Genomic DNA, 144179 nt, shown 5'->3' with positions numbered 1-144179 from the left:
ATTTTAATTTTCATCAAGTTCAAAATACTTTCTAATTTCCTTTGGGTTTCTTTGTTGATGCATGGGTCCACTTACAAGTGTGTTGTTCGGATTCTAAATATTTGGGGACTTTCCAGAAGTCTTTTTCCTATTGATTTCCAATTTAAGTCCATTGTGGTCACAGGACACACTGTCTATGACCTGACTCCTTTTTAATGGATTGAGATCTTGTCTTAATGGCCGGAATACAGTCGGCCTTGGTAAAGTTCCATGTGCACTTGAGAAGAACGTGCTTTGTAAATGTCAATCAGGTCACCTTGGTTAATAATGCTGTTCGAAGCTTGTCACTTCCTTGTATATGGGTGACTGAGTCCTTTGGTTGTTCACCTGAGACAACATTGTTAATTGGCTATACCCCAATACAAAATAAAAAGTTAAAGCGATTTTTTAAAGGGCTTCATGTCTTTACTGACTTGCTGTGCTTAATTCCATCAATTATTGAAAGACAGGTGTTTAAGTCTCAACATTTTTGCGGTTTGTCTGTTTCCCTGTGTTTCTACTAGTTTTGGCTTCATGCATTCTGAGTTGCTGTTATTAAGTGCATTGACATTTAAGATTATTATGTTCTCATGATGAATCAAAACGTTTATCATTCAAGATGAGTTTTTAAACCCCTACTAAAAAGCAGAGACATTACTTTGCCAACCAAGGTCCGTCTAGTCAAGGCAATGGTTTTTCCCGTGGTCATGTATGGATGTGAGAGTTGGACTGTGAAGAAAGCTGATCGCCGAAGAATCGATGCTTTTGAACTGTGGTGTTGGAGAAGACTCTTGAGAGTCCCTTATACTGCAAGGAGATCCAACCAGTCCATTCTAAAGGAGATCAATCCTGGATGTTCATTGGAGGGACTGATGCTAAAGCTGAAACTCCAATACTTTGGCCACCTCATGCGACGAGTTGACTCACTGGAAAAGACTCTGATGCTGGGAAAGGTTGGGGGCGGGAGGAGAAGGGGACGACAGAGAATGAGATGGCTGGATGGCATCACCGACTCTGTGGACATGAGTTTGAGTGACCTCAGGGAGTTGGTGATGGACAGGGAGGCCTGGCGTGCTGTGATTCATGGGGTCGCGGAGAGTCGGACATGACTGAGCGACTGAACTGAACTGAACACTCCTCACTCTGAAATCGCTTTGTCTGATATTGCAGCCCCTTCAGCCCCCTCGGGCCTCTGTTTTCCATAAAGGCTAGTTCAGCATCCCGTTTCCTATCGCTTACTGTTATCCTGTTTGTGTCATTATATTTAGAGTGAGCATTTGTAGACAGCATCAAGTTGCGTCTTTATTTCTGTATCCAACCTGAAAACCTCTGTCTTCTGATTGATGTGTTGAGAAAATTTAAATTTAAAGTAATTATTGATAACATTTGAGCTTAAGTTGCTTGTTGATGTCTGTCTTCTAATCATCTTTCCATTGTTGTTTTTCCTTTTTAAAGTCTACCTGCTGTGTGTATGTCTAGAGGTTCAGTTTGGGTCTTTTCACATTTCCTATGTCATTCCTTAACATGTCCCATCTTTGTCTTTTTGAGCATGTGGAATATAGTTCCAAGAGCCACTTCACGTCCTTGCCTATCTCTGCTACAATCTGTGTCAATCCTACGTTATTTTCTATTGAATACTTTTTCTCATCATCTTGGGTCATATTTTCCTGCTGCTTCACATACCTGGGAAGTTGACTGGATAGCAAATACTGTGAATTTTATCTTGTTGGGTCCTGGATATTTTTGTTTCTAAAAGTGTTCTTGAGCATTGCCATGGGATCTAATTGAGTTCCTTGGGAATATTTCTGCCCTTTTAGGACCTTTCCTAAGATTCATTAGGTTGGATCAGAGTCACCCTTAGGTGTGAGATAATTATTCCCTGAGCAATAATACTCCTGAGGCATAATAATAATTACTCCTGAGAATAATAATTACTCCTGAGGCAAGACTTCCTGAATACCTGAGCCCCTGCGTTATGCGGTCTTGCTGTCTGACTGTTGGAATGAAAGGAGAGATGAACCCAATACCCCCTGCCCTGTGTGAACGTGGCAACTTGTTCTTATTCTCAAGGGCCCTTCTTTCTCCAGCCTCAAGCAGCTCAGCAGTTCCCTCACTGCATTGTCAGCTACAAATTGGCCATTTGTAGGCACTTGTCTACCTGACGCTGCAGCTGCTGACTTCCAACACCCCAAAGGAGCTCAGGGTGGAGAGCAGGAATGAGGGAAAACAGGCAGGACAGGCCTGCAGATAGATATTCTCAGGAACTGACTTTACGAGCCCAATTCCTGTATCTCCTCGTATCTAAAGCACTAAAATCCTTCATGGTGACGATTGCTTCTGCTGACTAGCAGACGCTTCACGAGACCCACAGAAACGTTCTACCAAAGTTCGTGCCTGATTACACGCACTCCCCCTTCACCAGAATGCACTGGCCTCCCCACCTGCCTCCGGGAACAGTCTCTCAGCACTCTCTCAGGTGCTGTCTCCCAGGCTGCACGCCCCATTTTGCCCCAAATAAAACTTAACTCACAGCCCGCACGTTGTGCATTTTTTTAAGTCGACAGCATGCATGCACTGTCGTTTTATTTCCACATACTTTTTAAACCGCCAGGCTTCCCTGGTGGCTCAGCTGGTAAAGAATCTGCCTGCAATGCAGGAGACCTGGGTTCGACCTCTGGGTAGGGACGATCCCCTGGAGAAGGGAATGGTTCCTCACTCCAGTATTCTGGCCTGGAGAATAGTCCATGGGTCTCAAAGAGTCAGATGTGACTGAGCGACTTTCACTTTAAACCATTGTTAGGAGCCCTAACATCTGAGTAGCCAGGATAGGCCTGAGACCTTGCTTAGGCCTAAGTTTCGATTTCCTGGAGACAGGGTGGAGGCTAAGTTCACAGAAACTCCTCCCTAAGAAGATCCCGCTGGCGCCAAAAATTGGGCCAATCAGAGGAAAAAGGGAAATCCCCCAGAAAAACCCCGCGCGCGCGCATGAACTGGCCAATGAGCTTCTGCCAGCTTGATCTTTTGAACAAAAATAGGTGCTTATGTAATCTGAGACTATAAAAACCGCTGTGACCTGGGCTCGGGGCTCTTGACCCACTCCACTGCGCTGGAGGAGGCATGAGCCCCAGCTCGAGCTAGAAATAAACTCCATTCTTGCTTTTGCATTGCTGTGAGTGTCTTATTCTACCAGTATGGGGGGACCGGACTCAGGGCGTAACACCATCACACTAAAGTATTATTTTTGCTTCAAAGTGTTGATTTACTTTTAAAATACTTTTATATTTTAAAACTCAGAAACAAAAAAATCACATACTTGGTTTACAAAGTATTCCTAGGCAAACACCCCGATAACCACCCTGAGTTCAAGAAACAGAGCTGTGTCGCCCATCCTGGGAGCTTTGTCTGTAAGCCTTACCGCAACCAAAGCCCCTCTACTCCCCTCCACACCCCTGGAAGTACTACTATCCTGATTTTCATTGCAATTATGTTTTTTAAATTAAAAAAAGAAAAAGCTTTATCATTCAAAGGTGAATCCCTGGACATTGTGGCTTACTTTTGCTCAATTTAAAAATATGACACGTCCTTTAAGTTTCTTTCATCCTGCAAGTCCCCCCTACTTCTTTCGGCTCCTCACCATTATCTGTGGGAAACCGGGTTCCTTTGACTTGCAAACTTGCCCGCAGTCTGGATTTTGCCGATAGCATTCTCCATGTGTTCCTCTGTCTATATACTTTCTGCATATTGGCTGCTGGATCCAGAGGCTGGGTCAGACTCAAGCTTAATCCCTTTCGTAAGATGCTATTTGGTGTTTGGCCAGACAGCAAGAGGCACATTATTTCTGATTCTATCTCTTTGTCATGTGAACAGCCTGAGATTTCTAATGCCAAGCCCTCCTAACTCATCCAGGGGTGTGGAAGGAGATATTCTAACTCTCTCATCTCTTTCGACTATTATTTGTCAACCAGCTTTTCAAGAATTTAAGGGAAAAGTCATCTTCTTCACCCACATGCTTACCATTTCAGAGCTGGCATTTCCAATGCTCTGTTTTTTTCCCTAAGGGAGAATATTTATTTTTTGTTCCAAGATAGGAGCACTGGTGAACTCTGTATTCGTTTCTATGGAAGTATCTCTCTTTGACCCTCATATTCAAGAGCATGGTGCTGCTTATAGAATTCTAGGTTGGCTTTGAGCGATGGCATTCCCTGGCCTTCCTGCCTCAGTGTTTCTGGGAGATATCAGCGGCTTTTTTCCCTCTCAGTGCCTCAGGGAGTCTCCCTTTAGCTGTGAGATTCAGCAGTTTGGCTAGGGTGTGCCTAATTGTGCCTTTCCTTGTGTTTATTTTGGTTGATTTTACCTAGTTTCTTGGATTGATAGACCAAGGTCTTACTCACCTTTAGAAGATTTCAGATAAAGTGTATTTAAATACTGTTTCCTTCTTATTCTCTGTTACATATGTGTTAGATCACTTATATTATTCCACAAGTGAATGAAATTCAGTTTTTTTCCTCCATGCTTTGATTTATTCCATCTCAAATAACCAGTCTTCAAGTACAATGATCTTTTCTATTGTAGAGTCTAATGAGTTTTCCACTTGCTTTTAGAGTTTTGACAGCTCTCTCAAACATTCCTTACCTCTTCACTCACTATATGCATTTTTACTGATAGACACTTTAACATAGTTATCATAGATGTCATAAAGTCCTTTTCTTCTAATTTCATGTCTGGATCTGTTTTTATGACTTTTTTTTTTTTTATCTTGCCTAACAGATTTCTACTGCATCTCAGGTCTGGTCATTTTTGTTTCTGTTTTATTGAAGTAGAATTGACATGTAACACTGTGCAATTTAAGATGCACAAATGTTGACTTAATGCATTTATATATTGCAATATTATTGCCACAGTAGTGTTAGCTAACACCCCCATCATGTCACGTAATTGCCTTTTTTTTTTTTGGCAGGAACAATTAAGATCTTGTCTCTTAACAACTTGAATACGGTCTCGTTGACTATGATTACTATGGTGTGCACTAGATCTCCAGGACTTGTCATTATCTCCTTTCAAGTCTGTGCCCTTGAACAAAGTCTCCTCAGTCCCCACCCTCCATGGTAAGTTTTGTTTCTGTAGCTGCTGAATTCTCTGCTGCAGCCTTCCAGCCTTCTCGCCTACTGGTTGGTGAGGCTCCTACCGCTTTGTCCTATGTCTGTGCAGTCTAGGAGTCAGATGGGAGCTCAAACACAGGGTTGGGGTACCTTCCTGGGTGACTTCCTGCAATCTGGGACTTCCTCCTTCAGTCTCCAGCCTCCCTGGTGTTACTAAATGTTGATATCTGACTTTCTAGCCCAGTCCCATTTCTGATTTCTTCTTGAGCTCTGATCTGACTGGCCTTGGCCTGTGCCCTGAGGACTGGACATTCTCTCAGGGAAAAAGCCAGGTGGACAGAGCACTCAGTCAATTTAACCCCCTTATCGCGGGGATTGCATCTCCTCTAGCTTCTGCCTGCCTGATCTTTACTCCAGTCTGTTGCACCGTTGGGGCCTCTGCTCGCAGAGTAAGGGTCCTTTCTCCCCAGTTGTTTTCTCCCAAATTCTTTGAGACCCCAAAGCCCTCCTTGGCTTCAGAGCCCTGCTCAGTTGCTCTGGGCATAGTTTCTAGGTGCTTAAAATCACCTGACAAAAACTCTTGACAAAACTCTATTAGCGTTTGCCCTGCTTCATTCCGTGCTCCAAGGCCAAATTTGCCTGTTACTCCAGGTGTTTCTTGACTTCCTACTTTTGCATTCCAGTCCCCTATAATGAAAAGGACATCTTTTTTGGGTGTTAGTTCTAAAAGGTCTTGTAGGTCTTCATAGAACCGTTCAACTTCGGCTTCTTCAGCGTTACTGGTTGGGGCATAGGCCTGGATTACTGTAATACTGAATGGTTTGCCTTGGAAACGAACAGAAATCATTCTGTCGTTTTTAAGATTGCATCCAAGTACTGCATTTCGGACTCTTTTGTTGACCATGATGGCTACTCCATTTCTTCTAAGGGATTCTTGCCCACAGTAGTAGATATAATGGTCATCTGAGTTAAATTCACCCATTCCAGTCCATTTTAATTCACTGATTCCTAGAATGTCTATGTTCACTCTTGCCATCTCCTGTTTGACCACTTCCAATTTGCCTTGATTCATGGACCTAACCTTCCAGGTTCCTATGCAATACTGCTCTTTACAGCATCGGACCTTGCTTCTATCATCGGTCACATCCACAACTGGGTATTGGTTTTGCTTTTGCTCCATCCCTTTATTCCTTTAAGAGTTACTTCTCTACTGATCTCCAGTAGCATACTGGGCACCTACCGACCTGGGGAATTCCTCATTCAGTATCCTATCATTTTGCTGTTTGATATTGTTCATGGGGTTCTCAAGGCAAGTATACTGAGAAGACTCTTCCAACAACACAAGAGAAGACTCTACACGTGGACATCACCAGATGGTCAACGCTGAAATCAGATTGATTATATTCTTTGCAGCCAAAGATGGAGAAGCTGTATACAGTTAGCAAAAACAAGACCAGGAGCTGACTGTGGCTCAGATCATGAACTCCTTATTGCCAAATTCAGACTGAAATGGAAGAAAGTAGGGAAAACCACTAGACCATTCAGGTATGACCTCAATCAAATCCCTTATGATTATACAGTGGAAGTGAGGAATAGATTTAAGGAACTAGATCTGATAGAGTGCCTGATGAACTCTGGACAGAGGTTCGTGACATTGTACAGGAGACAGGGACCAAGACCATCCCCATAGAAAAGAAATGCAAAAAAGCAAAATGGCTGTCTGAGGAGGCCTTACAAATAGCTGTGAAAAGAAGAGAAGCGAAAAGCACAGGAGAAAAGGAAAGATACAAGCATCTGAATGCAGAGTTCCAAAGAATAGCAAGGAGAGATAAGAAAGCCTTCCTCAGTGATCAATGCAAAGAAATAGAGGAAAACAACAGAATAGGAAAAACAAGAGATCTCTTCAAGAAAATTAGAGATTCCAAGGGAACATTTCATGCAAAGATGACTTTGATAAAGGACAGAAATGGTAGGGACCTAACAGAAGCAAAAGATATTAAGAAGAGGTGGCAAGAATACACAGAAGAACTGTACAAAAAAGATCTTCACGAGCAAGATAGTCACGATAACGTGATCACTGACCTAGAGCCAGACATCTTGGAATGTGTGGTCAAGTGGGCCTTAGAAAACATCACTACGAACAAAGCTAGTGGTGGTGATGGAATTCCAGGTGAACTATTTCAAATCTTGAACGATGATGCTGTGAAAGTGCTGCACTCAATATGCCAGCAAATTTGGAAAACTCAGCAGTGGCCACAGGACTGGAAAAGGTCAGTCTTCATTCCAATCCCAAAGAAAGGGAATGCCAAAGAATGTTCAAACTACCGCACAGTTGCACTCATCTCACACGCTAGTAAAGTCATGCTCAAAATTCTCCAAGCCAGGCTTCAGCAATATGTGAACCGTGAACTTCCAGATGTTCAAGCAGGTTTTAGAAAAGGCAGAGGCACCAGAGATCAAATTGCCGACATCCGCTGGATCATGGAGAAAGCAAGAGAGTTCCAGAAAAACATCTATTTCTGCTTCATTGACTATGCCAAAGCCTTTGACTGTGTGGATCACAATAAACTGTGGAAAATTGTTAAAGAGATGGGAATACCAGACCACCTGACCTGCCTCTTGAGAAACCTGTATGCAGGTCAGGAAGCAATAGTCAGAACTGTACATGGAACAACAGACTGGTTCCAAATAGGAAAAGGAGTACATCAAGGCTGTATATTGTGACCTTGCTTATTTAACTTATATGCAGAGTACATCATGTGGAACGCTGGGCTGGAAGAAGCACAAGCTGGAATCAAGATTGCTGGGAGAAATATCAATAATCTCAGATATGCAGATGACACTACCCTTATGGCAGAAAGTGAAGAGGAACTCAAAAGCCTCTTGATGAAAGTGAAAGAGAAGAGTGAAAAGGTTGGCTTGAAGCTCAACATTCAGAAAACAAAGATCATGGCATCTGGTCCCATCACTTCATGGGAAATAGATGGAAAAACAGTGGAAACAGTGTCAGACTTTATTTTCTGGGGCTCCAAAATCACTGCAGATGCTGATTGCAGCCATGAAATTAAAAGACGCTTGCTCCTTGGAAGGAAAGTTATGACCAACCTTGATAATATATTAAAAAGCAGAGACATTACTTTGCCAACCAAGGTCCGTCTAGTCAAGGCAATGGTTTTTCCCGTGGTCATGTATGGATGTGAGAGTTGGACTGTGAAGAAGGCTGATCGCCGAAGAATCGATGCTTTTGAACTGTGGTGTTGGAGAAGACTCTTGAGAGTCCCTTCTACCGCCAGGAGATCCAACCAGTCCATTCTAAAGGAGATCAATCCTGGGTGTTCACTGGAAGGACTGATGCTAAAGCTGAAGCTGCAATACTTTGGCCACCTCATGCGACGAGTTGACTCACTGGAAAAGACTCTGATGCTGGGAAAGGTTGGGGGCGGGAGGAGAAGGGGATGACCGAGAATGAGATGGCTGGGTGGTATCACCGACTCTGTGGACATGAGTTTGAGTGACCTCAGGGAGTTGGTGATGGATAGGGAGGCCTGGCGTGCTGTGATTCATGGGGTCGCGGAGAGTCGGACACGACTGAGCGACTGAACTGAAGTGAACAATCACCTGGGGCTTGGGATTTGGCAAATTTTCCAGGAGAAAGCATTCTCTGCTTGGACTCTGCCCTGAACAGCGAATTACAAACGTCCCCAGAGCAGGAGGCATCCCCTTCCCTCCTCTATATCCTCCTCCCTCCTCCTGGGGATGATCTTGGCTGTCTTGGGTGTATTTGATGCCTTCAGACAGCAGTTTCTCTTACATTTTATCCAGCTTTAATGACCATTATTTGTGGGAATGTTGGTCTGGCACAACATATTCTGTAAGTAGAAGGCATCTGCTTCATATAATTGATTTTTCCCCATAACCAGACTATAAGCTTCCATAGTCTTTTTTTCCCCATATTTTCAATTTCACACAACCTAATTTTATCCTGAGCACACTCTTGGGGTCCAGCAAACACAATTTTATGTAGAAACTAAAAACGGAAGCAATTACTTGGGTAATTTCAGTAAGAATCATCTGGGGTTATATTTATCTGGGCTGCCCATACAAAGTCCAGAGAAAACAAGGAGTAATTTGGCAGCTTTTTGGAGTAGAGACAACATACAAATATTTGAGTTCTTTGAATAAATGCGATTTGAGTTCTATCACGGCCTATGACATTAGCCACATGAGTTCTGTTTCGTGTGGGTTTAGTTTTCCTAGGAAGATAAACAAGCTTCTTGTGTGTAAGCACCCCGGTCTCTCTAAACGTTGTTGTTACCTGTGCTGGAACTTCCAAGAGGTGGTTTTGAGGAGAGGAAAGTTTTCATCTCGTAGCATCACCTTCCAAGTTGAGTGAACCTGATCACAGATCCCCCAGTGCCCTTGGCATCACGTGATGGAACTGTTCTAGAATCAGGTGCCGGTTTGGAATTCAGACCAAATTGTCTAGGTGTGAAATTCAGTTCTCATCTGAAGGGCTCGTTACAAGTCCACACTCCTCTAAGTTCAGCTTGTCACCATGCACAGGAGAATAGCATCCCCACCTCGCCATGAGAAGAAAAGAGGTAACAGGGTGGTGAAGCCCAGGTCCGTGCCTGGCGCAGAGATGGGGCCCAGCAGGTCTCTCCTGAGATCTCACCCAAGGAACCCCTGGCATGCTGCCATCATGTGACCGCGCATTTCTGGAAGGCAGGGACAGCCCCGCCATCTCGGGCAGAGATGCAAGGAAGGAGGCTGCGGACTTAGGCCTGTGAGCGCTCCGGGGGGCTGTGGTTACCATGGAAACGTGGAAGGAGCTCTAAGGGTACTGACCGCTGTGCCGTGGAGGGAAGATCCCACATGCACTGAATACTGAAGCCAAGTGCTGCTGGAGCCCCCTGTCCCTGACTGCACTGCTGACGGCCCCTCACAGGAAGGCCACTCTCCCTCCAGCCGGGGCCGCCCACCCGCTCAGGACGCGGGTGGCACGGAGAGCAGAGGAGAGTGCCATGAACCACAGGATGTGGGAAAACCAGCGGCGCTGCCACCTCCCAGACCTCTATCAGCACCTGCCGGCGCCCTGGCCCTGCCCACCTCCCCCCGGAGGACACTGCACCTGTGTGTTGGGCCCGTCGGTGTCCAGGACACAGGGACCAACACGGACTGAGGAGCTTCGCGCGCTCTGCCCGTGGGCCTTGTGGGGAGGCTTCTCCCCTCCCTCTCTCTCAGCTCCACCTCCTGGGGGTGAGTCCTCTGATCACCTGAAAAGCACACCTGGTTACCCCCAGCTGAGGCTGGACGCAGAGATCCTTGTCTGCCTTCAAGTCTGCTGCCAGAAGGAAGAGCCCACATCTAAGTACTGAACTGAATCACTAAAAGGTCTCCCCACCATCACCTGTCTTTCCTTCTCCCACTCTGACCCCCCAAGCTCCCGCCTGAGGCACACAGGCCAGGAGCCACCTCTAGGCAAACTGCGTCGGGATGTTTGACCGTCAGCTGGCTAGAACGCATGTGTCCACCAGGCGGGCTCCTGCCCAGTTGCTCTGGCCACAACTGGGGGCTGCGTCCAGAGGGAGAGAAAGAGCAAGACAAAATGGCAAGGGTTCCCCTCTGCTGCTGGAGATAAAAGGAGAAACATCCCGAAGGCACATTTTATCAGGGATCACAGAGCTCAGAGCATGTGTACCTTTGTCCCTGCCCAGGCCCGAGCCCCTTCTGCTCAGGGAGCCCTTCTCCTCCCCGGAAAGCGCCGGGAGCGAGAAGACGGCCTCTGTGGCCTGGGCTGTGTCCGCCTCCCAGGTCTTCCGGGCACTGGCTCCCAGTTCTGACATTTCCAGCCACACAGGACCACTCTGCTCTTTCCGCTCCATTACTGCCTTTGAAACCTTGAAAATAGTGAGCGTCACCCCCTCCCATCCTCCTAAACACACACACACAGCGCTACACACGGCCACACACACATACCTCATTACACACACCCACTCCCCCACACCCCCCACACACCTCTACACACACCCCCACACACGCCCCTACAGACCCCCCCACACACGGCCACACACACACAAACACACTCCACACACAGTCACACACACACTCACACACACAGCCACACACACACACCCCTACACACAGTCACACACACCCCCGTACCCCCCCACACCCCTACACACACCCATACACACACAGACACATGTACCCCATTACACACCCACACCCCCTACACCCCATACATACACCTCTGCATGCACCCCTACACATGCCCCTACAGATGCCTCTACACACACACACACACCCACACACACCGCTATACACACACACACCCACACACACCGCTATACACACACCCCACACACACCCCTATACACACACCCACACACACCCCTATACACACACCCCACACACACCCCTATACACACACCCCACACACACACCCTTCCACACTGACACACCCACTCCCTACACACACCCACACAGAGACACTCCCCCCACATACACACCCACACGCCCACTTACCACACACACCCACACACACACCCATTCCTCACACACATACCACCCCACACACACTCCCCCCCACATACACACACACACACACACCCCTATATACCTACACCCCACACACACTCCTTCACACCCACACACCCACTCCACACACACACCCACACACACACCCATTCCCCACAGACATACCGCCCCACACACACTCCCCCCCACATACACACACACACACACCCCTCCCTGGATTTATAACTGACCCCCGGGCATTCCCATCCCTCCCTCCCCTCTGCAGGCTGTTTCCTCTTCCCACGCTGGGATGCTCTTCACTGCACCATAAATTATAGATTCATGAAGTGCCACGGATTTGGGACAGGCCTTTGGAAGTCATCAGGTCCGGCGCCCTCATTTTGCACATGGGAGAGCCGAGGCCCAGGGCTCACGCAGGCCATGCTAGGACACGCATCACCCCTGCGGCAGAGGCAGCCCTGGAACTGATGTGGCCTGACTCCAGAAGCAAGCTCCTTCCCAGGGTCCAGGCTCCATTCCGTCTGTTCGTACGGTGCTCCTGGAAGCAGGTCCCGGAGCCGATGGAGTGGTGCAGGGCCGCCAGGTTCAGTTCCTCCTGCGGAGGAGCTAGTGTTCCCCTCCACGTACTGCCACCAGGAGGAGAGCTGGCTGTGCAGGGGCTGCAGCAAGGGGGCTGTCCAGGCATCAGGGAGGGTCCCCAGGCAGGAGCCAGCCTGACAAGGGGGCCTGACTTTCCCAAGAAGCATCTACAGCAATTACAATGACATGAAATAGACCTGAGTAAATAAAGAGACTTCGCTCTGTGGGAGACAGGATGGCTGTTTTCAAGTTTTGCCTCCCCCGATAGGTTGGAGGCTCTGCCCTCCGCCACGGAAAGGGACGTCCAGAGAGCCCCCCACGCCCACTGAGACCAGGCTTGGCTGCCTGGCTGCCTTGACCGCAGCTTGTGGGCAGAGCAACAGTGGGGTTGGAGCCTGGTTCCTCACACCTCCTCCATCCTCTCCTGCTGGCCATAAAATACAGAACCTGCCCCCAGCTCGCCCACCAGTCCAAAGAGAAGAGCCGACCCATGAAGCAGCTCTGAACCCATCCTTCAGCCAGCCCTAGATCACTCAGACAGAGACACGAGCTCCCCGGGTCAGGGGCTTGCTGTGCGAAGTTGCTGGGCTTTGGACCTGCTTGTTACGCGTGGCTATTACAGCATTTGCTGACTGATACAGCTGTGCTCCCAAATGCGACGACAAAACATTGTAAAGATGCCAACTTCTCCTAAATTAATGTATGAATTCAATACATTATCTAATCAAATTCTCAAAAGAAATTTTTAGAACTTGAAAAACGAATTCTAAATTATGTATGTAAATAACTCTATGAATAGCTTAGAACATTTTGAAAAAGATGAGCAAAGTTTTGGGCATTGAGGGAAGCTCAGCGCTTCCTAGAATTCAAGAGCGAGGGGCGTGAGCCTGTCAGGGGCACACAGTCTGGGAGTGGCGGGCAGAGGGAAAGAGGCCCCTGAGTGTGCCTGGCTGATTCATGGTAATACATCATTGGGGAAAAGGCAGATTACTTACCAAGTAGTACAAGAAGGATGGGCAGTGTTTGGAGAAATGAAATCAGTTTCCCACTCTCTGCTGTATTAACTCCAGAAGAATTCAGTACCTCTGTGAGAATGGTAAAACCATCAGGCTGGTTTTTAAGATGCAGAATGTCTTTGTGGCCTTGAGGTGTGGGGGAAGGGCTTTCTAATCAAGACCCTGCTAGCAGAAGCATGAGGGGTTGGGTCCCTGGTAGACGTGATCACATCAGAAAGTTTTCCTCCCAAGTGAAGGGAGAGACACAGGCCCAGCTGGGGTGAAAAGAGTCTGCAGTGTTATCAACGTAATGATGCTTTAGGGCACCCTGAAGAGCGAGAAGCAGCAGATAAGAAGCAGTAAAAAATGAGCACCAGGTTCCAAGAGGCAGTTCACAGAAGCGGGGAACCCCAGTGACTATCATGGGGGGGGGGGTCATCCGTTCAGTAAGCACTGTGAGGCGTTTCTGGCCTGAAATTCGACATGACATCGGTCTGGTTGGAGACACCAACAAATGCTGGTTGGATTTTGGTGTTCGTTCTGCCTCTCTCACCAGATAAACACCCGGTGTGTTCTGGGCTGCGAGCTGACACTGGGACTTGGCTGGGCTCTGGGCCTCTGGCTCCAGCTCCCTTCCCTCTGCCGAGGGCCCGCCAGGCAGCCACCACCATGTCCCCATGGTCCACGTGGCCTCCGACTAGACCAGCCTCTGACTCCGCCCCTCTTGCTGCTTCAAGGACGTGGCACGGTCCTCTGGGCCAGTGAGTCAGGCTCAGGACCCACACTTTTGAGGGGAGAGACCTCCACTTACCTCTCTGTTGTGTTTGGACTTGAAGTGACAATAGGCAGGCAGCTGCTGGGGCCACCTTGCCCCCTTGGAGCCTCAAAATGGAGAGAACCAGGAGGAAAGACAAAGGGACCAGACCACGTCCTCGCGACATCATCTGAGTCCTGGATGCAGCCACGCCTGAAGCAGAGCCATCTTTGACTGTCAATACATTCATTTTGTTTTTTTTCTTTTTTTCCCTTTTTTTCATGTAGAGCCTGTTTCAATTTGGTTGCTATCTCTCACAACAGAGAGGGTCGTAACCAGGGAAATACAAATTTGTCTCCATGACCTACATGGAGGCTCCTGTTTGAGGGTTCAGCCAGGCCTCTGTTCCTTGGTCAGGCAACTTCAGACCATGCTTGGGTGTCCAGGGCTCCCTTTCAAACCACCTGCACCTTGTCCCTCCTCTTTTGTCTGGATGGGCATGGCAGAAGGGCAGGTCTGTGGACAGAACGTTGGCTTAATGAAAGAAAGACTCTTAGAGCCAAGGTGTCCAGGAGAGGGGATGCTTCCAGAGAGGTAACTGGCCTGCCTCTGGGGAAGGGGTTCCATCACGGTTGGGGTGACCCTCATCAGGAGACACAGAACTGGCTGCCTTGGGAAGAGGGGACGAGGTGGCCCTGAGCTCCCCAGCCGGTGCGATTCTAAGAAGCATCACAGCAAAGTGGATGTTCTGCACGTCCTTCCTGCCTTCTCTGGATTCCTCCACATGCAAATGAAGCTCCAGTGTGCCCACACTGGCCGGAATATGTCAAAATCAGATGGCTGGCAGCAACAACAGCCCACGAGGGTCCCCTGCTCGAGCTGGCATTTTGCAAAATGCTGATGTGGCTGAACGTCTGAATGCATGGCCGGCCGGCAGGATGCCTGAAGCAGGACAGATGGCTCTGGGCCAGGCTCAGGCTCACACTGGCTGCTGGCCCCTCCTGCCATCTGCCGCGGCGGCTTTTCCAGGGCTCCCGGAGGCGGGGTCTGTGGCCCCCGTGGGGCAGGGACATGTGGTGGGGGTGGCGGCGTCAGCGGCGAGCCCTGATCCATGCACGGCCCCTCACAGAGCGCGTGCGTCTGCTCTTCCTGTGAGAGCATATTGCAGCCCTGTTTCCAAGAGGATAAATGACACGAAGAAGCGCAGGAGCCAGGACTCTGATCCAGAGCTTCCTAAACCTCGCGATCTTGCCGCTCGCCGTGGACAGACGCCCGCGGCACCTGTGCTCTGCCGTCTGGGATGCGCACCTGTCACGGGTGCCGCTGCCGTGCTGGAAGGTGGATCCGGGGGTCAGCGCAGAGAACACGTCCCAAGGGAGCACGGGATCCCGGCAGGGCCACGGTCTCGGCTGGAAACAGGCTTCGAGAGGAGGGAGAGGAGAGGACCTGAGAAACCCAACCTGGGTTTCGCTGTCAGGAGAACCTCAGGTCGGGTGAAGGCACTGCTCAGACTCGGGGCTGCCTCTGTCGCCATGACTGAGCAAGTCACTTCCCCACCCCGGACCTCCATTTTCCCTCTTCAAATGCAGGGAGTCTAAAAGGATGACCCGTGGGGTCCACTCTGGGCAGGTCATCTGAGGGCAGAGGCTTCATCTCAGACTCCAGCTGTGGACATCTGGACAGGATCGTTCCCTGGGGAGAACTGCCCTGGGCACTGCAAGTGCTGAGCTGTGCCCCTGCCTCTGCCCAGGAGATGCTAGGAGCATCCTTTCCCCTTGCTGTTGACACTGTCACACGTCTGCTGGGGGCAGTCGCCCTGGTTGAGAACCCAATCTCCAAGTGCTCTCCCGTGCCCTGCCTTAGGGCTCCCCAGGCCTGGGTCTATATGCAAACCCTGGGCTTTTTAGACACAGTCTTTGGAGGGAAGCAGAGTATGTACCCCGCAGCTGAGCGTGGAGGCTGGTGTGCCCTGGGAATGCGGCCTGGGCATGACCTCTGGAGTCTTTACTAAGAGAAGTCGAAGGAGGGCATTGGCTTCCTGGTGGGAAGCTGAGCCTTCCCTCGGGGCTCGATCATGTTTCTTGACCCCAGAACGTCTCTTGGTTTTTCCTCCCTCCGACCATCCCTCATTCTCTTCAGAAAAAAAATCTCTTGTGCAAATTGCCACTTTATCTGAATCGTTCCTATCGGGTGTCTAATCCCTGCTGATGGAAGAGGGCTGTTCTGCATGCGATCGCCTGCATTTATTTACACATCAGCGGCGGGAGCAGGGCCTGATGCCTTCGTCTGGGTGACACAGCTGCTCTTTAAAAAAAAGGGCGTCTATTTAAAAGGCTGTCGCTGGGTACCAGAAGCAACATCTAATTGGCTTCTCGGGGACTTTTTTTTACTGTTATTATTTGCTCGGGGAACCGTTCATTTGAGCAAACGATATTAAACGACTATTGTCTCGGTCTTTAAGGAATCATCAGCTGAAAAACAACGCCGAGGTGGCTGTGCAGTGTGACAATGGTTCTGGCACAGCCTGGCCATGCACGGGGGCCTGTCGCGCTTCTGATCGATAATAAGCTGGTTCAGGAGCGACGTGCCAGCGTCCCGTGTGCTTGCAACCCACAGTTAGTGCACAGATTACCCCTCCCTGGAGCCGCGGAGCACGTGCAGTGAGTGCTCCCTCCTGTGAAGTGGAAGCGTGGAGCCCGGAGGAGGGGCGGGAGAGGGGGCACCTCACCCCGTTCCCTGCAGGGGGGCCGCCCTGGGGCCCTTCCCAGACCCAGCGAAGCAAAACGCCTAAAGGTGAGGCCTGCAGAGCTCGGGTAAAGTTCAGACGCATCAGCTCTGTGAAGTGGGATGAGGGTGACCCTGCTGGGCAGGGCTGCCCTCAGGGTCACACATGTAAGTGATCCGGACAGGGTCTGGTGCAGGGAGGGAGCCAGGTGTCGCTGTCACCTCCACCGTCCACAGGTGGGTGCAGGCACCTGGCTCTGGGGGCCGCGGATGCCTGCCAACACCAACCACGAGGGCAAGCCGGGGGTCCCAATATAACTGTGCCCCGGGGGTGCTGGAGACATTCTCGGTTGTCACATCTGGGCTGGGTGCAGCCATGTCTCATCCTCCGGTGACAGGACTGCCCTTGACATCAGCGGGGTCCAGGGTGAGGGCCCGGGGGAGGGGGCAGCAGCCAGCAGGACACACCGCAGGGGGATGGGTGGTCTCAGGGTCAGAGAGGGGAGGATCCCTGGGCCGACACACACTTTAGGGGTCTGGATCTCCACCTTTCCTGACCCTCTCCGCGGTCACGCCCAGCCCACGTGGCCAGGCCTGCAGGGTGCCAGGCGCTCCACCCCGTGGCTCCCTGCCTCCCACGGGAGCCCCAGGAGCCCAGTGTCTGGACTGCAGGCAAGAGCTGCGCACTTTTTGCACTGGGAGGTGGAAGGCTCAGAGGGTCACCCCGAGATTCAGCTGACAGGCTGCGGTGACCTGGGCCCGTTGGCGTCTGGGCTGCCCTTTGTCCACTTTACCCCCTCGACCAGCCTTGCCAGGCCCCAGCTGAGCCCCTGCTGGGGACCCTGGGGCACAGGGTCAGGAAGATGAGCAGACACTGCCGCGGAGGGGCGGCGGGGAAAGCCACGCGGGCGGGCGGCCTGAGGGCTGCCTGCGGGAACCCCTGAGGCTTCTCTGCGCTTCCCTCTGCCTTTCTCTGTGAAGACGCGCTTCGGCCACACTCTGCAGCACCCACCACCCTGGAGCTGGCCCTGTGGTTGAAGGACATCTAGGAGTGATGTCACCAGTCTCATTCATGACGACCAGTGGCTCACACAACCTGGGAGACTGCATGACCCGCCCGCGAGCTGTTGGTGAACCCGTGGGGGTGAGCCGGGCCAGCGGGCTCCACCTGTCAAGGACCTGGGACTCAGAGTCACGGCCAGGCCCACACTCCATCCGTAGGTACCAGGCAGTGGGGGGAGCTGGCCCCAGTTCCCCCAGGGGGTGAGGATGGGGCTGAGCTGAGGGGCTGGAACCCAGAGCAGAGACACCCCTGTAGACAGGCGGGGGTGCGTCTCAGCTCCTTCCTGCTGGACGTCCCACTCTCCTGGCCTGAACACAGGGGAACCCATCCCAGCCTCCGAGGCTGGCAGCGGAGCCTTAATTAGAGGCCCCCACAGGGGACACGCGCTCAGAGCAGCTCTAACTTCTCTGTAGCAACGTCTTGGGTGAGTCTGGGAAAGCCCCAGGGCGATTTTCATCACCATCCTTGGCGCCCACCTGCTACCAGCTGCCTCTAGGGAGAAAACCTGCCACGTGGGAGGCTGACAGCAGGTCGGGCCTGGGTGCTCCCCAAACACCTGGAGGAGTGGGACCGGTGGAGGGGCCCAGGGCTCCTCTGAGGGGGCGGGCAACACCTGTTAATCAGAACCCCACGCCCCACCCTGCTCCCCACCCACAGCTCAGGCCAGAAAAGGGCACTGCAGGTCGGATGCCTGGAGAAAATTCCAGAACCATGGACGGGTGCATGCGTTCTGCAGAGTAGGTGTTAAAGGTCAAGGAGGAACTGAGCTGGAATGAGTCTTGTGGAATGAAAGCATAACATTTCAGAGATAATTGTGTAAAAGGAGCGATCAGGCCAATATACCACCGTGTCGATTTAACTGTGGGGTTGGAAATAACCTTTGCTTTGATGCTTACTGAATTGTGGAAGCCACAGCCTCCCAAGAAAGGATCTAAATGTTACAGACGCATCTGCCTCGGGTGGCCTGGGTCGTGCTGTCGCTGATGGCTCTGGAGCCAACCGAAGGGCACCTAGGAAACGCAGATAATGCAGACTGACCATCTTACACACTGAGCCCTGGGACCCGGGTTCCAGAAGAGCCAACGCCAGAGGACTTCCTGGGATGCAGGCAACTGGGCACCAGCCATGCAGATTCCACTGGCCATTTTCTGAGCACCTTCCGTGTGGCTGGATGGAAGCTGGAGGCTAGAAGACAAATCAGGAAAAGTGAGGCCATCGAGGGAGCCCAGGCCAGGAAGGAAGCCACACGGGAGGTGGGAACCTTCACGCCTCCATTGTCCACCTGGTCACTTGCTCCCTTCCTTTCTCCGCCTGCCTTCGTGCTCACACAGACTGAACCTGCCCTGTCCACTGTGGCAGCCCGGGGCCCTTGTGGGTATTGACCATGTGTGGACCCAGGCATGGGCCTCACACGCTACCTCCCCCTGCTGAGACGCAAAACAGGGTAGTTGGCGGACGTGGTTCTGACCCCAGTTACACACAGGGGCCTGGGAAAGGAGATGAAATTTTTCACCCCAGGGCGGCTCTTGGAGCCTAGTCAAAGGACCCCACGAGGTGGGTGACATCCTCACGTATGCCTCTGTTTCAGACGGTGGCTAGATGGAGCCTCAGGCTTCCAGGCCCTACTAGGCACTTAGGCCCTCCTCTTCCAAGGACTGCGGGCCAGGCTTACCATGCCCCCCAGCAGGTGCCCATCAGCATCTGGCAAGTTTGGAGAGTTTGGGCGAGTTTGGAGCCCAGTGTTCTGGGGAAGTACCTCATCTCTGGGTGCCCCTGAACACTGGCGGATACACTGCCGTGAACACCCGGCCGTGTGGCTGGGGGGAGGGGCAGGGTCTAGGGCACAAGAAAGAGAAATGTCTGCCAAAGAATGCAAGTGCTTGCAATTATGCAAAGATATGCAGAGGTGTGTATTGGTGTAAAGAAATTAAAGGTTTTTAAATAAATTAATTCATCATCTTAAAGGTTTTATGATGTTGTTTGAGAAATTAGGGCAAATCCTGAGTTTAGGGCCTGTTTGCTGAAATAAGCAGAAAATATATGTAAAGTTTTATCTCTAACAATGATTTCTCTCTGTACCAAATGGCCCTGCTGCTGCTGCTGCTAAGTCACTTCAGTCGTGTCCGACTCTGTGTGACCCCATAGACGGAAGCCCATCAGGCTCCCCCATCCCTGGGACTCTCCAGGCAAGAACACTGGAGTGGGTTGCCATTTCCTTCTCCAATGTGTGAAAGTGAAAAGTGAAAGTGAAGTCACTTAGTCGTGTCCGACCCTTAGCGACCCCATGGACTGCAGCCTACCAGGCTCCTCCATCCACAGGATTTTCTAGGCAAGAGCTAGGTCTAGTTTAAAAATCTGAGAGTAATATTGCAGTTTTTATGTAGTAGGATGTTGCAGTCTTGTGCGTGTCATTTTATTTTACTTCATATATTACATCAAGAGTAACGTTTAACATCTCTGGACGTCCAGTTTTCTGAAGCATCCTTGACTTGCTCTGCTTGTGGGAGCATCTTGAGATGGTCACCTTATCAGAGGACCCGGGTGACCCAGGGAGCAGTGGCAGACGCAAGAAGGGAAGTGTCCCTGTGTGAGTCCTGATGTCTTTCCACGGGCAGAAGAGGGCAAGTTGTTGTGGGGTTGGTCCTCAGTTAATGCATAATAATTCTTAAAAACAAAGAAGTATGGCAATTAATATTATTTAGTGTTAAAACTTTAAAATAATTCTTAAAAATAATGCTCAGATGAACTTTCCAAGTGGCCAAGGGTCCCCTCTGTCCATCCCCTGAGCCACAAGGCTCAAGAGTGGGGGTTGATGTCCAGGCTCACCCTCCGCCCCAGACACAGTGAATGTCCATCCTTGTCCCTGGCTGCACACGCAGACCAGGGCTCTCAGAGGCAAAGGACTTGTGCATCCACAGTTTACACAGTGGCTGTGAGTGTCCATGAGCGGCTTGAGCCTGGAGCCCTCCGGGGTGGGCATGGTTGGGGCTCCGCCACCCTCTGCTGGTCGTACTGGCAGATGTGGCCACTTGGACCATTAGCCTCATTAAACCTGGCTCAGAACCAAAGAGCTTGAATTATTCTCTCGGGGAAAACTAGCAGTCCTCTCCCCTCCACAGGCCCTGCAGAGGACAGGCAAAAAAAAAGAAAATAAAATGAAACACTGCCAGTCCGTCAGGCTCCCGACAAAGACAGACTGCTGACACCAAGGGGAGCCTGGTGCGAGGAGGCCCTGAGTGTGGAGCAGACTGGCTCCCACTAATTGGTTCAGCTGTGACCTCTGGGCCCCGCGAAAGGTTGGGAGTGTTGACTGCACAGAGCGGAAAAACCCAGCCAAGATCACACAGTAATTGGTGGCGAACTCAGCGCCACCTGGGTGGTCTGTGAGCAGAGCCTCCTGTGATGTCTGTCTGCTGAAGGGGGACCTGGGAGAACAGCCTCAGGGGCATGAGCCACAGGGGCCTGGGCAGCCACGGGGAGCACTGGGAGCCACGGGGGAAGGGGGAGCCAGGGGGGGCTGGGCAGCCATGGGGGAAGGGGGAGCCACGGGGGGCTGGGGAGCCACAGGGGAAGGGGGAGCCACGGGGGGCTGGGGAGCCACAGGGGAAGGGGGAGCCACGGGGGGCTGGGGAGCCACAGGGGAAGGGGGAGCCACGGGGGGCTGGGGAGCCACAGGGGAAGGGGGAGCCACGGGGGGCTGGGGAGTCACAGGGGAAGGGGGAGCCACGGGGGGCTGGGGAGCCATGCCCCCAGCAGGGTGCAGACTGTGCCTGGTGCCCCTGATCGGCACGGCCATTCACCCGGTGGCCTCTCACACCAGCCACAGCGCCCATGTGGCTGGGATAAGGTGCACGTGGTCACTTTCTGGTGACATGCGCGCCAGTGTGATGACTGAGAAAGCTCTCAGCAGCACTTGGTTTAGGGGCAGGTGGGATGAGTACTTTCTCCTGCTCTGGGAGTTTGGGGTCGGGGGCCTCCTCTGGCCTGTGGTCAAGGATTGAAGGGCTACTTGACCCCTACACACACAGGTGGTCCCATCCTGGCTGTGGAGTGACCATTTGGGCCTCCTCTCAGTAACGAGGCCAGGAGCCCTGCTGGTACCCACTCCTGTACCCAACTGCCTACTCAAAACCTCCACCTGGACGTGCAGGGTGCCCTCAACTCAAGCCCAAGACCAACGTCAAAGACCCCCACACGGGGGCTGGCCCTGCGTCCCCGCCCCTGGTGAGGGCTCCCAGCCCGTCTGGGAGCTCAGCCAGCGCACCAGCTCCTGCTCTTCCCCGCCACCGAGACTGTCGGGGCGGAGCTAATGGCATTCGTCCTAAGTGCCAGTCTGACTTCTCGGGTCCTCCCCTGCCCTCCTCCCTGACCATCCCTCGGGCCCCAGAGCAGACTGGCTCTCACCCTGTTCCCTGAAATGCCGCTGCTCCCCTGGGCACTGACCCTGGCTCTCCTCTGTCCGGTACCTTGGGGGCACACTGCAGCCCCAGCGTCTGCCCCACTCACCGTCTCCAGGCAGATCCCCAGTGTGTCCTGCCCAGAGCACCTCCTCTGACCTATCTGGGGTCCTCACCCTTCATTCATCACCCTTGGAAACCCTCCTTGAACTGCAGAATAGATTTGCTTCAGACGTCTGCCGTATGCTCCCCTGCCCGCCCACCTTTGTGGCTGCAAGCCCAGCCTTACCTTTGTCCCTTCGCAGTGTAATTTTTTTCTGACAGAATACTGAAAGATGATTTATTCGTTCTTGAAATAAAATAAAGAGAAACTTAACCGCCGGGCCTGGGGCACTTTCTCTGATTTTGTTTGGGGAAGGCTGAGCCCTTGTGACTTTTCTTCTCTGTTTTCTTTCTCTCTAGGAAAGCTTTCTTCAATTGCATATTTGATAATAGCTCATGATCCGAGTTATCAGAGTTACTCCTTAGAAACATGTCTATGTTTCGAAAGCTTGGGTTTCTATTCTCTGTCCTCCCTAGCAAATTGCTTCTCGTGTAAGATTCAGGTATTTATAATTTTTTTTTTCTTTTTTGTAAATTGCAAGGAAGCCTCTCAAGGTGGCCCTGATCTGATTCTCCTCCATCTCATGTATTTTCCTCCCTGTTCCCACACAGTCCTTAACGCTGGGCTTCAGGCTTCCCTGCAGCCTTAGCTGTCTCCCCCGCCCTTTCACCTCAGCCCATTCTCTCCCTGTGGCTGGCTGTCTCCCAATTTTGAGAGAGCCATGGCATTTGGCATCTGGCTGAGGTTGCCAGTTTTCTAGGATGTTTAATCGGTAACCCTTTCCCCAAAGTCTTCTCTTCTAGAACTTTGAAGAGGATGTCCTTTATTAATTAAAAGAACAATCACAAAATGTATGCACAGAACATGCATGAAACACACACACATTTAGACAGCCACGATGAAGCGTGCACAGAACCACCATGGAGTTTAAGAGATAGAGCATCACTGGCCCCTTGCCACTCCATCTTCCCTTGACCCAGAGGTCACTACTGCCCTGGGTTTCGTGAGCATCTTCCTTTAGTTTGCCCGCCTATGCGTAGGTCCTAAACAACACACAGCTTAATGTCACCAGCTTTGAAGTTTATATAAGTGGAAGCACACAACATGTTGCATTTCCCTGGTAGCTCAGTTGATAAAAGAATCCACCTGCAATGCAGCAGTTCCTGATTCGATTCCTGGGTCAGGAAGATCCCCTGGAGAAGGGATAGGCTGCCCACTCCAGTATTCTTAGACTTCCCTTGTGGCTCAGCTAGTAAAGAACCCGCCTGCAATGTGGGAGACCTGGGTTCAATCCCTGGGTTGAGAAGATCCCCTGGAGAAGGAAAAGGCTACCCACTCCAGTGTTCTGGTCCGGAGAAATTCCATGGACTACAGTCCATGGGGTTGCAAAGAGTCGGACATGACTGAACAGCTCTCACTTTTCACAGAACATGTATTCTTTTTGGACTTGCTTTTTTCACCAACACTATGTTGTGAGATTAATTTTCAGGATTTCTACGGTTGCAGACCAAGCTCTGAGAGGATCCTTTGCATGAATTTGCCACATTGTGCATATTCTGTTTATTTGGATGGATAACCAGGTAGTCAGCTGTGGGTCTGGTTCACCTGTCCCGTGTTCTAAGCTTAGAGACTCGGACATGGAATTGGCAAACCACAAGGTAGGGCCACGTTCAGATTTATCCAGGCTGTTTCGTAAGTTCAGTTCAGTTCAGTCTCTCAGTCGTGTCTGACTCTTTGCAACCCCAGGCTTCCCTGTCCATCACCAGCTCTCAGAGCTTGCTCAAACTCATGTACATCGAGTTGGTGAAGCCATCCAACCATCTCGTCCTCTATTGTCCCTTTCTCAAACTGCCTTCAATCTTTCCCAACATCAGAGCCTTTTCCAATGAGTCAGTTCTCCTCGGGTGGGGAAAGTATTACAGTTTCAACTTCAGCATCAGTCCTTCCAACGAAAATTCAGGACTGATTTCCTTTAGGATTGACTGGTTTGATCTCCTTGCAGTCCAAGGGACTCTCAAGAGTCTTCTCCAACACCACGGTTCAAAAGCATCAATTCTTTGGCGCTCAGCTTTCTTTATGGTCCAACTTTCATATCCATACATGACTACTGGAAAAACCATAACTTTCACTAGGTGGACTTTTGTCAGCAAAGTAATGTCTCTGCTTTTTAATATGTTGTCTAGATCGATCATATTTAATTTCATGGCTGCAGTAACCATCTGCAGTGATTTTGCAGCCCTCCAAAATAAAGTTTCTCACTGTTTCCATTCTTTCCCCATTTGCCATGAATTGATCAGACCAGATGCCATAATCTTAGTTTTTTGAATGTTGAGTTTTAAGCCAACTTTTTCACGGTTTGTAAACTGGTTGCTTTTTAAAATAGTGGGAAATTTTGGTGACTCCTCACACCTACCATCATTTGATGCTGTTTGACTTTTGATTTTTGGCCATCTACTGGAGGTGCAGTGGCATCTCACTGAGGTTTCGATTTGCTTTTTCCTGATTTCTAATCAAATTCATATTTATATGATTTATATGATTATGTGATTTCTACTCACATTTTCATATTTATAAGATTTGGGGATATTTTTGGTGAGATGTCTCAAAGTCTTTGCTCAGTCTTTCTATTTGAGAGGAGCTCTTTGTGTTAGAAATCACTAATTGGTTGGTTAAATACAATGAAAATTTCTTGTCTTAGTTTGTGGCTTATTCTTTTATTTAAAAATTCAATTTGAATTCAATTTGATTCAATAAGTCAGAGTTCTTTGATTTTATGCAAGCAAATTAATAAATCTTTTCCTTTGGGTTTGAACTTTTTTGTGTCTTAATTTTAAAATCTTAATATTTTCCAGTAGTGTTATAGTTTTGCATTCCCTAAGGCTTAAATCCATGTGAAATTATTTTCTATATGTAGTATAAGATAGGGATTCAATTTCATTTCTTTTCTGCCTGGACACCCAATTTTCCCAGCTTGGTTTCTTGAGAAGCTCAATTTTTCCCCTCTAATCTTCAATAATCATCAATGTTCAGACATGTCTATAAACTTGTGGGTCTGTTTCTGGGATGCAGTCTGTTTTCCTGGTGTAATTGTTTTGCTCCTGAACAATGATCACTCACTCTACTTAAGCGCACAAAAGTATAGTCAACTGAGAGAACAAGTCCGCCTATGTCACTGGCTTCCAGGAGCTCAGTGATCTCTGGCCCTTTGCATTTCTGTATGTATTTCTGAATTAGCTTATCATGTGTCACACCAGAAAGTCAAAAGCATTCGTATTACCGCATTGGATCAGTAAGCCGGTTTTGGATAGTTGACATGTTTCTGTACTCAGTCTTCCAATCCACAAAAATGCAATGTTGTTTATTTAGATTTTCATTAATAACTCACAATAAAACGATCTAATTTCCCCCCAAATGTGGGCAGTTCTCCAAAGTTCATCCACAAAGCCCTTGTGCATCTTTCACTGTACTGTTTCTCCTTCTCAGACTTTCCTGTCCCATCTGCTGTCCATCGACTTGAAGCCATGACTCCCTGTGTGTGGCGTGGCGCTCTTTCCCGCCGCTCCTCAGAGGAGGCCCTCCCTGTGACTCCACCCGGGGCGAGGAGGCTCTCGCCACTCTTCCCTGCAGCGTCTTCTGCGGCTCCACCCCACCTGCCGTCACCGCTTCTCACCACCAGTCTCACCGATCATTAGTAATTTTCAAAGGACCAGCTTCTGACTTCCCCAGCCCTCTCTTACTCGTTTCTCTCCTAGTTCATCAATTTATCCTTTTATCTCTATTATTGATTTTTTTCATGCTATTGTTCTATACTGGGTTTATTTTGTTGTTTTCCCCCTAACTTCTAACAATGGATGCTCACGTCATTAATCTTCAGCTTTTCTTTTATCCTCCTGAGGGTTGCTTTAGTTGCATCCCACAGGTTTTCCCTCATAATATTTTTATTTTCATCAAGTTCTAAACATTTTCCAGGTTTCATGGGAATTCCCTGGCTGTCCAGTGGTTAGGACTCAGGGGGCTGGAGTTCCAGCCTGGTCAGGAAACTAAAATCTCAAAAGCCATGTGGTGTGACCTAAGTAAATAAATATTTTCCGGGTTACGTTATAGGCTTCCCAGGTGGTGCTAGTTGTAAAGAGCCCACCTGCCAGTGCAAGAAACTTAAGATCCCTGGTTTGGGCAGGTTTGATCCCTGCATTGGGAAGATCCCTTGGAGGAGGGCACAGCAACCCACTCCAGTATTCTCACCCGGAGAATCCCATGGACAGAGGAGCCTGGTGGGATACAGCATATAGGTTCGCAAAGAGTCAGACACGACTGAAGTGACCCGGCGTGAACGTACGCATGGATGTGCACAGATGCCGTGCTCACTGCGGGCCCTTCAGCCTCTAGCTGCAGGGCCGTGGAGCATCGTCTGCTCTGATCAGAGCACAGCGAGTGTGTTTGCACTTTTCCTCTCTCCTGGGTGGCCCTCCCAGCTCCCACCCGGGCCCCACCATCCTTCAGAACTGTTCCACCCCCAGATCCCTAACTTCGGAACCCCAGGCTCGGACTCTGCCACTCTGCCCAGTGCTTCCCGTCTGCTCCATCTCCCAGGGCTTCTTCATCCTGGAAGGACCCCTGTCCTCCTGAGCCCTCTGCTTTGCTCTGTCCCCAGGCTCCCCTGAGGTGCCCCATGCCCTTCTGGACTGATCCCCAGGAGGGAGCCAGGTGGAGAAGGGCCCTGGGTCCGGGAGGAAGTCAGCCAGTGCTGCCAGACAGGGAGGAGCTGAGGGAGCACCAGCCGGCCTCCTGCTGCCGCCTCTCTGACCACGTCCAGCCAGGAGCTGGAGGCAGGGTGTCCTTGGAGGCAGTCCGCACAGCGTCCACGGTGAGGGCACAGAGCGGTGGGAAGAGGGCGGAGGGGGCCCCGGGGGCCCCGGGGGTAAAGGGAGCAGCCCCGTTCCTGTGAGCCCACCACCTCCTGCTCAGGAGAGAGCCTGCCCTGGCCTCCGTTTCCTCCACTCCCTCCATCCCTGGTCCAGGCAGCCTCTACCCCACCTGCCCTTTGAGAGAGATGGCTCAGGCTGACTCCCCTGGGGCTGGAAGTGGATGACTTCCCTGGAGGCTGTTAGAATCAAATAGAATAAAGACCAGGCTGGACAATCCCCCAAACAGACAAAACCATTTAAGCTGCGTGAGCAAAACTGAATTGAGCTTATTTCTGGAACATTAGCTAAATGTAGGTTATTTGTTGTAAATGCCTCTGTAATGACCCAAGGAAGACTGAAGTCTTCTTCCTAAGATGGTAGAAGATGGTCGCCTTCACCCAGCCCCCTGCCGCCTGGAAGCCCCTTTGTGAAAACCCACCTTGGATAAATAGTCGCCTCCTTTCCACTCCAGAGGTCACACTGTGACCTCCGCCTCGGGCTCTGCTCAGCTCTAGACCTGGAGGCTCCCCTGTGCAAGAGTTCTGTCAAACTCTTCCTGAGACTAACTGATCTGGTTTCAGTTCTCCCTGTTTCTGGATTTACAACGAGACTCAGCCTTCCCTGGTGGCTGGCTCACGGGTGTTCCAGGCCACTCTCTCGCCCCCTAGGACACTCCCGTTCTCAGGTCTCCATTAATCCTTTCCAGAGTCTTCTCTGCCTTCTGGGCCAGGTTTGCTCCATGTTCTACCTGTTCAGGAGTCCATGGTGGGGCCTCCCTCACCCTTCTCCACAATCTCTCCTCTGGAAAGCCCCGAACCTCCAGCTTTGTGGTTGCATCTGTTCTGATGACTTCAAACACCTCTCCCCTGGGGTCAGCCGCAGACCAGGTTCCCCCAGCGAGGCAGACGGCTGACCACTAACTGCAGGAAACTGAGAGAATGAGTGCCCGAGAGAGCCATTTCCACCGTCTGCCTGGAAGCGCCAGGAAGGGAAGAGGGACCAGGACCAGCAAGAGGAAGCCAGTCTTTTGGGAGGAGTGTGAGACACCCCCCACGGCACGCAGGGCGAGAGAAGAACCAAGGCCCCAGCCGCGTCCTCTGCACTCCCCAGCACCCCACCCATCAAGCACACCCCAGAGCTGGAGGGAGCAGCGTGTCTGGCTGCCCAGGGCACAGAGGGTGGAGAGGGGCCAAGATAGGTCTGGGGGCGGTTGGAGGCAGAACAGAGAACACACAGCACAGAGGAGCCACCCAGGATGGACTCTGGACCTAATTGCCTGCCTAGACCCGGAATTTTACCTCTCATTAGCTGTGTGACGTTGGTTAGGTCCCTTAACTTCTCCGTGCCTCAGCTTACTCATCTGTAAATCAAGACGGTGACCGTGGGGGTGAGATGAGCATGTGGATCAGTCAGAAAAGGACCCGGCACACAGAGCATGTACTATGTTCGAGTTGCAATGAGTCGATTTCTCCCCCTGTCAAAGCTTCAGCCTCTCCAAGGCAGTTTGTCTCAACCCTGCTGTGGTGTCTTTTCAACAGTCCCTGGCCGCTCAATGTTCGCCACCCACCCATTCACACCGCCACACATTTGAGTGAACAGCTGTCTATTTTATTGTCCAAACCAAAGCACTTCTGAGAGGAAACAGGAACAATTGACAAGTATGTCGTGAAAACACTTTTGAGCTGAGACACCTCAACAGCCAAGGTACTGCTATCACCCCACCGTCCCCCTCCCACACCACCTGCCAGCGCTCGGCATGGACCTGCCTCTATCTTGCCACCACCTCCTGCAAGCTAGAGAAATCTCATTTCATCTTATTAAATAGTTAGAACTTAATCAACACGATACCTTCATTTGCAAAATAGATAAGAAAGAAAGAGATGAGTTTCTAATAAAAATAACTGCCCTTGACCGTCCCTCCTTGCCCCCTCCCCACCTTGAGCTAACCTCTTGGAATCCTTTTAGCTGAAGCTCCTAATAACAGCATTCATATTTCAAGTACAATTCTTCTCTCTTGCTTTATAACCTTTGTTTTCAGTTTTCCGCATTATCAGTTGACCTCTGACACCAGTAGGTGAGGATTTGGCTCATCACCCCCCTCCCTCACCAATCAAGGCACCAATATTTAATTTCTGTGACTCACATCATGGACTGATGCTCTGTGTCTTTCCCACCAAATACAAAATACCTGGACTGACTTCCCTCACTAGAAAGTGATGACACTGCACCCTTCAGAGCACCTACCCTTTCTACCACTAGCATCCTTGGGGTTACAGCTCACACGTGGTTGTAGGGCTGTAATTAAGTCCCTGCACTGTCCTCCAGGCTGCTTCTCAAATCTGAACATTTGAGAAAATGCATGTGACATGTTCACGGAGAGAAGTTTTTATTTTCTCTAGAATTTCCACTTGCCTTTTCTTCTCTGTTACCATTAACACATCTTCTTCATCTTATGTTTTCAAAATCTTCATCCATGAAAGGGTTCTGTTGAGTCCCTGCCCCCTTATTATTCCCTGGAGTCCTGCCTCCAGGGCTTCGCACTTTCCGCTGCATCCAAACAGCGGCCTTGGATGCCCACAGGGGCTCGATGTCCTGGGACCTGTCCTCTGATGTGACCGCCCCCAGTGTGCCTGTGATCCTTCGGTCCCACTTGATTCCTTTGTTTTGCTGGAGAACATCCTAAAAAGTAAAGGAAAGAGTGTACAGACACATTTCTACGGGTGTTAATACTTGAGTATTCCAGGAAGTGAGAGTTGATTGAAAATCTGCGTGTTTCAACAATTTCTCTTTTCCACTTTCTGATATTGTGAGTGACCACAGCTGGGAGCAGGGACTAGCCGACAGCCCAGGGGCCAAACCTAGTGTGTCACCTGTCTTGTGAGTCAGGCTTCACTGGCGCTCACCCACACCCACGTGTGGGCGTCCTGGGTAGGATGGCTTTTCTCCGCCCCTGTGGCGCAGGAGTTGTGACTGTCTGCATGATCTGCAAGGCCTAAATACTGACCGTTTTGGCCCTTCCACAGAGCAGCACCAGGAAGAGAGCCGCCTGGATGAAGGGCATGTTCTCTGTACTGGGCAGTGCGGAGCTGCAAGCACTTGCGATGTGCCCGGTGCCACCAGGAAGCAGGTCTTGATTGTAGGGAACCCTAGTGTTAGTGTTACTCACTTAGCTGAGCCCGACTCTTCACGACCCTGTGGACTGTAGGCCTCCAGGCTCCTCTGGCCATGGGATTCTCCAGGCAAGAATACTGGAGTGGGTTGCCCTGCCCTCCTCCAGGGGATCTTCCCAACCCAAGGATCGAACCCAGGTTTCCCGCATTGCAGGTGGATTCTTAACTGTCTGAGCCACTGGAAACTTAATTAACTTTACTTTAAACCCTATGTCTGGCTAGCGGCTTCCACGCTGGACAGCTCTTTGGCTGGTTGAGGCTGGAGTCAGGCCTTTGGGAACAGGGCCATGGTGTGGTCTTCATGGACACAGGCTCTGAGGCAGTTTCACTAGGATGCGGGAGCCCTCAAAGACAGGTGTGGACCCCTGTCACCACCCTGGAGACCCTTCTCCTGCCCAACCAGGGGGCAGACAGCTCTGTCTTCTCACACTGAGTGGAGGCGAAAGGCAGGAGACCTGGGCTTTTCCTCCTCCCATCGCTGCTGCTTTAGGGTTGAGGGTGGGTTGCAGTGCTGCCAGTCCGAAGTTCTGGGAAGAAGTTTTATCTACCACCTGTTAGCACAGTGACCCGCGCAGGTCACTTCCTGTCCACTGCCTGTAGCACACTGACCTGGGCAGACCACTTCCTGTCCAACACCTTTTGGCACAGTGACCTGCGCAGACCACTTCCTGTCCACTGCCTGTAGCACAGTGACCTGTGCAGACCACTTCCTGTCCACCACCTGTTAGCACAGTGACCTGTGCAGACCACTTCCTGTCCACCATCTGTTAGCACAGTGACCTGCACAGACGATTTCCTGTCCACTGCCTGTAGCACAGTGACCTGTGCAGACCACTTCCTGTCCACCACCTGTTAGCAGAGTGATCTGTGCAGACCACTTCCTGTCCACTACCTGTTAGCACAGTGACCTACACAGGTCACTTCCTGTTCACTGCCTGTAGCACAGTGACCTGTGCAGACCGCTTCCTGTCCACCACCTGTTAGCACAGTGACCTGCGCAGGTCACTTCCTGTCCACCGCCTGTAGCACAGTGACCTGTGCAGACCACTTCCTGTCCACCACCTGTTAGCACAGTGACCTGTGCAGACCACTTCCTGTCCACCACCTGTTAGCACAGTGACCTGTGCAGACCACTTCCTGTCCACCACTTGTTAGCACAGTGACCTACACAGGTCACTTCCTGTCCACTGCCTGTAGCACACTGACCTGTGCAGACCACTTCCTGTCCACCACCTGTTAGCACAGTGATCTGCGCAGGTCACTTCCTGTCCACCACTTGTTAGCACAGTGACCTACACAGGTCACTTCCTGTCCACTGCCTGTAGCACAGTGACCTGTGCAGACCACTTCCTGTCCACCACCTGTTAGCACAGTGACCTGCGCAGGTCACTTCCTGTCCACCACCTGTTAGCACAGTGACCTACACAGATCACTTCCTGTTCACTGCCTGTAGCACAGGGACCTGTGCAGACCACTTCCTGTCCACCACCTGTTAGCACAGTGACCTGTGCAGGTCACTTCCTGTCCACCGCCTGTAGCACACTGACCTGTGCAGACCACTTCCTGTCCACCACCTGTTAGCACAGTGGCCTACACAGGTCACTTCCTGTCCACTGCCTGTAGCACAGTGGCCTACACAGGTCAATTCCTGTCCACCACCTGTTAGCACAGTGACATTTGCTGGCCACTTCTTTGACCTTCAGTGTTCATCTCACCTGATGGAGCGGGCTCCCTTGGGGTTCCAGGGAGGGCTGGTAAACTGCTGGACCCACAGTGCCGGCACTTAAAAAGTTTACAATAAACCGGGGGTTTCTGGGCTGCATTTCCTGGAAGTCCGGCCTGGTGTGAGGTCTGTTTATGTTGCTGTAAAACTCAAGTTTAATAATGATGCTGGAGAAACGGTTTGTGAAGTGGAATTCAATGGATTCCTGAGAATGTTTGATATGTAAGTGCATGGTGGTCAGTATTCAGTTAAAGGGATGTGTCTTTCCAGCTTCCCTGTATCTTCGTGTGCTGTTTCCTAACCACACCTGTTGCCAGTGGCCACACATGCACACGTGTGCACACCCACAGTCCACCCCTGGGGCGCTGCTGACAGTCCTCTCCCATGGCACACACCTGCTCCCCGCAGGGTCCACCGCCGGCCGAGCTGTGCTGAGGCTCATCCAGAGAGTCCCACCCACGACCCCCATTCCCCTTGTGCTTTTACGTCACTTGGGATGCGTGCAAAGGTAAGTGACAAGCCTTTTGCTCTCCATTTCCAAGAAAAGGTAAAAAATGAATAAACAGGTGCAAAACTGACAAGGCACCTGTCCCCGGCGGGTTTGTCTGTAATTAAGAATCACCCAGTCTGAGTTTCGCCCAGTGCAGCTGCCTGCCCCCTGAAACTTTTACAGAGCGCCTGCGTGCTAATAAGAGTGCCAGTTAATTACTTGCAAAATGATTAAGAAATCATACTGGGACAATTGATGGGTCTCGGCAGGGAGCCCATCAGATGTCTCCTAGGCCTCCCACCCCGGAGCTCCCTGATGGCTGGCAGTCTCATTCCTGAAGGGTGGCAGTGACACAGCTGGCAGATGGCAGGCTGGGGCTCCGGGCTCAGCCATGGGTCATCAAAGGCCTGCAGAGGTCAAGGCTACCTCCCCATCCCTGCAGGACCACCTCTGCTTATCCTGTTCCCAGCAAGTTCCAGGGCTGCGAGAGGGCCCTGGCACCTTGCTACCCCTTGGCCGCTTCCTGGGACGGTGACCCCTGTCACTCCCCACCAGCCCTCCCCACAAGGCTATCTCCTGCTCTGCTGGGTAAGCGCTGCTGTCAGGGGCTCTGGCAGTGGAACAAGGCTATTTCCTGGGCCTGTGCCTTGAGCCTGCTCATGGGGATCAGAGGGCACAGCTCCGGGGAGGGCACCACCCAGACCTGTCCAGGAATGCCTACCCACCTGCCCAGAGGATGGGCTGCATCTGAGCTATCTGGTGCCTGGAGGTGAGGGGGGAAGGTAAGGGTGGGGAGGGGGCGGCCTCTGGGAAGAGAGAGACAGCAGGTGGACTGTCGGCTTTGAATTGCACTTGGGGCTCTGCAGAGCTTGCTTTGCCTCCTGCTTTGTTCCTGTCACAGAGGTTGTGAGCGTCTTCCTGCTCCACTCTGCCCTGGGGCTGGTGGGGGGGCTTGTCCTCACTCCCCGACAGCAAGGCTCAAATCCAGGCTCCCGGGAGGGAGACTTCCTGCCACCCCCATTCTTCCTGAAGACTCTCCGGAGCGGCCCTGAGAAGATGGAGTTAACAGCCACTCCGCAACTGCCCATGCTGGGAGGGAGGTGGTTAGAGGGATCCCACCTTCTCTCAGGTGCCAGCCCTGTCCCTCCTTCGCCAGCTGCTCCTGCTGTCCTGCGAGGTGACAGGAGCGTCCGCTGAGATCCAGGCTCTGGGCCGGTGGGGAAGAGCCAAATGGGTCTCAAGCTGAAAGTCAATGACACTCAGCAGGTTTCCTGGGAGACACTTGGCTCTGGGACAACACCAGCAATTCTGGAGAAAATTCAAAGCCACGTGTGCACACGTGTGCGCGCACACACACACACTTGCACACTCACCTTCCTTTCTAATCAGCATCCCGGCTGACAAGCCCTGATGTGGGCTGATTTCAAACCTGCCCTGTTTGAAGCCATTGCTGCAGCGGTTTTCTTTGATTTTGCTTCTAATTATGAAGCCGCTCAGCGGGAGGCCTCCAGCTGTCCTGCTTGCCCTTCCCAGCTCTGAAAGGCTGTGGCTGTCACACGTTCCCACCCATGACTGCCACTCCGGGGCCCAGGGAACAGAGCGGTGGGGACTTGCCACAGGGAGCCCTCCAGCTGAGGGGAGCATGGTGACACCCCTCCTCCCGGAGCCTGGCTCTGTCCTACATCCCAGGCACATCCTCTAGTCTCCCTGAAGATTGCAACAGGACATGGCAGCACAGCCGACGACCCGGCCCTGCCTCCAGGGAGCTCCTGAGAGCTCTGGAAACGCCTGGCGTGTGTCCCTCCTGTCCTGATTCAGGAGCTTAGAGTTTGCAGAATGTGTACCAGCCATGATTCCACTTCACCCTCACAGCATCTCCACCCACATTGTGCAGACAGGACACGGGGCACCTGGTCCAGAAGCTGCCAAATAATGAGCAAACCTGAGCTGTTCAGGGTCCAGACTCAGGAGTCTTCCCTGCCTCCTGCCCTGTTGCCAAAGCTCACACCCGCGAGCCCACCCACCTAAGTTCAGGCTCCAGACCTCCTTTGCTGGAGTGGAAGGGAAAAGGGATAGGCATGTCAGGAGGAGGAATGAAGGCTGCCCAAACAAGGCGCTTCTGTATTTTTCTACAATTAACATTTAATTTTTTTTTTTTTTTGAAATCACTGCGGATTCATAGGGAGTTGCAAAGAGTACAGAGAATTCCCATGTGCCCTTTCTTCAGTCTCCACCGATGGTCGCGTCTTATGACACAGGCAGGATAATGAAGACGTAAGAACTCCATCAAAGCCAGGAGCTTGACCCTGGAGCGACATGTGTGGAGCTTTTCAGCACCTAATCACATGGTCCCCCCCACCCCCGCCACCAGGATCAGGTTACAGGATGGCTCCAGCTCCACAAAGCCCCCCACCCCTGCTACCACGCTGACCCTTGGCAACCACTAATCTGTTTTTCCATCTCTATGATTCTCAAGAACGTTATGTTCTTCATGCAGTACATAACCTTTAGAGGTCGGTTCATTTTTACTCAGCATAATGTCACTGGGATCCAGCCAAACTGGGGTGCGTCTCAGTAGCTTGTGTCTCTTTATTCCTTTGTGTCTCTTTATTCGAGTAGTGATTCGTAGAGTGGACCGGCCAGGACAGAATCTGTTCTAAACTTTCTCTTACAGAGGGTCATTTTGGTTGTTTCCAGTGTGGGGCACTTTAATAAACAATTGTGTACAGGTATCTATATGGACCCAAGTTCTCAGTTCTCTGGGAGAAATGCCCAAGAGTGCAGTTGCTGGGTTGTACGGTCTGTGTTTGATTAGATTTTTAGGAACTTCTGAACAATACTTCAGGTGTCTATACCGTTTTACCTTCCCACCAGAAGGGCCTGAGCTTCAGATGGTCTCGCCAGCATTTTATTCAGGGGTCCTCACCAGCATTTGGTACTGTGTGTGCGTACATCGTGTGTGTCATGTCAGCTGTCCTAATAGGTGCATAGTGGTTTCTCACTGAGGCCTTAATTTGCGTCTCCCCAATGGCTAGTGAGGTTGAACATCTTATGTGCTTTCCTTCCATCTGTATACCCTCTTGATGCTGCTGCTGCTAAGTCTCTTCAGCTGTGTCCAGCTCTTTTGTGACCCTGTGGACTATAGCCCACCACTCTCCTCTGTCCATGGTATTCTCCAGGCAAGAATACTGGCGTGGATTGCCATACCCTCCTCCAAGGGATCTTCCTGACTCAGGGATCCAACCCGCATCTCTTATGTCTCCTACATTGGCAGGCAAGTTCTTTACCACTGTCGTCACCTGGGAAGCCCATACACACTCTTTAAGGGACGGTTTCTTCACTTCCTTCACCATTTTTTATTTGACGTGTTGGTTTTCTTCCTGCTAAATTTTGAGAATTTTTTGTATCTTTTAAGAAATGAGTACTGTGTTAGATATGTGTTTTTGCCTCCATCCATAGCTTATCTTTTCATTCCCTTGACAACGGCATTTGCAGAGCACAAGTTTTTAGTTTTGATGAGATCCAGCTTTATTAATTCTTTTTTATGGATCATACTTTCTGTGTCATGTCTAAGAACTCTTCGCCAAGTCTGGAAAATTTTCTCTTATGCGTTCTTCAAAAAGTCTCACAGTTTCACACTTTGCATTTAAATCTATGACCATTTGGATTTGATTTTGTGGAAGGTGTTAGGTGTCGGCTGAGGGCTCTTTGCTTTTTGTCTGCGGATATCCAAGTGCTCTGGGATCACTGTGTAAGAGACCGTCCTTGCGCGTGGACTTGCTGTTGCTCTCTGTCCGGAGTCGGCCGAGCAATCTGAGAGGGCGCGGCTCTGGGCCTCCTGTTCCGCTCCATAGCCTGTGCATCCCCTTCCTCTGCCAGCGCCACACAGTCTTGATGAAAACGCAGTAAGTCCTGAAATCAGGCTGGCCGATTCCTCGGGTTCGTTCTTCTCTTTGAAAATTGTTTTAGTTATTCTAGTTTATCAGACTTTGCATACAAATTTGAGAATGATCTTATTTATATCTATAGAAAAAACTTCCTGGGATTTTGATAGGAACTCTGCTAAACCTGCATATCAGTTTGGGGAATATTAACGTCTTTAGTCTGTTGACTATTCCAATCCATGAACATGGTATTTGTCTCCATTTACTTAGATCTTTTAAATTTCCTTCACCAGCATTTGTGTGGCTTTCAGCATATAGTTTCTGTTCATGTTGTATTAGATTTACAGCTACTTCATTTTTTGAGTAATTATAAATGGCTTTGTAGTTTTAATCTCACTTTCCACATATTCACTGCTAGTTTTTAAAGTACATTTATTTCTGTATGTTGATCTTGTAGCCTATGGCCTTGCTAAACACACTTACTAGTTCCAGGAGGTTTTTTCCTTCTTCTTCATGATCTTCTCTTTTCCCTTTTAAATTAGTAGATTCCGTGGGATTCTACATTGACACTGTCATGTTATCTACCTTTAGATCCAGTTTTGTTTCTTCCTTCCCGGTGTCTACAGCTTTCTGTTACTTTTACTTGTCTTATCTCTCTGGCCAGACCTTTAGGACCATGTTGGCCAGCAGTAGTGAGAGTGGGCATCCTCATCTTATTCCCGGTTATCAGCGGAGTACTCATTCTTCCACCGCTAACTATGATGCAAACCGATATAGATGTTGGATGGAAACCTCAGGTTCCTTCCGGGGAAGGCGCAGCACCTGCTGGGAGAGCAAATGAAGGGCGTGCCTTCGGGTCAGGTAAGGAGCCTGGACGACACCCCGGCTCGGGTCTGAGGGAGCAGGACGATCCAGCCAGAAGGGATCAAGTGAGGCAGCACACTGGCGAGGGTCCTCAGGGCCTTTGAAGGGCCCTGGGGTGGGGGAGAGTGTAGGACGCGTGGGGAAATGAGGGCCAGCAGCAAGGGAGGGTGTGGATGGAGGGGAGCTTGACAGGCAGGTGAGGCCAGACTCTGCCTCCATCGGAGACCGCAGTAAAGGTACAGCTTTATCCCAGGGACAGCAAGTGGGATGGGGCACCGAGCAGCAGCGGTGAGAGCAGCTCACAGGTCACTGCCATTTCCAAGGTCAAAGGCAACGGTGGCTCAGGATGTGGAAGTGAGCAGTGGGAAGAAGACTAGGTATAAAACCATTTAGCGGGTAAAGGCCACAAGCTGTGATGGATCAGAAGCTGGGGTGACAGCTAGGGAGGTTCCGTGAGCCTGCTCTTTGATCAGTGCCCTATTTCCCAGGAAGGCGGCATGTTAACCGTGGCAAGGAGCTTCTGGACACAACACCCTCCTCATTCATAGCACCCACATGCCAAGCCCCGAATGGCATGGCACTCTGCAGCCTGGAGGGTTCTGGATGGCCATCACCCCTGGCCATCCTGCTCACGCTCCTCAGGGGCCCCCACAGCCAGCCTCCCCCGCCCACCGCTGGCCCCAGTCCCTGACCTTTCCGGGAGCAGTTGTGCTCTCAGGGTCCCCTGGACCAGTTCCACTGGAGCAGGCTGCAGTGCCTCTCCCCGCACCATCCCACGCCTGGCCTGGCCTCCCTCAGGTCTCCGGGTGTCCAACTGTGGAGTCGGGCTTTGGATGCCCATCCTTTCTGGATTACCTGGGTTCTTGCCATCGGAGAAGTCTTCAGGCACCCGTCTTTTGATGTGCGGTATAGACTCCTGCATGCTGGCGCTTTCGTGCCTGTCTGCAGTGAGTCTGATGTCCCCAGGCAGTAAGCACTGTCACGTTCCTTTCTCAGCCCCCCACGGACGCCACTAAACTGCTACGCCCGGCAAGTGAGTTTCTGTTAAACTGGATCTTCTGGAATTGAAGTGTGTGGTTCTGTAGAGCATCAGGCCCAGAGAAGCAGAAGAAAGATGGCTAGCTGAACCCGGGTTGATGGAGAAGGTGGGTGGGCTCCCTGAAGCCCGGGACGGGGTGGAGGGGGCAGATGAAGGGAAGTGTGGGAACCGACAAAATCAGAACCTGCCGGAATAAGGTGGCGGCTGTGCATCAGCAGGATCCAGGTGCGGTAATCAGAGGGAGGCTGCCGTGGGGGTGCTTACCTGGTGTTGGAGGTTGAGGCGGCAGACGGAGGGAGGTGAGGTGACTCAGATGCAGTAGCTGCAGAGGCAGTGTGTTCCCTAGGCTACTGGAGCTCAGAAGAGCTCAGAGGAGTGCTCGTGGGCTGATGTTGAATCTTGCTCTGCAGAGCTGGAACGGGGGCTCCCAGCAGCCAGGCTCAGCCCCTGGCCCTGCCGGTGCCCCTGTGGAGGGTGACTGTGCTGGGGTAATGCCCCAAGGCCGGCAAAGAGCTCTGCAGTCCTTTGTCCCCACTGTGCCTTCCAGTCTCCCACTGGCAGCAACAAAGAGCAGTCAGACGCCCAGAGCCTGGAGATGGTGCTTGCCAATCCCAGCCCCAAGGGTCACAGAGCAAAGCAGGGGAGTTTGGACTTGGAGCCAAGAGACACAGGGAAACCAGCTCGTTGACAGGAAGGGAACTGGGGCTAGTTGATAGCTTTTTTTTTTTTTTCTTTTTGCAGTGAATTAAAAACAAACACCCACATCTACCCACCCAAATTAAATTGTCCTGGTTTTGCTCCAGATATTTAAAATATAAAGGAAATGAACAATTCTGATCAGGCTGAAGTCTCCTTCAAATCCTCAAGATCAGAGGAGAATCCCTCTCTCAGCCGTGAGGATAAACTGCCAGAGCTTTTCTTTATATTAATGCTGTGAGGTATGTATCAATGAAAAACGCATGTTATTGCCTTGGGGTTTTTAAAAAATCATATAAGAGAGAATTATAAATCAAGACTTACTATGAAGTCATGGTAATTAACATTTTCTCCTGCTGTACGTATTCTGAAACATACTTTTTCATTCAAAATGTGCCTTTGAAATCTAGCCATACCATTCATTATGTCTGTAGTTTACTAAGATCTTGTAGCTATATCAGAATGTATTCAAATGGAACCCTGATGTCCGGATTTATGCTTGACTTCCCCTGTTAGAAACAATGCCACAGTGAAAATTCCATGCGTTTATCTCAGCACTCTTTCAGATTTCCATAAGATTCTGTATTCGTCTAGGTAGATTTGATGAGTCAGATGTTTGAACAGCTACATTTTTATTTGCTTAAGTTTATTTTTAATTTGCATACAGTAACATTCATTTTTTGTGTCCAGTTTAACAGATTTTGACAAATCCTCATCACATTTAGGAGCCTTATCAACCCCAAATTCCTGCTCCTGCTTCTTTGTGGTCCAGCTCTTGCCGCATCTCTACCCCAGGCAACCACCGGTATGTTTGCTTCTTCTCAAATGTCGTATAAATGGAATAGCAGAGTGTGTGGCATTTGGGGTTTGGCTTCAGTAGCATCCTGCCTCTGGAACTCACGCCAGTACTCAAAAGCATCCAGCTCATTCCTGCTCAGTCCTGAAGAGGGCCCTGCAGTGCAGAGGGGCCCATTGTGTTTATTCTTCCACCCGGGATAGGCTACTTGGGGATTTTTGGTGATGGCAATAAACATTCACATATAGATCTAGTGAAAATATCGGCTTTCATTTCTCTTGGGAAAAGGCCTAAGAGTGGGATTGCTGGGCCATACTACAAGTGAACACTTGACCACTTAGGGAAACACCAAACTGTGTTTCCAACGCTGAGATGCTGCTGCACCACTGACACTCCCACCAGCGATGAATTCAGGACGCCAGGAGCTCTGCGTCCTTGCGAGAACTTGATGTTGTTGGGTAACTATAGCACATATACACACGCTATATTTCAAGTCACTTCACTCGTGTCCAACTCTTAGCAACCCTATGGACTGTAGCCGGCCAGGCTCCTCTGTTGATGGGATTCTCCCAGCAAGAATACTGGAGTGGGTTGCCATGCCTTCCTCCAGGGGATCTTCCCGACCCAGGGATCGAACTCATGTCTCATGTCTCCTGCACTGCAGGCGGGTTCTTTACCACTAGGGCCACCAGGGAGGCCCTGTATACCCTCAAATTTTAATAGATATGCACTGTTTACTTATAGTAATCTTAATTTCTATGTCTCTACTGGTGACTAATGTTGAGTGTATTTTCTTCTGTTTATTTGTCACCAGTATATTTTCTTAGGTAAAATGTTCATATCTCTGGCCCATTTTTATTGGTTTGTTAGTTTTCTTCTTATTAAATTATGACAGGGCTTTATATGGGCCATAGTTGACTCAAGCCTAACCCAAGGTCACAAAGATTTTTCTCTTACGTTTCCTTGTAGAAGTTTTAGACTTTACATTCTCTTTCATGTCTGTGGTCCATGTTGAGTTAATTTGGGGGTAACATGTGAGTTAAGGGTCAAGATTCAATTTTTGCATGGCCACTGTTTCAGCACCATTTGTAGAAATTCTTCATTGCCAAGGCTAATGATTTTGCACTTTTTAAAACTCACTAGACTCTATTTGTACAGGTCAGTTTCTGGACTCTTCACTGTGCTTCATTGTTCAATGCTTTTAAGATGTTGTTTTAAGTATGGTATCCAGTTTTAGCAGAAAAGTTAGAAATAATTACTGAGCCCATCGTTAATGGAAGCAAAGGTTCCCCAAGTTTACCTATTTGACCTATAATGGTCCATCGCATGTGGTCATTTTCCAGACATTCACTGGCACAGACACTAAGCAGCCAAGTGCCTGGTTCCCTGTGCATCCACCTGATGGGGGTCTAGGGCTCTGGTGCTCAGTGGGACATTGCCATCCCTGTTACCACCCACATGGGGCTTTCACATGCTTGGAATCATGGTACAGGCATTGAGGGGTTAGAGGCCAGGAGTGCTAGATGTAGGGGTGACACTACAATCTGGGGTCAGCACGCACATGAAGGATTGCTCTGCAGCTCTCACAGCTTTCAAATGTCCCATCTGAGCATTCATGTCAGAGAATCTGTTTATGCAATTTAATATCTAAATAAAAATATTTTTGGTAGAAAGATTGGATATAAACTGAACACTTACGTGGAGCTTGCCAGTAATGCAACTACCCTGTAAATACAGCTTAGATCAGAGGGCATTTTATTCAGAACTTTACCAGAGTCCTTCACCGTTCCAGCCAGTCTTGTCAGCAAAGGCGTTCGAGCAGTGCCACCATGCTGGAGGCTCTCTGTAATGTCAGCCCTGTGGGCTGTGCGGCCCGTGATCCTCTCTCCTAGGCACCCAGGCACACCTGTGCTAGTCCACGCTTGCATCGCTACTGACAGTGATTATACACACACATCCATGCCAGTGTTCTTAGTCTTATTTCAGGATGCTGTATGCATAGGGAAGTGTAGACGTTATTCAGCTAAATATTTCAAATACAAGCTTACTCATTCTAAGAAAATAAAAGCATTTGACACCTTCATTGAGTCTCTCACTTCACTGTGCCTGAGCATGAATATATGGAGTTACATACCATTCTATTGTAAATTCTTCTCCTTTTATTTCTATTTCACATTATAGGTAGGGCATTATATTGATTTAAAAAAAATAATATGTGATGGTTAGGTTATAATGCCTATGATTTTCATGTCAAGAGAGTAGCGGGGTGTTATACAGTATTTATAATGAGAAGGGCTTGCTGGGTCTGGAGGAGCAGAAGTAGAATTTCCGGCAAAAGGGACGCCCACATTTTCACCCTCACTGGGCTCGCCGGTCTGCTGTCCACGGTGCTGAAACAATGATGCTTCCTGCTGCACAGCAAGCCGCCTCCTTCCCAGAGTCCACATCCTCATTAGCCCTTGCACCGTTGTCTTGCTTTTGTGAGGCTTATGCGTGGTATCTATTGTTTAATTTGCACGTCCCTAGTGCTGCTGAGTTTGTACATCGTTCCCACTGTTAACCACTTGGGACTCCTCCTTGGTGACTTGAAGTTCACATCCTTTGTCTACTGTTCTATTGTATCATTTTGTTGCTGTTACGTTGTGTTCAACTCTTTGTGACCCCAGGGGCTGCAGCAGGCCAGGCTTCTCTGTTCCTCACTATCTCCCAGAGGTTGCTCAAATTCATGTCCGATGAGTCAAAGATGCGATCTAACCATCTCATTCTCTCCCACTCCCTTCTTTTGCCTTCAGTCTTTCCCAGCATCGACATGTTTCCAATGACTTAAGTCTTCACATCAGGTGGTTAAAGTATTACTTTATTCTTAATTGATTGCTGCAGGTTATTTGCAAATCTGGACACTAGTGTTTTTCCCATGTGCTTCAAATTGTTCCACGCCTGTTCCTGCACTTCTATTATGCTTGCTGGTTTATTGGGTACCAAAGGTTTTCATTTGTTGTAGTTACTTTCATTAATCTTTGCTTTGGGTATTGCTTTCTTTGGGTTTTGTCTAAGAAATTATTTCTTATTCTTGAGTTGTAATAAAAATATTATATAATTCTTTTAAGGAGTTTTAAAGACTTTTAAAAAATTCTCATTTCTGTCTTTAAGTTCAGTTCAGTTCAGTTGCTCAGTCGTGTCTGATTCTTTGCAACCCCATGAATCACAGCACGACAGGCCTCCCTGTCTCTCACCAACTCCCAGAGTTCAGTCTTTAATCATGTGGAATTCGTTGTATTGAGTAGAGTAAGGGAGGGAATCTAATCATTTTCTTTTCTGATGAAAAGTTCCCATATTAAGCCACCCATCCATTCTTCACTGATTTGTAACACTGCTTCTATAATTCATTAAATTCCCAAATGTACATCATCTTGTTTCAAAGCTATTCTGTAGGGTTTCTTGTTGTTCTTCCACTGATCCATTTGTGATATTTGTAATTTGCTATACCAGTATAGTCCAGTTTTATTTTCTATGTTTTTCATAATACTTTTTAACATCTGGTATTCAAGTCCTCCCTCTGTAAACTTATTTTCTTAATGATTATTCTTGAACTTTTACTCCAAATGAATTTTGGAATCGGCTTGTCAATTTTCACTAATAGTACAATTGGCATTTTGATTGAGATACCATTGGATGTTTCAATTAATTTGGAAAGAATTGTGATTTTTACAATAGCAAGTCTACCCATCCATGAAAATCGATTTAATCAGGTCTTCTATTACATCCTTCAATAAACTTTGTAATTTCTTCATAAAAGCTCTTATGTATCTTTTGTTACATTTATTCCTAGGTAACATAGTTTTTGTCATTTTGTCTTTCTCTACCACATTACTTTGCTAGTTTTTTGCATGTGAGAATATCATGGATTCTTTAAATGCTAGTTCTATATTCAACTACTCTTTTTTTATATGTTGATTACTGTATCCGGAAACTCTGATGATGTCTTCTGAGCTTTCATCAGTTGTCCAGATTCCTGGACAATTGTGTAATTTGTAAATAGCCACAATTTTAGCTCCTTCCATTGTCTATCTTTTTCCTTTTTGCAGCACAGATTACAGTATCCAGGGAAATGCTGAATAGCAGCACTGATTGCCATCAACCATGCCTTGACTTAAACAGAAATGATTCTTGATTCTCCAGTTCAGCCATCTTAAATTTAATTTCACATGAAATTAATGTTGCTAGAATGATTTTGTTATAATTAGTATTGTATGCTTTTGCTTTAACTTTCCTATATATATATATACATTCATATAAATTCCATTTATGTTCCAATCTTATAATCTCTTTTGAATACATTTGCATGTATTGCAATTGATTACTAGAATATTGTACTTATTTCTATCCTCTTATTTTGATTTTACTATCCTTTGTTTTTTATTTTCATCCTCTTTTGCTGTCTGATTGACAGCTTTCTCTTTTATATCTCAGCAAGCTTGGCAATGATTAGTCACATTTCAAATATTTTAGTGATTACTTGAAAGTATAAACACAGAATTAAATTTAAAAATTCTATACATTATAGAGAACTTCAGAATCTCCATCTTCTTTCTGTGAATGACCAAGACCTTTCCATACTTTAAGCATTTAATTCATTTTCTCTTTAATTATTCTGTAGGAATTTCTTTTTGCTCCTTTATGTAAGCATAAAAATTTAGTCAGATTATTAAATATAGTTAGTACTTCAATTATACTTATAAATATATTTTATCAATCAATGTACCCATGTTTCTTGAATGTTAACTCTTTTCCTCTGGGTTTTTTCCTCCTTGTTGAATTACACCATACGTTAGTTCTTTCAGTGAGGTTTGAGATCAATAATCCTTGTACATCTGAACAATCTTGACTTTTGTCTTCCTTGGATGGTAGTCTGGCTGGGTATAGAATTCTAGGTTGACCATTATTTTTCCTCAGCAATTTGAATGCATTATTATATTGTTCCAGAAACCCCTTGTGACTGGTAATAAGTTTGCCTTGATCTTTTTTCTCTTGTATCTTTTAAGATCTTTTTCTTCAACATTTTGCCATTTCATTAAAATATATCTTGTTGTGCATTTGTTTGTATTCACTCTTCTTGTCATAAATTGTGTTTCTCTTATCTGGAGACATATCTTTCTCAGCTTCTGGAAGATTTATAGCCATAATACCCATAAATATTTCCTCTCCAATTCACTGTCTCCTACTGAAACTCATATGAGACCATGTTTGATTTTCTTGCTCCATCTTTTAAGACTCCACCTCTTTCTTATATAAAATGATCTCTTTTAAGCTTTGAAATATATTTATAACTGGGGAGGGCTTCCCTTTTCATCAATATTTAACATGTGTGAAATGGGAAGGGAGGTTTTCCTACTTCAATTCTGGCTGACATAGTGAATCTTGATTCTTCTGTCATGCCTCAGAAATGGTGCCTTTTCTGTCAGTTCAGGGATTTCCATGTACAAGTTACTGAAATGAGAAAATCCAAATATGCAAAATGTTTGCATGGAATAGAAACAGTCCTTTCTCACCTGAAAGTTTTTCTCCAACATTTTCAGTCACTGATATGGTCATTTCCCCTGGCTCAATTCCTGGATCCAGAAGTTCCTCTGGAGAAGGGATAGGCTACCCACTCCAGTTTCCTTGGGTTTCTCTGGTGGCTCAGATGGTAAAGAACCTGCCTGCAACGAGGGAGACCTGGGTTCAACCCCTGAGTTGGGAAGATTCCCCTGGAGAAGGGCATGACAACCCACCGCAGTATTCTTGCCTGGAGAATCCTCAGGGACAGAGGAGGCTGGTGGGCCACAGTCCATGGGGTTGCCAAGACTTGGACATGACTGAGTGACGAAGCACAGTATAGCACATGGTCGTCCCAGCCACTGATTGAGGTGGAACCCCTACCCCAGCTTCCAGGGGTGCTGGGGTTACTAATATTAGCAGTGGTAGTAATAGCAACAGGAGTGGCTGAGGCAGTAGTGACCGCAGTGCTTCCCTGCTGCGTGACCAGCCCTAGGACACCGTGGGTCCTCAATCACCACTGACTCCATGAGTGGGCTCCTGTCCGTCACTGTCCAGAGTGCTTCCTACACAGTGTCTCATTTCATTCTCTCAGTGATCTATGGGGTGGCAGGCTATTCATCCTCTAAGAATGATAAACTTAACACAGAGAAGCTATGAGAGAAGCCAAGGCCAGATGGACAGCAAGTGACCGAGTGGGGATTTGAAGTCACAACCTCAGACTCCAGGACTGAAGTATTTGACAATAATGGCTCACAAGCATCCCCAAAAAGAACCAGAAAGCAGGAAAACCAGGCACCTAGACTCTGAAGGCATTAAATGAATGTCTCTTCCTGGTAATCGTCATGGCCTGGTGCTGGTCATGGTCAGGAACCTGCCCTTGAGAGGCTCTCATGCTAAGAGGAAACTGATGTGAGAGCACATCAAAACAGCACTGAGAGCTTGCTGAAGCCCAGGGTCCTTGAGCTGAGTCACAGAGATGAGGGGAATTACCCAGGCAGAGGGAGCAAGGTGTGGGTTCCAGGCAGAAGGCTCAGCATGGCGGAGGCTGCACAGAAAGCAGCGTCTACTGGGTGTGAGTCACTGCAAAGCTCCAGTGCCATGGGAGGACGGGGTGAGGGGCCACGGCTGCAGACAGAGCCGGGCACGTGGGCAGGAAGGGCCTTTTCTTGCCACATCAAGAACACTGGGTCTGCAGGAAAGGTGGGGGTGGGAGACAAAGGAGGCTGTCAGATGTGCAGAGAGACCTTCAGACCAAGCTAACAACTAGGAGAGTCGTTGTTACAGAGGTCTGGATCATTAAATGTCCTGTAAGCAAGGATTTCAGGTGAGAAAGGACCATTAATATTCCGTGTAAACATTCTGCATATTTCAACTTTCTCATTTTAGCAACTGGTGCATGGAAACCCCTGAACTGTAGGAAAGGCACCAGTTCTGAGATGCAAGCCCTTCAGTGTCTGCAGAGTCTCCTGGGGACTCAGGGGTCCCCTTTAATTTTTCAGCCATGTCCCAATTCACAGAGAGGGAGAATGGACCGCCAGTAGCGGCAACTCTTCCCATGTGATGAGGAACAATATGAACGAGGGACTTAATTTGAAAAGAGATGTGGCTGTGGTTTAACTTAAGCCACCAGGTTAATGCACTTCCCCCCTAATTTCAGCCTTGGGTGCACCGCATTCATTGGCACTGGCCACACGGCTCTCAGTCCGTGTTCTCAAGTCACTTTCGTGCACGAGGCTGTTTACCCCGACTAGATTAAGGCTGCGGGAGGCTGGGCTCCGCCATCTCCTCAGGACAACAGGCTCCAGAGCGGAGGCTGCAGCTCATCATCAGATTAAGAGCTGCTTGGGACAGAGAACAGCCACCCACGCATTTTGCAGTTCTTCATGGATGCCTGCTCTGCGCCAGGCACAGACAGGGCTGGGGATCCCGAACTGACGCTGACTTGGCTCTGCCTTTGTGAGGAGGGGCCGTGATTGGTCCTGGGCCCAGACAGCAGTGGACAGAGAGTGATGGGCTTGGTGGGAGGCTTGGGGAGGATCTGGAGGGCTGGTAAGGAGGGGACTCTGGGGAGGGCTCTGGGAGAGGCAATGACTCAGGGAGGAAGGCACTCAGTGGCTTACTCCACAGCATGAGCTGGCTAGTCAAAAGGTGAGGGTGAGGGGCTGGCTGGACAGTCGTCCTTGGCAGAGGGGCCTGCACCTTCATTCACGAGGAAACAGGGAGCATTGAGCCATCAACAAGCAGGCAGACATTGGCTTCTGAAAACAGAACTCCCCCAGATATAACCTGCAGACGCCTTGTCTGTGGGTGTGGGTGGGGTCTGAATCTGCATTTCTACCCAGGTCCCTACCAAGGTGATGCTGACGGAGCGCTCTGTGAGTGGCGGCGAGGATGCAGCCACTTTGGAGGGCGAGGACGGCCTGAAGGCAGCAAGGCCGGCAAGGCGCTGACCGCAGGCCCTGTGGGATGGAGGCCAGTCCCCCTCCTTCTTTTCATCCCTGGAGTATCCAGAGCAGGGAGCTGGGCGCTCCATTTCCTCCCTCCCCCCACTCCTACCCCACCTTCTGCGGCTTCCTTGCATTTGTGCTCTTGATAGTTCATTCCTTCATTTAAAGGAAACACGAGGAAGGAAGCACACTGTTGGGGAGCTCCAGGCCCAGTGTGGGTGAGTATCTGGCTGGCCAAGTGGAGCAAGGCCCATAGCTCCTCCTCCTCTAGGAAGCCCACCCTGACTGCTCAGCCCGACCAGCACACCCTTGTCTCAGGTGAGACTATGTTTCATGTGCAGGCGGCACGCATGTTTCCCACTAGGTCCTAAGGTCTCTGTCAACGGCAACCATTTTCTCCCTTTGCTTCTCCCACAGGGAGGTAACTCAGGGCTGGGCCTCAGTGGAAACTCCACCATGACCTTCCGATTTGGGAGGCAGGTCAGGGGAAGCGGTCAGACCTGCGCCAGACACTGGGGCCCCTTCTGATGAGTGAGGAGAGCCTGGGCCACCGCAGGGGAGGAACCAGATGAGGGCTTGCCCAGGTCCCCCAGCCCAGTTCCCCGAGGGAGGGAGTTGGCTACAGAGTAGGAGGAGGGGGTGGCAGCCTGGGAGAGAAGAGACTGCGGGCAGTGGGGTCTGGAGGCACAACTTCACATCTCTGTCCTTCAAACCGAACTACAAAGACTGCGTTCCCAGGCAGGGGACCCTGAAAGGGAGGGAGGCCGCCTCACTCCACGGAGCCATTCTCACTACTTAACGATGCACAACTCAGTAATGAAGAGAGAGTCTACCAGACCCAATATAATCTGAAATTAAAGAAAAATGGAATGTATTAAAAATGCATTGCGGCATTAACGGAGGATGGCAGCTTGACAGCCACGCCGCACGCATTACGCTCGGATTGGGGAGCGCAGCTCTGGGCTGGCAGCTCATCCCCGGCTTCCCTGCCGGCCCCAGGGCGCTGAACCACAGGAGGAAACTAGGGCTGAGTCTGACCTGTCAGAGGAGGTGCTTCCTCCACCCCCACGGTCCCCCGCTTCCTGGGCAGCCATCCGTCATCCCCCAGGCATGTGTGGCTGTCGGGAGCAGCCCCCAGGCTGCCAGGCAGTTTGCCTCCTTCTCTGTCCTCAGGCACTTCCTCTGTGCCCAGATGACCTCACCGTGACAGCCCGGTTCTCTCCTTCCCACCTCCCGACTCCCACAATCAGCTGAGACTCATTTCGTAAAGGGCCTCTCTGTTGGCTCCTATTTGAATTTCCTGGAAAGGTTTGTAGGAGAAACGTTAGACCCCGGATGGACCACTGCAGGCCCGAGGCCAAACTGCTACAGAGGTGGGCAGTTCACGGAGGCTGGAACCCCTGTGGCCTCTGTGGACGCTGCTCCAGCCTCCCTGTCCTCTTCTTCCTCTAACTCCCACCCCTCTCTGCCCTCTGATCTGTGGGTGACGCCAGGGATAACATGTGACTCAGGCCTTGGAAATCACAGGTCTGCCCCTCCCGATCACATGATTGGCTCAGAGTGAGCATGTGACTCCAGTATGTCTCACAGTGTGGGTGACAGACAGCACTGTATTTAGCCCTTGGAGAAGATTGTACTCTTCCCTAATAGCTGTGAGTCTCCAGCCATTTTGTGACCATGAGGAATCTGGCGGTACCTCCATGAATCCTTGGAGGTGCTGAGTTATCTCAGGAAGCTAGAGGGTGAAGCCATTGTGGCTGGTGGCAAAGCTGAGCGATGGGGAAACTGAGTCTTTCTGCCTTACTGGGGCCTAGAATCCTGCAGTAACTGGACCACTGCAGGACTTCCTGTTGCTTGGTCATAGAATCACACACACACACACACAATCCTTCCCTCTTTTAAGCCAGGTTGAAGGCGTCACTCTCCCCCCACCATGCCCCATCTGTTGCAGAAGCGGGCTCCCTAGCTGTGACTGAGCTGGACCCATTCAGCCCCGCCCCCATGCTATTGCCCACCATTCTGCCAACTGACCCCTGGGGCACAACAGAGCAGCCACTCTGCCACCTGACGCAGGGACATGTGACATCTCAGACGGCAGGGCTGCCTGGTGACCCACAGCACAGGGGCGGGGCTGAGTGCCAGCTGTGCCACCTCCTAATGGCGTGGCCTTGGGCGTGATACTTATCGGGCTGAGCCAGGGGTCCTCGGTTTTGCAGTGGAGCCAATGGAAGTGATCATTGGGGTGGGGGTGGGGGGATTGCACAGTCTAGGGTGTGTCCCCTCCGTGGCACCGAGCCAGGAAGGAAAGAATGGATGTCCCGGGAGGACACCTGGTGGGGAGGGTGGCAGTGGGAGAAGCCAGGCTTCCTGGTCTAGAGCTGCCTCTGGGCACAGGGCCAAGGCTCTGGCCCCGGGTGGGCGACTTTGTGGGGGACACAGCTCACAGCTCTTCTTCCTGTGGGGGACGGCTTGGAGGGGCCGTGCAGGTGTTGCTTCCTCCGCAGCACTGAGGCTTTTGGGGTGTTTTTTCTCTTTTTCTGTCTTCACTTCTGGCCCGTCAGTGTGTCTCTGGCTGGTGACGAGAAGCACAAGAGGAAACAGCTGTGGCAGAGCAAAGCAGCCCCAGGCGCCCGGTCTTGGGGGGCCCAGCAGCCCGCCAGACACGGCCCTCACAGTCCCTTCTGGGCCTTTCCCTCCTTCTCCCCATCCCCACGGAGTGACGGTGACCACGAGCCTCCCTCCCGGCCCAGCGCGGGTTCCGTTCACTGGGACCTGGCACCAGCCTGGGTGCTGCGAGCAGAGTGGCCTGATGACTCGTGCCACCCTTCCTCCCAACAAGGTCATTCACGGCCAGACTCCCTGTGAGGCCCAGGAGGGTCTGGAGCCAGGCCAGGGGCAGGGCATCCAGGGGGTAGGACAGGGTGGGCCACAAGGGAACCCAGAGAAGGGGGTTGGCATCTGGGAAGTGTCTCGTATGAGGGGAGCGTTTGGGACCCCTGCCTATTCCTCCCTCCCTTCCCACCTCCTGCCGCATTCCCGGCCCGTGTCCTGCGTGTTTACAGAAGGGATGGGTGGGCAGCCCCACCAGGGCAAAGCGGGGCATAAAGAGCTATGCTGAGGAACCAGGTGAGCAGCACCAGCATTTCTGGGAGCAGGCACTCACCCTGGGGCCCATGAGTTCTATTCGTGAGCTTGTGAGGGACACTGACCAGCCCGGCCTGGCCAAAGGCAGGGAGCGTACAGCACAGAGGGAGTGAGGCATCCGCCCACCTCCAGCACCCCTGCTTCTGTGCAGGCCTTTCTCTGCCTGAACCTTCCCCACTGTCCCCTTCATCCCCACTTCCTGCTCCTGCTCCAGCCCTGGGTACCAGGATGGATGTCTGATCAGGGCAACAGATGCAGCCGGCAGTCTGGGCTGCAATCCCTGATCTGTTCTCTGCTGGCAGTCTGACAGCAGGTGGGTCAGTAACCTCCCCAAGGACACTCTGCTCTTGTGCAACAGGTGTGAGACAGCCCACAGCAGCCTCAGCCCCGGCCACATCCCATGCCCGCACAGGGCGGCCGTGCTGGAAAGGGGCCCTGCAGCCATCTAGACGACCTCAGCCTTGTGAGCCACGGCCCAGCCCCAGTGACTGCCCTTATTACATCATGGCCTGTCTGCGTGGCCACTGCCCGCTCTCCATGGCCTTGAGACACACCTCATACCCCAGGCCTGGCTGGCGGGAGCACTGTGAATGCGTACAGGAGACTTCAGACGGCCTGCTTAACTATAGCCTTGAGCAGTTCCTTCCCAGGGTGTGGAGTCAAAGCCCAGGCGTCTTCTCCGGGCAGGTGCCCGAGGCGCTCAGGCGCTCGTGTGATGTGCTTGAAGGCAGAGGCTCTGTCTGGAGCGAGGTGCATCTTGTGCCAGAGCCCTGGATGTGGGGACGGCCTCCCAGGGCCTCCGGATTTCTCTTCCTGGAACAGTTCATGACACCCCTCCTGTCATCCAAGTGGGGATGAGACAGGGCCTCATCAGATCAGAGTTCCCTGCTCAGCCCCATGCTGCTTGTTAAGGGGTGCAGCTCCTGCCTGCAGAGAGGAGGGTGAGGAGGCGCCGCCCCCCTCCCTGGCACACCGAGGACCAGGGACACAGGCTCCCACCTCTGACGGTCAGGCAGTCACATCCTCCGCAGTGAGGACCTTCCAGGGTGACGGAGGAAGGGACCTGCTGGACCCGGTGTTTCTATTTCTACTTCTGTCACACCTCCTGGGTGAGTCTCCCATCTCTGGGGTTCGCACTTTGCAATTTTAATCCCAAGTCTGCTCAGGAAGGCGGTCGGAGACCCTGATTTGTCCCTGGTCAGTGTGAGCTGACCGCTGTGCCAGGCTCTGTGCTGGTGGAGCAGAGAGCAGAAGGTGAGAGCAGCACGCTCCCGGCCGTCAGAGCTGGGAGGTTGGAGCAAAGGAAACTGAGGGAAATTGGCCCCCACAATATGCAACCACAAATGAAGGCATACCTGGAGCCCGCTGAAGCTGGAAGAGGCAGCAAGGCTCTTCCTCGCCAGTGTCTAGAGGGAGTGCAGCATCTTGACTTTGCACATCTGAACTGCGACAGGATACGCTGCTGTTCGATTTTTTTAAGCCTTCCAGTTGGTGGCAGTTTATCATGGTGGCCTAGGAAACTAATCAGAGATCAGTAACCAAACGCCTGCATGTTTGTAGAAAACCCCACTGCCCCGGACGCACATCCTGCACAGGGGCTGTCAGGCCTGGGGTTCAGCACCTGTCTTGTTCTGAGACCAGCCACCTTCTGGGCACCAGCCTGGGGACCCCACGAAGAGACAGACCCAGTTGGGTCCTGGCTCATGTAGGTGGGGGTGGGCAGGAGCATCCAGTCCTTCTGGGGAGACCAGGCCTGAGAGGTGGGAGTAGCCCCCGGCCCACATGGTGCACAGCCCTCGCTCTCCCAGGGGGGTCTGCTCTCCTTCTCTGGTCTTTGCTGGATAAAAGGGTGCATGCCTACGTTCTTGCAGCAAGATATTTGACCAAACAGGAGGAAAGAGAGCAAAGCAGAAATGTTCCTCCTGCACACCCTCATCCTGTCTCCTGACCCCTTGGAGAGAGCCCTTCCACCTCCATGCTGGAGCCGGCCCCACAGCACCCAAGCACAGCTGGCTGGTCCTCACAAATGCACGCACATGCGAGGGGATTGTTTGCAAATCAGTAAAAACATTTTGACGCTTTGCTGTGCCGGCTGTTACCGGTCTGCCTGCCTCAATACCCTGGTCATTTCCCCAGGACTCGGGCTGGGGCCACCTCCCCTTACTGATGAGCAGCTGGGCGGCCTCTGATTCTCAAGACGGTGACTCTGTATGTTGTGCACGTTCATACGCGTTTCTTCAGGACGGGTCATTAGACGTGGGGTCACTGGTCAACCCCATTTTGATAGCTTTTGTCACTTGTCTTTCACAGACTGTGCTGATTTATATTCTCACCAGCAGTAGGAAGGTGCTGCTCCTGTGCGCTCATTCTCTGGCACCCAACATGATCAATCTTAGATTTCCCACACTATCAGGTAAAAAAGGGTAAATCTCACCATTGCTTTAATTTCATTTCCCTGACTCTTGGTGAAGGTGAGCATGTCTTGCCTCCTACTGAGAGTTTGGGTTCTTCTGCCCTCAGCTGCTCACACTCTTTGTAATTTACCTCTTGTTGCTGATACATGGGTGCTCTTTATGTATTATGGATATTAATCATTTCTATTCAAAGACCCAGCATTTATTTTCCCAAGTTGTTACTGTCTTTTTAGCCCTGTTTATGGTGGCTTCTTGTTAAAATCCAATACAGAAAGTTTTCTTTTTTATGGCCTCAAATATTTCGATATTTTCTTTATATCTTACAGGCTCAGGTCCCTTCTAGAGGTTATGTTCCAAAACTTTTAGGAATGTCAGTGTCCTATATTTGAAGGTCTTTGTGCTTTTCTCTAAAAATGAGTTCATGTTTTTAATTTGACTAGAATTTATTTTTGAGTTGAGCATGTTGTATGGGCTTCCCTGGCGGCTCACCGGTAGACTCCAGCTGCCAATGTAGGAGAGGAAAGTTCATCCCTGGGTGAGGAATCCCCTGGATGGGAAATGACAACCCACTCCAGTACTCTTGTCTGGGAAACCCCACAGACAGAGGAGCTTGGCAGGCTTAGTCCACGGGCTCACAAAGAGTCAGACACGATTTAGCAGCTAAATAACAACCACGCAGGATGGGATACATTTAACTTCACATTTTTCTTTGTTTTCATCATCCAAAGACAAATGCTTGAACAACTCTTCCTGCCCTCAGTAATTAAGGTAACGTTTCCTGCCACAGTGAATTCCCACGCACACGAGTCCCGTTTCTGGACTTCTCATCCTGTCTCCTTCATCCGCTGCTGCTTTCTGCACCATCGCTGCTCTGCTGGAACCCCTGCAGCGACTTGTGGCGAGATTCCTCCACCTCTTCCCGTCATCCCAGTCTACCTGGGTCTCCTGGCCCTTCCCAGCTCTGCCCCCCCGTCAGCACCACCTGCGTGACCCCTAGGAAGGCCCAGACTCACCCCACCTTGGTGCCATATAAAGAACCTGGGTAGGGCCTCATAAGTGACGGGTACTCCACCTGGGGATGAATTCATTCTGGAAAGAACAGCCCTGGTGGAACGTTACTCCTGATTTTGTAACAAGGGCTCAGATCACATGGACAGCTTGTCATCCGTCGCCAGTGTTGTGGTGCTGGGACCAGGACCCAAATGTCCCCAAAGAAGGGAATCAGCAAAGTCCACAGCCCAGCACAGCCCTCCTGCAAGACACCAGCCACTCCAGGCCTGCAGAACTCTTTGTAGATGGTTCTGTTTGATAATCCCCACTTTACAGATGAGAAGATTGAGGCTCAGAGCAGGTGCATGGCTTTCAAGGGTCCCAACTAGAAAACGATGCATTCAGATTCAAACCTGCAAATGTCAGATATTTGAGGCTGGCTCTTGACTACTGGACAACACTTTCTGGCATCAGGTCTAGGCCCAGGGGAGGCCGAGCAGCCCCTGTCCCTGACCTGGTTGGGTGAGCAGAGCAAAGCACAGTTCTGTATAAACAGACATGGAAAGGAGGCTCAGGGGCTCAGCGGTCACCCAGCCCAGCTGCCCAGTGGGGTGGAAATGAGGCCCAGAGGACTGCCTGCTCTCGGGGCTCCTGCGGAGGGGAGAGACTCAGCCCCGCCCTGGTGCCTCTCCTTTGTCCATAGAATTGAGTATGTCTTGGACCAAGATGCCGGCAGCACTGGCTTTGAACAGTAAGGGCCCAGTCCTGGCCTGTCTGAAGGGTGTGGCAGTGCTCCTTGTCCATGCGGGCTCGGGGGGCTGTGGGCAGGTGTGCGACAAGTGACCGGGACGGGGTGTCCCCACTGCCCAGGGAGAGTGAGAGCACCTCCAGACCCCATGGGACTCTGGAGCACAAATGCACAGTGGGGTGTTGCCGTGTGGTTGGTGGGGAGCAAGGCCAGCCCGGGAGACCTCTCTCTTGCCTCTTCCATCTCAGTACCCTGGCTCACTGACAATCAGCAAGGACAGACCTCTGTGGCACCTTCCGGTGAAATCCAATGCAAAGCCCAGCCCCTCTCTGCCAAGGAAGAGGCTTCACTCCTGCCCTGGCTAAGGTGTCTGTTCCTGAAATCAATTTTTCAGCTCCTGCACAGCCCCAAGCCTGAAGTAACAGGACTCTTATTGAATCATGCCCTCGAAATCGCACTTATTGGATAAGCGGGAGCCAGACAACTCTCCCTGTCTGCTCTCTGCCTCGCTTACAGAGGCTCCAGTCCAGATGTCCCCCAAGGACTGGCTACGCAGGGACGGCCCTGTCCACTGGCCGTGGGACCAGAGCATCTATGGCAGGGACCGCTCAGTTCATCACTAACGTCACTGGGCTCAAACAGGCGTTGCTGCCTGCACTGTCCTCAGTCTAAGGCAAGACCACCACCCCCTCACCTGCCCCCTGCACCGACTCCCGTGGCCTGCGTGTGATCTCTCCCGCACTGTCTACAGATGAGCTCCCACCTCTCCTGCCCTCCCTGTCTGTTACCCTTTTGTTCTGATCCAACGAGTCCATCCTAAAGGAGATCAGCCCTGGGTGTTCATCGGAAGCACTGATGCTAAAGCTGAAACTCCAGTACTCTGGCCACCTCATGTGAAGAGTTGACTCACTGGAAAAGACTCTGATGCTGGGAAGGATTGGGGGCGGGAGGAGAAGGGGACAACAGAGAATGAGATGGCTGGATGGCATCACCGACTCGATGGACATGAGTGTGAGTGAACTCCGGGAGCTGGTGATGGACAGGGAGGCCTGGCGTGCTGTGATTCACGGGGTCGCAAAGAGATGGACACGACTGAGCGACTGAACTGACTGAACTGAACATTATTTTGCATGCTTCTTAACTAAAGAATAGATAACAAAGTTGGGAGACATTCACACAATGGAATGTCTACAACGGCTGCTACTCAACAGGAAAAGGAAACAAACTATTGAAATGTTCAACAACAATAAAGGGGCCGCAAAACATGTTGAACGAAAAGTCAGAGACACAAGAGAACTGATTCCATTTACATAAAGACCAGGACAGTTGCAACTGGTGCACAGCAGCGGAAACAATGTCAATGGTTGCTTCTGGGGGTGGAGGGGAAGTAAATGCCGATCGATATGACAGAGACTCAGAGCCATCAGAAAAGCTCTGTGTACAGTCGTCAAATCTCCTCAAAGTGGACTCTTCAGATTTTCATACTTTATTTTATATATCTTATACCTTAGTGATGATAATAAAACCAATCAATGCTCATGAGTTGGAGAAACCTGCACACTTAACCATGATGGAGCAGGTGGTGCAGGGTAATCCCTCTCACCATCAACAATCATAAAACTTGTCAAGATAAAAGAAACAGCTCTTCTGGGCAGTGGGCAGCAAGCATTTCAGGAAGAGAGAGAAGGACTCTTCTAAGATGAGGCCCAGCAGTCTGCCTGGGGACGGCTTCTAACCATAGCCTGGAGAGCTGCTTCTGAGCAGGGCATGAGTGCGCCTGAAGACACTGAAGTCTGTGGAGCAGGGAGCTCTGTAAAGAGGGGACCCCAGGAATGCCACAACTCTGGGGACAGGACCAAGCCTTACTCTAGACTCACCAGATACAGCCTGTAACAAGCCCCTGGACAGAGCTGCAAGGCTTACAGTTTACAGGTTATGTCCTTCCGAGGCAGAAGGACTGAGATACACCATACGTGTCCTTGGACTTGCACTAATGATTCACACGAACAAGTTTGCACAGAGGTCAGGTCATCAGGCTGCAGCTGAATGCCTGCCAAGCGAGAGCCAAGTCTCTGAGAAGGAAGACGGAACCGAAAGTCTCTACCACCAAGAACCTGTAGTGGCTAAAATACAATCACGAATCACTGGACAAAGCAAAGGAGTAGGAAAATGTGATTCCTGGTGAATAAAAGCGAATCAGTCAGTGGAAGTTGAACTTGGAGACAGCCCAGGTGCTGGATGCAGCAGATAAAGGGTTTAAGGCAATTATTATAAATTTATGCAGGAAGAAATCTTCAAAGAATTAAAGGAAATATAATCTTATGAGTGAACAGATAGGTAATCTCAGCAGAGAAATGGAAACTATATTTTAAAAAAAAAGAACCAAGGGAAATTCTTGAGCTGAAAGTTACAATTGCTGGAGTGAAAAATTAACTGAAAGGGCTTTAAAGGAGATTTTCGATGTCAGGAGAGCCAGTGAATTTGAGAACAGATCAATAGAAATTATCCAACCCGGAGAACAAAGAAAGGGAAAACTGAAGAAAAATGAACAGAGCCTCAAGGATATATGGGATAATATCAAACAGTCTAACATAAAGGGGCAGAAATTAACACTTAGAGAAATGATGACTGAAAATTTCCAAAATTTGATGAACATATCATGAGTTTTAAAAAACTTACACTGGAGAGTTTGAAAATGTCTAGAAGTAAGTGGTAATAAAAATCATTCTGGGTAAACCTTAACTTTAAATGAATTTAAGCAAAAAAATGAAAATAATAAAAGTGAATTGAATTTTCAGCTCAAGAAACTAAAAGAACAATGGCAAAAAATAGAAAAAGGACAATAATAAAGATAAAAGTGGATATTTTAAAACAGAAATCAAGTAGCCAAAGTTTTGCTTTGCTTTTTTTTTTGTAAAGAATAATAAGGTAGAACAATTTCTGGCAAATTGGATGAAGAAAAGAAAGTATACAAATGAATGTATTAGAAACACAAAAGAGGAAATGCTTTGAGTTATCTCATGCCAGTAAATTTGAAAGCTTGCAGATGAAGTGAGTCATCGTACAAAAACAAAACAGAAAATCTCTGTACAAACATAAAATGATAAGCCATCTTCTGGGAGGAAGCCCTTTTAATGCATAAAATCAATAAAATATTAGTCCTCATAGTATACAAAGAATTCCCATGTAGCTTTGAGGAAAAGGCAAAATATCCTCCCCCCAAAATAAGTAAAAACAAATCAGTTTCCCTTGTGGCTCAGACAAGAAAGAATCTGCCTGCAATGCAGGAGATCCAGGTTTGATGCCTGGGTTGGGAATATCCCATGGAAAAGGGAAGGGCCGTCCACTCCATTATTCTTTCCTGGAGAATCCCATGGTCTGAGGAGTCTGGAAGGCTTGCAAAAAGTCAGACATGGCTAAGCAACTAAACACACACACACACACAATCAGGGTGGATTTCACAGGAAGGAAGATAGACAAATGGCCAATAAACTATATCAAGTAACCCAAGAAATGCAAGTTACAACAAGGAGAAGCTATTCCATTCCCAACAGCCAGGCAGGAGTCACAGCATCCCACAGGAGTGAGTGTTGGTGAGAATGTGGGGAAGTGGTGACTTTCCGGAGCTGTGGTGTGAGTGTGAACGGACGCACACTTGGGGACGAGCCATGCCACGGACCAAAAGTCTGTGTTCCCCCAAAACAACACATTGGAGTCCAACCTTCAGTTAGGAGGTTCAGCATTTGAGGGCCATGAGGTCATGAGGGCGGGGCCCTCAGGAATGAGATTAGTGCCCTTACATCACGAGTGCAGAGACCTCTCTCCCTCTCTGCCACTGCAAACCAGGCAGAGACGCCACCAGGAACCACGAGTGCCGGCACCTTGATCACAGACTTTCAGCCTCCAGAACCGTGAGAAATATCTGTTGCTCAACCCATCCAGTCTACAGTATCCTATGATATCAGCCCAAGCTAAGACATGCCAGTATGAGAAAAAGTAAGGTTGAAAGTGCATCTGGCCCCAAACCCAGCCTAGATAGATATAAGAGAAACTCACGCACAGGTGCAGAAGGAGATGGCCCCAGGTCATTTCTTGTCTCGTTCTATCAGAATCTGTGAAAGGAGAGAAGTGGAAAAGACCCCCAATTTATCAACGGGAGGATGGGCAGGTCAGCTGCGGCCTGTTCGGGTTCACGGCAGCTGAAAGGGGCGAAGCCGAGCTGCCTGTGGCACACACACTGACCTTCCAAATGCAGCGTCAGACTGGTGAGCATCGTAGGATGCCGTCGCGCGAAGGGTACAAGCCTCCCAGTCAATCACGTGAGCTGTTTACGGACGTGTAGAGGGAAAGCAGGGAGCGGTCTCAGTGACCTCAGGGGTCAGTGACAGCCTCTAGAGGTGACAGGAGGCGAGGTCACAATGAGACTCAAATGGTGAGAATTTAAAATGCCCGAGTGCGGGTGGTGGGGACAAAAGCGGTCGTCGTTTCGTTCTGTGCTTTGCAGTGAAATCCTTTCCCAGTGTCCGCAGCAGCAGAGGCACTGCTCACAGGCAGGCTGGGGGCGAAGGAAACCAGACACGGAAGATGTGAGGCGAGCGCTCCTTCAACGCACAGCCCGCAGGCAGCACGGCACCCCCTGGGGCGGAGTGTGGGGAGCAGTGCCGGGGGCGCCAGCGAGCCCTGCGGGTGGGACACAGTCTCTTGCTCTGTGGGTGCGTCTTGACGTAACAGTCCTCAGAGCAGCACATTGCAGAGTTTGCTCTGCCCGTGTCACCTCGTGGGAAACGCGAGGACTGAATGTGACTTGGCTCCTGGGTGGGAGCCTGGAGCAGAGAAACACAGCTGGGAAAGACGCAGCGAGGGGACAGGCATCCGGGCGCAGCATGGACGTCAGCCGTTAGTTACTTATCAGCACTGGCTCCTTCCTAGGGATCAACGCACAGCACTAACGGAAGACGCTAAAGAGGGTAGGGGGTGAGGGTTCACAGGAAGACTCTGTAGATGATGCTCTGAACCTAAAACTGGCCCACAATTTAAAGTTGATCAGAAAATAAGAAGAACTGATGCTTTTGAACTGTGGAGAAGACTCTTGAGAGTCCCTTGGACTAAAAGGAGATCCAACCTAAAGGAAATCAGTCCTGAATATTCATTGGAAGGACTGGTGCTGAAGCTGAAACTCCAATACTTTGGCCACCTGATGCGAAGAACTGACTCCTTGGAAAAGACCCTGTTGCTGGGAAAGATTGAGGGCAGGAGGAGAAGGGGATGACAGAGGATGAGATGGTTGGATGGCATCACTGACTCGATGGACATGAGTTTGAGTGAACTCTGGGAGTTAGTGATGGACAGGAAAGCCTCGCATGCTGTAGTCCGTGGGGTTGCAAAGAGTCGGACATGACTGAGCGACTGAACTGAGAAAATAAGAAAGAAGTCAGCCTGTATCACTTCCTCTGGCATGGGAGGGAAAGCTCCAGGCACCCATGAGTTCCTGAGGTCTTGTGGGAGCAGCCCCCCACTTGCCTGGCCCCCGCAGGCCCTTGGGTGGTGGTGCAAGCTCGCGGGGGCCCCAGGCCCACAGCACGCAGCCTGGCCCCGCAAGGAGTCGGTGCCCACAGCTGGAGGCTCTTCTGAGCACCAGCCGTTGTTCCCTGTCACTCTCGGTCTGACATTCCCAGGGCCCCCAGAGAGGCAGGGGGCCCTGAGAGCATGGCTGGGAGCAGACACACGAGAGGCAGGGCTGGCCCTCTCTGGGTGGCCCGCCCAGGGCAGGCGGGCAGGGGGGACCAGCATGTCCAGTGCCGGCAATGACTGTGTCAAGACTTGCCACTAGCACCTCTGTGCTCACAAGAGAAGGTTCCACCTCATTCTGCAGGGCCCTCCTCTGCAGCCCTGGAGGCCACAACTGGAGGGTCAGGACTTCTCCCTGGGTCCTTTCTCTAAGCCCCAGACCATCCAGGCAGAGTGGGCCGCAACTGGAAGAGGGGGCAGCAAGCCTTGCTGATGGATGCAGGAGACCCCCGCGGCCACCCAGCCCTCCCGAGCGCCACCCCTGCCAGGGGCTGGGGAGACGGGTGGTCCTCTGGGCTCCCAGTGCAGCAATTAGGCCTGACACCCCAGTCCAGAGGCCCCGAGCTCCTTCTGTCTCAGGAAAGGCTGTAAGCTGGAGTCTTAATTAACACCAGGCAAGCATCATTTGTATTCCTGATGAGACCTGGAACTTTCTCCATGGAAACTTTTTTGCTTTGGGGAAAAACTCTTCAACTGGCTAATATTTTTATTAATAGACATGTATGGCTATTAAAAATATGGTTCTCCCCCCACCAACAAGTGTGAGCAAGGGCAGGACAGGTGGCCGCCCATGAGTCAGCAGGGAGCCCCGTGTGAGCGCCTCTGCGTCCAGACCTGCTGTTGATGAATCACAGGCTCTGGTGGCAGCACATGAAGCTGGGGGTGGCTGGAGGCACAGGCCCAGGGTTGACCTCATATGGGGTGGTTCTGGGGGCGCCCCAAACAGCACCCAGACTCATCCCTAGAGCCCTCTGCCTCTCCACTGTGCTGAGGACGCAGACAAAATTTCTCCCCACCTCCGGACACTAGGGCTGCCTGCATAAAGCCTCAGAGTCTGGCTCATGCGTTCTCTACAAGGATTCTTTACCGTCTGAGCCACCAGGGAAGCCCAGGTGATGTTCAGAACATCATTCGCAGAGTCTTCCCGTGAACCCACACCCAATGCCCCCACTAGCATCTTCCGTTAGTGCTGTGCAAACATCCCAACCTTGGCCATGGGTGAGGGGCTTGGTTGGGACTGTCTTCTTGGGGGGGCTGCTTGAAAGTCCCCCAGTGGCCAATGCTGACTGGAGCCCGGGTCCTGGACCCAGTCTAGTGAACTTGTGGGAGGTTCTGAGCCCCAGGGAAGGACGGGCCAGCTGACGGATGACATGGGCACTTGAGTCTGTTTAGGGCCAGGGTCCTGCGGTCTGAGAGAAGGGCCAGGTGAACACCAGCTAACACTCAGCCCTGCGCCTGCGGGGGACAGTCCTGGCCCCCTCAGTGGCTGCCAGCCCCGCCCAGTGGGGTATCCAGAGTAACCCCGGGCTTCCCACTGGGCCAGTAGTTCTGAAAGTGGCCTAGCTGCTGCTGAGAAGGTGAGTTTTCAATTACTGCAGCTCCGAGCTGAGGACAATGCCTGTGTGATAATAAACAAGGCGTTTCCCTAGCAGGGAGCAGGCACCCAGCCCTGGAGGGCCCTGGCTGGCGGTGGGCATTGAAAGTCAGCTGCTGACCTCTGGTGAGAGCAGCTCCAAGCCCCTCCATCCCCCTCCGTCCCCCTCCCTCTATCCCCAAGGTTTTGGTGAAGATATGTGGTATGTATTATCAGGCTCTCTGTGTGTGGAATTGAAACTCATTACTTCTTCCTTCGGGAAGGCCACTGGCTTTCCCTCTCGTCGTCCAGAGCCCTTCTCCCCTTCTGGCTGTGCCTGAAGACCCGGCCCCACTGGGTGCTCAGTCCCCTACCCACCGCCATCTGACGCTATTGATCGCATTTCACTCAGCCTGGGGCCATCTCCTCACAGCTCTAACACAGCTGTTAGCGCCCAGTACCTGCCAGGCCCTGGTGGGGGCCTCTCCGTGGACACATTTTGACACCTGCTCATCGGCCACATTTTCAGGCTTGTCCAGGCCTGTCCCCAGGCAGAGGAGGGAGGGACCAGCTCCCAGGAAACAGCTGGAGGAGGCATGACATTTGACCCAAGCCGGGCAGAGCATCCCCAGGGAGGGAGCTGCAGGGAGACCTGCACTGGGGGGAGCTGGACCGGCCTGGGGTGGGTGCTGCTTCCTTCTGCCTGGCAGAGAGGCGCATGGACACCTCCCCCGGGGACCACACACCCCAGGCTGAGCGGTCAGCGGTGGCCTCCTGCGTCTTTTCTTCTCCGGCTCAGGGTGGGCAGAGCAGAGGGGTCCTCCCCCGCACACTGCTTGTCAACCTTGGCAATGAGGTGGGCAGTGCCTGGGCTCTGGCCCTGTGGGGTGCCCCCTGAGAAGGTGACCCGCATCCCGGGCCCCCTTCACCCGTTGCCTGTGCCTGCACAAGCACTGCGATCCACCCCCTTCCCAGACAGGGATCAGGCAGGAGAGGGGCAGGGTCCAGCCCTAGGTCACGCGGGAGGAGCAAACGAGGCCCAGATCCAGGACCGCAACCAGCCAGGCTAAAGGAGCTGCCCGGCACCAGGGTGGGAAGAGCAAGACACGGCAGGGGGAGAGAGATGCAGTCCTCTCATCGAAGAAAGCCCCCGCCCATCCTCCAGAGAGGCCAGACGGCCTGCGGCAGCTGGGCCAAGAACCTCCTGAGCTCACACAGCACGGCCTTGCCGGTCAGGTGGATGCGCTGGCTGGGAGATTTCACTCCCACAGGACACACAGCCTAGAAACACTGCGAGTGTGGCGGGGGCCAAATACTGAGGTTCTAGACTGGGCAGTCCCAGGGCCTCGCCCCGGGAGCTGGGCGACCTTGGCTGATGGCATCATTCCTCTCAAGTCTCAGTTCTCACATCTGCAAAGTGGGCTCATAACATGGCCCCCTGAGCAGTGCCACCATCAAGGCTGTCAGTGACCTTGCAGAACTGGCTACTGAGGAGGGTGAGCTCTGCTGGGGGACGTGCCCTGCCTTGGGTTGCCCGAGCCCCCACCTGAGTGCTGAGGGGCCCTAGAAAGTCACTGAGCCACTCTGACCCTCAGATCCTTTTCCAATGTGACAGAAGGCTCTGTTGCTGCACAAGCCACGGCCGCGTGTCCCAGCCAGGTGCCTGCACCAGCAGACGCTCGAGCTCCAGCAGTCCCAGCTCCCAACCTGCCCCTCTCGTTCAGCTGGTTTCACATGGGGACCTGAGTCACCCTTTCCTGGAAGAGAGAACGGAGGGGAGGGCGAGCGTGAGGGAGGGTGGTTTGGGCTGGGGGCTGCCCAGGGACTCACACAAACCCAGCGACTACACCAAGGACCGCGTGGGCTCCACGTGAGAATACACCCCTTCTTGTCCAAGTGCGCCCAGAGTGGAAACCACGCTCCTCCCCGTAGGCCCGCTCCTTCTTCCCGCCCTCCCCCAGCCTCCCTGAGAGAGGGAGGACGCGAGACCAGGACACGAGGCTGCACCTTCCGCCCGGCCTCGGCAGGGGTGCCCCTGCAGTGCCGCTATCTGCTCTGCGCTTCTGAGGCCTAAATTACCCAGCAAACGGAGATGGATGGCAGGGCCTTCCTGGCTCAAATTGATTCTCCACTCGGCGCTGGCGGCGTCTCCTCTCCCTGGTGATCATTGAAAAACGCTTTTTTCTCCATCTAATGGCCCAATTCACCAGCTCCTTGATAGGAAGCAAAGATGTATATCTAATCATGGATTAATGGGGTGGAGTGGGAGACGGAGGCCAGTCCAGGGTCGGCCTGAGGCGTGGGAAGGGGGCAGGGGGCACAGTGCTCTGCTATGGGGTTCCCCCACCCCTGCAGCCCTGGAGCCTCTCCCAGGAGGAGCCAGTGGATGTCAGCAGGGCTGGGGCCAAGCAGGAAGTCAGGGCATGAGTGTCTCCTTGGGGGACACGTGGCCTCACTGCTTTAATCAGGCAGGTGTAGTCCGTGCAGTGAATATGCTTAAACTGTGAATGCATGGAGATCTGCAGGGCTTGTCTGTTTCTCCCCTGGTTTTGCTTAGGTGAAATAGAGGCACAAATAAGAAACATTGTCTTCCCAAGGTCACACAATATGCAGGGAGTGGCCAGGAGCCGCGGCAGGAAGCCACCTTTGACTTCAGCTGATGCCACACGGACGCTCCATCACCTGGAGCAAGTCACATGCTCTTCGAGCTCACTGTGACCTCACCACGGAGCAGATGGACACTGAGGTCTCAGTGAGACTTGTCTCTGTGCTGAGGTGTTTCCAGAAGATGCGTATCACTGTCAATTCAGTCACCCAGTCGTGTCCGACTCTTTGCAACCCCACGGACTACAGCATTCGAGGTTCCCTGTCCATCACCAACTCCCAGAGCTTGCTCAAACTCATGTCCATTGAGTCGGTGATGCCGTCCAGCCATCTCATCCTCTGTCGTCCCCTTTTCATCCTTCCCTCAATCTTTCCCAGCATCAGGGTCTTTTCCAATGAGTCAGTTCTTCACATCAGGTGGCCAAAGTATTGGAGTTTCAGCTTCAGCATCAGTCCTTCCCATGAATATTCAGGACTGATTTCCTTTAGGATGGACTGGTTGGATCTCCTTGCAGTTCAAGGGACTCTCAGGAGTCTTCTCCAACACCACAGTTCAAAAGCATCAATTCTCTGGCACTCAACTTTCTTTATGGTCCAACTCTTACATCCATACATGACTACTAGAAAAACCATAGCTTTGATTAGACAGACCTTTGTCAGCAAAGTAATGTCTCTACTTTTTCATATGCTGTCTATGTTGGTCATAGCTTTTCTTCCAAAGAGCAAGCGTCTTTTAATTTCGTGGCTACAGCCACCATCTGCAGTGATTTTGGGGCCCAAGAAAAAAAAAGTATATCACTGTTTCCATTGTTTCCCCATCTATTTACCATGAAGTGATGGGACTGTATGTCATGATCTTCATTTTTTGAATGTTGAGTTTTAGGCCAGCTTTTACACTCTCCTTTTTCACTTTCATCAAGAGGCTCTTTAGTTCCTCTTTGTTTTCTGCCATAAGGGTGGTGTCATCTGTGTATCTGAGGTTATTATTGATATTTCCCCTGGCAATCTTGATTCCAGCTTGTGCTTCATCCAGCCCAGCGTTCTTCATGATGTACTCTGCATATAAGTTAAATAAGCAGAGTGACAATATTCTGCCTTGACCTACTCCTTTCCCAACTTGGAACCAGTCCATCGTTCCATGTCTGGTTCTAACTGTTGCTTCTTGACCTGCATACAGATTTCTCAGGAGGCAGGTCAGGTGGTCTGGTATTCCCATCTCTTGAAGAATTTCCCACAGTTTGTTGTGTTCCACACAGTCAAAGGCTTTGGCGTAATCTATAAACCAGATGTTTTTCTGGAACTCTCTTCCTATTCCTATGATCCAGTGGATGTTTGCAACTTGATTTCTGGTTCCTCTGCCTTTTCTAAATCCAGTTTGAACATCTGAAAGTTCACCGTTCACATACTGTTGAAGCCTGGCTTGGAGAATTTTGAGCATTACTTTGCTAGCATGTGAGATGAATGCAATTGTGCAATAGTTTCAACACTCTTTGGCATTGCCTTTCTTTGGGATTGGAATGAAAACTGACCTTTTCCAGTCTTGTGGCCACTGTTGAGTTTTACAAATCTGCTGGCATATTGAGTGCAGCACTTTCACAGCATCATCTTTCAGGATTTGAAATAGCCCAACTGGAATTCCGTCACCTCCACCGGCTTTGTTCATAGTGATGCTTTCTAAGGCCCACTTGACTTCACATTCCAGAATGTCTGGCTCTAGGTGAGTGATCACACCATCATGGTTATCTGGGTCGTGAAGATCTTTTTTGTACGGTTCTTCTGTGTATTCTTGCCACCTCTTCTTAATGTCTTCTGCTTCTGTTAGGTCCCTACCATTTCTGTCCTTTATTGAGCCCATCTTTGCATGAAATGTTCCCTTGGTATCTCTAATTTTCTTGAAGAGATCTCTAGTCTTTCCCATTCTATTGTTTTCCTCTATTTCTTTGCATTGATCACTGAGGAAGGCTTTCTTATCTCTCCTTGCTATTCTTTGGAACTCTGCATTCAAATGGGTATATCTTTCCTTTTCTCCTTTGCCTTTAGTTTCTCTTCTCAGCTATTTGTAAGGCCTCCTCAGACAACCTTTTGCCTTTTTGCATTTATTTTTCCTGGGAATGGTCTTGATCACTGCCTCCTGTACAATGTCACGAACTTCCACCCATAGTTCTTCAGGCACTCTGTCTATCAGATCTAATCCCTTGAATCTATTTGTCACTTCCACTGTGTAATAGTAAGGGATCTGATTTAGGTCATACCTGAATGGTCTGGTGGTTTTCACTACTCTCTTCCATTTAAGTCTGCATTTGTCAATAAGGAGTTCATGATCTGAGCCACAGTCAGCTCTGTCTTGTTTTTGCTGACTATGTAGAGCTTCTCCATCTTTGGCTGCAAAGAATATAATAATCAATCTGATTTTGGTATTGACTATCTGGTGATGTCCATGTGTAGAGTCTTCTCTTGTGTTGTTGGAAGAGAGTGTTTGCTATGACCAGTGCGTTCTCTTGGCAAAACTCTGTTAGCCTTTGCCCTGCTTAGTTTTGTACTCCAAAGCCAAACTTACCTGTTACTCCACAAATCTCTTGACTTCCTATTTTTGCATTCCAGTCCCCTATGATGAAAATGACACCTTCTTTTGGTGTTAGTTCTAGAAGATCTTGTAGGTCATCATAGAACTGTCCGTCTTCAGCTTCGTTGGCATTAGTGCTTGGGGCGTAGACTTGGATTACTCTCTGTGAAGTAATGGGAGGGTCATATAATGCCCAGTTTTAATAACAGCAGCAATAATGACAGGGATAGGATGGTGATGACGGTGATGATCGGATGACAGTGACAGTCATGGTGCTGACAATGGGTGAGGTCGGCGATGGCGGTGATGACGATGATGACGACAGTGATGTGACGGCGGTGCTGATGGCGGGGGGATGGGAGTCATGGTGGCGGTGATGAGGACGAGGGTGACTTTAACCACGACAGCACCGACTGAGCGCTTGTAATGTTCTCCGTCTCGTTCAGTCCTCATCTCCTATGGCATTCACTATCAACAGCCCCATTTCCTAGATGCCAAAATGAACACACTGAGTCACACGGCCCTCGGGCACAAGCTGGGGCAGGATTCATGCCCCTCTGTCCAGTTTCCAGAGCCCCCCCCAGGTCTTTACTTCCCACCCCAGAACATGTCAGCCCTCTAACCAGCTCCCTTACGAGCTGACTACTAATCTTGGTAGCGTTTTAGTGCCTTTCATTGCAATCCCCGGCAGGCAGTGCTGTACATCTGCTAATTACATGTTTTATTGTCTCGTTTGCCGTTAAATATTGTCTGCACCTACCATTAAGCAAACGCACCTCCTGCATGGATTTATCCTCTCCTGAACTCTGGCATGCAGGAGCCCTTTGGAGTTTGCAGTCGGGGGGCCAGCCAGGGTCCCGGCCTTGGAGTGCACCTTTCTCTCTGTCCTCCAGGCTAGGCCATCAGCTGCACCAGCCCCCAAGCCAGTCACATGACACCAACCCACCCTCCTCACCCACCACCCCAGGCATCTTTGCAAAGCAGACTGCTCATGCCACTCCCCTCTACAAAGCATCTTCAGGGTCTCCATGACATCGGCCACACTTCCGGCATCCGAGCCCTTTTCCCATGAGATGACCCAACCAGCATTTCCATCAGCGTGGCTTCATCCTCACAAGGCCAGCAGCTCACCTGCTAGAATCTCTGCCCTTGATGCCTCTGGGGCCCAGGGCTGGGCCTGGACAGAAGCCCCTGCCCCAGCACCCCAGGCCTCTGCCACTCTCCGTGGATCGCCACTTAAACTGTCAGCCCCTCCTCCCCAAGATCCTCCTCATGACACTGCCCCCAGAGTTTTCTGCTCTGCTCCCTGGAACTCACACACGGTAAAGAAATCTCCTGCATCTTCAGACCTTGGCCTCTTGGGTGACAGGCCTCCTTGGACGGGCCCTGCTCACCTTCCCCGCATGCAAATCGCTGAGGTTCAGCCCAAGCAGAACAGCCCACCCCTCCCCTGGCAACTGCTCGCCTCCTCCTTGCTACTGTCCCCTCACCGACAGGAGGCCCTAACACCCGGGGCCCGGGTTTGCTTCATGCAGTCTCCTGCCATCGTTTGATACAACTTTGGTGTCTAACTGGAGTCATCTTTGTCCCTCCTCTCCCAGGCAGCCTCTGTCATCTTCTCTGAAACCTCAGCTAAGGGATCCCACCTCTAGGCTGGCCTCCCGGCCTCCTAGCCGCCAGCCCGTGGACCCCATCCCTCGAGCACACCAGACTTGGAGTCTGATGACACCCTCTGGCTCTCAACCCTTTGACTATCTCCGGATCCACCAGCCCTGGCTCGCTTCCTGGACCTCCCACGCCAGGACTCTGTCCACACGCCTGCCGAACCTGACCTCGGCCGAGGCCAGCCTTCTCGCTGGCTTCCCACTGTACCTGCCAGGGAACCCAAACCAGACCTGGCCACTCGGTCTGCTCCGTGCCCTTCCCAGCCCACCACCTGTCCTGGGGGAGTGCCCGCAAGCTGGGCCGCTGCCCACGGAGCCCTGTGCCCTCCCGACCCTCCTCCAGGCCCCTCTCTCCTGCCCACAGTGGTGATTTTAAGTCCCTACATCGTGTCCACATTGCAGAAACTTCCATCTGAGACTTACAGCCACTGACACAGCCCTTCTTCCCAGTGAGAATACGAGGTAAATAGTCACACACCCTCAGATGTCCCTGTCCAACCCCCAGACACAGCTCTGCAGGAGAAGGTCAGCGTGTCCTCCGCCTGCGGTCTCAGTCCCAGCCATGGTTTGGCAACTCTCTTAATGTTTCCCTTAGGAAGGAAACTGCTAGTCTGAAGTGGGCTCCGTGCACAGCGTGGGAAGAAGAAATCCCATGCCTTGACCCCGCCCTCCTCACATGGGCCACATCGCGGGTTTCCTGTCGTAAGGCTGACAGCGAGCTGCGCTTGCCACTTCTCCACTTGGTTTTCTCTAATGATGACCCCACAGTTCTGGGTTTGGGGCGTGTGGAGATAAGGCTTCCTTTGGGTTCTCTCTGCTGTGTCTACAATTCAGAAAAACTAAAGGATCAGGTCGATGGAATGAGATCTCAGGAGGTACCTGCTTCTCTCTGTTCTTGGTCACTCCTATGCCTGTGCTCAGGTTGTCCGGGGAGCTTGGGCGCAGGAATGGCTTGAGTTACGGGGAAGTTCACGCTTCCATGGGCAGCACCATTTGCCAGCACTGTGGATGGGGCCGGTCCCCTTGGCACCGCCCGTGGGCTGCGGGGATGAAAGCAGGCAACACCCTATTCCCAGCACGTCCTCTCCATCCCTGCGCGGCTGGGGTTCTTGTCTTCAAAGTGGCAGTGCCCGGTGCTAAGGAGCTAGGGGCCCCTGCCATCCGATCCCTGACCGCTGCCACATCTCTAGGCCGCAGATGTGCCTCCTCCTCCAGGCCACCAGCCCCGCCCTGCTCAGTGCTCCCCCCCCAACGCCTCCTGGCCCCGCCTCCTCAGGACACCTTATCTTAGGGTCCGGCCAACAGCTCCCAGGCCCGGTGCTTCCCTCCCACCACCCTGGAGCCTCACAGGTCATGGCCCCACCCAGACTGGTTGGGTGGGTCTGGTTCAGCCTCCCGGCTCCCATAGGGAGCTCACAGCGGTCAGCAGGATCCTGACCCCCACGGTCAGCACACCTGGAGGACAGGTGGGGTGACGCCGGCCCGCCTATCAGGCGGGCATTTGAACTCAGCTAAGTGGGGGACCGGGAGTCTTTGCGAGCTGCCTTTATCTTTTTCATAACACATTTTTTTAAATGACTAAGTCAATATTTGTTCAATGCAGAACACTTGGGAAACAAACAATGGAAGGAAAAATTACCCATAATTGCACAGCGCAGAGATAAACACCGCTCGCTTCGGAGACGGCGTCTTCTCTCCTTCTGCCGCCTCCCTCGCTCCCTTCTCCTCGCACACGTATCAAAAACAGGATCTTCTGTGTGCCTGCGCACACACAGACACACACGCACACTCGCACACACACACAGCTGCTCCATCCGCCATGCTCCCCGCCTCCCTGCGGCAGCTGCGTGGCGGTTCTGTCCGTCCGTCCCCCTCGGCCTCCGTCTCTCGGGCCCAGGCCGTGCTCCCCTCTCGTCCCTCCGCCTGGAGTCTCCAAACCGCTCCTGCCTCCGCAGGCCCCTCTGCAGCCCGCCCTCCTCCCAGAGGGAACGACATGGCCAGCGTCCTCCAGCGGTTCCTGTTGCTCCGCCATGAAGCCCAGGCCTGCCCTGCAGGCCTCCGGCCACCCCTGCGGCCCCCTCCCGCCGGCGCTCTCCACACACAGCCTTGCTCTCTTGTGGGGCTCCTGCCAGACCCCTCCCTCCACTGCCTTCGCTCAGCCCCCTGGTCCCCGCTGTACTGTACCCCCCCACTCCCACCGGGCAGCTCGGAAGGCTCCTGGAGGTGACGGGGCCTCCATGTCCACTGGCCTCAGAGCTCTGGCCTGGGCGCTCCGGTGACCCCTGACCCCAGGCTCACCAGGTTTGGCTCCTGATGGAGCACTCCCTGCATCTCCTGAGTGAAGGACAAACTGGTGAGTGAATGAATGACTGAGAATCGGTCGGCACACTCCTGGGGGTCGTAGCAGGGGCCACCCCGATGCCCTCCAGGAACGCTAACGTCGTTTCTGCATCTACTGCCCTGGACGTGCCAGGCAGGCCAACCCACTGAGCGCTTCCCACCGAGCAGAATCGTGTTTTCATATCTTGGGGTTGTTGGGTAGGGTTTCGTGTGTCCCCACGGAAATGTGCAGGCTTTCTGTGATCAGTGATGGAAACCCTTTTACGTTTGCCTGCTGGCCATCCGTACACCTTCATCCGTGACTTCTGACTCAGACTCCTGTCCACCTCTGCTTGATGCCTTTCTCGTTGTTTATTTGCAATAACATTTTAGGTCATTAGCTCACTCACCCTTTGAATAAACAGGGGTCGTGAAATAGCCCCCCTGCTGCTGTTTGTTTTTAATCGTGTTGAAGTTTCCGTTTGAGTAATGACCACATAACACTTCTCAGTTCTCCCAGTGAATTTCACCCTGGTGCTCCAGTCAGAGCCCAGCTCAGGAGGAGATGGGCCAGAACCGGGCAGGCCAGCTGAACAAAGAAACCACGGGCCGGATACATCCACCACGATCAGGCCAGCCTCTGGGAATTCTGTTTCATCTATATCTTTACAATGTCTCCTACACTGTGCAAACATGTTCCTTTCTAATTTTGATTTTGTTTTTCCCCTCCCCTTTGGAAAAGCCGAGAGGCAGGCGTTCCAATTCATGAAGCCTCCTACACGTGTTTTAAATTTCATTTTCAAGATACAATCCAAATCAGAACACATATTCATTCAAATGCACTTTCCTGCCCACTTCTTTCTCCAGCTTCCTGGGATTTTTAGTTCCGCCAATCCTGGAGACTTCTGGGATCAGTGAGTTCTCCAGGATATATGTATTCATTTACTATAACAGAGGCTTATGGACTGGGCAGCTTAAACAATGGAAATTCATTTCCTCACCAGTTCCAGAGGCCAGAAGTCTGAAACCCAGGGCTAGTTTCCTCCTGGGCCTCTCTCCTGGGCATCCAGGCAGCTGTCCTGGCTTCATGTCCTCATGTGACAATTGAGGTTTTCAGAGAGAAGAATTATCCCTCTGGTTTGTTACAAGCCTTCCGAGAACACTTTTGCTGTATGTAATTATGAACCTGAGAAGACACATGTTTTTTGTCTTCGTAGACCAACCACGAGCTATTGGTTGAACCGGGACTCTCTGGTCTACACCAGACTCCAGGAGCCGCTGGGAGGAGGGGTGGGTTTGGAGCCAGGGCAGGACTCACCATGTCACCTGGGGTGCCTGTCTGTAAAGTGAGGTGACGACCCAGGGGCGCGGGCTGTATTGTGGACTAGTTGGGGAGCTGCTGGAACCCACTGGTTTACGGCCACAGAAGAGCCCAGCAAAGGCTATGTCCTTCCCAAGTAAAAATATTTTCATCTTGATTTAAGACATGTACTCATTAAAAGCAAACAATGCGGCCAGGACTCAAGAGTAGAGAAAGGGCCCCCAGATGCTCACCCGGACCCCCAGAGGCAAGGACTGAAACCAGCTTCCCATGGGTGCACACTTGCCTGTCTGTGCCGCGGACCCTGGTAGAGCCCACCTCATCCTCCTGGGGACACAGCTAGAGGACATGTCACAGCCCCTCGCACGGCCAGTGGAATGTGAGTGGCTGACACGTGCCTCCTGCAGACCCAGCCCTTCAAACCCTCCCCAGGAGCCCATCGCCTGTCATCAGGCATCCTCTGCCCTCTAGTTGAATGGCATGGACGAGGCAGCCCAGAGGAGGGGGGAGCCACAAAATAGAACCAGCCTGGGCCCTCCGTGCGGAGCCTGGTCCACTCAGCAGCCACTGTGGGTGATTCACACCAGGGAGAGACAGACCTTAGTGTGCCAAGCTGCTGAGATCTGGGTGTTCATTACAGCAGTTGACCTGCCCTGACCAATACACCAGATGGTATTTCACAGAACTTTCTGTTCTGTAGCTTTTCTTTTTCAAAAACACATATTCATATCGTTCTACTTTGGCAAGACAGTTTGCACCATTTATAAAAAAGAATGACTCCAGAGTAGGTGTGTCAGTGACAGGTACAGACGAGTCCTCTCACAGAGGCTGAAACGTAAGGGTCTCATCTGATTGATTAACAGACAGAGCTGTCCAGAGTTCACGCTGCAATTCAAACCTGTGAGCAAGGACCCAAGGTTTGTCTTTCCAAATTGCCATCCTCAGATGTTGGCCTTTGTCCTTGGCTCTTTCCCTTCTTTGTTAGATTCTAGGCCCTCGTTTTTTCTTTCTTTTTTGTAATTTACTTTCTCATTTGCCTGGAGTCCGTCCTCAAGTCACTTCTCTTGAGGAGTCAGAAGAAAGTTTGTTTGCATGTGTGAAAATGTCTTTTCCCGCATGTCCACTAGTTTGGCTGTGACTAGCGCTTCATCAGAATCCTCGGGGCTTGGCTGTGTTTCCGAAAGGGGTGGCTGATCAGAGAGCAGGCAGGTTGTTTCATTTCTTTGCAGACGACGTGTGTCCCTCTCTGCAGATGTTGGGGATTTCACTATCAGCGGTGTTATGCGAGTTGGCGGTAACCTGCCTCACTGTGGCTCTTTCGATTCACCCTGCTTGGTGCTGTGGGAGGCCCTTGCAGTGCTGAGGGTCTGTTTTCCTCGGAGCGCCGCGATCCCCTTGCCGTGTTGATTTGTTCTCCCCTCCCCGGCCTTCCTCCGGGTTTGTTTCCGGCTGTCGGCCTCCGGGCGGCTTTTTCCTCTGTCCTCCTCCGTTTGCTCATCGCTCCAGTCTCTCTTCTCGGCGCTTTACTCAGTCTGCTTTCTCATCCTCTGTTGTTCTTCTAGGGGTGCAATTGTACTTTAGACTCTGCGTGTTTGGATTTTCTGACCGTTCCCCTCCCAAAGCATGCTGATTTTTTACTTTGCAGTTATAATATCCTCTCAAATGTTTCTGCTTATGTTAATTGGAGTGTTTCTAGTGTACTTTTCACTTGATTTGCTCTGTTTCCTCTGGGCTTTGTTTTTCGGTGCGTTTATCTTCATCTTTCTCTGGCTCTCCTCCCTGCCTGGCGACGCTGTCTGCCTAGTCACATGGCGAAGGGACAAGTGAGGCTGCTGGGGTGGACCGCTCTGTTGTTGGTTAATAGGACTTGCTTTTCTACTCACCCTCCACCCCCCAGATAATAACTCTGACTTTGGGCTTTGGAGGGAGTGGGAGCAGGGAGAACTGTGGCAGCTGGCAGATTCTCTGTAGAGTGTGGAAGCCTGGCCCCCCTCTTTCATTCTGGGGTCCCCTGTCCCTTTGGGGCTCACCCCATGGCCTCAGTGATGAGTCATCGGGTTGTCCCTCTGCCCGTGCTTCTGCTCCCATGGGTGGGGAGGGCGAGGGTCTGCTGAGTGGGCTTGCCCCACTTACGACTCACCACGACCTCCGTTTTCAGCCTGGCTCCTCACCCCAGCCCACCAACACTTGCCGCCCCTGGGCCCCAGGCCCCTCCTCTGTTCCAGGGGGAGGACTCTCAGCTGCAGCCTGCTGCCAGGATCTGGACTCCAGCTCCCTCCTGCTTTATAGGTCAGCTCACACCCCTGCAAGTTCTGTCTCCTGGAATTTATTAAAATCTCTTAGTCATTGTTGGGAGGATTAAAATGCAATTATGTATGCAAAGCACATCATACAGTACCTGGCACATAAGGAAGGCTGAATAAATGTTAGCAATTATTATCACAGCTGGTTAAGTGATTTCCCCAGGATGGTAAGACCTCTTCCTTCAAGGAGGCCACAGTTTAGACAGACAGAGGCTCGAGTATCACCAGTAATAAGTCGCCCCAGCTCCCCCAGCACCAGTATCTTTGCATGTCAATTTGGTCCTTCCTTACAGCTTCCTAGGAGGGCAGGGCGCACAGACGTCACCTTCCGTCCACTACTGGATTGAGATATGACCTTGCCTCGAGAGCCGGGTCACAGGAAGAGCACTGTGCCTGCTGCGGCACCCTTTCCGGTGAACACGTCACAGGGTGGATGGTCCCCAGGGCTCCAAGAAGCAAGTTCCTCCTCACGGAGACGGTAGATCACAGCCTCCTCCAGGGAAACTTGAAGTCAAGATACAGAGCTGAGTTGAGGTTATACAGACTCTCAGTGGCTCTGGGACCTGGAGAAAGTCACTTAAACTCTAACCTTCCATTGATTCATCCCTAAAATGGAAACTGTAATCTCCTGCATGTATTTTCCAGGCTCACCCATGGAGACTGTGTTTTCAGGACGCTCAGCAAGGCTTGGCTTGGGAAGGTCATTATTCTCAAGGGCAGCTGCAGCTCTCTTAACCCCCAGAATCCAGGGAGGAAGCGTGAAATCCAGTGACCCGGAGTGACCAGACCAATGCCTTCTTGTTGTCTAAGATGGAAGCATCTGGGCAGTTCATTCCACCGGGTTTTTGTGTGCTCCCTTTCTGTTTTAAGCCACCAGCAGAGTTTGCAAGGAGAACACTCACTGCGGCGTCAGCATAGCTGAGTCATGGAGGAGCTGGGAGTGTGAGGGGAAGAGCCAGGAGGGAGGGGACTGGAACGCCCTGTGCACCTACTGTGTGTCAGGAAGGTCGCCAGCACTCAGACTCAGCATACACCCTCTCACTCGCACTGTGACACATCAATGTGTGTTTTGCAACAGAAGCAACTGACGTTCAAAGAATCGAAGGAATTTCCCCAAGGTCACACAGACTCAGCCTTGTCTCCCCACAGACTGTGTTCTGGTAACCATAAATCAGGGAGGAAAGGATAAGTATCAAAGCTATTTAAATAAGACAAGTCACTTGGCCTTGGACTCTTTTATCTTTATTGGCTAAATGCCTCGCGTAAAACCTGTTTCTCAGAGCCTTTGTGAAAATTCAATGATCCATCAAACATGAGTGTGCCTGCCATGCTTCAGGGCACACAGTAGGAGCTTAGTCAATATTTGTGAATCTGCTCTCAATGAGGGAAGACTAAACATGTTTTGAAACTATTAAAGTCTCAAATGGGATGGTTTTAACTAAAGAGAAGGGATCAGGAGTTGATAGAAATTTCTGAAATAGGTCTCATGAGGCAGTAGGGTTAGAGCAGGTTCTGTAAGCAGGAAAACACTATGTTTTCTAGGACAAGAGGCTCTCTGTACTGGAGTGGGTGAAGAAATGGAGGACATGCCCGAGAGCGGTCGCCTGCAGCACTGGGCTGAGGCGCGGTCCACGGGTCCTGGGGACCAGGAAGAGGTTCTGAGCCCACGACAGACAGGAGGGCACCTTCTGCTTGGGTCACACATGCTCTGGAGCTGCCTCACTTTCAGTGTCCAGTTGCTCATACCTCAGGCGATCTCCCAGTGATCCCGGATGATATAGTAAGCTTCATCTCCAACCACACACTTTTGTATATAACATCCAGCACCTTGGGAGAGAAGTAGGTCCTGGGACTTCCCTAGCGGTCCAGCAGTTAAGACTCTGCATTTCCCAGCGAGGGTTTGATCCCTGGTAGGAGAACTAAGATCCCACCTGCTGTGTGAAGAGGGCTGAGCACCGAAGAACTGATGCTTTCAAACTGTGGTGTTGGAGAAGACTTTTGAGAGTCCCTTGGACAGCAAGGAGATCGAACCAGTCAATCCTAAAGGAATCAATTCTGGATATTCATTGGAAAGACTGGTGCTGAAGCTCCAATACTTTGACCTCCAGATATGAAGAGCCGACTCATTGGGAAAGACCCTGATGCTGGGAAAGATAGAGGGCAAGAGGAAAAGAGAGCGACAGAGGATGAGATGGTTGGATGGCATCACTGACTCGATGGACATGAGTTTGAGCAAACTCAGGGAGATAGTGAAAGACAGGGAAGCCTAGCGCGCTGCAGTTCATGGGGTCGCAAAGAGCTGGACGTGACTGGGTGACTGAACAGCGACAACAAAGCACTTGATGAAAGTTAACAGCCACGTATGATGAAAGTCTCAATAGACTAACCACACAGAAATAAAAGTCCTCAACCTGATAAAGAATATGTGAGCAACCTACAGCTAACATCGTCCTCTAAAACTGGGAAAGGATGCCCACCCTGTGAAAACCCTTGCCAGTGTAAGAAGGCAAGAAACAGGAATAAGAAACAAGCACACAGATTGGGAAGGAAGAAACAAAAATGTCTTTATTTGCAAATGGCATGATTGTGAACAGAGAAAATCTAAAAGAATCCTAGTTAGTTTCTTTGGCAAAATCACAGAATACAAGGCCACTGCACAAACATCAGTTCTATTTCTACATACTAGTAGTGAATAAACTATTGTTGATTGTTATGAAAAACTGATTTTTTACAAAGATGCCAAGTTAATTCAATGGAGGGAAGACTAGCCTTTTCAACAAATATTATAGAAACAATGACATACACGTATGGAAATAAATGAAACTTCAGGCCATTAAAAAGTTATTTGAAATGGATCATAAACCTAAATGTAAAACCTAAAGCTACAAAGATTCTAGACAAAAATCATGGTAGAAAATATTTACTGCCTAGGGATAAGCAAAGATTTCTTAAGTAGGCTTTAGATAAGCACAGACTATGAAAGAGAATATTGATAAATTGGACTTCATCGAAACTAAAACCTTCTGCTCTTTGAAAGACATTGTTAGGAAAATAAAAAGCAAGATACAGAATAAAAGAAAATATTCACAGTACACAGTATCTGACAAAGGCCTTATAAGCAGGATATATAAAGCTTTTTTTAGTTTAAGAAGAAGAGACCCAGTACAAATGGGCAAAAGATTTGGATAATACATTGCAAGGCAAGAAAGACACACGACCAGTAAACACATGAAGAGATGCTCAGTGTTACTAGACATCAGCAAAGTGTATATTGAACCACAGTGGGGATTCCATGCCCATCGGGACGGTTAGATTTGAAGAGACTGACAATGTGAAGTGTTGACGTGATGCTGAGAGAGTCAGACCCTCACACATCACTGACGGGAGGGAACAGTGCTACAACCACTCGGAAAACTGTTGGGCAGTTTCTTAAAAGTTAAACACACACTGAAGCTATTACCCACATGAAATGTATATTTAAAGTTTTTTTTTTCATCTTGGGTGCCAGGAATATTAAAAAGAGAGAGAGCAGATATATTTAACCATAATGTACTATGATTCATCAAACAGCCCAAACTTCCATTTCATGGTGTTCATCTGTTGATGTTGATTTAAGCTATCATTCATTTTATCATGTGGGAACATGTTATATGGTTAAAAATATAAGGATTTTGAACTAATGTTGATACAACTTGTGTTGTCTTATCATATTGTTTTACAAAGTGCTGCCAGTTTAAAAGGAAAGCATTATGTTTACAAATATGTTTTGCTATGTTGGCCAAAATTTTGGTGGTATCTTTGAAAAACATGTTTGTCTCCAGCAGCCAAAAATAAAGTTAAGTATCCATTTATCAGAAATTTCAGATATTTACCAAAAATAAATGAATACCCTGTCATCTTCATCTACTCCCATCTTCATGTTCATGGCTTTACTCATGATGGGTAAATCTCATAATGGGCTTCACTGGTGGCTCCGTTGGTAAAGAATCCGCCAGCAATGCAGGAGAGCCCAGTTCAATTTCTGGGTCGAGAAGATCTGCTGGAGAAGGGATAGGCTGCCCACTCCAGTATTCTTGGGCTTCCCTGGTGGCTCAGCTGGTAAAGAATCCACCTGCAATGTAGGAGGCGTAGGTTTGATCCCTGGGTTGGGGAGATCTGCTGGAGAAGGGAATGGCTACCCACTCCAGTATTCTGGTCTGGAGAATTCCATGGACTGTACAGTCCATGGGATCACAAAGAGTCAGACACAACTGAGCGACTTTCACTTACTCATAATAGTCCAGACTGGAACCACCCAATTATCCATGAAGATGTGAGTGGATAAGCACACAGCAAGGACATTAACAGTCAAATAGGACTCGTCAAAACTGCAAGCATTCACTATGTCTGCATCTCCCCTGCTGCCCTGTAAACAGGTTCATCAGTACCATCTTTCTGGACTCCACATATGTGCATTAATACACGATATTTGCTTTTCTTTTTCTGACTTCACTCCATATAACAGGCTGTATGGTCATCCACCTCATTAGGACTGATTCAAATGTGTGTGTGTGTGTGTGTGTGTTTAAATGGCTGGACACACTGTGGGAAGGAGAGCATGGGATGAATTGATAGAGTGGCATGGAAACATACACATTACCGTATGTGAAATAAGCAGCCGGTGGGCATTTGCTGTGTGACACAGGGAGCTCAGATCGGGTGTTCTAGAGGGGTGGGATGGGGTGGGAGTCGGGAGTTGGGAGGGAGGTTTGGGAGCAGGGCGACACGTGTATACCTACGGCTGATTCTGCTGATGTATGGCAGAGACCAACAAAACACGGTAAAGCAATTATCCTCCGATTAAAAATAAATTAAAGAAATTTAAACTTCTATGCTTCAAGGGGCACTGTCAAGAAAGTGAAAAACTTATAGAATGTGAGAAAATTTTTTCAAATCATATGTTTGATGGGGTCTAGCATCAGAATATATAAAGAACTCTTATAATTCAGTAATAAAAAGACAAACAACCCAACTCAAGCACTGGACAAAGAATTTGAACTGCTATTTCTCCAAAAAATGATACACAAGTGTCTAATAAGCACATGAAAGATGCTCCATGTCATTAAACATCAGGGAAGCACAAATTAAATTCACAGTGAAATATCACTCCACACCCACTAGGATGGTTATGATCCACAAAATGGACAATAACAAATGTTGAGTGTGGAGAAATTAGAGCCTCATACGTTGCTGAGAGGGATGGAAAATGATGCAGTCAGTTTGGAAAACAGTTTGGCAGCTCCTCAGAAAGTTAAACATAGAGTTATCATCAGTTTGACTCAACAGTTCTAATTCTGGGTATACACTCAAGAGAACTGGAAAAATGTGTTCATGCAAAAACTCATACACAGATGTTCATAGCAGCATTATTCATAAAAGTCAAAAGATGGAAAAACCCAAAAGTCCAGCAACCGGGGATTGGACAAGCAAATGTGGTCTATCCATGGGAAAGGAATATTACTTGGCCATAAAGAGAGATGAAATAATGACACAGGTTACAGCACTGATGGACCTGGAAAACAGTGCTGAGTGAAATGAACCAGGAGTGAAAGGCTGCATATTGCATGATTTCATTTGTTTAATATCTCCAGAATAGGCCAACCCATAAACAGGAAGTAGATTAGTGATTTTCAGGGGTTGGGGGATGGGAGAATGGGGGAGGGGTGGCTGAATTGTCATCACTTCAGGAGTGGTGAATGCTTTCTAAAATTAGTGGTGCTGGCTGTACAATTCCATAAATACACTAGAAGCCACTGAATTGTACATTTTAAAAGGGTAAATCTTATGGTACGTGAATTATATCCCAACAAAGCTGTCATTAAAATGGAAAAAAGATGAACAGATAAGCAAATTATAGTATATTCATACTATGGAAATATAACAATAAAAATGGATAAATGACTGAAATATATAAATACGTGGATGAATCTCAAAAACGTGCTGAGCTTAAGAATCCAGACAAAAAAGAGTGGGCACCTTAGAATTCCATTTATGTGAGTCTCTGAAAAACAAATCTAATCTACAATGACAGAGGGCAGAGTGGTGGTTGCCTGGGGTTGGGGCTGGGGGCACCGACTGGAATAGAGCACAGGGGAACTTTCTGGCTGATGGAAATATTCTTTATCATTAAGCGGCGGTAGTCACACAGGTGTATAAATCTGTCCAGATTCATCCAAAGGTACATTTAAGATGGGTGTATTTTGTTGTGTGTAATCTATCCCTCAATACACTGACTTTTGAAAAGGAATGAAACTTCCTCAAATGTGTATAAATATACGCAGTTCGTTAATAGTTAGCCTGAGAAGCAAGCAAATGTGCATGTAAAATATTTCTTGCGAATAACAGCCTCTGTGGGTGCTGTCTGCACCCCGGTCCCCCTAGGCTAGGGAAGTTGCGCAGTTCAGTCAGTGCCTGGCTCTGAGCGGGGCTCCAGGAACAAAGGCACAGAGCAAGCCGTGTTCTGACGCCACTGTGGCTGCATGAGCATCGTGGAGCCAGGTATCCCAACAACTCGGACACGAACAGCTTGCATCACGCAGGGTGCTGAGTGCCTGTGCCTACGGCGGGGACAGGCAGCCTCAGGGAGAGAATATCGGAGGATGAGACATTTGCATGGCGACCTGAAAACAAATCAGGTCAGATGCTGAAGGTGGTGGTAAGAGAACTTGGCAGAGCAGCTACAGGGTCTCGCTGGCTGGGCTATTCCTTCACTTCTTCATCCGTGTCCTAGTGTGTTAGTCAGGAACAGCTAGATGATGCTGCAGAAACAAATACACCTTCCTTCTATCACGTAACTGCCATCGAGGGCTCTGGGCTTCCCCTTCACTGGGGGGTCAGTCATCAAGACGGATGGCTGTGCTGTGCCTGGCCTCCATCTCCTGGCGCTGTACCTCCTGCAAGGGAGGATGGGAAATGTAGTCCACCCGCAACTCAAGCAGAGGAAATGGCGTGAAGACCGCATGGCCCTGGCTCTGCAAATCTGTGGTCCTGGGTCACGTCCTTCTTCCTCTCCCCTGCGGTGGTTCCGTTGTGAATGTCTCCCTAAGCCTTTCAACAGTGAGCCCTAGATGACCTGTTCCTGTTACAGCCGCTTCCCACAGGGCTGGCCATGAGGGCTGATTGTAGTGGAGATGATTAGATGATGTGTGTGCTTTCAGATGGCCCGCCTTTGTGATCTGCAGCGCTCAGACCATATTGCCCACCAGGTAGCCACCAGCAAGGCAGACTGGGAATGGCAGAGGCTCTGGGCTGCGGAAGGGTGGCTTCCAGCCCTGCTTCTGCTTGTGCATCACCGCAGGCCCTGTGTCAAATCGTCTCACCTTTCTGAGACCCAAGTTCACGTTCCTGTGCAGCAGCCAGGACTCAAACCCAGACTTGGGGATCCCAGACCAGCCCTCTGTTCATCCCCTCCCCCCACTCTCCTTTTCTGATTTGAGGGGCTCCCCTTCCAGCCATCTTTATGGGATCTGATGAGAACAGAAGGTGGTAACGGGGGAGGACATTCTAACACCTCGAGGTCACTGCTTTTGTTATCATTATTATTGTTGTTGTGGACGTGGCTCTGAGGGCTTCCTCCTGCAGGAAGCCCTCCCTCCTCTGGCCCCAGCACAGCTCTGCAATTCTCTCTGGCTCGCTTGGCTTGAACAGTGTCTTCCTCCCTTCCTCTTAGTGAGGAAAATATAAGTTTATGAGCTTGCAAATGGAACCCGGGGCCATTTCTGGGGTGAGACCCAGCGCTGTTTCTGTGGAGACCGCTGAGGATGGGCCTTTAACAGGGAAGACGGAGAGGAAACCAGTCAGTCCTGAGCGGGCAGCCATCATCAGCACCGAGAAGCTATGAACTGGGATTGTCTTCAAGATTGAACTTTTCCCCTCTCTCCAGCAGCTATTAAATAACCCCAAGGAAATTACTCTGAAGGAAAAGTGTTCCGCTTGGCTTTTATTTAGAGCAAGCCGACTCCTGGGAGCCTGTCGTCATGTGAGGGTCTGCAGGAACTGTTGGGAACACAGGCCCCAGCACCCCTCCTTCCGTCCCCACTGTCAGTTCTGGCGAGATGCCTGACCTTTTAGGGCGCTCAGCTCGCGTAGACGGAAGGTAACAGGCGGAGAACCGACATTTACTGTGTTCCCCGTAAATGCTGAGCCATCTTAGATACATTATCTTTTGTAATTATAAAAAATAATTCACAATATAGGTATTATACCCATTTTGCAGACATGAAAACCAAGATTCAGGGACCTGGCGCCACCGGGATTGCAAAAAGCCGGGATGAGAGCCCAAGGTCAAAGTCGCTGTGACCTTGGTGCTACAACACGCACTTAGGACAGGGTGTTTGTCTCCATGCAGAAGAGCTTGTGAAGGGTAATTAGAGTCCAGTTCAATTTAACACATGTTAATAACACATTGCAAAGGAGAGGAAGTGAGAGATGTGAACTTGGCCTCCAAGGAGCTTAACAGGGGATAGACACTCCTTGGCAAACAGCAGCAGCCTGTCAGATACGGATGGGGCCAGAGAACCTGTAACAGGGACTTTGATTAAATGTGGTGGTTGGAACCCATGGGCTCAGAGAGCCTGTTGAAATAACAGGGAAGGAAGTGAGTAGACACCAAACCACAGGCACAAGAGAATGTCAGGGACAGAACATCGGAATGTCAGCACCGCTGCCAAAGGCAAAAAAGAGACGGACGGGGTGACAGAATGAACTCACCGGAGTCAGGTGAGCGCAGGAGTCTGCCTGTAGGGAGAGTGATCCACTCCTCAGACCCCTAGACGGGCAGCCCCAAGAATCACAGCCTCAGGTGTCCCTGAGGAGGGTGGGCGTGCAGGTGGGGTTGATGGAGAGGAAGCTGGCTCTAAAGCCTTTATGAAAAGGAGACAGACATCTGTCTTCCTTCTCGTCTCTCCTGAGCATCAGGCAACAGCACCACCTGTATCCAGCAGCAGACTTGGAATTCACCTTCTAGAACTGTTGCGCTAGATGGCTTCTTGACTAGACAATAGGGAAATATGGAACAATGTTTTACCTCAGTGGCTTATATTAATACATTAATCAGTGTGACCTCAGCCCCGCTTCCACACTCCAAGACTTCTAGAAGCCAGGTTCACACTCCCCAAGCAGAAGAGCGGCATCTTCTCTAGGAAAACTCATCGGCCCAAGAGGAAAGACCCACAGACACTGACAGCTGAGGCGCCAGATTAAAACTGCGGTGTGCCTCTGTGCCTCGGCACACTGAACCCCTTCCGGCCCCAGCACACAGACCCCCCGATTAATTTTCCATGATGGAGTCGTAAAAATGAGCGGTCTTCCACAGCTACTAAACCCTGACCACTTCTACTGTGAAAGAGGGAAATCAAAGTCAACAGAAAAGAATGAACCAAAGCGAACCAAATGAACCAGAGACAGTAATAAATGGGGAGTGGGGGTGGGAATGACACCAGGAGCAACACTAAGCCCGCATCCCCAGAGGGACCAGGGAAGACAGGTCGCCTTCTTTCCATCACGAGGACGCTCTGGAAAAGAAAAGTTCAGGACACGCAAAAATACCTATTCATTAAAAGTGTTTAAAAGTTAGAGAATGAGAAATTTTAATACAACAGAATATTTAGAAGGTACAAGAATTTTCCTGAAAGTAAAACAAAATAACAAAGATGAAGAAAATAAAAAGGAAAGTTAACGATCACCTCAAGAGGCCCAACACCCAAACAACGACACTTCCAGAAAAAGAGAACAGAAAATGTAGAGAAGAGAAAGTTATCCGGGAAACAGTTCAAGAACACTGGCTTCCAGCTGAATGGGTCCACATTAGTGACAGTTCATATTATCTGGAATAAAGACAAGACTCTGAGGATGTGGGGGGAGAGAAAAGCTGTGAAACAAGTTATCAGGAATGAAAATGGCACCAGTATTCTCAAAAGCAGTGCTAGAAGCTAGAAGACAAGGCATCTCTGAATATTCTGAAGAAAAAACGAATTTTAAGTGAGAATTGTAGACCCAACCAAATTACAGATCATGCTGATGATGTGATGAAGACTTTCTTCAAGGTCTCCAGCTTGACTCTTGTCTTCTCTTTCTTCATACTCATTCTCTGAAAGCTCCTGAAAAACACATCCCCCACAAACGAGAACTGAAACATCAGAAGAGGAAGTCATGGAATCCTGGTGACAGGAGGCCCTATGTAGAGAGCAGGTGAAGGGTCCCCAGGGGGATGGAGGAGGAGAGGCCCTGGTCAGCTGCCTAGAGAACAGTCCTTCCACGTGGAAGCAGGGTGGAGGGCCCGGGAGGAGTGGCTGCAAGCCAGCAAAGAGGCTGATGGAGTACTCAACACGCCTCAGACACATCAGGAGGAACTCGTTTCTGCCAAAATGTCTAGCTAAGTTAGCATACACACATAAAGGAGTTAAATAATTTAGTAATTATTAACTCCAGAAAGAAAAAAAACCACAAGAATAGACCTGTGACTCCACTGCACAATCGTAACAGTCTAAACCAACTCATTGGAAAAGACCCTGATGCTGGAAAAGGTTGAAAGCAAAAGGAGAAAAGGACCGCAGAGGATGAGGTGATTAGATGGCATCACCAATTCAATGGACATGAATTTGAGCAAACTCCGGGAGATAGTGAAGGACAGTGAAGCCTGGAGTACTGCAGTCCACGGGGTCACAAAGAGTCAGACATGACTTGTAGAACTTAATGCTCCCTTAATGAATTTTTACTTCTGTACTTTGCTTACTGCTTGCTGCTCACAGGACCAAAGTTACTCCATTTTAGAAGTGGACGCCATCTTGGGTAGGGATTCCTGGAAAAACCGCAACCGGGGGAAACTCCCTCCTAAGGCCAATCAGAGAATAACAAGAAAGCCCCAGGATGAGCAAATTTAAAGAGTCCAATCAGAAAGCACCAAGTGCTCTTTAGGTAAAGGTCAACCAATCACTTCTAGGCTGATGCAATAGTCGCTAACTCTTGCAGTACTTTCACGTGCAACATACTATATAAGCCTCTGTATTTTGAGAATCTGGGCTCCTATCCGGATCCGCTGCATCGGTAATGGTGGGTCCCTGCTAGAGCTTGAATAAACCGACCCTTGTGCATTTGCATCGGAAACTGGCTCCTGCTGTGGTTATTGGGGATTGCATGACTTGGGCATAACCGACTTAGTGACTAAACAACAAAAATCCTTGACTGATGACCAACTCCACTGAAAGGACAGAGAACAGGGATTACAGGTATGCAGGTATTGGAGCTGAGAGAGACACCCTTACCACCTGTGACTAGAAGCCAATAAACTTTCATAAACCTGAAAAATCAAGAAATAGCAGGATAAGCATGTAATTTAGAAATATGGAGGTAAGTGCCAGAAGAAACAGGTATAAATGAGGAGATGGGTTTCTTTGGGGAAATGGAAGTGATTAAGATTTTGAGACCTAGACAGCATATTAAAAAGCAGAGGCATTACTTTGCTGACTAAGGTCTGTGTAGTCAAAGCTATGGTGTTTCCAGTAGTCATGTGTGGATGTGAGAGCTGGACTATAAAGAAAGCTGAGCACCAAAGAACTGATGCTTTTGAGCTGTGGTATTGGAGAAGGCTCTTGAGAGTCCCTTGGATTGCAAGGAGATCCAGCCAGTCCAGCCTAAAGGAGATCAGTCATGAATATTAATTGGAAGGACTGATGCTGAAGCTGAAACTCCAGTACTTTGGCCACTTGATGTGAAAAACTCACTCATTGGAAAAGACCCTGTTGCTGGGAAAGATTGAAGGTGGGAGGAGAAGGGGACGATAGAGGATGAATTTGTTGGTTGGACTCACCAACTCGATGGACATGAGTTTGAGCAAGCTCTGGGAGTTGGTGATGGACAGGAAAGCCTGGTGTGCTGTGATTCATGGGGTCACAAAGAGTTGGACACGACTGAGTGACTGAATTGAACTGAACTGAACTGAAGATTTTGAGGGAGGCCAATTAACGAGTATCTTCTTCCTCAGTCAAGGTTTGATCCAGCTGAAAAATATGACAAAGGAGCCAGTAGATGGAGGATAAATCACCTTTATTACTAATAAAGCTTAAGTTGGAGCAGGCCATTTGATGTGAAACCAAACATGGCTTCTGTTCACTTCTTTTTCACTATCTGTATCACTCACCTGGGTCACCGGTCCAGACTCTGGAACCATCTCTCAGAGGATGTGTTTAACTCTACAAAGCAGGATCCTTCCCAGGTTACTGTGTCCCACTGGTCCAAGAGGGGAAGTGTCATCACCAAGTAGATGCTTCATCCCACCTTCTGGGAGGGAAGAATCTTATATTTTCCCAAAAAAAAAAAAAAAAAAAGAGAGAAGCAGTGAGTAGCTGCCCCCTCTAGCAAGAGCTGGGAGCGGTCAGGATTAGAGCCAGTGGTTATAAGTTTTATAAAACCGTATGCATATATTATTTTGAAAAGAATAAAATTGAATGCTAGATTTTGGTTTGGAAAATAGCATTTAAAAATGGAGGAGAATTTCAGTTGGTTCAGGCATAAGGAGGAGTTCTTCAAACCAAGCTGTGGGGAAAGGTCTTTTCTGTGACGAGCATGTGTCAGGATAGAGTGTGAAAGTACGGTTCTAGTAGCTACGGCTCCCCAGAAGGATGGTGTGAATGCACCGTGTGGCTCCTGGGAGGCAGGGGAGAGACTCAAGATGGCGCTGGAGGAGCTGGAACCACATCAGGAAGGACTGTGTTTGCAGGACAAGCTGCAGAGCTTGAATTCTAGTCACTCCATAATGTGAGTGTGTGTGTGTGTGTGTGTGTGTGTGTGTGTGTGTGTGGTAGGCATGGGTATAAAGCATAGTCAGATCTGGATTCTAGAAAGTGTATTCTCCCATCATCACAGAGGATCAGAGGTACACAGGTAGAAGACAGGTGAGCAGGGTGTGTAATCCCCCAGGAAAGAGAGAGTAATTTGTTCACAGCAGCTTGTCAATGGTCACAGCTGTTCACAGCATCCTCCAACTTCAGAATGTAGTTGGCCATCCTGAGCAGCATATGCTGAAGGCAACTTGGCGCCAAGGAGTGGCTTTCTCCTCACAGTGCTGGCAGTAACAGGAAATGGCTTTGTACCTGGCCAGTACAGTCAGGGTGGTTCCAGACGTAAGAAGACCCAGGTGTACTGGGCCTGGCAGGTCACTGTGGGTGTGGCGGGCAACCAACTGACTGTTCTTGCTGGAGCCTTTGTTCCTTGGGTCAGACTTTTGGGAACATTTATTCCTGGGAAAATTTCTCTGAAAAGAGTGTAAAGACTGGTCTAGGAATATCCAGAAAGGTGTCACAGTCACTCAATACTGGAGGACGCGTTTGGAGCAATGCTGGGGGAAGAGGGAACGGAGTGTATGTAGACGAGGGTAGTAAGTTGGCGTGAGAAAAGACAAGGAGCAAGGCCTTGGGACCCAGAGACAGTACGGAAATAAGCTGGAGAAAGAAGAGCTGGGGGCGACAGTGAAGGTCCTTGAATGCCAGAATAAAGGAGTCTTTGAGAGATTGGAAGCAGTGGAGGGATATGGCCAAATTTGCATTTTATAAATTATTGGCCTGGAAGAAATGTGAGGGATCTGGGGGAGAGGGAAGCCACCAGGGAGATATTGATCAATCCAGGTGAGCAACGGTCCAGGCCTAAATCTGGGCAGCAGCCATGCTCTGGGAGATGAAGGTTGGCAGGACAGATGGAGAGATGGATACCAGGTAGAAAGAAGACCTGATTAGGATAAAGCTGGTAGTGTGAAAGGGAGATTTCTGGGATCTTTGGGAGTGGGAGACAGGATGTGGTTCAGGTAAAAGTATTGGCTTGCTCAAGGTCAAACCTAGAACTATCAACAGACCTCATTTAGGAGTCTCTGCCAGCAGAGAAGAACTTTCCATTTCCCCACCGCCAGGCAAAGAACCAAGCTGTTTCACTGTGTCTGAGCAGCACTGGAGTGATTAGTGTGGGTTGGGTTCTGGGAGCCTTATTTCATTACTGTTTGACATCTTCAAAGGACAGAAACTCCAGCCCAGACAACAGCCCAGGCTTATAAATTAGTCAATTTAGTTCTATTCCAGCTGAAGAAGGTGGCTTTTCTTAGCCTCCCATCCTCTCCAAAGTTGAAGAAGTAAGAAGAAATCCTCTCTTAGCTTGAGGAAATCACTAGCCAGAAGAAAATGAACTATTTTCAAGGTGCTGTGTGTCCTGCCATGATTTTGTGCATAGGAAAAACAATGAGCTCCTCACATTGTGTTATTCCTGGGTTCTGAGAAAGGCACCAATGAGCCGGTGTTCACTTTAAGGATCTCAATTCCTTTAGGAAAAATGCAAGAGGCTAAGTGAGGGAAACATGCAAATATGTGCTGCTGAATTAATACATTATCAGGGATTGTGTCATAAACCCATTGATCTGGAAGAGGAAGGCCAAAGGAAGTATTTCTTGAGCACTCACTACACTTTAGGCGTGAGAGACTATGGTTCATACATAATATGTCACTTAATCCCGAGGAGGTGGATGTCAATGTCCTCATTTCACCCAAGAGAAAGTTGAGTTACAGAAAGTTTGCTCCATTCCAAAACTACTGATCTGCAAAATTGGAATCCATCCCAGGCATGCTCTGGGGACAGAAGCCTTGGGAAAAGAAAGGAAAATCTCAGAAATCTCAGGAATGTCCTCAAGATGCAGAGCACAGGAAAGGAAAGTTCTGGTGAGAGAAGGATGGATCAGGGAAGATTTCCAGAATCACAGAAATGTAGCATACTGTGATCAGCATTCAGGAGCACCTCGGGGGTGGCTGCAGTTCTGCAAGGGGTGGGGATTACAGAATCACAGAATCTTAGTGATTGAACAGAATTATGCTGGCCATCTAGTCTTTGCTCAAAGAAAACCCAAAGCCTCACCATACCACAGTCAAAGCTTGCATCTCGCCCCTCCTCCTTACACACGGGCTCTTCTTGTAGATTCTGAGCAGCAGCTGCAGCCATTGAAACAGTGTTCATTTCCTCCCTTTGTGAGAGCTGCAATAGAAGTAGAGGATGAAGGAGAGTGGGAGTGGGTCCGATAAATGATTCACTGGGAAAGGCGAGTTCATAAATGGGTTGGAATTAGGATACAAGATCCTTGAATCCCTCCTACTCGTTCACGGTTCACATTGGAGTGCTGGGCTCTTGGCTTTATGCACTTGGCTCTGACGGCTGCGTTCATGAGTTGTAAATCTATCGGGGAAGAGTGAGTTCAGGGCGACAGACGGTTGTAATACTTCCTCTGGTTAATGTGCTCAGAAACAGAGTAGTCCTGCCACGTGTGCTCATAGCAAATGCTTGAATCTGTGGGAAGAGCATAGTGAGGAGGTCAGGACCATGGACAGAGCCCCCAGTCCACAGGAGGCCGGGTCTGAGTAAGGATCCTCGGTCAACACCTTGGACAGAGCCCCTGAGGGTGGATTGTTGATTTCCACATCTTGACTACAGTGGACTTGTGTGATGGTAGGAGACTGGAAGTGCGTGTGTGGCAAGGGGGAGGCTGTTTGCTGTGTAGCTTGAGGGAGGTTGGAGTAGAAGATTGGAAGCTTCATTTCTGTCCAAAATACCATGTCCTGCTCAAATATCCTTTTACCTTTGCCTTGATAGGGAGCTCCATTTTTATAAATGAAAATGAAAACCCCTTACATCTACAAAGTCAATTACAATTGAACACAGTCTTCACATCCTTTTTGCCATCAGACCCTACCACTGGCACTGTGAGACAGGCAGAATCAGTGTCCGCATTCTTATCCAGAGCCACTCAGGGAGTCAGAGGCAGAACCAGGATATGAATCCCAGTCTTAAATGTGATGCTCCCCCTCATCAGATGATGAGAGGACAAGCATAGGGCTGGCAGGGAAGCTGGTTTAAGACATGACTGCCTTCTAAGCTTTCACGATGGGGAGTTTTGCATTAATAATGGAAAGCTGCTGCCAAAGGTATCTTTCTAAAACACAAATTTCATCATGTCACTCCTCGTATTTAAAGCCCTCTAAGGGCTCCCCATGGCCCACAGGATAAAGTCAAATAATCTTAGTAAGATGTTCAAAGCCCTTCAAAGTCTGACCCGCCGCCTCTCCAGCTACAGCGCGTGACACCCCGTCTCAAGCAGCTTAGATTCCAGTCCCAGGAAATTCATTATTGTTCCACAAAAATCTCTTCTGGGGCTCTGGGGCTCTGGGACTCTGCCTACACTGTCCTTTCTGCCTAGACTGCTCTTCTATCCCTCCTCTGCCTTGGGTTGATGATGAGTGAACTCTGACTTATAACCAAAATTCACTACCAAAGTTAATCCTCTTTGAAGTTCATGGCAGTTCGGCAGGCAGAGTTTAACGTTCTGCTCTGTGCTTCTGCACAGCTTTGTTCTTACCCAATTATCACATTCATCACACTCTACTCTAATTATCTGGGCACATTACTTTCTTCCAAACTGAACTGTGAGTACCTTCAGGGCAGGGACTCCAGCAGTTCCATCCCTGCTTACCCTGCCAGTTCTGCAATGCAAACGCTCACAGGGAATGTTTGTGAAGTGAGAGCTCAGGACCAGGAAAACTAATTTTCAAAGATGACATCATGACAGAGAACTCTGAACTTTAAACGAGTATTCCTGGAGTGCTTGGAGGGATCTGGAATCTTCGAGGCCAATTTGAGAAGCTCCCAATGCCATCAGGAACCATTAGCTACTAGAACCATCTAACCATTCCCGTGTCCTGGCCCCTGGGCTTGGGGTCGTTGCCTCTAGTCTTCTTATCGGTGGGACTGGGTCTCCCTGAGTGACTCATCTTACTGCCTTACTTACCATGAGCACAGTCAATGTTTTCAATGAGTTCAGATCCTAGGTTATAGCTGAGGCTCATTCAGTCATTTAAAACCCTTTACTGAACACTTGCTAAGAGCTGAACCCTCTGCCAGGTGCAGCCTGTCCCTTCACAGAGAACACTGTAAGGCAGAACTGTGGAGCCTCGTGATCTTTATGGAAGACCCAGGGAGGCTACTGTTCAGTTTGGGGGCTTACAGAAAACCCCCAAAAGGAAGGGAGGGCTTGGTGCAGCATGGGGGTGAGGCTGAGCTCCCATAGCCCTGGTCTACTCTGGGGCTTCCTGCTTTCCAAGGACCACTAGGTTCCTCTGTGAGCCTCCCCCATCATCTATGGCTCTAACCAGATGGTTGTCAATGCTGCCTTCACTTTGAAGGGATTCTAACAGGAAACTTGACTGAGGTCAGGGGCACCAAAAGGGAGAGGGGGCTCATTAAACCAGCCCCTACAGTCTCTGGGGTCTGATTTGAATTTCCATTGTTTCAGGGATGTCACGCCTTAGCACCCCCATCATGACTGGATGCTGCTGCTGCTGCTAATGGGTGTGTGATCTGGGGGATAATGAAAAATCTGTTAACAATCAGGGCTCTGGATGTGCTGCCAGCCAAGGGTGGGCTGAGATTGGGTGCTATGCTGCCAACACTTCTTCCCCAAAGACTAATAAGCACCAGCCTTTGTAGGGTTGGGTGGACTGTCCCATTGTGTGTGTGTGGTGTTGAACACTTCCAGATGTCTTTTCAAGGGAAATTGTTCCAGATCTGATCCTCATAAAGCCCTCTTAGGGAAGTAGACCACACTTCGCTATTTCCATTTCATGGATGATGCAAAGGAGGCTCAGAAAGATAAGGTAATTTAGCCAGAATTGGGAGGGGGTCTGGACAAGACTTATTTTCTTCGGTGTACATTGACCGTTCTTTGTACCCAGATGTCACTTGAGGAGGGACAGCCCTTCTCTGAACACTGTTGTTACTTGGACTTACTTGCTGAATGACTCTTGGATGTCAGCCTGTTTGTTGGGGGCGGGAACTCTGCTGGCTGTTTATGTCTGCACACCGGGCACACAGCCTGGAGTACACAGGGCCTCCGCAAGCATCTAAGCAGACTGCAGCTCCAGAGCCCCGACCAGCATGTGGCCGAGAGTCCAGCCTCCTCTGTGCCTCACTCCCCCTTCCACAAAGTAGGATGTGCCCCCAGAAGTGCCGCCATGTTGGAAATTCAGATTCCTGCCTCCCCACGTCTTGCTGTGTCACCCTGGGCAGGTTGTTTAACATCCCTTCCTCTCCATCTGCATCCCAGAGAGAATGGATGGCAGGACTCCCACTGGGTGATCATGGTAATCACATTAAAAACAGCGTATACAAATTGCTTCACACGGTGCCTGACATCCTTGTTTGACAGATTTTCTCTACTCTTCACCTACAACAACCACCGCCTATTACAGAGAGGTCCGTGATTTCATGATTTCTCCTTTCGACTCTCGTTCACCTACTATGGGCTGGCGCTCTGGGTACGAGGAGATGAATGAGCCTCCCACTGGGCACACTTTGACGTCAGGAGATAAGCAGCATCCACAAGCTCATCGCTCTCCCACTTGGCTTCCCTAACAAGCACCTGAACTGCAGAGATTGGGAGGGGAAAATGGGATGAAGGAGAAAGAGCAGGGAGGGAGATGTGAGGCCGTTATCACTGGTGCAAAAGAGGATGATTCAAGTCGAATGTGGTACTAATTTAAGTACCGAAATGACTGATGTATTTTCCATGGTGTTTTATTAATCAGCCTCAGATGGAGCACAATTTGCAAATTTCGTGTGGCAGCTATTAAACATCTCCTACGTAAGTAAATGAAAGGGATTTACTGATTTCAGCAGACACTTCGTGAATCAGTTATGGGAGCGAGAGCCTCTGCACAGGCGGACACACTGATGCCGCTCAAAATGCAGCCTGCACTCAGACCCCGGCTAAATTGATTTAATCCCTCACACACGTTCGGAGCCCCAGCAGACGAGATCAATATTGATACAGTGGCGGAGGTCAGTGATCACCGGGTGGAGTCCCAGGTGCATGTTGATGCTCTGAGTTTCTGCCCAGGAGAGCAATCCTGGAGGGAGGGGCCAGGGTGGCAGCATCACCAGGTGGTTGATTTGCGAGGCCCTGGGGCGAGGAGCTTTGTCTCCATCTGATGAGAGAGGAACTGGAGGCCTAAAGAGGTAAAGTGTTTTATCCCAGTTTGCATGCCAAAGAGGAAGAGAGGCCTCTTGGCTCTACAGAGGGCAAGGAACCAAGGACATTGAACCGGTGGCCCTCTCACTCCCCTGGAAAGCTGAGACCCTGGGGTAATGCAGAGAGCATCCATCTAGCGTCCAGGACTCCCTGCCTGAGGCCCAGCTACATGACTTCCTGGCTAAAGACTTGCCCTCTCTGGGGCAGGGAGTGAGACCCTCGGAATCAGGCCCACGACTCAGATGATGAGCAACATGGATTTCCCTCCGAGAGGAATATCTTGTTGAAAGGGCTCTGAGGAGTGGAGTGTGGAGGCAGGAACGCGTGGAGCTGCAGAGCTTCCTGTGGGTCCAGCAGGTGTCCTGCTCTCCTGCTGTGACCCTCTGATGCTCCAGATACCGGGTTGTGGGAATGAGGTGGGTTGCTCCACATGCTCTTCTGTGTCTTTAACTGTGATCAGCTTTGATTCAGTCAAACTCAAGCTCATTCTGCGATCCCACAGGTATTTGCTTAGCATCTGCTCTGTGCCAAACCATGAGGATGCTGGGGTTGAAGGAACTGGACAAGGTTCTCCCCACTCGATGATGGGGACAGAAGTGCTGTGGGTGGGAAAGAGGACCTCTCTTGAACTAACTCAGCCTCATCTGGGCCCGTTTTCGTCATTCACACACACTTCCTTTTCCCGTTTAAGTGCTGAAATGATTTCGCGTGGTTTAAATAGAATCCTTGGAAGCCCCTCCCCTCCCCATTTCTTCCTGAACAGCTCCTACACAGCCTTCAATGCCTCGTTCAAGGGTTGCCCGCTCAGGAACTTATGCCTGCCGCCTCCTCCCATCCAGGAGGCAGAGCATCTCCTCTTTCGGCCCACGACACATCACACAGGTGCTTGGTGGAGCACAGTAGTCATTTGTTTCATTTGCCTCTGAGCCCTTTGGGTGGAGCAAGGACATGGCTTCCTCATCGTCACTGAATCCCAAGCCTGGAGTGCTTCCTGGCCCCAGTAATGTTTGTTCCATGAATATTGTTTCTTACTGCGGTCTGACAGGAGAAAGGGCTAGGAAAGGAGACTGAGAGCCGTCAAGCCTGCAGCGCCTTCAGCGACAGGCCCAGCGCCTGGCCAGGTGAGTGTGAATCTCCGCACTGAAGGCCCCTTCACTTCAGGTCCTGAGCCCTACACCGCGTGCCAGGCTTTCAGCGAAAAATTACAAGGTCTGCCAGAAAGCAAGAAAACACACAATCTGAAGAGACAAAGCAAACATCACAACCAGACTCAGACATGACGCAGATGCGAGAATTATCAGGCATGGAGTTTAAAATAACTATAATTAATATGTTAAGAACTCTGTGGAAGTGGAGACCACATGCAAGACAGATGGGTAAAGGAAGCAGAAGTGGAAACTCTGAGAATCAAAAAGAAATGCTAGAAACCTAAACAGCAGAACAGAAAAGAAGAATGTCCTCCATGGGCTGCTCAGTAGACTGGACACAGCCGAGGAAAGAATCCGTGAGCTTGAAGACAGGGCGATAGTAAGTTTTCAAACTGAAATCAGACAGAAAAATAACGAAAGAATAACGGAAACAAAATGAAAACCTCCAGGAACTGCGGGACGACAGCAAACAGGTGTAACATACATGTAACTGGACTACTAGAAAGAGAGCAGAGCAGAAGCATTTGAAGTCATAGCACCTGGCGATTTCCCCCCAGTTAATGGCAGACACGGAACTGCAGTTGCAAGAAGCTTGGGGAACCCCTGTCAGGATAAATAGCCAACAGCAACAGCTGAAGGGGGCTTGCAGAGACCGGGGTACTGGATGCCCAGCATTAGTGCCAGCCTCTCCATTATCTGTACAATACCTTAGGGCCATGACTCACAGACCTTTCAGATGGTTTCCCCTGAATCACTAGCCCCAGACTCTGCAGTGGCGAGCCCGGTGGCTGGAAACCCTGCTGGTGACACTACTTGCAGAGGAATGCCTCCGCTGTGCCGTCCGTGGGGATGCCTGGTGGCGCAGCAGAAACTCTACCAGTTGGGAGCTTGGTCTGTGTGGCACAACTCGCTCAGGCACCAAAGGGATTCATTGTACGGATCTGGGGCAACTCAAGAATCACCGGAAGGGGGATTTCCCTGGTACTTCCAATGCAGGGGGCAGGAATTCAATCACTGGTCAGGAAATCAAGATCCCATATGCCACCTGGCCCAGCAACCCCCCCACCAAAGAAAGAAAGAAAGAAAGAAAAAATCACCAGGAAAGAAAGATCAAGAAATAGGCAGCAGCAAAGAGAATTACATGGCCAGAAGGGGAAATTGTTAGTCACTTAGTCGTGCTCGACTCTTCGGGGTCCCATGGACTGTAGCCCACCAGGCCCCTCTGTCCATGGGATTATCCAGGCAAGAATACTGGAGTGGGTTGCCATTCCCTTCTCCAGAGGATCTTTCTGACCCAGGGATCAAACCTCGGTCCCCTGCATTGCAGGCAGATTCTTTTACCGTCTCAGCTACCAGGGAAAAACTGTAATTCAAATCTTCCTACTCACTCTAACCAGTGCAGAAGGACTCTGCTCCATGGCCATTCACGCCAGACACCCCCCTCCTCACTAAGCTTACCTGAGAATCTACATGCTAAGGCAACTGTGGAAAGAAAGGCTCTCGTGCTTCTGCCAAGGTGAGAATCTGAGGCTACCTGTTTATCTCCCACCAACCAGGTAAGCAGGGAAAGGACATGCTTGGATTTGTCTCAGATCCAAAGTTCAAATCCAAAAGTTGCACCATTTTCTTGCCAAAATTGTTAGAAGAATGCCATGCATCTTAAAGCATCCTGCTGCTTACAGAAAACATATGCCACAAACTGGATGCTGTGTCTCCCTCAAATCTATACACTGAAATTCTAATCCCCAGTGGGTGGCATTAGAATGTGAGGCCTTTGGGAGGGGATTATGTCATGAGGATGGAGCCCTGGTGACTGGTATTAGTGGCCCTATGAAAGAGACCGCAGAGCCCTCTCATCCTTCAACTAAGAGAGGAGGACACAGGGAGGGTACCACTGTTTGCAAGCCCTGAAGGTGGCCCTCATCAAACACCGAGCCTGCCTGCTCCTTGACTCTGAACTTCTAGCCTCCAGAGCCAGGAGAGATGTAGCTGTCATTTGTAAGCCCCCCAAGTTCTGGTATAAGTTCTAGTACTCTGTGAACAGATTGAAACAATGTTTAACCTTCATTAGACCTCATGATCACCCTGGGAAGAAGGTGCCCTACATTTCCATCCAACTGACGAGGATGTTGAGGTTCAGGGAGAACGCAGTGGCCTGGCCAGCACTGCCCAGTGTTTTCTGTGAGTGGGTCTTTGTTCTGGTTTCCTTTCCCTTGAGATGCTGGCTTTCTGGAGCAATCAGGATAGGCAGGGTGGGGATGGCTGTAGAGCCAGGGGCCCTGTTCCTCTTGATGTGCTTGCTTGTCTTACTAACCTGGCTGGCTGTCCCATTTCACACTGATACAGCTCTCTCTGCCAAATGCCCTCCTGACGCCCGCATCACTTACCAGTTAATATCACACAGGCGATGTCTGCACACCAACCCTCCTCACTCTCCTGCAGGCTTCAAGGCACCCAGACCACTGCCAGCCCCACTTGCACCACTCCACTGGGGTCAACCTCTCCACTTCTGGCTCCACCATCCACACTTATCATAACTTCTTTGGCCAAAACCGAATGTAACTGGCAGCTTGCCTCGTGAAGATGAAGAACCGACAAAGGAGCTTTGTTATTTGCATATTAAATCCAAGCACGCCCTCCACCCTTCAAAGCCTCCTCTCTCCTGAGTCTAGCCCTCAATTTTATTTCATCTTCCCTGTTAGCAACTTGCCACATCTGGGAGGGAGCCTCTGATTTGCTCACTGTTCTCTGGCGAGTTCAGCCCACTCCTGCATCTGCGTTTTTTCCTGGCTGCTCATTCTCCCCCTCCTTTCTCTTCCCCTACTAGCTGTAGCCCTCCTGAAACATGGCCCACCCATCATAAAGACCTTCTCTCTGTCCAGTCGCCACTCCCGTTAGGGAAGTCCAGGAAAAAGCTTGGGGACTGCTCTGCTCTCAATGAGGGACGCCAAGCGCATGACAGGGGTGGGGTGCTGAGGACTCAGCTCCAGAGGGGTGGGTGCTGAGTGGCTGCGGATGGAGAGAGTGGATGCCCAGAAGGCAGGTCTGGGAGAAAGGCACATGGAGGCTGCTTTGCATGAAGTGCATGGCATACTGACTAAGCTGGGTACGGGACATCTGTTGAGGGTACTCTGTGCCTGGTGGGCTCACCCTTGAGAGGAGTCTGGGTCAAAGACTGGTGAGAAGAAGCGTGTTTGTGTAGAACTCTCGTGACTGGAAGGGATGAGGTCTCTGGAAGAGAACTTACAGAGGAGAGAGGAGACCAACGAAAGGACCACATCCTCCTGACGTAAAGACAATAAGTAGGACACAGAACAGGGAACTTTCTTGGAGGACTAGCTCTTAAACTCACCAGAAGCCACTTTTCTCATTTTCAAAATGGAAATAATAGTGCCTGCCTGGCCTCCTGGCTGAGCTATTCCACACACACACACCCTGATGAAGGGTCGGGAAATCCATCTGCAAAGTTCTGGGGAGGCTGGGCAGCATTATTCACAGAGGATGCTTCCATATGCTTCCCTTGAAGACACAATTCCCCTACAACATTTATGGGTTGACTCAACTACAGGATTTCATTTTGCACCCAATTTCAGGAGGGACCTCGGCTGCGTCGTCTCTGCCCTCCTGGCTCCTTGTCCTCGTCACTTTCCTGAAGCTGCCAGGGCCAGCTTGGTCCTCCGCCTCCCTCAGACCCCTCCTGCCTGCACTGCTTTATCACCATCCATCACCCTTCACCTCCAGGGACCTTCTTCCCCACCCATCTCCCACAAGAGCCTCATTTCTGCTGCCTGCCTCTTGCTCTGATCAGATTCCTGGGCTCCAGCTCCTGGGCTCAGCCTCCCTGGTGATCTCACCCATTCCAGAAGCCGTCAACCACTGCCTGTGTCCAGGGAGAGTCAGGCCCGTGAGTCCAGTCCTGACATTCTTTAATGCTCCCATCTTCTGCTCAAACAAGTAACGCCCTGGAGGTGTTGCTCAGAATAACTAATGGTGTTCACTGCATTTTCTTCCAAAGTGACTCTGCTTCAGATCTCTGCGAATGGTGAAAAGTAGTTTCAGCAGCCAGTCTCCAAAGCTCAAAACACCTCTGCCTTCCCCTGCCACCCCTGCAAACCCCACTGGGTGTATAAGACCCCCTCCCTCCCTCAAGCAACACTGGCTGGGAACTGGCTCCCTGTCAGTTACCGGCCGCCCTGGAAGTTTGCAGATGGATTTCCTGACCCTTTGTTAGGATGTGTGTCTGAAATAGCTCTGCCAGGAGGCCAGGCAGAGAGCAGAGACACAGTCCTTGTCCTGAAGCAGAGCTCCCCAACAGACGTGTGGGCAGCCCAGCTTGGGGAGATCTCGTTCCCCCACCCCCAGGGCTGATCAGTTCCAGCGAGAGCAGCCTTGTCTGTTTACTTCCACGTGCTGGACAAACCGTCACAGTTTCCCAACATATCATGTCATGAAAAACGTCAGGAGGCCCTACCCTCCAGGAGCCTCGTTTCATTTGAAAGAGAAAGACGTAAGCCGTGAACCAGAGCTCTGCCTTTTCTGAATCAGGGTCTGGCTCCCTGGGTCAGTTCATACTCAGATCTCTGTGGATCCTCGTGACCGTCCTGTCTGCCTGCCATCTCCCAGGCCCGTGGGTCCAGGAACGATGTGTGGAGACAAGGCAGTTGTCCCAGCTCTACCCTCGGCTTCACCAGCTTGTCTACTTCAAACCTAACAGCAGGCTGGTCAACATGCCCCCCTTGACTTTCGATACCCTCCTGTCTGCCCCTGGGCACCCTCGCTACCTGGACATGGTCCTCACTGCCCTCTCACCAGCCCTGCTTTCCTCCCATGGCCCCTGAGTGTGTGGCCCCACCAGGGAAACCTCATCTCCCTTGTTTCAGACCCCCAGGCACTGCTGGTCTCTCAACAGCCTCCCCAGGAAAGTTGAGGGGTGTTTATGCAGATGGTTCCTCTAGTAGTTCCCTGTGATTTCCCAGAACTCCCAGGGTAGGGGAGGTGGGGAGGATGGGGATGACGGTGGGGATGATGGTGGTGGGGATCTGTGCGGATGGTGGTGGGGATGGTGGTGATGGTGGTGGTGGTGCGGATGATGGTGGGGATGGTGGGGGAGATGGAAGTGCCAGTGATGAGACAGGTAGTGGCTGCTGTGTTTGCAGCTCTGGCCCCCACTCACCCTCTGGAAAGCCCATATGTTAGCATTCTGGAGCCCTCCTGAAGGAAAGAGAGCGCATCAGGGGATTAATAGCCACAAATAAGCTAAACTCTCCTCCTCAAATGGCATCTAATTGTCTCATTAAGAAACCAAGATGGAGAGCTGGCTAATTGTAAACAGATTTCCCACCCTCTCCGCTCCTCCACCCGCTCCCTCCCCAGCACACACGTCCTGCCCTCTCCCCTCTAACCTCAGCGAAGGATAACTACTTGCTGGAAATCACTGAGCATCTAAGGCAACGCTCTGGGGACTGAAGGAGCTAGACAAGGGCCCAGCTGGGGGCTGAGCAGGACGGAGTCTCCGGGGGCCACTCCCCACATCTGGATGCTGTCTGTATCTCTGCTTTCTGAAGAGGGGAGAAGGGACTGGAGAGGGGACTGCGGGGCCAGGATTCCTTCTCAGGTGGGTGAGCACTCTCAGCTGCAATGCTGGAGAGACCTGGGCCCAAGGCTTTCTCTGCAGGAGGATATCCATGGGTGCCAGGGCAGTGGCGCCTTTGCCGTTCCGATCTGTGAACAAGATTCACTCTTACAGTGGTCCCTCCTGCCCTGTGCTTCTCACAGCCCTCATCCAATGGCAGCTGTCCTTATGTAGGGGGAAGCTTAAGGGCAGACATAAGCACGGGGAGCCGGCTGTGTGAACATGTAGATGGCCATCGACAAGCCAAGGAGCTGAGCCCTCCCTCAGAGTCTTCAGAGGAGCCACCCTTGGCGATGCCCACTTTCAAACTGCCAGTTTCTTTCCGGGAGTGCGGGACACTCGATTCTGTTGTTTCAGCTGCTGGGCAAAACGCCAGACAGGAGTGCACGCAGAATCCTGCCAGGCAGGCAGGAGCCTATGACCTGCAACGATGAGGACATCTCTGCCCCACAGGACAGCTGGTGCCCAGCAGGGTGCGAGAGCCAGGAATAAACCTGTTAGCCTTGCCCTCTCCCGCCTCGCTGGGCAGCTCAGAGACGCGCCTGGGGAGAGGGCCTCTCGTGGGGCCCCAGGCAGGTGAAGCCCAGGCCCACGCAGGTGACCTGGTCAGTTATGCGCCCTTGGCTGGGCGTCGTCCACTCCCGTTCCCCAGTCTCCGGCCTGCTTACCGTGGCCCCAGGCCCTGCTCTCCGGTGCTCAGAGGCTGAGACAGGCAGGCAGCCCCTCCTTGGGGGTGGGGGTGGGGGGCTTGGACTGCAGCTGTCATGAAGTCGCACCTACCTCGAGGACACGCCTTGTCTCTGCTCATGGTGGCTGTGGGGCCGGTGAGGACAAGCTTTTCCACGTTGTTGAAAGAATTCAATTCCTTGTGGTTGTAGGTCACACCAGGCCACCAGCTTTCCTCCAGGCAGGCAGGAGAGGTTCCCTCTTGGGCTGCACTGGGGTCTCATAACAGCTTAATCAAAGCATCGAGCCCCTCACCATTTGCCACACGACACAACCTAATCAGCGGCAAGGTTATTTCTTCATATAAAATCCCCACCCATGCTCAAGGCGGGTGGGATTGTACAGAGCGAGTCCAGGGGAGGGGAAGAGGCCTTGGAATTCTGCCAGTCGTACTCCGCTCCCCTCCTGCCTGGCTTTCCTGGATGGGACACAGCTAGAGAGGGTCCGCCCTGAACTTTCTGCTGTTTGCACCCTTGGGGTCCTCATGGTGACCCCGGGAACAGGGTTGAGGATCAACAGCCCAGACCATTCTCTCCCCTGAGGACACATACTCCACGTGTGCAGATCTGAACCGTGGGACAGCCTTTGTCCCCTGAAGGCAGAACATGAAGGATGGAGGTGAGTCAGCGCTCTCTTCACATCTCCTCCCAGGCCCCTCTCGTGGAGCCCCCACCAGGAACACAGAGCTGTGGCCTGAGCCTCCCCGCGGGCGAGGCTGAGAGGCCGTGGGGACATGCAGAAGCATGTGCAGTCTCTGCTTCTTACAACGTTAAGCACAGTCTTACAGCGCATCCGTTAATCATGCCCAGAGGTATTTACCCGACAGAATTAGAAACCAGGTTCACACAAAGCCCTGAATGCAGACGTTTACAGTCTCACCCCCAACCGGAAGCAAGTAGGTAAAGGGGTAACACCTGCAGGATATCCTGTAGGATATCCAGATGTGGAACACTGTCCAGCAATAAAAGGGAGGGAGCCACCAGCCACGCAAAGATATGAAGGAAACTTCGATGCACCTGGCTAAGTGAGAGAAGTCAGTCTGAAGGGCTCCGTGTGCACGATTCCGTCCATGTGACATTCTGGGAAAGGCAGCTGTATGGAGATGGTACACAGTCCAGTGGTGGCCAGCGGCTGGGAGAGGCTTGAGTGGGGGAATTGCAGGGGATTTCTTGGGGGATGAAAGGAATCTGTGTGATTCTGAGATGGCCGTTACAGGACACTGCACCTTAGTCAAAACCCGTAGAACTTTACCAAGAGTGAACCATAATGGACACAAACTAAAAAAAAAAAAAATTAGAAGTTCAAGGATCTGTAGATGCAATGAAAACAGAGCCAAAACATCATGATTATGGTACAAATGTGTGAAGTGCTCACTGAGAGGGGATGGAGAAAGGAGCTGCCCTAAGTAACACGGGGACACGGGGCGTGTGCCAGACCAAAGGCAGAGGGGCTGAGCTCTGTGCTCCGGGGTTAAACTGTCCCCACGGGGCGTGTGTGACTGACGGCAGAGGGCCTGAGCTCTGGGCTCCGGGGGTAAAGCTGCCCCCACGGGGCGCCGGCCTGGAGCTCCAACCGCACTGCACGTGCAGACCCGGTTGGACAATCATGTGAGTGGGTGGCGGGTAGTGGGAGCGGGGTTCTCCCCGTTGGAGGGGAGGCTGTGGGTAAGCAAGGGGAGGAGGCTGGGGTGTTCCCCGTGGGGATGGATTAGCGCTGGAGACGCCAGGATGAGCGCCCGTCTAGTTTAATAGAGGTACAGGTGGGCACACACAGAAATGTCCACACAGACGTGTGCACCGGGTTGGTGACACACACACACGTGTCCTTGTTCCGTCAGCTGGGAGCCTGGAGCAGTGACGCCCGCTAGCAGCAGGCACCCCCAGCACCCAGATGTTGGCCTCTAACCCTGTTCTCCAGGCGGGACTCCTTGGAGGAACAGCTGACTCTAGGACGGAGCAGGGCACACACACAATGAGCCCGGGGCACCTGCTGTGTCAGGAAGTGAAGATCTGTTCAACCGAGAGCATCACCAGGGGGCATGTCAAGGTCGACAGGAAGAGCTCCCGGTGGCTGAGGCTGGAACAACTCCAGCAACAGAAATACTGTGGCCATGGATTATAAGTACAAAATTAATATCCATGAGGCTATATGGATATGCGGAGAAGGCAATGGAAAGCCACTCCAGTACTCTTGCCTAGAAAATCCCATGGATGGAGCAGCCTGGTAGACTGCAGTCCGTGGGGTCGCTAAGGGTCGGACACGACTGAGCGACTTCACTTTCACTTTTCACTTTCACACATTGGAGAAGGAAATGGCAACCCACTCCAGTGTTCTTGCCTGGAGAATCCCAGGGACGGGGGAGCGTGGTGGGCTGCCGTCAGTGGGGTCGCACAGAGTCGGACACGACTGAAGTGACTTAGCAGCATATGGATATGAATAAATTATGGTGCAAACAAATAAGCAAAGGAGCGCAGACGAAGTTCCTATTCCAAAGAATCCCAAATAAGGTATGTAGATACTTTGCCGGGTGGGGAGGGAGCAGGTCACCAGCTCTGCAATGTGGGCTCTGTGAAGGGAGTTCCTTCCGCAGTGTCCAGAATGGAGGAGGGGGCTGCGGACAGACACTTTCCATTCTGTCCTGCGCTCCAGCAGCCCGCCCAGGCACAGGGCATGCAGGCTTCTCCCTGCTGGTCCAGGCTTCTTAGGAATTCCTGTTCTCATCCCTGCTCCCATGAAGTCCCTTTCCCCACCAGCGCAGGGGCCCTGGGAGCCTGATTCCTACAAAAGAGAACAGCTCGCCTTGCTGGCTTCTCCTGGACCATCGCTTTGTATCCCATGCTGTCCCTGGCCTCTATTGAGAGGAGGTGTCTGGTCTATCTCCTCTGTCCATGGGACTCTTCAGGCAAGAATACTGGAGTGGGTTGCCGTTTCCTTCTGCAGGGGATCTTCCCAACCCAGGGATCACACCCAGGTCTTCACACTGTAGGCAGATTCTTTACCATCTGAGCCACTAGGGAAGCCCCGTATGGTCCCAGGTGAATTCCAAAGGTGACTGAATCCAGGAAAGATGAGGTCAAAAGAAGGGGCCTGGGGGAAGAAAGGTTCACAGCCTTGTCTCCTCGTCTCCCAGTGGTCCAGTGGCTCTGAGCTCTGGGCAGTGGCTACTCAGATTATCAGCGTCACCGACAGCCTGGAGAATCAGATGAGGTGGATGGGCCCTCTGCAGAAAAGTGTGCAGACACACACAGTTCTGCTTACAGTTCTCATGATTTCCAGGGTTCCTGGTCCCCCTGCAACTGAGACCAGAGCCCATGGGACCAGGCTTAAAAAGCACTGTCCCAGACCATGCCACTAGAAGGAAGCAACAAATGACTGAGGAGATAAAATTACCTCATCGCCAACACAAAAATAAATTCCAGATGGATTAGAGACGTCAGTGGGAAATGCAAAACTGCAAAACATCTTTTAAAAGCACAAGAGAATGTTTTAATTGCATTTTAATGGGGTCAGTGCAATTAATGCACACATCAGAAGAAGCTAAATGACCCAATAGAAAAATGGACAAAGCATGGGAACAGACAATTCACAGGTGAGGGAGCCCAGCAGTCCATAAAGACTTGAGGACAAGCTTGTCCATACCAGCCATCAGGGAAAAGCCAAGACATCGAGACACCCCACCTCACACACCCCCAGTCCGCAAACACTGGCGAGTCTGATAACACCAAATGCTGGCAAGCATGTGGAGAAACAGGAACTCTTGCACATTGCCAGTGGGCAAGTGAATTGCTTGAACCACTCTGGAAAGCAACTGGATATTTTCTACTGAAGCTGAAATTGCTCTGCTCCTAAATGACCCAGCGATTCCACTCCCAGCCAGCTCCTTGAGCCATCCCTGCACTTGTTCACAAAGCTTGTTGGTAGAGGGGTATCCATTATAGCAAAGTCAAAGTGAAAGTCGCTCAGTCCTGTCCAACTCTTTGCGACCCCATGGAATATAGTCCATGGAATTCTCCAGAACAGAATACTGGAGTGGGTAGCCTTTCCTTTCTTCAGGGGATCTTCTCAACCCAGGGATTGAACCCAGGTCCCCTGCATTGCAGGCGGATTCTTTACCAACTGAGCCACATGGGAAGCCCAGCAGAGTAAACTGTCCACCAAAAAATGGTCTCCGATTGGGGGATTGGGACACATTGGTTATTCATGCAATGACAATTAAACAAGAGTTAAAATGAGGGGGTTAGATCTACAGACATCAGCATGGATAAATCTCCAAGACAACGTTGAGTGAAAAGAAACAAAAAGTAATGAAAGAATACCTGCAGAATGAGACCTGTACGTGATTTTTAAATGCATAAAATATTATCAAGTTTTGCTGATGAGCACACTCTGACCTGGGGACAGCAGTTGCCTTGGGGGCAAGGGGGCAGCTCCTCTGTCTGTAAGGTGGTCTTTCGCTAGTCGTGTCTAGGAGAAGGTTAAAGCAAATACCTTGAGCTGTGAGCACCTGTCTCCAGTGGAGCTCGGGTAAATGCCGATCATGTTGCAGTTTGAAATTTTCTACATACTGGAAACATTTCACTTGTCTTATTTTTGAAAACAATGCTTCACAGGTATTTATTTCCCCCAGCTTTTGCAAACGATAAAGGATTGCTGAAGGAGCCAGGCTGCACCACGTTTTGCAACCCCGTCTTCTCCTGGACCATTGTTTCTTACCCCACTTCCGTCCCAGCCTGTCAGAGGAGGAGGGGGAGAGAGGGGAGACAGAAAAGCAGAGCAGGGCCCCTTTGTGCAGCCCACTCCTGCCAGCCCCAGGCCCCAGCGTTGGGACCGCCCTCCTCTGCTATTTGCCCATGCACATGGAAGGACTTTCTGTGATCAGATCGCAATGCGTGTCCTGGAGGGAGATAAAGCGGGTGCATCTCTCTGAAGACCTGACGTTTGAGCTGAGAACTAAAGAGGAGAAAGATCCACTAATCTGGGACAATAACTCTTTTCTTTCAGGCAGAGAGAACACAAACAGCCCCTCCATCAGGAAAGTCCGGTGAACTCAGGATCACAAAGGAGGCCAGTGTGGGTGGAACAAAATCAGAAGACTTACAAAGCGGAGGAAGGTGCACACTGAGCCTGGCTCTGATACTGACTGCTCCCCGGTCACACCCTGAGCCCTGGCCTTGGTGTCCCACAGAGCCCTGATCCCTCACACCCTGAGCCCTGATCGCTCACACCCTGAGCCCTTATCCCTCATACCCTGAGCCCTGACCTTCGTGTCCCATGGAGCCCTGATCCCTCACACACTGAGCACTGACCTGGTCACAGGCCAAGCCTGGAACCCCCGTAACAAACCAAACTGGTCACAGGCCGAGCCCTGAGTCTTGCTCACATTCCAAGCCCTCCTTGCTCCTGGCCACAAAATGCTGCTCTGCGGAAGGGGGGATGCAAAGGCCGAAGGGCTGGCCCGCCCCCGCGGGGACCCGCCTTGCAGGGGGCGCGTCAGGCCTGCAGCGCGAGGCAGCTGCTATGCAGAGCCTCCGTTTGGTCCACGATGCGACACTAACTGCTCTCCGTGGTGCCTGGTGCTTTGTTAAAAATGTTTAATGTTGATTTTATTGAAAAACAGAAATAGCGCAGCATATGTTCTGCCCATCTTCAGTGCTAACTGGCGCTGCAGCTGGGCCCCCTTTACAGGCCCCCTGGGGGTTTGCAGGAGCGCAGACGAGATGGCAGTGTTAGGGGTCTCCCCTCCCTAACAGGCTCCTGAGGGGCAGCGCCCAAGGGGAGAGGGTGGGGAGGGGTCTCTGCAGGTCCCCGGGCAGGTGAGGACTTCCAGATCCATCCTGTGACATCCTGTGACCCCACAGCAGACGTGGTCCAGAGAGCCCCTGCCTCCAGCCTCCACACTCAGTGTGTCTACCTGGGAGCCCAGGTGCTGGGCGACCAGGTGATACGGTGACCGTGCTGCTGATGGCAGGGACAGAACAGGGCAGCAGGTGTGGCCATGCTTGTGACTGTGACAGGTGTCAGATGATGACGCCTGTGCTTAGCGTCAGGGCCAGTGCCTGGGTGGACACACCAGGGCCAGACTGCCCAAGAACTGCTCAGAAAACCAGCAGGACAGGGCTTTCCAGCTGCCCTTTCTCTCCCTACCTCTGGCCCTCGGATCCTGGACCTGCCGAGACCCTGTCCACTCTGGGTCCATGCGATAGGTCCATGGATCCATGCGATGGTCAGAGGACCACCTCTACCCTGCCTGCCTCACCCTCCAACCTCCAGACCTGTGAGTGCTGTGTGCTCTGTACTCCCAGCCCAGGTCTTTGCACATGCTATTCCTCTGTCAGGAATGCCTTTCCCTTCTTGTGATGCTTTCGGATTCCCACACACTCCACAGGAGCCCATTAAAATGCTGGTCCTCTGAGAAGCCTGTCCTACTCTGTCACCCATACTCATACCAGGGCCGCTGCAGGAAGTTCGCCACCAGGGGTCACAGCCAGCACGCTCCCTCCTCCGCCCGAGGACATGGAGACAGGGAAGTCCTTCCCTGTTCACCCCCACAGTGCCCGAGGCACAATCAGGATCAGAAAACCTTTGGTAAATAAATGACTGATCAGCTGGCCAAGTGAGTGAATGGGCACGGGTGATGCTAAGGAGCCACGGCTCTGTCTGCAGAGGGCAGTGGAATAGGAGCCATTGTCCCGCAGAGGCTGCGTCCAGGTATTACCCAGGCTTTTCTTGGCTCGGGACCGACCTCATCTGGGGCCTGGCTTTACAGCATCTCAGACCCAGGACCTGGAGGAGCCCGGGGGCTTCCCGACCATCAGCACTCTCTCCTGGGAAACGGGAGCACTGTCAGCCAGCTCCAGCATCACCGCACTGACACTGACCCCGAGATCAGGCCAACAGCAACCGCCCGTGCACAGAGCTTGTGTGCCAGGGAAGCCTCCACCCCACGCTCCCTGACACAGCCATCACCTCATGTCACCCCCTGGGACTTGTGTGGGTGCGGGCTAAGTTGCCTCTGTCGTGTCCAACTCTTTGCAACCTTATGGACTGCAGCCCGCCAGGCTCCTCTGTCTATGGGACTCTCCAGGAAAGAATACTGGAGTGCGTTGCCATGCCCTCCTCCAGGGGACCTTCTCAACTCGGGTTTGAACCCGTGTCTCTCATGTCTCCTGCACTGGCAGACAGGTTCTTCACCACTAGCGTCACCTGGGAAGTCCCCCCAGGACACTGACACTAAATAAGTTCTAAAGCCAAAGGACACCTGATGACCTTTGTTCCGGGCTCTGAACATTGACTTACCTGCAGCCTCCCGTGTCTGCAGTCACAGTGTGTGGTGGTGCCGGGGGCGGTGCGCCAGCCAGGGTGGGGGGGCCGTCTGCTCTGAGTCCCCCCTCCACCTCCACCCCGGAAGCCCTCACTCTGAGCGCCCTGACGGTTGAGCAAGGCGGCCAGGCTGCGGGGCATGTAAATCAGCCAGGTTGCAGAGCGAGGCTGCTCCATCAGAGCGCACCTTCCTGGCCAGACGCACAGGCTCAGCCATAGCGCACCAGCGAGGGCCGCGGGCAGGGCGGCTCCCCATTGCCACAGGAGTCCTCGGCATCTCGGCCCGTCCAGGGAGAGCCAGTGGCCGGGCACCCTCCCCGCTCGCTGGGGGTCCTCTGGGAGAAACGGGCTGGAAGTGGGGGACGGGTGGCAGCCTCTGAAACACAGGGTTCTGCAGCCTAAGCACACGCGTCCAGGAAAGAGGCGGGGAGCCTGCCCAAGTCACAGCTCAGGGAGCGGCCGACAGGCCCCATTTAATTGGAAACACGGGCTCAGCCATTTCAGCAGGCACGCGGGGCGGGGGCGCCTCCAGCCGCCACTTCTGGGCCTCAGCTGTCTTCGGCAGGCTCGGCCCCAGAGGGCAGGCTCGGCCTAAGGGGGAGCGATGACCCCTCAGTCTCCTCTGTTCAAGGACAGGCGGCGGAACCAAGTTCTCCTTCGTCCTGCCCTGGACACGACCTAGACCCGAGGACCAATACTTGATCCTCCTCGGACGCACACCTCGGCAAACCCAAGCCCGTGCCCCAGCCTTCTCTGCCGGGACCAGGACCCCTGCCCTCTCCACCACGGGCCTCGGACCAAGTTCCACTCTGCCCTTCCCAGGGGAGTGCTCGGAGTACTGGCCATGACCTTCCTGGTGTGCGTGCCCAAGCAAGGCAGAGCCACGGCTGGCTCCGGGCGTGGGGTGGGGGTGCTGCCCTCAGGACAGCGCCGTGACCCCACCTGATGCTTACACCTGATTCCCACCTGTCTCCCGTGCAGGCAGCACAGGGCCAACGGAGGTCAGGGTCACACACTCCAGACCGGCCTCTGGGCGAAGCCGTAGGCCGTGGGAAGGACAGGCTGAGCTCCTGTCCATGACTGAGGTCTGACTGAGGTGGCCGGCAGCAGACAGCCAACTTCTTCAACAGTGTCAGTGGTCTGCCCAGATGGCCTCCCCATGCCAGGGTCTAGGAACCAGGTGGGTGCATGCCCAGGGGCATCTAGGAGCCGCCGCGGCCCCAGCAGGCTTCCTGCGTGCACCTTGGGCTTGCTCCCTTGACTTCAGGATAGAGAGGCTGCAGAGAAGGAGAGGCGGGAGCACCTTGCTTTCTCTGGCTGGAAGCGGGGCTGCAAACAGCGTGGTGGTGATGAGCCAGCGCCCTCCCACTTTCAAGGCACGAGGGGCCCATCTGCCCATCCGTCCAACCCTGGGAAATGATCCCACCGAGCCTGGGGCAAGGGGCCAGTGTATCCAAGGGACGTGGCTCCCGCAGCAGGCTGTGTCCAGGCCAGCGGGTGCTGGGCAAGGGGTCAGGCTCCAGGCAGCCAGTCAGCAGCCCCGAGGATGCAGAGCCTGCAGTAGTGGACATCCTAACGTCCTCGGTGCCACCAGGCGACAGGAGCTCCCCAGAGTCACAAGGCCAGGGCCACACAGACAGAAGGGAGGCTGCACCTCGGGGAGCAAGGCCAGTGCTCAGTCACCAGCCGTGACACTTGGGCCCCTTGGTAGAAAGGGGACCACCAGGCACCATCCGGCCTGGAGTGAGGCTGAACGCCTACAGCCCAGGACACACAGTCCTCGCTCCTGGGAGTTTACAGGATGTTCCTGATGTCCTTAAAGCCCTCCTGCCTCAGGCCAGGTCCAGGCTCAGGCTAAGGTCAAGAGGCTCCACCTTGGGGGAGGAGAGACCAAAGAGGCCAGGAGGATAAGCTCAGGGAGCCCAGCGACTGCTTCCCTCTCCACTTGCCATCCTAGGCGAGAAGAATCCTCCCCAGAATGCCGCCCCTCCCCGCCCCTCCCCTCCCCTCTTAACCCGTCCCCTCCGCTCCCCTCCCCTCCCAGCCCCTCCTCTCCAGCCCTCTTCAGCTCCTTTGGAGCGTGGGTCCTGGAGGCCGAAGGGGAACCGCAGCTCCTCTCCGCCTGCACCCCCACCTAGCACATCCTGACATGTCTGAGTACCTTGAGTCCAGCACTAGAGTCTTTCCCCCTGTTTTACTGAGATGTAATTGACATACAGCACCTTATGAATTTAAGATGTACAGCATGATGGTCTGATTTACACATATTGTGAATAGATTTAATTAGCATCATCATCTCATATAGGTATAAAGAAAAAGAAAAATGCACTTTCTTTCATGTGATGAGAACTCTTACGCTCTACTGTCTGAAGCTTCCCTTTTCTCCTGAAGCAGTGTTAACCGTAGTCACCACATTGTCCATCCCCAGAGCTTTCCTTTTTCCCTGAAGCAGTGTTAACCGTACTCGCCACATTGTCCGTCCCCAGAACTTCTTTATCCTATAACTCCTAGTCTGTACCCTTTGACCGCCTTCATCCAGTTCCCCTCCCAACACGCCCTCTGCTAACCGCAAATCTCATCTCTTTTCCTATGAGTTTGGTCTGTATTTTATTCAGATTCCACGTATGAATCAGGGTGAAATCATAGACAGTATTTGTCTTTCTTTGTCTGACTTATCTCACTTAGCATAATGCCACCAAGGTCCACCCAGCTTGTCACAAATGGCAGGATTTCCTCCTTTTCATGACTGAATAATATTCCACGGTGTACAAAGACCACAACTTCTTCACCCATTCATCCGTACAACTTAGGTTGTTTCCAAGCCTTGGTTACTGTGAATAATGCTAGCAATGGAGCCTTTATCCTGGCATTGTCCCGGGCCCAGAGCTAGTGCTCAGTGATTACGTGGTTGAATGAGTGAAGGGGTGAGGGCACAGAGGTTCGGGGACCCCGCTCTGACACTTCCCATTCAAGTCCAAGCCTGGAGAATCATCTCATCCACACCTGGGAAGTTGCCTAACCTGTCCTCCCCTCTTCCCCACCCCTCTGGCAGGGGCCGCCCAGGCTTGGGATCATGCAGAGGGTTCCCAGGGCAGGCTGCGTTGGGAGGGCTGCTGTGGGGTGAGGCTGCTCCCCCAGCTTCCCCTCTGCCAAGTGCCCACCCACGGGGCCACCTTGCCAGTCTGGAGGACCGAGCGGGGGATCTCAGGGGAGATGTCTGGGGTTGAGGGGGCAGTCCAGGGCTTCGTGTTGGGAGGTGGGGGCTCGTGCACAGCTGTGGAGGGGAAGACAGGACCAAACTCCATCCCTCGCCCACTTCTCTGGGGCTGGGATGACCCTGGGCTTTTATGCCTCTCTTTATTAATGCCCCTCTCTCCCCCTCCAGAGTCCAATCGCCTCCCAGAAAGCAGCTGCTATTAGCTTCTCCCCTGAGACTCCAAATCCCCAGTGCTCAGCAAAATTCCCCTCTGATTGAAGCAGCTGTGCTGGGAGCTCATCAAAGCCCCTCAAAGGGAAGATTAGCCCGCGTAGCCCATCAGCCCGGGCATTGTCACCATTCACGGGCGCCGGCTTGGCCACACGGAGCAGCACTGAAGACACAGAATTAGGGAACGTGGGACTCTGAGCAGCACAGGCTTTCAGAGCATGGCATCATCACATCCTCCCCCCAAAGCAGCTTAGGGTGTTAGCGTTTGAAGGATGCCTCCTTTCAGAAGCTTAGACTCTTAGAAGTCACCTCAAATTTTACTCTGATTAAGTTTGGGGTAAAATAAGTAAATCTAATCTCTGGCGCTGTCTCAGGAGCCTAGCATCTGAGCCTGTTAAAAACCTAGGCTTGCAACATCTGTGAGCCCCAGAAATCGTGTAACCTGGGGGTCAGGGAGAGGGCAGACCCTGCAGCCTCACCCTCTTGCTCCGGTCCTCAGCGAGCCGGGCGGGGCCCTGGGCATCAGGACTCAGGCCTGGGACGGACCCCTTCCCCTGCCTCTCATGCTCGGGGCATTGGTCTCAGGGTCCCCATTCATCATCCAACCCCAGGCCAGACGGTCCCAGCATGGGAGGGTGCTCTCCACCCCTGGGACTGATGACCTCGGGCCTCACCAGGGTTCCACGTGTGCTCACCCCCACCCCGCCTTCTGAGACCCCACCCGAGGTCCTGGGAGACCCCCATCTGCAATGCTGGAATGAGCTTCAGCCTGAAACCATTTGTTCCAAGGAACCAGAACCACAGACAAACAGGGCAGAAGTTGGTGTGTCCCCAGTGGGGTAAGGAGTCTGGTGGCCCCGAACACAGCAGCACCCATGCCCGCACCCTGGGGGCCCCAAGGAGCTCGTAGTGACAGCACAGCTCGTGTATCATGTGGTCTCAGGACTTGGAACCCCCTGCCCAAGCATCACAGCCCCAGAGCAGACCACTGGCTCAGGAGGGACAGCACCCTGGACTCCAGGCAGGGGGCCGCACAGTCTGAGTGAGTCTCAGTTTCCTCATCCACCAGCTGGGCCAGCAAACCGCTTCCTGGGATCCTTGTGAAGCAGACAGACTGGCCAGCAATGCGGAGGGTCAGAGGCCCCGAGAGTCCAGGCACCACACTGCCCAGGAGGAGCAGGCGGGGTGGGGCCGTGGGACTGGCAGGAAGACTGCACAGATCGGGGGCCTCCCCCTGTGGCCCCCCAGCTAGCGGAGGAGAGGACGGGGCTCCCTGGGTGTTGAAGTCCTCCTCCATCAGCAGCACAGCCCCAGCCATGCGAGTCTCCACGGCACCTGCCTTCTTCATTCCCACGGGAACGTGCTCACCGGCTGGTGGAAGCTTATTGTGGGTCCTCAGTCACTCAGCTGTGTCCAAGTCTTTGCGATGCCATGGACTATTTGCATGCCCACCAGATGACTCTGTCTGTGGGATTCTCCAGGGAAGAATACCGGAGTGGGTTGCCATTTCCTTCTCCAGGGGATCTTCCTGACCCAGGGATCAGACCTGAGTCTCATGTCTCCTGCACTGGCAGACGGGTTCTTTACCACTAGCGCCCCCTGGGAAGCCCGGTGGAGGCTTTGGGACCCAGTTACTAGGGCCCGACCATTTTCCCCATGGCCTAGGTGGGTGGGGCAGAGTGAGGGAAACCCAGCTTGTCCCCCAGCTGCCCACGGGGCCTGCAACCTGCCCAAGGGGGCTGTTCAGAAAGGAAAGCCCTCGGGGCAGAGCTGAGCAGTCAGTGGCCCGCGAACGGGAGAGCAGGTTTCCGTCCGCTGTACCCGGTAGTGGGCACCTTTGCCAAACTGACAGACACAATTCGGAACCTCGGGCTCCTTGCAGGGACCGCTGCTTCTGCTCGTTGTGACTCCATCGCACATTTGCGTGCTAGAGCACGCCAAGCACCTTCTGCAAAACTTGCATCACAGCAGTGTCAGAAGGAAACCCACCCAAGGAGAGCGGGACGCTCAAAGCGGGCAGTGACCCCAGAAGGGCGGCTCAGACCGGGGGTCCTGCCACGGACGTCTCCCGCATTTGCCTCCTGAAAAGCACACTATCCTTCCTGACGCGTCCTGAACGAGGTCCGGCGCCCCAGGGGAGCCAGGAGCCTGAGCAGGGGACAGTCAGAAGCAGGGGGATGAGATTACAGAGGCAAGTCCCTCGGAGGCCACAGCAGGGCCGCCTGGTGTTCCCGGGGGTGCGGGGCTCCCATCCCTGAGCTAGCAGGCGGCCCCTGGCAGCCCGCACGCCCAGGCGCTGGACCACAGATGCGTCCAGCTGTGCGGGGGTTGGGGAGGGGAGTCCTGGTGCTCATGACAGACAGCTGTTCCTCCTGCAGGAGGCATTTGCACTTGGCGCTCAGGAGGGCCCCGCACACCTGCTTTCCTGCCGGGGCCTCAGACCATCACAAGCCCATTTCGGGTGAGCCAAGCCATTAGCCAGACTCCCAGGGTTTGCCCTGGAATGAGCACTCGATGCTGGCCTCTTTCCGGGCCCAGGACTGAGGCTGCCACAGTGAGACTGCAACCGCGTGCCAGGCTGAGCCCCACCATCCTCAGGCCAAAGCCATCGCCTGCAAGTCACCTGCCAAGGCTGTTCTGGGAGTGGGGGTGAGGGCTGTGCTCCCGGCCGGGCCTAGTGACTCTGCACCTTCCAGCTCAGCTCACGAGGGTTCCTCTGCCCAGTGGGCTCTGGCTCAGCCTGCAGGGCCCAGTGCCAGCATCACCTCCTCCAGGAAGCCCTCCCCGCCTGCTTGACTTCTCCTTCTGTGCCCCTTCCTGTTACGTCTGGACCATTGCAGCCACCTCTCCCCAGCTACATTCTGCCTCCTGCTGCAGCCTGGGGTTCCCTTCGTGGGGTCCACTTTAAACTGTAACCTCCAAGACGGCAGTAGCATGTAACCCTGGGCTTGGGGGCTGGTGCTGTGAGCCCTGTTTCATAGCTGAGCCGTTGGAAGCTCAGAGAGAAGTGACCTTCCAAGCCTGAGGTCAGTGCGGGGAGGAATGCAGGCCGAGCCTTCTGTCCCCAGGTTCCCCACAAAACACCCCTGCTTGGTACTTCCTGCTCCCCCTCCCCCTCCCCCATCCCTAGCTGGGTTCTGCCTTCGTTTCCCCACCTGGGGCCCTGATTCCAGCCTCAGCCCTTGTGGTCAGATCTGAGGCCTTACCCAGACCCTGTCCACACACACACCCACCCCCCAATGGGGTCAGCATATCTGGTAAATAAACATACAAGACAGCTAGTTACATTGAATTCCAGATAAATAGTGTTTTTTAGTTAGATACATCGCGCACTATGTGAAGTATAGTTTTACTAGAAACTTGTTATCCATTACTTAGCGCACTTTTAGCTGGGCCTCCTGGTTTCCCCCAGAAGCTCTACCTCCAGCGTCAGTGCCTGGTCCTCTCTGTCTTCACCGCTGGTGGGAATTGATCTGGAAAGGATGGATCAGTGGCTCGGAGTTTAGACCCGGCAGCTTGGCCCTGATGCCCTCATCCCAACGACAGTTCCCCAGGACGTGGAAACAGGAGTGCATCCTCAGCCTCTGCGGACACTGCGTGGTACATTCCCAGCTCCTCTCCCCAGCGCTCTGTCCCTCCAGGACCGGTGGCCGGGACTGAGTGCCTTGGTCTGGGCGTGGCCGGAAGAAGGATGTTCTGGCCGCCCCCGCCAGGACATCTGCCTCCCCAGCAAGGCTGTGGGCACCAGGACAACATCCCCACCTCCCACACACCCGCTGTGCACCAAGCACTGTGCCCACATGACTCAGTTCAGCCTCAGGGATGCTGTGAAGGGGATTCTGTGAGCCCACTTCACAGGTGAGGAAACTGAGCCCTGAGCAGGTTAAGTAACTTGAGCGTGGCTACACCACCTGTAAGCCACAGAGGCAGGATCAGACTGAGCCCCCGCCCCCACCGATCACCACCCACCTGCACTCACTCTCACCGTGAGCTGACGCTGTGTGTCTTCCCCGCTCCTCTCACTCCCAACCCGGATGACAGCCGTCACTCTCTGCTCCACCCACTCCCGTGGTCCCCGGGGATTAGCCTCACCTTCCAGACCCCCTCGCCCGTCCTTTCTGGACAAACCCCCTCAGCCTGGCTATGTCTCTCCTGGTTCTGGGTGGGCCTCGTGCAGGGAGACCTGCCCAGGTCCTAGTTCCCTCACCAGAACTCCAGGAGTCCAGGCCACATGGACCCCTCATGGCTTCATGAAAGCTTGATGATGTTGGTGGTGGCGATGATGGCGCCCAGATTCCTGCTTTAACCTAGAAGAAGTATCACCCTTCATTTAGAGGCATTCCCATCACAGTGAAGAATGGGACGAGAAAGCCTATCTTATGTTCAATTTCACACTGAACTATAAATAGTACTTGATAGTTGACTAGACATATTGAAGACAGTGAAAATCCAGAACTGAAGATCTAAATGTGATAAGTGAAACTTTAAAAGAATTAAAGTACACAAAAATATTCTGTGATCTCAGGGTAAAGAAGAATTTCTAAAAGAAGACAAAATGGAGACCCAGAGAGGAAAATGATCAACTTGGACATATCAAAATTTTAAACTTCTGTATGAAAAAGGACCAGAACATAAAGAGAAGTGACTGTCTCAGAAAAAGACTTCACAACACACAGCAGAAAACAGATCGATATCCAGATACATAAAGAACATCTACAAGTCAATAAACAGACAAACACCCAAGGGAAAAATAGACAAAGCCTACAAACAGGCAATTCACCAAAGGGAAGATCTAAACAAGGAATGTATACTATATGGTCACTACCACGTGATGGGTAGGTCCGTATTCACTAGCTCAGCATTTCACGTCTGCTATTTGAACTGCAACCACTGTGGCATCTAGTGGAAGGGAGAACGAGCGCGTCCCAGACCATCTCTGAGCACGCACGCGCCCTGCGGAAACGGAGGGGAGCCCGCCCGGCAGAGGCCCTACCCCGACAGGCTTCCTGGGATGGCTCCTGACTGCTCAGCCCCAGACAAGTGGGGCACCCGCTCCGAACCTCAGTTTCCTTCTCTGCAAAATGCACTCATCCCCTCCAGACATCACTGTGCAGATTCCAAGATAGACGTAACTAAAACTACTAGGCCAGTACGTGATACATAAAAACCTGACAAATGACAACGTTTTCATGGTGGCACCATCTGTAATAGAAAATACCAGAAACAAGCCAAACCCCCCTCAATTTGGAAATGGATACACACTGGAATATTTTTGAATGACAGCGTATACAGTAACACTTAAAAATATACAAAGTATACCTATATTATTGAAATGGATGGACCTTAACAAACAAAATGTTGAGTAAAGAGAGAAATTCCAGAACATTACTTACACCATAATCCCATTATGTAAATGTTTAAACAGCAAAACAATGGGACATATTGTTTATGGTATGCATATGCAGAAAAGGTATAAAACATGGACTAATTGCTCTCCAATTTATGTCAATTGGTTGCCTCCAGGAAGGGATTTCTTTTTCACTTGGGATGGCAGGGACAGGAGGCTTTGTGAGGAAATCTTTTCTGGTTTTCTGAGATTTATTATTGTCAATATTCAAAGCAAAGTCCCTGGGAAGGATGCCCTCGTGCTCAGAAGCATCCATGGCCTGAAAGGCCCACCTACACTGGCCACAAACCCGCACCAGCAGGCTGGCCCCCTGGGATCCCCTCCACTCATTTCTCCCTCCCCCTGGAAGGCGCAGGGCACCCTGAGCTCAGACGTCCAGCCGCCAGGCCTGGGGAAGAACCTTCCGGCGTCTGTAAGCCCCGGTCCTCCATGCTCTGTGACGGGAGCCTGCGCGGAGGCTGATACACAGGCTCTCATCTGACCATCCCGGCTGATCCGTCGGGCTGTCCCTCTTCTCCCACCACAGACGCCAGGGCCCCGAGTTCTCACCATCCCATCTGCAGTCGGGGCCCTGCTCCAGGGAGGGCGCTTCCTCACAACAGGCCCTGAGTCTGTGATCTGCCCATCTGTTTGCTGTCCTGCCTGCTTCCCTCTGGCCTCTGGATGGTCACTCTCCCAGGGCAGGAGCCGTGCCTGGTTTCCACCACGCTCTGCCAGGCTTGGCACACGCGGCACGTGGTTGCAGCTTCACACATGTTTGCAGGTGTATAAGTGTGTGGACTCAGGTCACAGCAGCGAGCTGGGGATGAACCTCAGCCCCTCGGTTCTCAGCTCCAGGCTACCCTGGGGCGCATCCTGTGTGGTTGGCACCAGGATGGGGCCATGAGTCTGCAGACCGGGATGGGGGGACCGCGGCGCTGGGAGCCCCCTGTGCCTGGACGCTCCTCCCCTTAGTAATGAGGCCTGTGGACATGCTCTGGGCCTGTGCCCGGGCAGGACCCATGCTACCCCCACAGTCCAAGAATCATCTCAACCAGTCACAGCCCAGGAACTTCACCAGCACAGATCCAGCTCCCTCACCCAGTTACCAAACTTTCCCTGGGGAGATGATCACACTATTAAAAACCAGGGCCTTGGCTCTAAACCTCAGTGGACCCAGCGCGTGTGAGCACAGGACCTCTGCCAGCCAGGCTGGGAGGCGGCTGTTCTCGTGCTAAGAGGGGCCGTGGCAGGTGCAAGCAGAGGGTGACCTTACTCCCCGGCAAGGCCAGACCAGCCACACACACTCAACGTCCACGCTTCCCAGGTGGTCCTCCAGAAGAAAGGGCCTCTCCCAGTCGTGGGCTGACTAGACCCACATGGCCACACTTGCTTGCACGGAGAGGGGACACCAGTCCAAAGTGAAGTGAGACTAAAGCCGAGAGACGAAGCAGTGAGCACGGCCGTCGGGTCCCGTCTGCCGTCTCCCTGCCCTTAGCCCCAGGCCCCAGCAGGCCCCTAAGCTCCCGACGCAGACCCAGCCCTGAGTCTGGGAGCCAGCCCTCCAGCCATGACTGGTGGTCTCCCCGAGCTGCCTGGGACTCCCCCAGACATAGCCCCACGTGCGTCCTCTGCTCCTCCAGCCTGTGCCCCGACCCAGGTCATTACAGAGGGCAGCCCTTCAGCACAGCTCCTGTGTGTCTGGTTAAACTGCTGCTTTGGGTTCAGCTCTGCTCTGAATTGCGGGGGGCCCTGGAACCCCTGCTCTGCCCTCCACTTCCTCCTCGGGCTGGCAGATGTCAAGAAGCTCCCCCATGGATGACGGCCAAGGGCCCCACCTTGTGCCTGGGATAATGGCCGATTAAGCTAAACTTAGCAGAACACCGAGAGGCCCTGAGATAAGGGCAGAGACTGGGGAGGGTCAGCAGCGCAGGGGGAGGGAGAGGCTGAAAACCAATTAATAGATAAGGATTCCCATCCTCCTGCTCCCGGAGCGTCCTTTTGCTGCTGGCACAGTCAGAGCCTGGTCAGGAAATGAAAACTCCCGCTAGGGAAGGGCGAGAGGGAAAGAGCCAGGAGCTGACAGAGCTCAGGGGTGCTGAATATCAGACACACATTTGTCATCAACAGTCTCCTCTACCAGCCCTGTCCCCACAGTTAGTACCGTCATCACCATGCCCATCATCACCACCAATAACACCAGCACCACTGCCACCATCGCCACCATTCAAACCCCCTCCATCACCACCATCACTCTGATTATCACCACCACCACACCATCATCACCGTGGTGACCGTCACCACCTCTCTGCCATTACCACCACCTCCACCACCACCTCCACCATCTGGGCCTCACCAGGCGCACTGTCCTCATATCACTAACTTCAACACAGCCACAGCCATCCTCAGAAACTGCAGCACCACCCCCACATCCCCAGGACCTAGCACAATTCCTGGCACACACCAGGTTCCCAGAAAGGTTGCTTAAATGAGCTACCAAAACCCGCATCACCACCTTCAAATCGCCAGTAATCGTTTCACTCTGAGCTGGGATCCCCCCCACACCCAGGCACTAGTCACACCAGTCCTGCACAAACCCTTGACTGTTGGGGAGCTGGCTGGTCCCCAATCCCCACGTGGCCCCTCGTGAGCTATGAGATACGGAGATTTGGGGCGCAGTTTGCTTTGGGGAGAAGCTCTGCAGGCTTCCTGTGCTGGTGGGGACACACCTGCCCTGGGTCCCGGTGGGAGCCCCTTATTGTCGGGTTGCACACCCGAGCATGGTCCCGCCTGGCCCACCCCACCCGGCCTCGGGGCCTGGTCCCTCTGGGGACCCACCCCCCAGCCTCCTGCCCCAGAGCCTCACTCCTTCCCCAGCTCCACTCTCGGCCACCAAGCACAGCCCACCCCGAAGGGCCTGCCGTGGTTTCTAAGCCTGCCTACTTGACCCAATCCTGGCTTCTTGGACCCCACAGCCTCTGTGGTTTTCCTGTGAATAGAACTTTAGGCTCCCTGAAGGTTTCTGAGATGGGCTTGTGTGCCGGCTGCGGCGTGCACTCTGGAAGAGGGTGAGGACAGCAAGCAGGGCCAGGCAGAGGGAGAGGCTGAGCCCCACCCCCCCAGAGGGAGCTGAGACCAGGGCATTGCAACTGGACTGGCCATTTGATGGGGTCTCTCCCCAGGGATGGTATGACCTAGTGAGCAAACTCCCTGTGGCCCGGGGTGCAAGGCCGGGGGGGTGCAGGAGTGAGCTGTGGATGGGGGACAGCTCACCACAGCACCCACAGTGGTCTGCTTGCTGCTGCCTCTGCTCCCTGGCCACTACAGGAGAAGCTGCTGTCTTCATCTGGGGCCTGAGGCCTCTATGTGCCCCGCGGGCAGCCGGTACAGAGGAGGGAGGATCCGGGGAGGTAGGGACCAGGGTCCAGGCCACAAGGAGCAGCACTGGGCCCCAACGGCTCATCTGTGAGAAGGAACATGATGGACACGGTCGCCAGCGTCACCATGGCCGTGGAGGGCCCTCCTCTGCTTCTCTCAACATCATGACGCCTTCGGAAATGCCCACGTTATTATCATTTTTAGGGGATATCCTCCAGGTGTATTGTCACCCCTTGGAGTCTAACAAGAACTGACAGCTCCCCTGGAAAGGATCCCGGAGTCATCCAGCCACAATTCTGCACGAAATATGTTTCATTAGGATACCAGCTGGGCAGGCAGGGAGCCACCGTCTGCGGCTGCGAGCCCGTGAGTGGGTGGAGGACCAGCCTGGGAGGGGGCACCTCTCTGGCCCCCACGCCCCCCGCCCCCATGTGGCAGGACCTTGGATGAGCCGGTGGAACCTGCTCTGGTTCAGTTTTCTCACCTGTAAAGGGACAGATAATTGGTGCTGAAGGCAGACACGGGGCATGCCGAGGGCCAGGTCCTCCACGGGAGGGCCTACTGGACTCTGCGGCCGTGTGTCCTACACCAGCCCTGACTCTAGCACGAGTGCACCGGGGCAGCATTCAGCAAGGACCTGCGGACAAAACACACCCAAGTCCCTGATGCAGCCTCCACATCAGCACCGGCAGCGACCCTGGCGACAGCAGACCCCACCAACCATCATGTAGCAGGGCTTGTTCTGTGACACGAGCTGCACCGAGAGCGTTAAATACCTGATCCCCGCGGTCTGTGTGATAACCCTCCGTGCTGGGGTCTGTGATGGTCCCACTCAACACCCAGGATCCCGAGGCACAGAGCGGTTAAGTAATGTGGCCAAGGTCCCAGAGCTGAGAATGAAAGGAGCCCAATCACAAACCAGCCGCCTCTGTCTGGGGCCAGGCCGTCTGCCTGGAGAACTGACTGCTTCCCAAGATGTGTGAAGCGTGGCCTCTGCCCTCTAAAGGCAGGAGAATAAGATGGGGGTAGAGGGTAACCTAAGAAAATCACAGCAGACTGCCGGGTGGAGGTGACTCCTCAGCTGAGACTGAAGGAGGGTTTGCGTCCCTGGAGGGAGGCAGAAGGTTTGACACAGAGCACAACGTGAGTAAAGGCCAGGAGCCCGGCTTTTCCTGGGGGCAGTTTCCACCCCCTCCCTCTTTCCTTGCCTTCATCATCCCCACAAGCACCGTCTCCTCAGGCTGCCAAAGGAGCAGCGGTTATAGGGTATGGGCTTCACACCTTTCCATGAAAATCCATTCTTCCTTTGGTGAAAGTGCCTAAAAATGCACCATTCAGTAAAATTTGAACCATGGAGCAGCATTATAAAATATTAGATAAAGTTATTTTTTTTAATGATCTAAAACAGATTTTTTCTCTCCCAAGTCTCCAAAGAAATAGTCCATGAGAGGAGTCGGCCTCTTCAGACACTTCCTGGGGAAACAGGGGGCTCCTGAACCCCAAAAGGCACCCCCCCTGCTGAGAGCAAGCAGAGTTCCTGGCAGGCAGGATAGAGGCAAATGCTCCCGGTTTTACTGCTCTTCCATGAACTGGTCAGTTATACTTTCCCTTTTCTTGGTAAAAGGGCTTCCCTGGTGACTCAGACAGTAAAGAATCTGCCTGCAGAGCAGGAGCCCCGGGATCGAGCTCTTGGTTGGGAAGATCCCCTGGAGAAGGGAAGGGCCGCCCACTCCAGTAATCTTTCCTGGAGAATTCCATGGACAGAGGAGCCTGGTGGGCAAAGAGTGAGACACAGCTAACGCTTTCCCTTCCCCTTCCCCTTCTGTCCTTAAAGCCTCCACATGCTGCTGAAGAAGCACCCTGGGAAGAGGGAACCCAGATCCCATCAGAATCCCTCTCGACATGTGCGCAGACTCAGAGAGGAACGCTCTCTTCCCGGGCCTCCCTTCTCCTTCGGCGCTCATCCATCAGGCGCACAGCTTGTGCGGCTGTGTGTGCATCCAGGCCCGGGGCCGCTCAGGAGCCCGGCCAACACGACTCCCACCTGGCAGAGCATGTCTGCCTGCGGGGTCAGTTAGGCAGCTTCTCCTGCAGACAGAGACCTCCCTGATGCTCCATGGCTGGCTGGACTCTGAACGCACAGTCTGCAGGCCCATCTAGGCCTGGCTGGAGGGGCTGGGGCCCTCCTGGTGGAGCACAGGCACCCAAGCAGGGGGAGAAGACACCCAGTGCCTCCAGAGACCCCGCTCAGAGGTGGCCCAGCTTCACTTCCAGCCATGTGCCCCGGGAAAACCCAGAGTTGGTGGGGAGTGTGCACTCCCTCCTTCAAGAGGCACCCCAAGTCCTCATCAGAGGGCACAGACATGAGAGTTCAGCACAGGTGGGCCCAGAGACAGGGACCCATCTTCTCCAGGAGAAGACCACCGAAAGCATAGAAATCCCAGATTGTTGAGATGCTGAGGCGGGGAAGCAGGACTCAGGGCCAGGGGAGGCAATCTGTAGAGTGAGGGCCTGGATCCTCACCACCACCGCCAGCCTGGTGCCCGTGGGGCCCCCACACCTGTGCATCCTGCAGCAGAGGACTGGCAAAGGACCAGCACCATCTCCTGGGCCCTGGAGACGCTCAGCCAGCCTGACCCAGGGGAAGGGAGCAGAGCGCACTCACGACCGAGCACCATGCAAGGCCGGGGCTGCTCCAACACACCAGCCGCACAGCTGGCCTCCAGCGCTTTGCTCTTTGGCAGGTTGGGAAGCAGAGGCCCTCGGAGGTGACATGAGCTGGTCCCAGACCTGGTACCGAGAGGAGCAAAGTGGCATGTGGTCTGAGCTGCAGCCCAGCTGAGGGTGGTGGGAGCTCTGACCCTGGGGGGTGCGCCCTGGGGGTGATGGCCCATTTCACAGAGGAAAGCCTGAGGCTCAGTGGGGTGGGGGCTGAGTCTCCTACAGCAGGTTGTCAGGGTCTTAACCCAGGTCCCTAAGGGGCAGACAGCACCACATCTTCTGAATTCAGATGCCTCCATTCCCGTGATTTCAGGCTCCCTGGCGATCCCTCTCAGGCCAACTTCCAGGAAGCCCAGCCCACTGAACTTCATCCGCCCAGCTGGCAAATGGCCAGAGTGGGCGGCGCCTCCCAGGGCCTTGCAAGGGGTCTGAGCAAACACACACGTCGCTTGACTTTCTTCAAAATGCAATTGAGTTTTATATGTCAGCATTTGACCAGGAGGAAAATAAATGCCATTGAAGGCCAGGTTATCATGCCCACGTTGCAATCATTTACTGGAGCTTAAACGCGGCCACTCGCAGAGCGAAATAAGACAAATCCTGCGAGGAGGCGAGGCACAGAGGAAAACGGATGCTCACTCGCCCAGGAGTGGGGCGGCCCGGCAAGAGCGTCACTGCTTCCCCGGGCAGAAAAATGAACCTCCAGGCAGGCACACCTGAATACCACCAGCCCCTGTTCAGCACCTTGTGGCCTCTTTGTAGCAAATCTCTTCAACAGGCCGACTCCCTCCCCCTGTGAGGGTTCCCTCCACCACGGGACACTTCCCCGGGACATGTGGCTGGGTCGGCCCGCCTACCTACACACAGGGCCAGCAGCCCAGCACCTCGGCCCCTTCCTAGTCTCCAGCCGTCCATTTCCCCCAAGAGGATCCTGTTCTTGGTCTCACAGACCGAGGACACTTTGCCTGGGTCCTCACCCCACAGTCCTCCTCCGGCCCCCTCAGTCCCACAAGAAACTGAATCTTGCTAACAACCAGCTAAGCCTGGAAGCAGATCCCTTCCCAGTCGAGCCTCAGATGAGACCCCAGCCTTGACCAACACCTGGCCCGCTTCCCGTGAGACACTGGAGGCTGTGCGCAAGCTGCGCCAGGCTGCTGACTGGAGACCCGTGTGTCTGGGGCACCGTGTTTCAGGCAGCCTCCTCCATGATGTGCAGTGACCTCCTCAGGGGTCGTCTCTGCTCTGGATTTCTCAGCCTAACAGGAAACAAACACACAGGCAAGCGACAGCAATGAACCCTGTAAGCCTCATTGCAGGCGAGGGAGCACCAGGTCTTGGGAGGACGGGAGACTGACTCCTGCCACCCTGCCTCCCAGTGGCCGCCGGGAGGGGAGGTCAGGAGGGAATGTCCACCCCAGCCTGTAGCCCGCTCATGCTGTGGAGGCAAAGAATTTTCACATCGTGCTACAGGACAGAGAATCCAGAGAAACAAACACACTTCATACAAAGGACTGGGAGGCAAAATGTCAGTGATCCCAATGCAAGGCTGGACCCAAAGAAAGGGCATGATGCCTAAATACTCAGAGACTGGTTCCCGTCCACACCCCGTCCAGCCGAGAGACAGACTTAGTGTGAGGTTAGAATAAACATGATTGGGCCCGCCCTGGTGGTCCAGTAGTTAAAAAACTCCGCTCTTCCAATGTAGCGGGTGTGGGTTTGATCCCTGCTTTGGGGAACTAAGATCCCATGTGCCTGGAGGCGCAGCCACAAATTAATAAATAGAGAATCATTCAAAAAAAAAAAAAAGAGTAAGTCTGCTCCTCCCACGAAGGTCAGACTTGTCTCCCACACACGCTCTCTGGAAGAATTTGCTCCACAAAAATGACTCCCTCTAAGTCAGAAGAAGAGAGCCTTGCAGAACCCCTCAGCCAGGCTGATGAGAGAAGGGGAACCAGAGGTCTGGGGTCCCTGGGACCAGGGGAGAGCCATTCCTGCAGACAGAAGAGCCGGGGAGCCCATGTGTTTACATGACTGGGGAGAATTTGACATGGATTTAGTGTTAAGTGTGCAGAAAATGAAGCAAATGGAAAAATAAGAGCATTATTAGCTCCAGGGAAACACAATGTTGATGCAGGCAAAGGAGAGGAAGAATGTATTCTGGGTTCAGCTTTGAGGAATTTACAACATCGATCGGGCAGAAACGGCGTTATTCTTGTAGTGGGCAGGTGGGGCAGGGGGCAGGCACGCAGGGCGAGGCAGCAAGGCGCTGGAGCCTCCCCCTCCAAGGCAGAAGCCTGTTGATAAAGCTGCAGACTGGAAAAGCAAGAAGCAGTGTGTACTCAGAGATATGGAAGAAAAATATCACGCTTATCAGGAGAAGGAGATGAAGACATTTGCCTCTGTGGAGCTGGAAGTGCAGGGAGGGGCAGCGAGGGTGGGATGGCATGGCCAGCCAGCCACAGCCTGCATGTGGCGGGCCCTGACGGCTCCTCACGCACCTGTGTGATGGCCCTGGGGGAGCCTCACAAGCGGCCACAAACCTATTCTCTCCCAGCTCTTACAGCCAGAAATCCAAGATCAAGGTGCTGGCGGGGCCGTGCTCCCTCCCGAGCCTCCACGGGGATCCTTCCTGCCTCTTCCTTCTTCCAGGGCCCCAGGCGTCCTTGGAGGTGGCTCCATCACTCCAGTCTCCGCTCAGTCTTCACGTGGCCTCTCCCTTCTCTGTGTCTCTTTTAAGGACACCTGTCATTGGATTTAGGACCTGTCCAGATTGTCCTCATCTCACGATCCTCAACTCAGTTACATCTGCAAAGCCCTTTGTCCATGCAAGGTCACATTCCCCGGGTCTGGGGGTCAGATTGTGATCATATTTGGAGGGACAGCGTTCAGTCTGCTCTAATAACCTTGATAAAAATTGAAGATCTGTTACTCAGATTCCCTGCACAGCATCCCTGCCAGGTGGCCCTTCCTCCTGCTTGATTACCTCTGGAGACGGGAGGCTCACTGTGGTGAATTAGCAGACTGCTTGGTCGGAAGCCTGTCTTTACAGTGAGCTGAACCTGCTCCCCAGAGGCCTCAGCCTATCAGCTCCGGGTCTGGCCCCTGTATCCAGCTACCCCCACCATCTCCACTGCAGCCTCCTCCGTATCTCCCACCTGACACATCCTCCCCTGAGCTCCTGAGCTCCTGCCCTCTACATGCCCTGTTGCTGCCCCAATTTCCAGTACGGGCACTGCTCTCCGAAGCCTGGGGGTCAGCATGGAGCCCCGCCCACACCCACTCCATCATCAGGTTCAACCTTCCATTCCTCTCTCCACCCCACAGACACCTAGAGCGCAAGACTAACTCAGATCCCACTGCTTCTTAGCCCCCCATGGCCTCCCAGCCCCCATGGCCTCCCAGCCCCCCATGGCCTCCCAGCCCTCACCATGGCCTCCTAGCCCCCATGGCCTCCCAGCCCCCCACCATGACCTCCCAGCCCCCCCCATGGCCTCCCAGCCCCCCATGGCCTCCCAGACCCTCACCATGTGCTCCCAGCCCCCACCATGTGCTCCCAGCCCCCACCATGTGCTCCCAGCCCCCCACCATGGCCTCCCAGCCTCCCACCATGGCCTCCCAGCTCCCACCTTGGTCCAGAGCACAATGTCCAACAGAACCACCAGTGGTGCTGGAATGTTCTGCGTCTGACAAGCCACGTGGCTATTTACCATTTGAAAAGCAATCAGTGTGATGGAAGAACCAGATTTTTAAACTGTACTTTGCTGTAATTCATTTAAATTTGAGCTGAAGGAACCACATGCTTCTGGAGGCTCCCCCAGGGGACAGTGCAGGTCTGGGAGGGCTCCACGACTTCACCTGGGAGCATTCCTCCCCACCGGCCCGTGCATCCACCACACTTGCTGTTCCCCTCCCAGCCTCCCCATCTCAGGGCCTGTCCTCTCACCCCAAGCAAGGAATCCCCCTCCCAGGTGGCACCTAACCAGGCTGTTCCCCTCTGTTCTCAGCTCTCAGCTAAATGTCACCTCAGAGACACCATCGCTGGACCGCCTCTATTCCCAGGCAAGCTTTATTCCCACACACTCACAACAAGTGAGAAATTTCTGGCTAAAGTCTGATGTTGGCCTGTCCATCAGCTGTTTCCTCCCGTGGAATATGTGTGTTCTAAGGCTTGGAGCAGGACTTGGTGGCACCTGCGGAAAGCTGCCTCCCTGACACTCAGCAAGGATGAAATACGGGGTCGTTGGATAATGAGTGGACCAGTGAACGAATGAGTGTTTGAAAGACCTCAGGAGATCCCCACGGACAGGTGAAGTCTGCACACAGGAAAGGCAGGCCGTAACTGACACCATGAGGCTCTGAAGGAGGGGACGGTGGGATGTCCAGGCGGAGGGCCTTCTCGGGAGGGAAACGGGGAGGGCAGCATCTCCCCCTGCCCCGGCACCAAGGGAGGGGAGGGGTGCAAACAGAGGGTGGACAAAGGTGGGCTTGTGTCCCTGGCAGAGGGGTCACCCACCAGGGGCACGGGGCAAGGCCAAGGAGAGAGGCCTGGAGTTGGGGAACAAGGAGAAAGTGGGAACTGGTCCTTTTGAGACAGGAAGAACCAAGGATGGAGATATGCAGGCAGGGTGGGGCTTGGGCTTGGGGGTGGGGCTCGGGCTTGGGGTGGGGCCTAAGCCCAAGCCTCATCTTGGGCTCCGAGCAGGCTCTGGGTTTGGGGCAGGGTTTGGGCGGAGTTTGACTCAGTGGTAAAAAGGGGTCTCAGCTCGTCCAGACCCACCCACACATCCCTGATCCCAACACCCACACACCCTCAAGCTGTGAACCAGCCATGTCAAGAAAAATTCAGTTCAGTTCAGTCGCTCAGTCGTGTCCGACTCTTTGCGACCCCATGAATCACAGCAGGCCAGGCCTCCCTGTCCATCATCAACTCCCGAAGCTCACTCAAACTCATGTCCATCGAGTCGGTGATGCCATCCAGCCATTTCATTCTCTGTCGTCCCCGTCTCCTCCCACCTCCAATCCCTCCCAGCATCATTACCCACCCAGAAAAATTAGAAGAAAAATGACATTGGAAATGAACTATATACCCACTTCTAGAGAGTAAGGGAACTTTTCAGGTTAGAAGTAATAGAAGACACAGCAAAGGAAAAATCGATTATTTGGGATTCGTAAAAGTGAACAACAATATTATGTCAAAAATAAACTCTAACTGAAATGAAAACCAGTATTCCATTCCAAGCAACGAAAAATTGCATAATGAAAATTTTAGATAAATTTAGGTGCAGACCAATATTTCCCTTACGCTTATCCATCTGAGACAACACTCTCTCAAACAGAGAGAAGTAACATCTTGATGCTTTTGAACTGTGGTGCTGGAGAAGACTCTTGAGAGTCCCTTGGACTGCAAGGAGATCCAACCAGTCCATTCTAAGGGAGATCAATCCTGGGTGTTCATTGGAAGGACTGATGCTAAAGCTGAAACTGCAATACTTTGGCCACCTCATGCGACGAGTTGACTCACTGGATAAGACTCTGATGCTGGGAAAGGTTGGGGGCGGGAGGAGGAGGGGACGACAGAGAATGAGATGACTGGATGGCATCACCGACTCGATGGACATGAGTTTGAGTGAACTCCGGGAGTTGATGATGGACAGGGAGGGCTGGTGTGCTGTGATTCATTGGGTCGTGGAGAGTCGGACACGACTGAGCAACTGAACTGAACTGAACATCTTTTGACACAAAGATGTTAATTGTGGCATTTTATATCATATGAATATATTGGAAATAATATGAATGCTCGGCCACAGAGGGAAAGTCACGCAGTAAGTAGGATGAATTCTCACAATCAAATGGGAATCAATAAAAATTATTCTCAGGAAGACGCTTTAACGACATGGTGGGAAGCACGGGGTGTGGAAGGAAGTCAGGCCACAGACGGAAGCCTCTGGGTGGCGTGAAGAGCAGAAAGGAAGCTGACCAGGGTTATAGCGGGTTTACACGCACCTGAGCAACTCTGGGCGCTCTCTCCCCGTTTTTGATTTTCAAACACTTCTTAATGACTATATACTCGTGTATACTAAAAATAATTGCCTGTGTTTCTAAGGGAAGGAGAACCCAGGTTGAATGGTCTCTGCTTGCTCACTTTGACTGCACGACTTGGGGTCATAAAAAATCGTGCAGAACGAGCAGAGCGAGCAGACCTCCACATGGTTGGCTCGTCTGTCTTGTTGGACTGGGAATGTGTCCTAAGTCCTCCCAGAGCCCAGAGGGATGACCCCCCAGACCCCATCCCCACTGCCAAAAAGGAAAACCTGGGGAAAAGGAGACGCGAGTCCCCAAGAGGAGATTGGTGAAGTCCGGTTTCGAGTGTGTGTTTCATCTGTACTCCTGGTCTGCTGCTTCTCGCCACTGCACGGTCAGTTCCGGGAGGGCTCTCAGTGGAGACCCCAGCACCCAAACCAGGCTCTCAGAAAGCACGCCGAGCACGCGGTCAGGGTGCGGCAGGGCCACGTCCGCTGCCCTCCGGGAAAGAGACCTCGCCTTCTCGCCTCTCTCTAGGGGTGTCCCTGGAGGCCCAGTGGTAAAGAGCCTGCCTGCAATGCAGGAGACCCAGGTTCGATTTCTGGGTCGGGAACACCCCCTGGAGAAAGGCATGGCAACCCACTCCAGGGTTCTTGCCTGGGAAACCCCATGCAGTGCATGGGGTCACAAAGAGTCGGACACAACTGAGTGTGGGGTGCCACTAGGTTGTCAGATTCAGCACACGGAAGCCCGAGACACCCGGGGAAGTCTGAGTTTCAGATGCACAGTGAGTTAGTGTTTAAGTAAGCCCCATGTAATATTTGGGATGCAGTTTTAAAAGTATTCATTGAGTTTCTAAAACTGAAAATTAAAAGGCCGTCTTGCATCTTATCTGGAGACCCTGCCCCCACCCTGCAGGCCAGACTCTGCAGTCTGGCCCCACGAGGCCCAAAGACTTAGGGAGCCAGGCCTCGAGCGGGGTTCTAAGGTCCCTGCCACCCTGGTGCACGGGCCTCACGGCAGAGGAGGCCTTAGATGCAGGCACGGAGGGGTGGGCGTCCCGGGGAAAGCCTGCCCACAGCTCCGGGGCCCCTGGGGAAGGCAGGATGGGCGGAGGCGGGCTTGTTTCTGCTTCAGACAGGAGGGTGCCCCGGTCTTCTCAGAGATGGGGGCCTGGCTGCACCTGGGATGACCCCGAGGGTGAGGGCAGTGAGCAGGAGCCCCGGTGTCCTCTGAGGCCACTCAGGGGTGTTTCATCTGCCCACTGCTAGGCAAGGCCAGGAGCCTGGGCCCAGGACAAGGTGGGGGCGGTGGGGCCATGGGCAGCAGCTCCGCCTTGGGGCATGAGGACCAACAATCACCCCACAGGCAAGTCCCCACCATCCCCTGCCTAGGGAGCCAGCGTGTCCCAGGACTGCGGGGCACTGACCAGGAAGTCCAGCCCGGGAGGGACCGGCTCACAAATCCAGGAGGTGCCAGGCGCTGAGGGAGACGAGGCCCCTCCCTGCCAGCGGGGGGACGCGGGCTCCTTTCCGAGGTGATAAGCAGCTGGCGTGGCCGCTCTGAAGATCTCACAGTCTTCCCCACAAAGGGCAGTGGGCCGATGGGCACACTTCATCTCCCCATGCAAATTGATTTTCCTTTTCCCGTCTTACTCTTTTCCTTTCAACAATTAGCGGTTGAAGAGGCTGGTTTTAAATCGGAAATGAGACTTTGAGACTCAAAAGCTGACAAAGAGGCTGGTTCTGCCTCCTGGAGTCCGAGCCCTGCACTCTCTCCGCAGGGTACCCCCACGCACGGCGGGCACACGGCAGGGCCAGGGAACGAGCGCCCACCCTCCCTCCTGAGTGGGCCTGGGGTCCCAGGCCAGGGAGCGAGGTGGGGGGTCCTGAGAGGAGGGGACAAGAATCAAACAGAGGTTTCCCCAGGAAACGGGTCAACAGAGATGTACCGTCCTGTCTCTGCAGGGATGAGGGGGAGGGGGGCCAGAGAGACACACACCCAGAGTGGAAGACAGACAGACAGACCTGACAGAGGCTGAGCCCCGGGACAGGGGAGGAGACAAGGTGACAGGTAAGGGAGGACACAGAGGAGACTGTCAACTTAAGCCGCTACATTCTGGGTGGTTTGCTCAGCAGCAGCAGACAGCAGTAGGGTAGGGGGACCTGAGAGGCCCTGCAGGGACGAGCAGGACCGGCACGTCCACAGTCGATGGAACACACGCTGATGACCGCCTGAAAACCCCTGTGAGGCAGGAATAACACGCCCGCTAGACTCTAAAGCAGCGGTCCTGAGGCAGACAGATGGCTGGAGGCAGAGTGGAGATCCTGAGCATGGACGGCCAGCCCATGAGCCCAGGGCTGTCTCAGAGGCCAGAACGGTCCAGCAGGAATGGACCCTCCAGCCCGATGCGCCTCGTGCATGGAACAGAGCCTGGGATCCAGGGGGCTACCTGGTCTGGCCACAGCACCAGCCGAGCAGAGTGGGGGTCAGAGTGAGGGCTGAAGCCCTGCACGTGCCATCCTCAGCCCTGCCTCCCTGCAGAGGTGGAAAGAACCATGATCCTGACACCCCCTCCCCTGAAAGTCTACTATGAGCCAGGAAGGGCACGTTCTGATGCTCCCTCCTAGCCGGGGACCCGGCCTCCTGCCTGTGCCCTCCACGTAGGCACGTCCCCCCAGTGGCCCCAGACACAGCCTCGCCCCTCCTCCAGCAGCCCGCGCGCTCACATTCCTTGCCCACTCCTCACCCACCTATCCACACCCACCTGCCCTGCGAGACCAGCTGGAAGGCCGGTCTCCTCTGGACGCCTTCTCCCCAGCCCCACGCCCCTGAGAACTGGAGAGGGAATAGGTTTCCCAGCCCACCGCCTGACGCCCAGCTCTCCCTACCCCTCTGCCTGTGCCCAGCTCAGAGATTCTCATGCACACAAACCTGCTCCTCCCTCCCCACCCTGCTCAGACCCAGAGCAGCGCAGGTTGGGGTGGGGCTGGGAGGTGGCTGCCCCTGGCTCCCTCTGCTCATCCCTCCCCAGCCTCCCAGAAGGGGCCAGGCTCACTGCACAGGGGTGAGCGTCCTGCGCCCTGGTCCTCCAATCCGGCTCTGGGAGGCTGGGCCCGTTCCGTATCTGCAGCGGTGCAAATCGGTGAGTAGATGCGCCTCGGGGGACGGGCCAGCCAGACCTGGGATTAATTCTCTGCTTTCAGAGTCTGGGAAGGTGCTGCCCTTGAGTCGATGTCACAATTTTCTCTCTCCCCTAATTAAACAGAAAGCGTGACCAGCGAGCGCGTGGGGCAGGGAGGAAATGAAGAGTTAAAGGCATTGCCTGCAGAGGTCCAGCAGCACCAGGCTTTTCATTTTGTATCTAAAAGCTTCCTCGCGTGTCTGCTACCCAGAGATAGGGGCAGCAAAGGAAACCGCAATTTCGCCCCTGCCCGCCTCTGCCTGCCGCCCCCGCACGCGTGGGAGGGAGCCACAGAGGGGAGTCCAGGATATGAGGCAGGGTGCTCCTCAATGGCCCGAGAGGCCTGGAGGCTGGAGACCTCAAGAGAAAGGCTTTTGGTAACCAGGATGATCTTCGATTCCTCGGGGCCTAACCTCTCCCTTCCCGAGCAAAACTGGCGGACATGAGAAGGCTGGGGCCTGTGAAAGGGCTCCCCCACCCAGCCTGGGGACCACTGGGCTCTTCCCGCTCAGCAGCCTGGGCCTAGATGCCCCTGCAGGACTGGAGTTCTGTTTGGAAGACCCCATGGAGACGGCTCTGTGCGGCTGTTACTCTTTCACACCTGGAGGAGCTGAGGTCAGACCACAGGACGCGCCCTTGTACCCTGCGGGCTTGGGTTTGAGCAGGGTCTTCAGATCCCAGGGCCAGACTGGAAATGCCGGGCACCACGCGGACCCCTCAGCTCCTGCTCGGGAAGCTGGGAAGTACTCACAGGAAGAGGCTACGTGGGGAGGGGTGGGCCCAGGACATCCTGTGTCCTACGGAATCTTGGGACAGGAAGCCAGCAGGTAGAACTCAGACAGAGGTTTCTCTCTCCATAAAGCCCAGGCCCCTGTGTGCGGGCCTTGAGAATGACCTTGGGGATGAAGGGGTCTGGCAGGGCAAGTCTCCCTCCAGTGAGGTCATGAGCATTTCCCACGCCAGCAGGGCACTCCCGAGATGTGGTCCCATCCACTCTGGGCTTTCTGGGCAGTTTACTCTTCCCCTGCGTCACCGTCCTCTCATTTGTATTGATTGGGACTGTGAACTGGGGCCTGGGCCGAGCAGTGTAATTCCACAGATAGACTTGGTTCTGAGCCAGCAGTGGGAATCCGCCGAAACCCCTTCATCCGTGTCCCCCATGCCCTGCGGAAGCTCAGGGGCCGTGGGCCTCCTGCAAGGAGGAGTGGGTACCCTCTGACACCGCACTCGACCACGGCTGCGTGGGGACGGATCCTGGAGGGGCCTGAGCCCGGAACACTCTGTGGGCCATTTGTCCAGCAGTCTGGGCCCCACAGGGAGTCCCGCTGCCCCCACCCCCAGTTCTCACGCAGCAGGCATCGTGCCACTCAGAGTCGGGAGGTACCAGGACTCACGCCCTCCAGTGGCTTGCCCCCGGCCTTGCCACCTACCCTCCCTCCACCAGATACGGCTCTGGGCTGGGGACCTTCCTGTCCTGTCCTGACCCTCACACCCGCAAGCCCTGCTGAGTCTTGTCAACCTCCAGGCCGTTAGTCCACATCTCCAGCGTGAGCTCCTCGAAGGTGGGGTATGTGCGGGGCGGGGCTGTTCCATCGAGGCCCTCGGGGCACACAGGCCTGGCTGCAGGACACGGGCATTTGAGGGACGGGTGATGAGTGACCTGAACTGCCCGACAGACTCCCCTCAAACCCGGGCTGCCTTCTCTTTGTTGTTTAGCCTCTAAGTCGTGTCCAACTCTTTGTGACTGCATGGACTATAGCCCACCAGGCTCCTCTGTCCTTGGGAGTCCCCAGGCAAGGGTACGGGAGTGGGCTACCATCTCCTTCTCCCTTAATTCTGAATTTTAGAAATTTTAGGAACTCCCTTGACGTTGATGGCTGTTTGGGATGGCTAAGACAGAGACCAGGACGAGGACGATAAGAACCTCCGGAGGAGAAGCGGGAGGGGAGGGGGTGGAGACGCGCCCTTTGATGCGGCAGCCTGGGCAGGGAGCAGCCAGGCTCTGCTGGCGGGGCTGAGATGGGCTACCCTGACCGTGGGGAGGATGGTTGGGGGGTGGGGGTGGTCCTTCAGCTGCTGGGGTGGCTGCGGAGGCAAGAACAGAGGAGGAGCCTTTGCCACCCCAAGATGCCATGCTGCAGGGGGCTCAGTCTGCACCCCTCATTTGGCCCCGCACGGCCCCCGCCCAGCGTTCTTATCCTACTCAGTGAAGGAGGCAAGAGGCTGGTTTGTCGCAGGTCACCCCAGTGAGTGGTGACGCTGGGACTCCAGCCCGGACCCCACGGCTTTCTCCTTCTCACAAGGCTGGTTGGGGGCTGGGGGCTGGCCTGGATCTCTGCAAGCCGGGCCCCCCTGCCCAGCCTGCCCCCCACCCCTCTCGGAGAAGCCAGCGAGCCAGGAGGCACGGGGAGTCCCCTGGGTCCGGCCATCCTGCTGCAGGCTGTGTGCTGGTCACCGTGGCCGTGGCCGGGTAACCACGGTAACCCTGACCTGTGCCCTGGAACTCCCCAGGGCCAGCGTGGAGCAGGGTGACAGCAGAGCCTGGCGTGCCATCCAAATGCCACATGCTTATTAATCTCACAGCGCAAGGCGCTCTGAAGTCATTAGCCCCCTCCCTCCCGGGCCTTTGTCCGGGACATAATTGTCAGGCCCACCTCTCTACTTCTGTAATTAATTGCTTTGGGGCGGGCGGCTCGGCAGCTTAACTCCTTCCCTTCCGAGTCTTATTGCAAAATTAGGAGGCGCTTGTGGGTCAGCTCTGCGGTGCCCAGGTCTGGGGTCAGGACACGGGGCTCAAGGCCCCAACCCCACCACTAGCCGAGAGCCTCAGTTTCCCTGGTTCTCAGATACACGCAGAGCCCCCGCCCTGGATCCTGGCTAATTCATCTGCCCTGTTTAATTCAACTCCAAAGCTCTTGACAAAGATTAGACACACTCAAGCATATCTATCACGCTAGTCAGCTTGTAGTGAGGCCTGTATTCTGGAGATGAATATATCGGAGAAGTGCAAAGAGGGAGGAGGGGGAGGTGTGATAAAAAGCAAGTTTTGTTTCCCTGAGTTGCTGCCTCGGCATCATTAGGACCCTGCTCACAGCAGCGTCGAGGCTGAGATGAGGACCTGAGCTCACAAGGTTCCACAAGATGCCCCCGGCTTCTCCAGGGAGCCTTTAAAGTCACTGCTTGGAGTAAGCCTGTGAGAAGTTAGTGACCTCCACCCAGGCCGCCTGATTGTGAGTGACAGGGGCTTGCTACCCCGCTGGCTCCCGATCCGGGTGCAGGCCTGCCCCCACCCCCTCGTGGGTCCCCACCCCTTCTAGGTCTGTACTAAACCCTGTGTCTGCTTCCTTCATGGGTGTGTTGAAGCTACACCTTCCATCAAAACGGCCCCAGGGGCTTCACTTCCCCCAAGTGAGGGCTGGGACACGGAGGGCAACCCCTCAATCATTGGGTCAGAATCCACATGTTCTTAATTCAAAGCACCAGCTCCGGCTTCTCAGCACCGGGGAGGATGGGGGAGTCCCAGGGGCAGGTCTGGCCTGGCCTCCCAGGACAGGGCCCTGCGTGAGAGAGGGGTAGGGGGCAGGCATTCAGGGGGGCTGCGGGGGAAAAGTATAACACAGCCGCTAATGAGGACACCCAGCACGGTTCAGGGCTTCCGCTCTGCACAGCACGCTCTGACGACCTGGTGCTCGGTCACTTCAGCCCTACCCCAGCCTCCCCCTCCCCACGGCACAGCCAGGGGACCCGAGACCCTGCAGGGGAGTCAGCGTCTTGGAGGGACCAAGGTGGCCTGGGGCACTCCCGCCAGCGTCCTAGCGGCCGGCCCCCTTCACTCACAGCAGCATGGAGGATCCCGATCCGGGCAGCCCAATGGCCTTCCTGACCTCCCAGGCCTCGGAGTAGGGTGGGAGGGGGCTGGACGGGCTCAAGCTTGGGCAGAAGGCCCGCCTGCCCCGGAGGGATGGGGTGCGGGGTGGATGATAAGGGGGGGGAGCGAGAAGGGGCAGAAGGAGACAGGCGTCCTCAGCGCCTCCTCGCATGACCTTGAACGGGACACTGCCCGCCTCTGACTCGGTCTCCCAATCTGGGAAATGGGTGGAAGATCAAAAAGAAAAAGTCACCACGCCTCCCCTCCCCTCTACCGGCACTAAGGCTGTGCAGCTCGGGGCCCACAGTTCCGGATCTGGGTATGAGGCCCTGGGTAAAGAGTGCGGAAGCTCCGCCTCCCTGGCTGTAAAATGAGATGGTGACACACTTGCTCTGAGGACTGCTGAAAGCTGAAAGATCATGTGTACTCCATGGGAGCGGCAGTAGTCCAAGGATGCTGGGGGGTGGGTTCACCACGGCGATGGGAGGCAGTCACGGGCATCCGTGTGCGGGGCTGACCAGAGGAGGCACAGGATGCTATTTCCCAGGTCATCCTTCCCAGCTCAGCCTTGAGCCAACCCTGCCCCCGGCAGCCAGGAGAAAGAGGAGGCCTTGAAGAGTGACTTGCTGCTGCCACACTTTGCCCCGAGCGCAGATCCTAAGAAGCAATCAGTCTTACATCTATCATAAGTTAATAATAAATGAATTTCCTTGATCGTTTTGCTGACACTGAGATCTAACATGTGGTGTCCGTGGCAATAATATATTGCAACAACAGATAACACCCTGAGTGACAGCTCAGCAGAAAAGACACCCAGGGGAGTCGGCGTGCCCTCCTCGGCCGCCCAGGAGAGTCCAGCTCCGTGCTGCTGGCCGATCGGGGTGGGAGAGAGATGGGCGGGCCGTCCAGACCCCAGGGGTCCCATCCAGCTCTGCATTTGCTGGCCAGGATCCCAATCACACCCACCCCTCAGGGAGCCCGAGCTGCCCTTTCTGTGACACACAGGGCTTAAGGCCATTGACGGTGAGCAAAGGCTGAAGCCGGCGTGTACAGCCGTGAGGACATGACCAAGGTCGTGGGAACCTGGGGAGCACCAGTTAGATGGCTACGTGCACCCAGCGGAAGGGCAGCGTTGGGAGGAAGGGGACCGTGGTGTGGCACGCAGGACTCCTGCACTGCTGCAGCACCTCCGTGGGGCTGGGCACCCAATCCAGCCCCAGGGACGAGAATCCCACAGGAGTCTGAGAGGCTGGTAGCCTGGAGGAGACCCTTCAATGACCGTGAGTCTGTGTGGCTCGGACCCCAGGGCCACGCTGCGTGGGCAGCAACCAGCAGCCCTCAGAGCACCAACAGCTAACTTGACCGCCCCCTGGGGTCCAGGCCCCGCCCCCAGGTCCCCATGGCGCCCTCCCTCTCCAGCAAATGCCCTCCGTCCCCTGCTTGCATCAGCTTCCGCTCCAGGCCCCAGGCAATCATCGCCTCCTCCGGGAAGCGCCCAGGTTCCGTCTGGAGGTCTGGCCGCCCAGGGATGCCTGGCGCTGGCCCGTCACAGTAGAGGTGGCCCTGAAGGGGCCTGTGCCACTCTCCCAGTTCCCATCCCCCTCCATCAGCTGCCAGAGACAGCCACCGGCAGGAAGTGGGTGAGTATCATTCGCTAGCATTGTCTATCTTTACTGCATCTTTATGCCCCATAAACAATATATAATGTTCCTTGTAGGTGTAAAGCTTCACATAAACAGCCTGTTACGCTGTGTACCACACTGCAGCAAGGTGTCCGCACTCAGTGTGCTTTTTGAGAGTTATCAGCATCGATGAGGGAGTTTCTCCTTCAAGTCCTTAGTGGCCCTGCAGCAGGCCATTTACTGACCACATACAGCCTACATGCCGTCCCCCTGTGGATGGGCAGCTAGGCTGTTTGCGGCATCACTGCAGGATGCTGCCATGAGCATTCCTATAAACCTCTCTCAGTGTGTATCTTGAAGAATTTTCTAGAAGCAGCATTGCCGAGTGCAGGCCGTAAGCGCTTTCATCTTCACCGCTGTGCTTGCTCTCCAGAGTGGGTGCAGGAGTCCTCTCGTGGGCAGTGGGTCAGAAGCCCTCTGTCCTACATCCTTGAATCACCTGCTGCCACACACTAGACTTTGTCGATTTGCTGGGTATGAAACGGTGTTTTTGAATTAACTGCCGTTTCCGCTGAATAATAGTGAGGTTGAACTTCTTTCCATGTATTTATTTGCCATTTTGTTTCCTCTTTTGTGAACTGTCGATTTAAAATTCTCTACCGACTTTTCCACAGAGTTTTTCTTATTGACTTGCAAATATGCTTTATGTTCTAGGTACTAATATTCTGTCTGTTACATGCATGGAAACCACCTCTTTCCTCCAGCAAGTCGTGTAGAGAAGTTTCAGTATTCCTTTTATGTCTGGCTTTCTCCAACAGTATAGTCATTGTGAGATTTATCCATACTATTGCGTGTGTCAGTAACTCACTCCTTCTTGTTGCTGAGTTGGATTCCATCGGATAGATGGAATATACAACAATGTGTTTATCCATTCCTGTGATGATGGACAAATGGGCTATTTCCAGTTTGGGGCTTTTTATAAATAAAACTGCTGTGAGCACCCGCATGCTGTCTTTCTCCGACACATGCTGTCTTTTCCCTTGGGGAGACTGGCTGGATCACATGGTGGGTGTGTGTTTAACTTTTAGGAAACATCGAATTATGTCATTGTTACGAAGTGGTTGTAACAGTTTGCACCCCCACCAGCAGCTTGAGTCCAGTTGCTCCAGGACCTCACAACCCTTGGTGTGGTCTGTGTTTTCATTGTAACCATTCCAATGGGTGTGTACATAGATCTCTCTGGGGTTGTAATTTGCAGCTTCCTAAAGACTGGTTCGTGACATTGTACAGGAGACAGGGACCAAGACCATCCGCATGGAAAAGAAATGCAAAAAAGCGAAATGGCTGTCTGAGGAGGCCTTACAAATAGCTGTGAAAAGAAGAGAAGCGAAAAGCAAAGGAGAAAAGGAAAGATATAAACATCTGAATGCAGAGTTCCAAAGAATAGCAAGGAGAGATAAGAAAGCCTTCCTCAGCGATCAATGCAAAGAAATAGAGGAAAACATCAGAATAGGAAAAACAAGAGATCTCTTCAAGAAAATTAGAGATTCCAAGGGAATATTTCATGCAAAGATGGGCTCGATAAAGGACAGAAATGGTATGGACCTAACAGAAGCAGAAGATATTAAGAAGAGGTGGCAAGAATACACAGAAGAACTGTACAAAAAACATCTTCACGACCAAGATAGTCATGATAACATGATCACTGACCTAGAGCCAGACATCTTGGAATGTGAAGTCAGGTGGGCCTTAGAAAGCATCACTACGAACAAAGCTAGTGGTGGTGATGGAATTCCAGTTGAGCTACTTCAAATCTTGAAAAACGATGCTGTGAAAGTGCTGCACTCAATATGCCAGCAAATTTGGAAAACTCAGCAGTGGCCACAGGACTGGAAACGGTCAGTCTTCATTCCAATCTCAAAGAAAGGCAATGCCAAAGAATGCTCAAACTACCGCACAGTTGCACTCATCTCACACGCTAGTAAAGTCATGCTCAAAATTCTCCAAGCCAGGCTTCAGCAATATGTGAACCGTGAACTCCCAGATGTTCAAGCAGGTTTTAGAAAAAGCAGAGGCACCAGAGATCAAATTGCCAACATCCGCTGGATCATGGAGAAAGCAAGAGAGTTCCAGAAAAACATCTATTTCTGCTTCATTGACTATGCCAAAGCCTTTGACTGTGTGGATCACAAGAAACTGTGGAAAATTCTGAAAGAGGTGGGACTACCAGACCACCTGATCTGCCTCTTGGGAAACCTGTATGCAGGTCAGGAAGCAACAGTCAGAACTGTACATGGAACAACAGACCGGTTCCAAATAGGAAAAGGAGTACATCAAGGCTGTATATTGTCACCCTGCTTATTTAACTTATATGCAGAGTACATCATGAGGAACGCTGGGCTGGAAGAAGCACAAGCTGGAATCAAGATTGCCGGGAGAAATATCAATAACCTCAGATATGCAGATGACACCACCCTTATGGCAGAAAGTGAAGAGGAACTCAAAAGCCTCTTGATGAAAATGAAAGAGGAGAGTGAAAAGGTTGGCTTGAAGCTCAACATTCAGAAAACAAAGATCATGGCATCTGGTCCCATCACTTCATGGGAAATAGATGGAAAAACAGTGGAAACAGTGTCAGACTTTATTTTGGGGGGCTCCAAAATCACTTTGGATGCTGATTGCAGCCATGAAATTAAAAGACGCTTACTCCTTGGAAGGAAAGTTATGACCAACCTTGATAGTATATTAAAAAGCAGAGACAGTACTTTGCCAACCAAGGTCCGTCTAGTCAAGGCTGTGGTTTTTCCTGTGGTCATGTATGGATGTGAGAGTTGGACTGTGAAGAAAGCTGATCGCTGAAGAATTGATGCTTTTGAACTGTGGTGTTGGAGAAGACTCTTGAGAGTCCCTTGGACTGCAAGCAGATCCAACCAGTCCATCCTCAAGGAGATCAATCCTGGGTGTTCATTGGAAGGACTGATGCTAAAGCTGAAACTCCAATACTTTGGCCGCCTCATGCGACGAGTTGACTCACTGGAAAAGACTCTGATGCTGGGAGGGATTAGGGGCGGGAGGAGAAGGGGACGACAGAGAATGAGATGACTGGATGGCATCACCGACTCGATGGACATGAGTTTGAGTGAACTCCGGGAGTTGGTGATGGACAGGGAGGCCTGGCATGCTGTGATTCATAGGGTCGCAGAGTCGGAGACGACTGAGCGACTGAACTGAACTGAACTGAACTGAAAGACTGATGCTATTAGAGTATCTTTCCCTGTGCTTATTTGCCATCCATGTACCTTTGAACTGTCCATTCAAATATCTTGCCCATTTTTTTTTACTAAGTTATTTGTGTTCCTATTACTGAGTTTTGAGAGTTCTTCCTCTATTCTTGTAAAAGCCCTTTGTTAGGCATATGATGTAGCAATTATTTCTTTCACCCTGTGGATTTCATTTTCATTCTTTTTACAATGTCTTTCAAAGAGCAAATGTTTAAAATCTTGATACAGTTAAGCTTTGTTTTTTATGTTTTTGCTCTTATGGCTGAGATAGCTTTGCCTAATGTAAGATTACAAAGAATTTTTTCTCTCTAAGCTTTCTTTTAGAAGTCTTATGGTTTTGCTTTGTATTTAGGACTACCATTAATTTCTAGTTAGTTTTTATAAATGCATACATTGAGTTTCTTTTTCTTTTTGGCAAGTGGTGTTCCAGCACGTTTGTTAAAAAGACCATCCTTTCTCCGCTAAGTTGCTTTTGTACCTTTGTTTCAAAATCATTAACCCATGTGTGTATGGGTCTGTTTTTTGGACAGTCTACTCTGTTCCAGTAATATATTTGTCTAATTTTGTGTCTGCATCATGCTGTCTTAATTACCATAGCTTTTTAATGTCTTGAAATCATAAATGCTAGTAATCCAATATTCTTTTTTGTAAGTAGTTTTGCTTACTCTTGGATCGTTATATTCCCATACAGATTTTAGAATATGTTGATCAATTTCTTTTTTATAAAATTGCTTAGATTTTGACTGAGACTTCACTGAATCCGCAGATGAACTCTGGGATAATTAATACATGAACAATATTGCATCTTCTGTCACATGAACAGAGCATATCTCTCTATTTATTTAGATCGTGTACTTCTTTCAGCAGTGTTTAGAGTTTTTCATTATACAGTAGACCCTTGAACAACACAGGTTTGAGCTATGAGTGTTCGCTCAAATGTAGATGTTTTTCAATAACTCAGTACTACACAATCTGCTGTTGGCTGAACCCACAGATAGGGAATCATGGATGCAGAGGACCAGCTGTAAGATTGTATGCAGATGTTCAACTGGAGAGGGGTCAGCATGCTGTTCAAGGGTCAACTGTGCAGGTCTTTCAAGTTTTCTTTACCAGATTTGTTCGTACATATTTCATAATTTTGATGCCATGATAAACAATATCTTTAAATTCAATTTCCACCTGTTTCTTGTGGTTTAAACAGAAATTCATTATTGTGTATTGATCTTGTATTCAGCAACATTGCTAAACTCGGTTATTAGTACTAGTAAGTTTTTCTTTATGTAGATGTCATTAGATCCGCTACCAAGAATTCATGAGTAAAGATAATTTTACTTCTTTCCAGTCTCCACGACCCACTTTTTTTTTTTTATCTTGCTTTATTGAAGTGACTGGAACTTCTACCACAATGCTAAATAAGTCTTGAAAGCAAATGTCATTTTATTGTTCTTAATCTTGGGAGAAAACATTCGGTCTTTTGTCACTTAGAAAGATATTAGTTGTGAGTTGCTCACTGATGATCTTTATCAGGTTGAGGAATTTTCCTTCTATACTCGCTGACAGTTTTATCATCACTGGGTGTTGAATTTTGTCAAATACTATTGGGATGATCATATGTTTTGCTTTTAGTTTGTTAATATGGTAAATTAAATTAACTGACTTTCAAATGTTAAATCAGTCTTGCATTCCTGGTGGATAATCTCCACATGACCATGAGTTATTGTTCTTTTATATATTGTTGGATTTGATTTGATACACTTATGTTTAAAACTTGCATATTCATATACATAAGAGTTATTAGTCTGTAGTTTTGTGGGAGGTTTTGCAATATCTTTGTCTGGTTTTGGTATCAGGGTAATGCTGGCCTCACAGAAAGAGTTGGGATTTGTCTTAATTCACTTGGGCTGCAATAACAAAATACCAGTGACTTAGTGGCCTGTACAATTTATTTCCACAGTTCTGGAGGCTAGCCATCCAAGACCAAGGCACCAACTGATTCAGTGTGTCATGATGGCCTGCTTTTTGGTTCACAGATGGTGCCTTCTCACTGTGTCATCACATGTCAGAAGGGGGTCCTTGGAAGGACTCTCTATGGAGTCTCTGCTAGAAGGGCACTAACTGCATTCAGGAGGGCTTCACCCTCATGTCATAATCATTTCCTAAAGACCTCATCCCCAAGGGCTGTCACCTTGGGCATTAGGTTTTAATATGTAAATTTGGGCAAATATCCAGTACATAGTAAAAAGTATTCTCTCCACTTTAACTTTCTGGAAGGGTTTGTATAGAACTGATATAATCTCTTTCCTAAGTACTTGGTAGAATTCAGCAGTGAAGCCAGTGAGGATTCTAG

This window comes from Moschus berezovskii, chromosome 16, assembly GCF_049115385.1.
Source record: "Moschus berezovskii isolate FMDL1 chromosome 16, NW_MosBer_1.0, whole genome shotgun sequence".
Classification (NCBI taxonomy): Eukaryota; Metazoa; Chordata; class Mammalia; order Artiodactyla; family Moschidae; genus Moschus; species Moschus berezovskii.
The sequence above is the reverse complement of the archived record's forward strand: the minus strand, read 5'-3'. Positions refer to the sequence as shown.